This window comes from Cydia amplana, chromosome 4 (assembly GCF_948474715.1).
Source record: "Cydia amplana chromosome 4, ilCydAmpl1.1, whole genome shotgun sequence".
Taxonomy (NCBI): domain Eukaryota; kingdom Metazoa; phylum Arthropoda; class Insecta; order Lepidoptera; family Tortricidae; genus Cydia; species Cydia amplana.
This window is the reverse complement of record NC_086072.1, coordinates 12443255-12586094: the sequence shown is the minus strand read 5'-3', so window position 1 is coordinate 12586094 and position 142840 is coordinate 12443255. Positions and strand designations below refer to the sequence as shown.

The following is a 142840-nucleotide window of genomic DNA, read 5'->3' as shown; positions in this document are numbered from 1 at the left end:
CAGACCTTTTATGCCTACATGGGAATGGTACAGACGGTTCATTACTAGAAATAGCTATTAACTCGGGTAAGCGTCGGTACATTAGATTGAATAGTGTCTGAAGTTGCAGCCGTGAAACCAGGATACGGCAGAAGTTTGTAACGTGTAGTTAGCTCGGAACTGAAATAGCTAATAGATACTTATCATTTATTTTTAGAGTCGGTTACAGACGATTTTACGTACCTACTCAAAGAATAAACTGTTCACGATTAAACTGGCTTAAGTATTTATATTTAGTTAATGAATTACATTTACTACTAGCATTTATTTAGTACTAGCGACCCGCCCCGGCTTCGCACGGGTTAACAAATTATACATAAACCTTCCTCTTGAATCACTCTATATTTATTAAAAAAACCGCATCAAAATCCGTTGCGTAGTTTTAAAGATCTAAGCATACATACAGACAGACAGACAGGGAAACGACTTTGTTTTATACTATGTAGATGTAGTGATAGTGATATAACAGTTATCGCACTGTATGTCACGCAGACAAATGATTATTGGAGTGATTTAGAATGTTAGCATTTTGATCAATTCGCCTCAACAAATATTGTAATACCCTTACTACAAGTACTTGCTTAAATAAATAACATATGGGGTGTAATTTTTAACCTCTTGGAGTTCAATGTCCTAATACTAGTACAAATTTCGTCCAATGAAATTTGAAGTGAGAGTGAGAGAAGAACCCGAACCTACGGAGCCTTAAGTAGTAGTGGGTTGATAGGTAAATATTTTCTGCATAGTAACCAAAAACATATTTCTAATGCTACATTTACGTCATTGGCCTTCAATTGGTTCACTTTACTTGTTTGACACAACTGCTGCTTAATTGGTTCATTTTCTCGTATATTAGGGTCAGAAAAGTTTTTTGTATAAGTAAAGGTTATGCGACTTTCCTGGATATTATAAAATAAACATACTTGAAAGCTACTTATCGTACTTTATCTTTTAATATGCAGTACAGTAATAAATTGTTATAATTAAAATCTTAGAAAAATGTATCGAAATCGTTAACTTTTACCACCCAATCAATAGGTACCCCGTGTGTGAGTACCAATGTTGACACGTATTCACTCATATCTTCGAATACCTAGCGTATAAATATTTCGTAGCTCAAAATTATTTCGTTTTAGCTCTATGATTTTCGTAGGCACAGGCCGAGCACCAAGCTAGGTATTCACAGGTCCGGGCCGGCATACGCTTGCATCAATAGCAAATGCAATTAGTTGGAGTGCACCGTTTTTGACGTAGTACCGAGTGCCGACAGGCGTGTGGGATAGCAATCCGATATAAATAATCCACCGCACTAATCGTATACGGAACTGCGAGATCAATATTAGTGCGGGTAAGCGACGATACTAATGGTAAGTGGATGATGTAGTAAGTGCCTTTAGTAAATTACGCGTGAAATTATCATCGCAGTATATTTTTTAAACATGCACGGAAATATATAACGGCAAAATAGATTCAGTAACTTCCTACTTAGTAGGTAAGATACTAGTAGTTCTAGGAAGATTCTAACTATTCTATGTACTACATTATTTTACGAAACCTATACAGAAGTTAAATCTGGGGGCACGGTAGTGCCCCCGCCAAGACGAGCAAAGCGAAGCGCAAGGGCACTACCTACCTTTTCTCGAAGCGCTTCGTCGTTTTTTGAACCCTCATAACTTGGGTTTGGATTATACCAGATAAACAAAATTCTCGGGATATGACTCTACACCTTAGTCAAAATATGTGGCTTGGCCGTTTCGTTACTCCAAGAACTATTGTATTATAAAAAATAATGAATAGTGAATACATTTTTCACCTTACGTCCATGTGACAGTAGCGAAACGGTCAAGCCACATATTTTGACTAAGGTGTAGAGTTTGTGAAGTTAGGGCTTGTAGAGTTAGAAGCTTGGCTCTACAAGAGATCTGATAACTTTTTGTCAGTGCGAGCCTTATGGTTTCGTCTTGGCAACATTTTACATGAAAATGTTTTTGGTGGGATCGTATTTTCTAGTCGATAGACGGATCACCGGTTTGCATTATATTATGTATTTCTTACTCATATTTATTAGTTTTTACTATGAGCTGTATTATATATGTTAACACTATTAGTATATTACAGGTTTAATAAAATTATCATACATTTAGCTATACTACAGCATGCATAATTGTGATGTTCCACGGCAAAAGGTACCTTATGGCACTTGGCGCTTACGTCGCATAGCGCCGCAATAATAATAGCGCGCGGCGGCGGAGTGGCGTTAATAATAGCGTAAGCGCCAACAGCCATAAGGTACCTTTATCCGTGGGACGTCACAATTTAGTTAGGGCGCGGGTTACACGTTTAGTTTTTTTTTCATCTCCAAATACTCAAAATACTCATATTTCTGAAATATGTTATTTTGCCTAAGTGGCATTCTACTACGAAATCTGATTATTTATTTACTTTATTGCAAATAAATACTAAACAATGTACCTACCTACTAATGGCGGACTAACTGGCTAATGACAAAAAGTGTAAAAAACTTCCCGTTTTTAATTTTATTCTGCATATTTCTTTTGAGTTGAAAAATAACACACTATCAAAATAATCATGAGCAATTCAATAATAATTGGCGCAAGTCGTTAATCAATTCCACTTTTAATTCTATCAATTAAAAATTCGCTCGTTAAGCGCCGAGATGTCGAGAGAACATGTGTTGGGACGCGATGGAAACCCGTCGATATGCGCTCTACAGTTTTGATTTACGATTTCATTAGTTGCGTTGCGTACGGATCGAGACAAACAAATATAAATGGAAATCGAATAGGTGTAAGTCGATATAGCTATCTGAACGAACGCGTAGCAGTATTTACCAGATAACTGGATTGGTTTTTCTGCGCTATGTGCCAATTAAAAGGCTAGCAACGATGTGGATATGGATACCGAAACAAAACTTGCAAGTGTACAACTTTTAAAATCCAGCCCTAGTAGCACGGTCGCATTTTTATCGTTTGTCACCATGCCTGTCACGTTCTAACAAGTATGTAAGTACGAAAGTGACGGGCATAGTGATAGTCGATAAAAATGGAACCGTGCTGAGCCCGCTGGTTTGTCCACTTGCTTGGCAACAATTATTGACTCATGTTAATATTTATATACTAAGAAGTGACTATGTAAGCTGTAGACCTAAAAAAGTAAAAATAAAAGATACTCACAAATCTCACAATAGCCTTAAGCGTCATAGAGCCTGTGCGGAAAGAGAAGAGTTGTAGAATGTATTGACTCCCATACATTCCACGACTCTATACCCTAATGTCGCTTTATCTAAAAAGAAAATGCCGCAAAAAATCTATGTGGCCGTCAAACCTGCTCACAAAATTTCAGGGAAAATCGGCCGAAGAAATGCGACCAGGGAAGGGGCAAAACACTACCCTCCTTTCTTACTCGAAACGGTATAAAATATATAATGGCTGAACGCTTACATTTTAAAAGCCGTAACAAGTCGAATACAATTCAGTTTAAAAGCTTTATAATATATTAGCAATATTTAGATCGTAATTCTCATAAAAAAATTGCGGTATCCAACGTGCCCATGGCCAGCGAACTCTTACGCAAAGTCGCCCCAGTAGCTGTATAAATCAAGAGTTTAATACCATTAAGCCGCTGCGCCTACAGCACGCTTTAAAACTTTCCAGTTTTAATTCGCTCGCGTTTTAATTTAGCGAGAACAGTTCCGAACTTGCAGTCATAATGTATTCATACATTAACAAAATACTGACATTCCCGCGCTAGAGCGAGAGCAGCTTTGCACTGCAGTGACATTTTTCTTTATGAACTCCCAGAACAGTTTTTATTAATTCTTACTCCCCGCCCTAAATAAAACAAAGAAAACGTTTTCATGCCTGGAATACCTTCAAGGCGATCATAATTAGTTCGCTGTTGACGAAATCTCGCATTTCACGTTTATTGCATTAATATGGATCAGATGGTCGTTCTTGTCTACGTGACAGCGTGATAAAACGGTGTCCGTCACTTTCTTTCCCACGGTGTTAAACAGTGACAGTTATTTTATCACGTGGATAAAGATGGATAAAGCTATCCATAATAGGCTGGCTGATTGCTTACAATAGAAATATCATACTTTTATAAATAGGTAACTGAGTTTATTTTATAAATCTGTTTGAATGCTTGAGCAATGCTAAATCATAACCCGCCCCTATGATGGAATAAGCCACATTGAAGAAGCCTGCACCTTACCAAAGAAACCTCTTGATAACTATGTAGCTAATAAAGTGACGCTCGACTTTTGTGGTAGGTAACTTATTTAGTTTTAGTTTATGTTGTTCCCGCGACTTCGTGTAAAATGATGATAATGATTATAAAAACTAGCCTAATATGTCTTTCCCGGGCCTCAAACTATGCCCATACCAAATTTTATCTAAATCGATTCAGCAGTTTAAGCATGAAGAAGTAACAGACAGACAGAGTGTCTTTCACATTTATAACAAGTATGGATTACTATGAGAAATTGTATTAGTATTCGAATAACCTTAAAAAAGCTACGCGTGTCCCCCGCTTGAATGCAGCCGCCAACTGCATACAATTTACGAAGCGCTTTGTAAGCCTCATATTACTAATGGACTAATGGATCACGTCTCCCAATCCAGGTTGGTATCGGAGCGTGTCAATGGTATACGCTAGACAGTGTTGGCCGAAAGTTAATGCAAATCGAAAATGCTGGCCATTAACCATTATAAATTGAATCGTAAACTATAATCGTCCGATACGGTTTAAGGTTCAATTTATAATGGTTAATGGCCAACATTTCAATTCGCATTAACTTTCGGCCAACACTAACGCTAGATTAACACTCAAGCCAACTAGAATATGGGCTCTCCGATTACGCATAGTTGATACTTATCTCTAGGTCACAACATAGAATTTAGATAACAATAAGATACTAACGTACATAAAGTTATTACTGAGTATTACTATTACCTATTACAATGTGTAAAACCACTAGGATGCTCGATGCAGCTTTGAGCCAAGCGTAGCCGAGCTTGGTCGATCATACGACTAAAACAACCAGTCATAGTAAAGTCGATTCGCCCGAGCGTTCGTCTCACCTCACCTGCGATCTGTATGTAATGAAATCCGTCTCGAGCGAGGTGTTGCCCTTTCTAGGTTAGGTGTCTGGTTTATTCGGCTAGTTTATAAGAGTCGGGGCGAGCGTGCCCTATCTGTCATCGGGCGGGCGGCAAGGCAAACACGCCGTTACCTCGACTCATTTTATTAGGGCCCGTGCGCGCCGGCGCGCTGCGGTATGCTAATACGGAGTTTGAACAAAAATACAAACATTATAAGTTTTTATCATTAATCACTGTTACATTGAAACAAATGTACGGGACTCGTTAATACGACAATTTGTTTTTTTTTTATAAATGGTTGTAGATATTACTCTTGAAACAATATTATTAATTAATCCTAAAAATATGTTAGCTTTACCTAAGTCTACTTAATAATAAGGAATAAGCTCAGAATTTAGTACATCGCTTTCACCCAATAGCCTAGTTCATTTTAGATTCCATCAACTCTCAACTCAATAGAATAATCTCACCTTCTTAGCAGTAATTTTGAAGCCAAAATATACATGCGCAGTGGCTGACTGTATCCGAGCTTACTAGATTGCTTTCAACGGCGGCTTAGAAATGAAAACGGGTAATCTGGGACCCCGCACAGATAAAAACTTTCACATTTTTTCGACAAGTCTCGACGATTCTCGACGGCGACATTTGCCGACGACAATAACGCCGGCTGTGGTTGCCCTTATTGCGTTATTGTTTCCGTAATTGTGAGACACAAGTTTTGACATTGTTGTAGAGTTATTGGCCCGTCTAATTTGCAGTTACTCAGGTTAATGTAGGTCTTATTTAGAGGAACTTTTGGGCAACTTTTGAGAGCAAATATATCATCAGATTTGTTTTTGACCTGACATTTATTATTTATTTATTTAGAAATTTAATTCAGGCAACAAGGCCCATATTACAAATACCTTATAGACTAACATACATATGTATTTTATAAACTTAAAACTAAACACTAGTTATTTAGTCGATAAAACGGCGTGGCTCCGTTGCATCGGCTGCTCCTGTGTCGGATTCGGCAGTTTGCCCCGGAACCTCCGAAACACGACACCCTTCGGCCAGAAGTCGGCGCACTCGATGGTCCCCTGCAGCGGTCGCGGCACGCGCACCACAAAAGAGTTGAGAGTTGAGTTGAGTTGAGTTGTTCAAAAGAGTTGTTGATATGCCGACCCGGGTCCGGGAATACTAACAAATATTGTTTTAATAAATTTATTGTATTAAATCTAAATAAGGCTGTTCTCTTCATGCCTTAGGATTTACAACACGTTTCCGTCTTTACCCAGCAAAGAAACCATTCCATCTTATAAAAATCTAATCTTGATATGGCGTATCTCGTAGGTAGGCGGCCTATATGCCTAATAAGTAATAATCAACTTCTTTCCTAAGACTGTGTTGTGTACAAAGCGAGCGTCTGGCAGACATGATAGGAGAGCTTTACTTGACCCTAAGTCTTCTTAAGGTGATAATGTAGTACGGAGAATCCGCCATTTTATTTACGATGTGGGGCAATTTCTGGAGAAGGCAGAGGGTATACTAATATCGGTCGTGTGGGTGCTAGCGATAGCCGCTCGATAGAATAATATGACGGCCTCGGGTAGTGTGACCAGGGTTTAAGTGAAAAAATCTGGAAATTTTCTGATACAATACATAATTAGATCCATTAGCAAATTGTTTAGTACCTACATCGGATGACCACGTCTGCAAGCTTTAGTGTTTCGAGTATGAATTATAAAAATTATTCTATATGCTGAGATAGCCAATTAAAAAGAAGAATCAACATAGCGTTCCCCTTAGGTTCGTGATAAGGGAATAATATTCGGAATATTGAAGTGTAGAAAATTGTTACAACTTTAAAGTTTGTGAGTGAACTCGACAGACGACGCGTAATTAAATTGGTGTCTGTTAATATCACAATCATAGTTTGTAATTCGAATTAGATATTACACTTTTCTAACACTTCAAATTATTTAAATGTTGGATGAAATTATTGCTTTATTCAAAGTGAACTTTGTGTGCGGGGTTAATACTCGTACAAGCGATGAAAAACGCACGGTGCGAAAGAAGAACTTTCATAGTCCAAAGTAAGGAATTTCTTTCGCCCTGACGAAATGAACAAAATTTTAAGGTAATAGGTAAATAGCTCAGCCTTGCCGACCTCTATTCATATCATAACCACCACAGTCAAGCATTGAGCGAATAATTTGTTTCAGGTAGTTTAATGTTAATGTTAACGATAAACATCTGTATTCTTATAGCGCTTTTTGGTATACAAAAACATTTTTAGGCGAAGCTGTTACTGGCCACATCGGCTCCGGTCTTGGCAGCACGTAGGCAATAAGCCCCGGCACCAGCGAGCCGGTCAGGAAAAATAAGATTGCAGCCGGACGGCGCGTGCCTCCATATGCGTCACTACCCGCCTGCTCTAAATTTAAACCTTTAAGTTCAGTGGCTGGCTACGTATTATTATTAAGGCAGTCAACTGCATATTATTTTGTGCACCGTGCCAAAAGGGAACCCCTACCAATGAGTGTTGTCTGGCCACCCGCAATGTATTTATTCATTTTTACAAGCTTTTATTTAGCTTGCAATGTACCTATGTAAGTAAGTATGTACCTATGTAACTATTATGTTTGTACGGGTCAATCTTGCAAGTTAAAGACCCACTTCCCGACTTCCAATGACCCTGAGCATACATAATATGTATGTCGGATGACAATGCAATATTATGGTACCATCGAACTGATCTGATGATGGAGACAGGAGGTGGACTAGGAACTCTGTGACAAAACCGTTGTTTTATCACAGAGTTCCAACTTAATTGTGTTTGGGGTTTTTAGAATTGTATCGATTGGCTGTGGAAAGAAAAGTACAGTCAGCGATAAAAGCTTGTATCATAAATGAAATTTTTACCAAAAACTTATTGACATTATAAAATCGTAAAAGTTATAATCGACACAAAACTATAGTACTTTGTGCAACGGGTACATGACAGGGACTTTCAAAATTCAGTCATCAGTTACATAACGAGACGAGGGTAAATATCATCGTTACTGCCTGACTGGCTTGTAATTTATATAAATACGATGATTTTCAACTTGATAGGTATCTCTAAGTAGGTATGTACTTAAATACTCCAGTAATACCCACACTTTAAATCAAAGTTATATAGCAAAAAATCCAACTCTTACAAGTCCCACTGACCAAATAGATACTTTATAATTTATATCACCAAGCAACAATAAGTTAAGAAAATGAGCCAAGTCAAACTTCCACATTTTACATCCATACGTGGGGCAATGTGTCGGCTAACGTGTAACGTATTCAAAGGGAAACGTCCCGCCGAGGCAGTCCTTGTTTCATTTTACGATCTTATCGAAATAATCCGATCTCGCTTGTTATTTACTGCCGTCTTCCCCCGCCGACTCCTGCGACTACTACTTACGTGCAAACGGCCCACCCACCCCTTAGACGATAAGCAACCCTACTACCACCACAAACGTCGCCAAATCCCTTAACTGTAATCTATGAGTACGTCTTATATTCACAACTACGAGTGGAAACCGCAAGCAAGCAATAAGTAAACTACTCGTCGAACTTGACGCTGTTGAAATATAATTCAGAATGCGAAAACGTATAACGGCAGTTGAGACGTTTCGCTTATTGAGTCTCACAGATATACCTCTAGAGACTGCAGAGGAAAAATCTAGGTGTTTTATTTCGCATGAGACTGCGGTTGAGATGTGAGGCGAGGCGAACTATCACAATAAACACTTGGCGGTCGCGTATATTATTCAAAAGCCAAAGGTTTGATGCACTGCACTTAGTAACGTAACGTACAGTGTAGTAGATACCTACAATATACAATTGTTGTTTATATTGTGAATTCTTAATAAGAGAATAAAAACAGAATACAAAATGGAAAGTTTAGTAATTTTGTCACTGTCAAGTTAATCTTATTTTGAAACTCTAACTCCTCAATAGTATCGTTGTAATCATAAAACAAATTAAATCATTGTAAGCCATTTCTTACAACACACATAATGAACAGGATCCGCAAACTGACCTGGACTTTCAAAAATCTTAGGCAAGTAGCAACAAAAACTCTACTAAATCAAGTTTACGTATCGCTGGCTCAATCTGTCATCACATACTGTATCTCGGTATGGGGTGGTGCAACAAAGACTAAGTTTCTTGAGCTTGAGAGAGCTCAAAGAGCATTGCTAAAAGTCATGCACCAAAAGCCGTTCAGATTCCCTACAAACGAACTCTATTCACTCTGTAATCTATTATCTGTAAGAAAATTGTATATTCTAAATCTTATTCTAAAAACACACAAGCGAACCACATACAAAACAGACAATACATGCACACGTAGGAAAAAGACTAATGTAATTAAAACCCATACAGTGAAAACTGCATTTGCCAGAAGACAGCAACAGGCACAATCTTGCAAACTATATAATCAAATAAACAAATACATTGACATACATTCCTGCACCACATACGAGTGTAAGAGTAGGTTAACAAAATGGCTAAAAACTAAAAGTTACAACGACATAGAAAACTTAATCAAAATATGTAATATATAAGTATAGAGAATATTAGTATAGACTGAAACAAAACACACACACACACACACACACACACACACACACACACACACGCACACGCACACACACACACACACACACACACATACACACACCTCTTTTATATTAAGTACCCTATACCACATTAAACCACACTAAGGTCTAGTTAATACTTATATTAATATAATATAAGGTCTAGTTAATACTTATATTAATGCTAGAATTTGTAATTTTTTCATAGTTTATTATTATTATTACATATTACATATTATTTCTAAGATACTTATTGTAAACTAACCGCGTGGAAGAGCGGTGTTCTCTTAGCACAAGTGTATGCTCACTTAAAAAGAGGCACCAGTGCAGATACTGTAATTTGTTTTTTAAGCTACTGAATAAAATATTTTTCATTTTCATTTTTTCATTTTCATTTCTAAGATACCCGTAACCCATTCAGCACGACTGCCTCGTACACGCTGGCGAGTACGAATTTAATATACACACTTAAGTCATACAGTATAAGTAATAGCAGTTTGCGGATACGAGTCAAACGCGCAAATACTATGAACTAAATGGACGCGCTATTCAAAACACAACTAGCATTCCATGTGCCAGGACCTTTAAACTTCTTAGTTTATAAACTCGAAACAAGAACAAAGCATCTAGACTAGTAGAATTAACTGCGGAGGCGAGAAATTCAATATGATGGTAGTGAAACGGTCTCGAGTCTCGCGCCACTCTACGTCCGAGCACCTAATAAGCGTGGACGGGGATGAAGTAAAAATTCCCGCTATTGTCATTCCTGCGGCGTAGCACTGGTAATGAGCTAAGTTCGCCGTAACGCCTCGTAACTTACATACCAATCGGTCGACTTCCTTTCCCATCGGTAATCATGCCGTTCGGTTTGGAAAACAAAAACTTTTGATCATGTTTTTGAAGAAAGTTTGCAGTTACAGTTTTATGGGTGTTCTTTTGTTTTCATATGTATGTAGAATGATATTTTAAAGAATATATACATTTTACACTTACCTACAGGTTCATATTGATATTAACAAAAGTGACCGTGTGTGCATCCTGTCAAGAGTTAAACATGAGTCGTACCTACCAGAACTAAAAAACTTTTTTCAATGCTGGAGCTGGACATTGATCTTCTTCTACTCAGTGATCTTCGCTTCGATATGCAATAGGTATTTGAACAAGATATGCACAAATATACTGCAAATATTACTGTCCTTGTATATCATCAGTAGGTCAATAAGTTGTAGTTATAACAAATAGGTAACGTCGCTTATCTAACAATTCCGCGCAAGTCAGATATGCTTACTTGAAGAGAGACACAAATCTGCATCACAATTGGGGATCCAAATGTCATGCCCAATTTTTGACTTACCCGGTATTGTTAGCTAAGCGACGCAATGCCAAAATCCTAATTCCAAATTCAAGCTGGTTTAGCCTCCCGGGTATCGTCATCTCTTATTTCACCGGATTCTAATTCGATGGATATTATTCTGTGCATTTGTGAAACCAAGAACACATTGTAAATAGATGTTAACCGTATTATTATTCACTTTATTTATTTCTGATCTTAGGTTAGGTTATTTTATAATATGGATATAAAAATAAAATACAAAAACACTTACAAAAACAATACAAAATACATATAAACACATTATAAAAAACCTAACCTAGGGTGCCGCCAGCAGCGGGGCAAGGCCCAAGCTACCGGTGGTCAGGGCTGCAGAGACAGGAACCGGCGGACTATCCGCGCCGTGTCCAAGATCACCGCCTTCTGCATCTGGCCCTTGATCCAACCACCTAGCGAGAGTCTCTCAAGATGTTGGTCGAGACTCTTCGCTATTAGACCGTTCGCTGAAACAACTATGGGAACAATGATCGTCGAATCAACATCCCACATGGCGGTTATCTCGTGAGCCAAGTCTAGGTACTTACTGGACTTGTCCTTCTCGGCTTTCACGAGATTCTCATCATGGGGGATGGTGATGTCAACGAGCACGGCCCGGCGTTGCGCTCGATCTATTATCACAATGTCAGGCTTATTGGCTACAATAGTCCTGTCAGTGATGATAGATCGATCCCAATAGAGCGTGGCACGACCATTCTCGAGAACTGGCGCAGGTGAATACTTGTAGTACGGTACTTCGCGGTCCACAAGGCCGTATAGGAGAGCAAGCTGCTGGTGAATAATCCTGGCTACGAGATTATGTCTGTGCAAGTACTCGCCGTTAGCAAGATGAGAACAACCGGAAATGATATGCCTGAGTGACTCTCCGGGACGGCGGCATGCCCGACAAATGTCGACCGTACCGTCCTTCAGGATATATTTCCGATAGTTGTTCGTCATCATTACTTCGTCCGCAATTGCACAGGCAAAACCCTCGGTTTCTCCGAAGAGGTCCCCGAATCGTAACCAGTTCACCGACGCGAGCAGGTCCACATCGGGTCCCGTGAGGGCCTTGTAGAACCGCCCGTGTAGCACCTTACTCTCCCATGCCGCCTTGCGATCCGCAGTACTTAGTACCACAGGTTTGCGCCAGTTCTCGTTTGCCAAGGAGAGCGGCGTGAGGTTCCTGTCTACTGCCACCACATCACGATGCATCCCACACTCGTTGTTAAGGAAATAATTCCTGAGATTGTACACCTCGCGGTTGTGGAGATCCTTGGCGTTTAGGAAGCCTCGGCCTCCACATTTCCGTGGAATGTACAATCTCATAACTGACGAGCGTGGGTGTAGCATGCGATGTGCGGTGAGCAGTGATCGGACTCTCCGATCCAGGGCATCCAACTCGGTCTGAGTCCACCTTAGTATGCCAAAGGAGTATGTGAGTAGGGGCATTACCCAGGCGTTGAAGGCGCGCACTTTGTTGCCTCCTGACAAAAGACTGTTAAGGACTTTTGTGAGCCGACTGAAAAAGCGCTCCTTCACCGACCGTCTAATACCCTCGTCCTCAAAACCCAACGACTGTGACATACCAAGGTATTTATAGGTTTCTGATTCAGAGATAGATCTGAAAGACATTGTCTCAGAAGGTTGTAAATTTGTTGAATTTACAACCCTCCCCCGCTGTACATGCATAACCGCACATTTATCGACACCAAACTCCATGTTGATGGCACTACTGAAGACTTCGGTGGTTTTCAGTAGCTCCTTCAGGTCTTGGTTATTTGGTGCAAATAATTTGAGGTCATCCATGTACAGAAGGTGAGAAATGACTTCACCCTCTCTCCGAAGCCGGCAACCTAGTCCCAAATCCTTCAGCAGGGTGCTGAGGGGATTCAGAGCTAGGCAGAACCATAGGGGACTCAGACTATCACCCTGAAATATTCCTCGCTCAATCCTTATGAAATCCTGCGGGCCAGGGCGGTCATCTCCGCTTCCTGGTTGACGAAGGACTGTGGTCCACTGCCTCATACACGCGCTTAGAAAGGCTCTCAAAGCTGCATCAACTTTATACAGCTCTAAGACCCTCCCCAGCCATGAATGAGGCACCGAATCATAGGCCTTCTTATAGTCAATCCAAGCGGCTGAGAGGGCCTCCTTGTTCCGCCGGATTTGTTGGCAAATGGTCATGTCTATGAGGAGGAGCTCTTTAGTACCACGGGACCCAACCCTACATCCATTTTGAGCGGGGGCCAAAATATTGTTAGCGACAATGTGCGCGTTGATTTTTGTCCTCAAAATGGATGTAAGGAGCTTATAGAGTGTAGGTAAGCACGTGATGGGTCTGTAATTCTTCGCTTCCGTGGTACTACCGGACTTATAGAGCAGGAAGGTAACACCAGTTGTTAAGGAAGGTGGGAGAGAACCAAGCTCGAGGGCTTGTTGAAATTGTGCTGCCAAGCACGAGTGCGAGCATCGGAACCATTTTAGCCAGAAGTTGTGCAATCCATCCGGCCCAGGACTTTTCCAGTTCTGGGACGTGCGGATGGCACAACTTACGTCATCGGGGGTGATAGTGACTACCCCCATAGGTTCGATGGACTCGCACTCACGCTCGACAACATTCATCCAACTCCCCTCGGTGTGTCCGACAGGCACCGACCAGATGCTACGCCAAAAGTCAGTCATGACAGTAGGATCCGGCGGCTGCATGTCGGACACACGAAGGTTGGTTTCCTCCCACCTTCGGTACACCTTCCTTTGGTCACTCTGGAAAAGACGATTCTGCTGGAATCGATCCACACGCTCTCTGTAGCGGCGAATACGGTTTGCCCATGCATAGACTTTCTGCTTTAGAAAGTCGATACGCTCCATAACGTTGGCCATGTAGTCGCGGGGCCTGATATCCGTCCCCGCGAACGCCTGGTTTACAAAGCGCATTACTCGGGGGCGATTGTTGCCCCCCCTGAAGCAGATCAGCTTTGCGATAAGAGTCCTAAAGGAGCTGATACGTCGCTCGATCCGTATTTGCCATGCGGGGGCACCTCCGGCGGTCCTAGGTGCACGTTCAGAGTCCGGAAACTTGACTCGTGCAACACGGCACGCCGCGATGGCTCCGCAATACATGATCGCGTGCGTATCATCTAAATCTTTACTAGTCCGTAGATATGGCTCTAGTAAAGCATTTAGGGCTCCCATTAGCGCTAGATTGCGTCTATTCATAGGCAAACGTGGTAATCGTGGCCTAGTGTTGGGAGTGGAGCGATACTGCGTAATCGCCTCATCCAGAGTCCTCCTCAGATGCTCATTGGCTGTACTACTCTCACTCTGCGCGATCTCCTCCTCGTCGGCGTTGAGATCCACCCGCGCTACCCCCGGCGCCCGGTCGGGTGTGGGTACCGGATTCGGCGACGTCGCGGGCGGGTCCTGCGCCGAGGTGGAGGCCGCGCAAGCAGAGAGAGCCTCCAGGCGAAGCCGATCAAGTGTCGAGTCATCCAACCGCTTTAGCCGCTGAATGACGCGCACCTGATCCGATAATCGTTGCTCCGACACGGTGATGGTTGGTTCAAGTGCCTGAAACAGTGGAAGCATTCGGACACGATAGGCGCATAAGTTGGTTCCCCCCTCTGTAGCCCCATAGTAGATATGAGCGCCGCGCCGGCGCGCCGCCGCCGCCGACAAAATTTTCGCGCCGCCGCCGCCGACGCTGCGCTATCGGCGTGGCATCGGCGTGACCTTGGTAGTTACTACTACTTTCAGAATCAGATAATATATTTTTAATAGAGTTTAGATCATTAACGGCGCCACTTCGAATAGTTTATAGGCATTCAAAAGGTATTTTAGGATATATAATTCAAAAATATCGAAGGCAAATGGTCTAGTAACCGCGCTACTAGTCTTGGGGAAACGAAATTATTTAATATCAATTTTAACATCAATATGCTTGTAATAAACATACCGATTTCCTTCCATTTTTATTGTGGAACGTTCCACATTACAATTTATAGATTGTATAAATACACTATACATGTCAATCACAATCAAAAACATTACTGTAATCAACTCTGGCTAACGTGAGACTCGAACCCACATCTTTGGATTACCGATCCAATGCATAACTAATTTTGCCAGCTAACCATCCGTCATTTACCGCGAATTTAACCATTGCAAGCATGGTTAAACCGTTTTAAAAGGTATAAAATGGGGTTAATTTTGAGATATTAAGCGTTTCCAGGTTTCCACGTCCAAACGTCCGGCCGTTGGCTTCGCACGGAAGGGCGTCGGAATCGGGTCTCAATTAAACTTGGCCACTGTTGAAATTTCAAGCTTTGCTCTCTCGCAGCTCAATCTTTGGGCTTGCATCGTTCGCATGGAATTAAGCCGCTATTTGAACCTGCAAGTTTTTGGCCCTCTTTGGAGCTCAATTTTCGGCCTGTTTTAAAACGCTTGAGCAGTGGTCCTTATCCGATCTTAGCTCCATTGCAGCTCGGCCTTTGGCGTCGCACGAATGCGCCCGCAGGAAAGCTTCAGATCTTTAACACTATGGCTTCAGTCTTTATCGGCCTGCACCCTCGCTCTTGCAGCTCGGCCTTGCACAGAAGCGCGCCGCAATCGGCGCTCCAGGCGTTCAGTCGTCAGCCAAGCTTACACTTGGCGTACGATTCTTAGCTGTATGCTTACCTGCAGCTCATCCTCTGGCCTCGCACTGGGAGGCGTCGAAATCAAGTCTTCGGTGTTACATGGAGCTCGGTGTTGGGCCTCACTTTTGACATAAATCGGTTTTATTGGGTCGATATTGGTTAATGACGGAGCTCGTTTTTTTGGACTGTCGACAAGACGTTTCCCTGATACAGTCAATCCGTAATTTTTAACTTAGCTCAAAAGATAAGGGCCTCGCTAAGATCTTCCGGCCAAAGCCTCGCCATGATCAAGACCGCCTCTGATGCCGCGCGATACCGCTTATCCACAGTTTATACGATATCAATTTTTTTCGTTCCATTATTCAATAAATTATCCTTGAACATAAAAAAATCATTTATTTCATAAGTTTCTTACAGCAAAAACATGTTTTTTCGGTAAAATTTTGGTTTGAATTCTTTTTTCATTAATCAAAGGTGTTTCAAGGCCACGCCGCCGATTCGCCGCCGCCGCCGACCAATTTTGACCGGCGCGCCGCCGCCGGCTATATGCCTATCGGCGCTCATATCTACCCCATAGTAGGCGCGCATAACGTTCTCATTTATGGTTTGAGACCATCGCATGCGACGCACTACACCACCGGTAGCGGGAGCCGTGGGCGGGGCAGGATGTCCCGCAGGCCCCAAGCGTGCCGGCAGCGGTGGCCGCCCTCGTCGCGCAGGTGGTCGTGGCGGCGGCGGCGGCGGCCCGCACTCGTCGCTCGACTCGCTGGTGTCGGGCGCGGTAGCGAATTCATCGCCCGACGACGGTTGCGAGGAGACGGACGAGGCGGGCGAGGGTGGTGGGCGTGCGTTGATTGTGATTGACGCTTGTGAACGCGCTTTACTTCGTGTTATCATTTTCCTTTGTATGTCATTCGACCATTGTTTGTCGGCTAGTTTTGTACATAGTTACATTTTTGCGGTCACGTAGCCTTTTGCGAAGTGTCGCATTTATGTGAAGGTAACTTTTCCACAAAAAAAATACAACGAAAATGTAATAAAAGCCAGTAAAAACATATTGATCATATATAAAAGGAAAATTTAGTAAAAAACGCGTCTGACGTTGACGGCGTCAAGTTTTTTTTTATTATTATTATTATTTATTTAATTAATAAAGTACAGTGATATTCTTAACTATAATCATAGCCCCGCAAAACTCAACAATGAGTTTGACTGTGGGGTCATCAGTCTCTGGTTAATATGTAACTTAATGTAACTTAAAGTAGGTAAATTAATTACTACAATGTGTCATGGTAATGTTTTTTTAACATAGATTTAAATTTGGACTTCTTGTTTTCGCGTCTTATAGCTTCAGGCAAACTATTGAGTAAGTATGGAATTCTTTTTCTAAGTGTTCTATCCCCGTAGTAGTTATTAATTCTAGGAACGGATAGTTTGCCTGTAGTCACAGCCTTTGTGATGTATGTATGATTAACTGGTGTTAAGGAATCCGCTGAGTTAGACTCTTGGTAGCTATGGTTATTGATCGCGAGTAAGTATTTATGTTTTAAACTAACTGGTAAAATATTGCAAATTTTAAATAGTAGTCTGTAGTTACCTTTACATTTGAGTTTAATTTTATGGTTGACAAGTAATTTTAAAAATCTGATCTGCATAGTCTCTAGTTTATCGATATTGGTCTTAGTTGTGAGCCCATAGCTGTCAAGAGCATAACTCAATATTGAATCTACAAGTGACATGTATAGACATCTAAGTGTGCTAATAGGAACTTTGAATTTTAAGTGATAGAACTTACCTAATAAGACTCTAAGTTTTTCATAAATAAAATTAACATGATACGACCAGGATAGGTGCTCGTCTACTTTGATTCCAAGGTAAGTAATACATTCTACTTGTTGAATAGGTTCACATTTACAGTTATAGTTGTTAAGGTGAAAGCAATGGAAAGTATGGGCATATAGTTTGGAAGGGATATTCTTAATTGGTAAGTACGGTGAATGAATTAGCAAGAACTTGGTTTTATTGGAGTTGAGAACTATTCCATTGTCGTGAGACCACTTAATGACCGAGTTAATGTCTTGCTGAACTAGACGGAAAGTGTCCTCAAGGTCAGTGCCCGCGCGCAAGGCGCATAGGTCGTCTGCGAACATGTGCGCTGAGCAATGCTGCAGCACACCGCACAAGCTGTTAACGTGCATCAAGTAGCAGACAGGACCACAGCCCGAACCTTGAGGCACCCCACACTCCACGGCGCACTCACGACTATAGGAGTTCCCGACCCTGACCTTGTAGGAGCGCGAGGCGAGATAGTCGCGGAACCATGTGTTCAGCGGCTCGCTCACTCCGCACTCGTGCATGGCCTTCAATAAGGTGTTCGATTCTAAAGTATCGAACGCCTTTTTGAAATCAAAGAATACGGCTAAAACAATTTTTTTATCATTCAGGTAGTTATTAATTTCATCTGTGAAATTTGACAATAAAGTTGAGGTACTTTTTCCTCTTTGAAAACCGTGTTGACTGGGAGTTAAAACATCATTTTTACTAAGATAGGTACTAAGCTGGTCGGTTATACATTTTTCCATAATTTTATCAATACTGGATAATATTGCAATGGGTCTATAATTAGAAAAAGATTTACGATCTCCTTTTTTGTAAATTGGACGAATTATAGCTTCTTTTAGCTTACTAGGGAATTTATGATGTTTGACAGATAAATTAATCAATCTGGCAAGAATAGGACTTATTTTGTCTGCGACGAGTTTTATGTCAGACATGCGTATCAGATCGCTGCCCGGAGATTTGTTTGCGTTCATGTTTTTGACAGCTTTTCTTACTTGGTGACTTTTCACGGGCTGCCATCTCATGCACACGTCTGACTTTTTAACATAATTATCCCTATCAATCCAGGTATCATTACACATATGTTTAATCTCTTTGATCTCGTCCGTATAAGTAGAGGCGAACTTATTACATATATATTTGTCATCTCCCATATCTTGCATGTTAGAGTGTATTATATCATCTAAATTTTTACTATTTTTTCCCAACAATATATTTATCCTTTCCCATATTTTCTTAATATTATGATTACACTCTATAATACACTTTTTATCGTAAAAATTTTTACTTTTATTTATGGCTTTAGTACATTTATTCCTATACCTAGTATAACTAAGTCGCTTTAGCATATTCTTTGGCTCATGGCACCATATGTGAAATAATCTATCCCTTTCTATTATCATATTCTTCAAATTATCGTTAATCCAGGGTTTATGATTTCTACTTGTGTTACACTTGACCGTTTTATTTACATAGCAATCGTTGTATATGTCATAAAATATTCGTGTTAATGCATTATACAATTCTACTGGGCAATTTAATGACATTAAGGCATCAAAATTAATGTCTAAAAGCATTTCTCTGACCTTGCGGTTGTCAAGGACACGTCGCGACTCAGCGCGGGCTAAATGTTTCCGTTTTGTACCACCCGTACCACCGAGGGCGCCACTGCCGCGCGACACCGGCGATGCGCCGTTGCTATGGGCGCCGGCGCGGCCGGAATCGCTCGCCGGGGCGCGGTTCCACTGCACCACAGCTGACACAAAATAATGGTCCGATATTTTATGCTCTATAACAGCTGAGCTTATTAGTGCCGTGCCAACCGAGGTTCTTATGTAAATATGGTCTAAGCAGGATTCTACAATCTTATCAATAACTATTTCCTTACGTGTTACTATATTAATACATTTATTTAAACCAAATTCTGTCATAATAGTTTCATACTCTAGAACATATTTATTCTGTTTATTTAATAAGTTAATATTTATATCACCACAAAAAATAAGATTAGCGTTAGAGGGTACAGAGTCTAAAAGTGGCCGAAGGTCTTCAAGGAATTCAATAATTTTATCTTGCTTACTTATTTTAGGTGGTCTGTAAACACATAACAAATACACCGTTTCATTATTAACATTTATGGTAATGGAAACGCACTCTGCTGATCGCAAGCTAGTGGCGGGGGTCTCGTGCGCGCTCGCCTGGATACCCTCCCGCGTGTAAACAAGAACCCCTCCCCCGCTGCGGTCAGTGCGGGTATAACTATGTAGATTGAAACCTTTTATGCTGTAAAAACTTAACAAAGAGAAATTAATATTAGGTTCAGTAATTACAAGAATATCGATGTGGTCAATGTTGTTATTTATAGTTAACAATAATTCTGCGAAGTTTTTCTTTAAAGAACGAATATTGACATGAAGTATGCATAAGCAGTTATTAAAACTATTTATAGAAGAAAACCAATAATTAAAATTATCATATTTAGCAGTATCTATTGAGTCATCACTAATTGACTCAATACTAGTGAGATCATTGAATGTTATTATTAAATTTAGCACATTACACCGCACGTAGGTAAACTCTTCACTTCACTTTGAGTAGGTCGTTGACCTCGCTCTCCGATCTCATCCAAAGGGTCTTGTCTCCTATTGTCTATATCAATTGGGCAATAACTTATAATTACAGTAAGGCATAATTTGAATTCCGAACAGCTAGCCGGTCTAGGCGTCCAAGTATCGGCAGTCAGCCAGTTTCTTCTCTAGCCTGAGTTTGTAAATGGAATTTGCAAGTAATTTCGTCGCCTTCCCAACCCCGCACTCTCTTGCTCTCTTGTCTCTGGGTGTCGCTTCCATTACAAATTGTGTTGGAATAAAAATATGGTTAGAATTACTTAGAGTGGATTAAGGCGGTTTTTGTTAATCCTGATTTAAAAGGTGCTAATGGTGCATTGGCCAGGATTTTTTTTATGGTTGGTTTATATCATCAGAGTACTAAGCTGATAATTAAATTAAAGAACATCTAACATCTGACACCGGAAGTTTTTGTAAAAAATCCTTTCTTTTTTAAACTTATTTGAAATACGGAACCCCAAAAAGAAATCAATTAACAACTCGTTCAACAAAATCATCATCATGAATACACACATTCATATATAGATTGCTAAAATCATGATTTTCTTTTGGCTTTGCCGTTGTAGAGTAAACAATATACATCCCGTATGCGGTTGCACCCCCTCTATAAGTTCCCTCCGTTCACGGGAAGAAGTGGGCGTGTAATAGGAAATGTTCCGCATATTGACTCTGGCGACGCGGCCGTTCCGTTGTGAGATCTCTAAACAATGACACACCGACGCAGTGATCGACAACGTTTTTACCCCGCTCCCGAATAACTTTAGTTTGGGAATTCGATTTGATTAAATAATGACGTGAACGGAATGGAATAGTCAGATTTTTGGGACCTACACGAGCTTATAATATTCAGACAACGTTTTAAGCGTTATTTTATATTTCAACAACCTATTGACACTGACGATGCGGACACTCAGCTGAAAGATGTACAATAAAGATGTTTTAACAATACATATATAGCCCACCAGTATACCCCACCAGTGCTATCATCGACAACGTTATAGTGCAGTGTCGTGTTAGTATTATTAGAATTATATTTTAACCAATATAAAAATTTTGACAAATTTGCCTGCGGTTAGATCAAAAGTAGGATGGTTCTAAGAACTAATGATTTGGACTTGGAACTAGTCGGATTGTTCCTGCTACAGCAGTTTCTTACACAGCTCAAATGATTGTGATAAAAAGTTATGTTATATAAAAAAAAACATAAGTTTATTCTTTAAGTCTCATCCAAAAATACACAAAATAAGCCCCGTGTTAGCGTTACCACCGAAGTGTTCAGAAAGTCAACAAACCTTGATGAGTCCGTCAAAGCAAGTTTAATTCGAAAATCGCTACCGTAACCAACCAAAGTTAAAATTGGAAAATTGTCTTGATGATCTAAGAAATACCTCGGGGCGAACTTTAACTTGGCGCGCCTTTGAAACTGAAAAGCTGATCTATGCGATAGACGTTGTTAAAACTGTTTATGTTTTTCAGTCATCGTGTTAGTGAAGGCGCAACTTACACAATAATGGAATGTGAAAAGTGGAATAGTTCAAGAACTTGGAGAAAGGAGAACAGGCTCGCTTAGATGTTCTGGATTTGGAAATTTAAGTTAAATATACAGGAACAAGATGAATATAAAAGAACTTACAGATACTCGTAGATCCGTGAAATTCAGTCTTTTTGGAATATTTTAAACCCGAGGTTCTTGTGTTCTGTTTGTTTTTATTAAGTAATGGCATTTGGAAAAGTAATGACTTCAGCCTAAATATGACGAACGTAAGCTCTTTATGATAAAGTTTGAGTTTTGGAATGTTTTGATATAAAACTGGCTACCAATAAAGCTCCCGTGAGACTCGAACACATTAAAATGTGTGTATATGAGTGACCCGTTTAAAATGATTTTAACTGGTTTACCGTAAAAGCTAGCAGGTAGATTTTATTAATTGAATTCAACCGTACATACGTAAATCTCTATATCAGGTGATTCAACCTTCTTTTTATTTAAACAGCTCACTCCAATATTATAGATACCTCGGGCCTTAATGTGTTTGTTGCATATTTCCCAACTTTGTCCCAAATTGTACACAAACCCAAAAATAGCCTAGAGTGTGCTAACTCACTGCAATTTAAATTATTTATTAATACCCCGTCCATTTATAGGCATTTATCCCGCGCGAGTCCCGACCCGCGAACTCATTCGCCGTTACCGTTTCCTATTCTCTAATACATATTCTATTCTACATTTAAACTGCTTGCGAAAAGGATTTCCTAGGGAAAAGTTTAAATAAGTTTAGGGTGGAGTTCCTAAAACCCCTTTTACGACTGCAAAGGGCAAAGGAGGCAAATGTTTATTCAAACATTCTATAGATATTGTTTAGTGAAGAAGAGTACGTAAAAGTTCATAGAGCAATTGATGTGAACGGCGGCTCGTGTTCTTTTTTATTGTTTTATATTGTTTTTTGATTTGGTGTTTTATCTCAAGAACCAGAACGTTTTCCTGTTAAAGAATTGTAACACTTTATGTAGGTAAATGGTTAATATGTACTTTTAAAGAACCCAATGAAACTGATAGTAGATATTCGATTTTTATCAAAATACTGACGAACATTATGGTATCGCTAAACATTTCGATACAAACTTATGCAACTAGAATGCACTTTCTGTTCGGCTCTTAACACAACATCTTCATGGATTTTTGTGAACTTACCTAGAAGCTATATATAGTTAATTGCGTAAATCTAGGCCATTAAATAGAAGAAAATAAAATGAAAAGCTAAATTTCAAAAGCTTTTTATTGCAGATTTAATAAGCTATTATACTACATTAGTTAGTTCTAATTGGTTTTCAATACACTATTGTTCTGAAATAATGAGTCCCGGAGTTAAGTAATATAATTCCGCTTCACAGCGAACCAACTAATACAATTCATGCATTCCAAGTTTCATGACATAAATTACGGCGGCATGTTTAATTTAATCCGGACTAAGTTCCTTGATTTAATTTTTACTTTGAATCAATTTAAAAATTCTTGTTGAAATCCGGGCAGTTATCGAAGTTGGGACGTAGAGAACTTTAGCACTAGTAATTTTCGCGAAGTAATTTCATGAAAATCTGACGTGACAGAGAATGTTAATCCGGGGCAGATCGATGACATTCTCGACTGATGGGAAAAGTATGTTGATGGAAAAGTGTATTTTATTCATGAAACAAAGAAATTGTTTTCGTCGCCAGCTGGTTTATCCCCAATCGCACAGATATAGATTCCGCTTGTTATTCAATTCGGGCCTCCAGTTCCGCCGACGTTTTACACTCGCGCTTTACGGAGCAGTAATGCGAAACAATATCGTAAACGTACTGTGTCGTTGAGAATCAAAGCTATAAACTGTAGGTCGGCAGAAAATCGGTGAGCGAGTCGCGCGCGGAGACTGTGAGAAGGTTTAGGACAAGCGACGTGCGACAAAGTTTTTATTTCCCTGGGGACACACCGATCGTAGTGCCGCTCAGGTGCTCCCCGCACCGATGGAAACCTATATTATTTGTTTGAACGAAACTTTCTGGTCTCGTGTGAGAAAAGTAAATTATGTTTGTGTCCTAAACGCCGCCTTGTATTCAATGTCCCGCGCGCCGCGATTCGACACACTAAAATGTAAATACGTCTCAGTCTGCGAGCTTTACTTGCAGGTAGTTTGTTCTGAAAAATATGATTCTACTTTTTATAACGCATGAGAAAATTTTTAGGTACATTTGCAGAAATGTACAATGTCAGATTATCATACAGTTAAAATGTAGTCTGTATAACGAAGCCACAACGCTTCACGAAGTTATGCTCGCAATAAAAATAACAAACGACCCACATACGTTACTTTTATTAAACGTTGATGAAGACGCGTTTAGCAATTTCACGTGTTTTAGAAATTCAAGAAAAAAATTGCTCGCATAAAATATGGTCCGTAAGGGAATTGTGGAATTATGCCAGCATAAAGACTGCTGAGTGTTTAATGGCCCTATCCTTCTATGGCGGATAATGGGATGAGTTAGTATAATTTTTGGGTTCACGTACGTTTATTACACTTAACGTTTCAACGGCCTTGAATTACAAAGCATGACAAAAGTTTGACATTGTTCACACACTTGTTACGAAGTCGAATCGAATTGTAGCTGGGAGAATGTTTCGCGGGAATGTGCCTGGAAGGCTGATGAATCTAATTTTTGTGTCAGGGAGCAGTGGCGCGTTACTTATGAAAATTATGCTCCATTGGAACGCTCGGGGAAGTTGAGAAGTTGAAATAAACTGTCGCGGCGTGACTCGCACACCGATCGACGCGCGCTGGCTCTTTAAAATACTTACCGATGGAAAGGTCGTCTTATTTAATAGATATCAGCGTATATGAAAATATATTAGGTGCAAACAATACATTCTTGTTTACATTATGACTAACGAGAATAAAAATACAGTTACATCTAGCTAGTGAACCATAAAAATTATGCTTTTGAGTAAGTTAGCAAATAATGTTTAAAAAAATTAAGCAATTATATGATTTGCCGATATTAAAAATAGTTAGAAACGATGTTTCCTAGCCGTAATATTCGTACTTAGGGTTAATTGTATTGTATTGTATTGTGTGGGTTGTAGGGGTGTTGTATATACATTGCGATTTCATAATAATTTTCTTTAAAATGCCTTGTGCCGAGTTACTTTGCAAATATGTATATAGTTTTATCAGATTTCGTAACGGCGTAGCGGAGATTAGAAAATAAACATAACGGAACATATTTCTACATTTTCCTGCATTAACTTATTTACTTACATTCATCGCGAGTCTAGAATTTGAAAGAAAACCATATCTCATTTAATCTCTTTTCTCAAGAAAATGTAAAGGTGCTATTGCGATCTTTCTTACGAATCTAGGTTTCGTTGCCCGCTCAGTAAAGCTCTACATCTCATTTATTTATAAGAAAGGCTATGGACCCTTCATCCGTCCTTTTCAGGAAAGGATATTTGAGAAAAGTCCATCGGAGAGTAGTTCGACGTTAAAATTACTTAGCAGGGAGCTGTATTATTACCGAAGTACTTATATACTATGTAATCCAGTTAAAGTAACTAACTTATCTAATTTACTTCTATCTGCCTGAGGAAGCCTGCGTTACGGATATCTTACATATATGAATTGGATTATTTATAAGGTTTTTTGGTCATTCAATAAATATCTATAACATATTCAATATGTATGTATTAATATTAATGCCTTGCATCAAGTGGTTTTAAACCGTACCTAACTCGCATAACTTATACAAGCAATATTTGCTGTAAGTATAAGCAATTAATTATAAATATGCATAACGATTTGGGTATATTTTTTGCCTTAACATTAAAAATAAAATCCAGGACCTGAGATACTAAGCGTCAGTTTTTTAGGAAAGGAATCTTCCAGGGGTCCCAAAGGGTTGAATCCGTACATTGTAACTATCGCAATAGCCGCGAAGAGCTTTGCGATTGCAAGCGCCTATACTACCTATGTATCGACCCCGCTAACGTGGGAAGAATACATTTATTATGTCGAGTCACGGTGCTCATTTGGGTATTAGAGATAAAATTAAAATTTACGCTTTGCCCAAAGCAATTTGTAACCGCCCGCTTTACTTCACGCGGAAAATAGGCTTTGGTTTATCCGAGTTTTACATTCATTTTCATAAGTGGCTTACATTCAACGAAACAGCTAAAGGATAGAATAGCCAGAGACGGCGACGTACAAAAGGATTGGCAAGACATCGTTTACTTTTCTTTTCAATGTTTTCATAATGGATCTGGCATTTGAGTGAAAAGAACATTCAAATATTTTCATTGAATATGAGAACTCTGTACGGGATAAAGGGGATAATAAAGGGATCCCTTTGCTTCCCATAAAGTTTTAAGTCATAATGTATTGTTTGTCATATTATCATTACTCATAAAACTGAAACCGTTAAATTTTCAGGATTTTGGTCAGGTTATCCTATAGATGGGTTAGGTTAGGTTAGGTTTGTTTTATGGCAATCCTGAAAAGTGACGTGTTTCTGAACCAAATAAATTATGACTAACAAAAATGCGGGGAAACAATACACTATGACTTAAAAATATTTGGGAAACAATAGAGACCCGATAATAAAAGCTACGGAAATATCGAAATAGACAAGAATATTAACAAACAGAGGAATTATCAAATTAATGTAGCATCATTAAACTTAATCCGATTTTCATCGTTTGGAAACCAGAGAGAATAATTATATTAATAAGGTCGCCGCCTGCCGCATACATTTTCCGGTGCCCGTCCCAAATGGTAAAAATCACGTGACGGGCCCGAAACGCATTTATTTGTTAATGTAGCTCTTAACAAGGTAACAAGGCTCGTAGGTAACAAGGAAGAAACTATCTCAACAGACCAGTAATAAAACAAAGTAGGTACAATAATTAACCTGATTAATTAAAATACAAACCAATTAATTTGGAGATTTAATAAGTAAAGACTCCCTACATATAAAATTTTCATTAGATATACAAAAGGTACAGTTGTTTTAGCCATGATCATACCTATATGTAGCCCAAAGCACGAACTCCCAAAGCAAGAATCAAACATACGTCTCTGTAAATCTGATTACCTACTCTGCTCTGGTCATTAGACCATAATTGAGTACAACTACCATCATAGCAATTTTTTTCCAATTACTTTGATAGATCATTTTATGATCGTGGTTAATTTTTACTTTCTGGATATACTTATCAATTTCTACCTAAAACTAATTTAAAAAAAATTACAGCAACACTACCGTTACTGCGCTGACCCTCTAAATGTTATTCCGTCGTAATAAGTGCTTTAAGCATCAATTAGTCAAAAGAGAGGACCTGGCCCGAGAAATGCCAAGACAATTTGTAAATGAGAATTCATTGTTGTTTGGTTTAGAGTAACCCTAGTGAGGCAGATAAATGTCCTTTCAGGCAGCGCCGTCAGTCAAATCGCGGTTGCCTGCCCACAAGATATATTGTGGACCCAACGGTCGTCCTAGTGGAACGGAACCCTACAATTACTTTAAAATTAACAAATTAATATAAATATGTCTGGTAACGTATACTTGAAGAATACAAAAGCTGCCTAAAAATACTATATTATGTACACGTTATTTAACTGGAAGACTCGTTGCAGGTGATCCAACTGCAGAGAAATGTAAAATTCCCTGCATTGTTAGGTACTTACCTACTTAAAGTATATTTCCTTCCTGTAGGAACAACGTCAAATATTTACAGTTATAAGGATACATTACATCTAATGAAACATTGTAGTTCCTATGTATGAATAACTAGTGGCTCTGTGAGCTGTAGACCTCGCGAGCAGAGCTTAAAACTGAATAAATGTATGGCAAAAATATTTATTAAAATATAGGTATAGTACATGTAATATAAACAAAAAAAAACACAACTATACGAAATTTAAGTATAAAAAAAATACAAAAAGTTATGTAGCAATATACAATTACTGGGGATGGAACCAGGGACCTGCCGATGCAAACAAAAAAAGGAAACGTTTGCATAATACGCCATTATAGTTCTTAAAAGCTGACGAAATTTAGCTACTCATTCTCAAGTAAAAACTAAATATCTAAATACCGCCAAAACCAGCGATACAGATTTTCTGAATTTTTGGCCATTTAATCTATAAACATATCTCAAAAAGAAAAAACTCTTATGATACCGATACGACTATTTGTTTAGGCGGGAGCTATCACAACTCCGCCATTTTGAAAATTTTCCAAAAACCGAATCGACAAATTTTTTTTATTTAGTCATAGAATTCGGTCACAAAATTTCACGAAAATCGGTTAAGAATTGTGACCTGTAGAAGAGAACATCCGGACATACAAAAGCAAAATGCACGAGTCAAAACGTAGACCTTCGCTACGCTTCGGTCAATTAAGGCAAAATAATTTCGGTAAAGTTCGGTAAATTCGCTGTGAAATTAAGGATTCAACGCAGGTGAACATCACCAACGTAGTAGATAAAATAAAACAACCCAGAATATCCAGGAAAACTGCATTTGGATACATTAATTATCTCGTTTCAAATATAAACTATTCGCTTAGTTTGACGTGGGTTACATTTAATTTGGCAGCGTTAACAGTTTTGGAAGCATTTTCAACTTAGGTCGACCGCAACAGGCATCGCATTCGAACAAACAAACAAAGTAATTAAACACATCAAACGGAGAGAAATTGAAGCCGCGAGTCAAAGCGGGCCAGTGCTGTCATTTCCATTGAGAGCTGACCGCTGGCGACCAAACGCCTCTGGCGAACTAATGAAAGTGTGATCTTCGACAGTGTAGCTTCACGGGTCTAGAGGACTCAATATATACTGTTTCGGATTAGTCGAACACTGGTAAAGCAATGGAAATACATAGCAAGTCGGTGGGTAGCTTCAGTCCGGCGTCCGTTGGTATGCCGAACCCTAATTATTACTAGAATACCGAATACCGCTCTAGTGTTTAACAATATCATATTACACATTAACACATTATGCTTGATAGCACTGATTTAAACTTTCACGATTTTTACACATTATTAAATTGTACAACGGGACTTAATCGCGTATCTAAGTTTTAAGATTTACCTCCGAAGTTTCGAGGACGGCGTTGTCCCCGTGGTCTCGGAGAAGACTCGGGACAACGCCGTCCTCGAAACGTCGGAGGTAAATCTTAAAACTTAGATACGCGTCATACACGATTAAGTCCCGTTGTACAATTTAATAATTATGCTTGATGTTGTTATTTCTAGCTAAAAATGCAGTAACGGTGACAATCGGGAATAATTCGGGATTTACACTGCATATTCGGGACGTAAACCATAAGTTCCACTGCTATTTTAAGACAACTGATCGCCTTACTACTATTAAATTTGGAACAGATTATAGATATTCGTAATGTTCATTTCTAAACATATTACCGTATAAGAACCCCAAGCAGCTGAAGATTCTTACAGGCAAAAGTACTATATGTATCTAACAAATCATTTCAACACGAGCGGAGATGTTGGCTGAAGCTAAGTAGTTCACTGAAAACACGATAATAAAAACAAATACTTGAATGCATAAATAATTCAAGTATTCATTATTTTTTTGATCTTAGGAAGGACAACAGCAGCTTAAACGCTGAATGAAATTACGGAAAAACTTGATGCCGACGTCAAAGAACAATCGTAAGCACTTGAATTTTAAACGAAACACTTCGTTCGTTAGCAAAAATTTATTAGGCATATGATTAAAACAAGAGGCCCATTTCTCTATCCTATTACAAACATCATAAGTTATTTATGATCCTGAATATACATATCTTTCTCTTTCTTTGGCATAGGTTTAAACAAGGATAAATTAACGTCCACGTGTGGTAAGACACTTGTCGAGTCGAGATCGGGGGGCTTTCGAGGGCGCGAGCGGGCTCCGTGATATGGCAAGAGTAGCCACACGGGATGGCTCGGGTCATTTATTAGGCCATTGAGGTTGCCCCGGCGACGTCTTTGGTCGGACGTTGGTATGCAGAATGGGTTCGTTCATTACGTAGGTGAGTGTTAATTGTGCGATACTGACCGGAACAATCTAATTTGTTGGGCGTTCGGTTTTGCAGTATACTTGAAGCTTGATGTAATCAGATATACTATTATAGGTACTATATACACTAGAGTGACTAAAGTAGTTAGTAGATACTATTATTAAGTGTATGTATATCTATATATACATACACTTAATTAATTAAAATGATCATTATTTATTAATTAAGTAAGTAGACCATAGGTATAGGCAGAGGTGGATCATAGGTAGGTAGGTGTACAAAAGGTCACAATGTTGTGTTGATATATAAGTCTATTCATGCTTAGGTACTAACTACTGCTTCGGAGCCAAATATCCTACCTTAAAATAAACAGTACATTTCTAAACACCTCGTATACCCAAAAAAATCCAAATATTCATGGGAGCCGGATTAATAACTCTTTCCCTAATAAAATGCAACGTACCCTAAATGACGTCATAATGCCCCCGTAAAAGCAAATGGTCATATCAAAAAAGCGAAGCGAAGCAATTACATATAACGAGCGGCGTGGACGGCAGAAAGTACCAGCAGGTTCATTCTCATCACTTAGCGGACATATGCTCAAGTATTTAAGTAAAGTGTCAATGCCAATTTAAGTTTTCACTGTAGCCCTCAAGGTGGCAGACTCTCCACCGATCACGACCCCGGGGTTTACGGGTCTTAACATTTCGCTGGTTCTACGAAGGTTATGTGCCCCGCGGCATTGAGAATACAGCCCTATATTTTACCGCATTACATACGTTATCAAGGGCCCAGCCACTCGTTGTTGTCGATGGTTAATTAACGCCCAACATGCTCTATCTTGGCCCGCTCAGACGGTGTTTAGCAGATAAATAGATGATAATGTTAAGTGGGTCGGGGATCTCGATATTATTAAGACAAAATAAAACATAGGAAATGAAAAATTACAAAATAAAAATATTATGTCACTGTAAATGTTGTATTGACTTGTGAAAGAGCCCTTGAGGCCTACATTCAGAATACATTATTGAATTTTGTTGTACCACCTTACATAAATGTCACGTATTTTTTACTTATTTTCAGCGTTTTTAGGGTTCCGTACCCAAAGGGTAAAAACGGGACCCTATTACTAAGACTCCGCTGTCCGTCCGTCCGTCCTTCCGTCCGTCCGTCCGTCCGTCCGTCCGTCCGTCCGTCCGTCCGTCCGTCCGTCCGTCCGTCCGTCCGTCCGTCCGTCCGTCCGTCCGTCCGTCCGTCCGTCCGTCTGTCACCAGGCTGTATCTCACGAACCGTGATAGCTAGACAGTTGAAATTTTCACAGATGATGTATTTCTGTTGCCGCTATAACAACAAATACTAAAAACAGAATAAAATAAAGATTTAAGTGGGGCTCCCATACAACAAACGTGATTTTTGACCGAAGTTAAGCAACGTCGGGCGGGGTCAGTACTTGGATGGGTGACCGTTTTTTTTGCTTGTTTTTTGTTAATGGTGCGGAACCCTCCGTGCGCGAGTCCGACTCGCACTTGGCTGGTTTTTTTTTATAATGTATGAAACACAACATATGACAGAGCCGATACTAAACTTTTGTTACATACGGCCTTTGGATTACAGTAACGATTTAAATGGTCTTTTTAAATGATAAGTAAAAAATTCGCGATAGACCCGTCTATAAATGTGAGTTGATAAGTAAAATAAAACTACAGGTTGTATTATTTACCGTCGCGTTCTTTCGACCTAGACAGTAAAAATTATCACTCAAAAATATGAAATATTGTATACTTGAGTATAATAAAATAATTAAAACAGTTCATACTCGTATAATGCCTTAAATGGCGACGGAATGCCTTAAATCTGAACTGAACTATCAGACTGAACATTCGGTAACTCCCTCCATACAGTATTCAATTTATAATTTACATAAAAATAGTTAATTTTGAGATTTTGTTCTAAATGAAAACTTTACAAAGTTATAAAACAGATCTCAAAAGTAAGCGACGAAATGTTATAAACAATATAAACATTCCTACGTCAGCTTGAGGATTTCAAATAGATTTTCTTTGATACTTTAGAATCTATCAATCAATTACAGAAAGTGATATCGGTTATTATATTAAGAACATAATTACGCTAATGTGCTTTACCAGTTGGTAATAGGGTCTTTTTATTGTTAAAAATTCGTAATCTCGTAATACCAAGCGGATTTTAATATTTATTCAAGTCAAAAGAATGTTTTAAGAAGAGCTTTTAACGTCAAAATAATACAATTTTCTCAGACTTCATAGCCGGCCCGTTTGTGCGAGTTCCGTTTCTCTGTATACGATCCTAGAGACAGCTGTTCAAGGCATCGACTGGTAGCGTATTTTCATCGCGCGTATTAAGTTTTTCCTAATCCGTGAAATTGGTATGAAAACGCCATGTTCTGTATAGTAACTCTGAAGCATTACAGCAGTGGGTGGGCCATAGCCTGGTCAAGCAAATCTCTCCAGTCCGATGTGTTCGTTGCTTTTCTTCTCCAACATGTCACCCCGCAGGTCCTGATATCCTGCTCGACGCCGTCTAACCATCTGAGCTTGGGCTTGCCTTTATCTCTGCAGCTCTCCGGTCGGCCTTCTAGATGTCGTATGGGTACTCTGGCCTCTTCCATTCATACTACGTGCCTTGCCCATCGCAGGTGCCCGAACTTTATGGTCTTAATTACGTTAGGCTCATTGCACATTTGGTATAGCTCGTGGTTATAACGCGTTCGCCATATCTCATCCTCCATCACAGCTCCGAAAATGCGTCTTAGTTTTTTACGCTCAAATACCAACAAGTAATTCTCGTCTTTTTTGCTCAGTATGGACCTTAGTAAGGTTTTATACAGAAGAAGTTTAAAGGATGACTCACGCTAGACCGGGCCGGGACCGAGCCGAGACGTCCGACATGTCATTTTCTATGACGGCTGATTGGTGATCACGTGGTGCTTTCCATGGAAAACTAATCGCCGGAAGCTCTGGCCCTACACCTAGCATGCGTATACAAAAATTGCAGAGGTCCCCTCACTAGGCCAGGCCTGTATTGCGGCCATTGCGGGAGACCAGTTTACCATGTTGTGCCATGAGATGTGAGTTTGGTAGGTCATCCCACGCGCTCGGATATTAACTGGCTACCATCTCCTACATTGCACCACACAACAACCTGGTAAAGCTCCCCGCGGCTACGCTTTGTGTAGTGATCCCTTGATTGGCAGAAAATTCAAAACCGGCTTTAGACAGCGATTGAGTTAACGTTAAACGTACTTTTTGCCATGATTCTTTCAATTGTATCATTATCATTTATCAACTTTTCTTCATACGGATCTTTGCAAGGGTGCTACAAAAATACGTACCTTTTTTCAACATAGGTACCTAGGTAGGTACTACCAACATTATAAATTTTGTGTACTTAGGTATGCATGTATACGATGCCCGAGTTAAAACCTGAACAAAAGACAAGACTAGATGTCGTCAAAAAACTTTAATTACCTATGCAAATTTTTTGGCACAATATGGTCTCGGCGGTTACCCGTCTCTTATTAATTAGTGTCATAATACTCATCTAGGTAACTGAGATCGAAATTTCTTACATTTCTTTCATTATTGGCAAAACGAATAATGCCAATAATGAAATAAATTTCTTTGTAAGTATATTTTTTAATTGTGAATTTTTATCGAAGTCTTTTGTCGTCTTTACCTGAATATAAAAACATTGCTTGTTGTAGTAGTATAGTTAGATATATCTTGTATAGCTGCGTATATTGCAATAACACTAATAATTTTTATACCTATATATTATTATTGTTATTGCAATATACGCAGCTATGTTATGTGCAAGGACTGCAAAGTCGAACGTCAAATGAATATTTTGCCTCGGTTGGCCTGATACTGAATAGCAAACATTTTCAATGTTCACGGCGTGCCGATCGCAACAAAAACGGTTTTCGGTCAAGTTTCAACTCTCGCTACGAGCTTGAGCTCTCGCAGAAGGAGTTTTTACCACTGCATTTTTTCGTAGCAAAGTTTTGGTTTCAAAGTATTTTAAAGGTACCTAGCTAGATGTTTCTAAATGTTCATGTTTAATTATGATTCGTACGTAACTTCTGCAATATATAAATGCGCCGTTCTATTTTATTCACTCTGACACCCTGATACAATTTCTAATGAAAATAGTATTAATCAAATAATTCAAAGAGAGGTAAATTTCCCACTGAATTTGATAGGCCCAACTTTCGTTACCCGATTTTTTTAAATTGGTTCTCGGTTAGTTTAAAATATAGCAGACACGTTAACAAGATAACGTTCCTTCCGCGGACATGCAAACAATTAATTAGAGGGTTATAAATGCGGGACATTAGTCAGGAGCGGCCGTCCGCGGTCTCGGACGGACCCGGGCAGCTGTTACACGTCCGGGGTTGTATGACGGAAATAAAGGTCAAATTTTAACCACTTTACAGGACAATAACAATGTGAGGTCACATTATTTTAGGAAGCAGCCAAAGCTTTATTTCTGAGGTTGACAGAGCTCCAGAATGTAGGTACACTATGTTGTTATCGTTAGATAATAGTAGGTACAAGTAAATTTATACAGAATGTTTTATTTTAAGTGGGACAATATGGGGAAATTTAAAAGTAGGTATTGAAAATTTTGACTAACTTCTCGTGCTCTTTTGTTTGATAATTTCAATCCTCGAATAAAAGTTAGTCAATCAGCATTGAAAAACTATCATGTTCATGACATTTCATGGGCAACTCACACTTGACCAAAGTTTTTGGCTATGCCAAAATTGTTTTACAAAAGAATAAACTAATGCTTGGAAGCAAAGTTTTTGCTCTATCTTCAATCGTTTCGGATTTCCTCATACTGTTCCACTTAAAACATCTCTCTGTGTACGTAGGTGAGGGTGGGGAGGGTCGATCCCTAGGGGACACTTGGTAAACTTCATTTTTAATCAAACCAAACGAGATACAATTTTTTGCGCTGGTAACACTCATTCATTCGTTCCTAACTTCACGTTCTGTCATGGCACTGTATCGGAAAAGTCAGTGGTTCAAAAATGGCGGACGGTGAAAGATTTTCTGCGTACTATATTCAATTTTCGGTAAGCTTTAACTGGATTTATTTTATAATATGAGATGGAAATGATGTTAGCGAGTGTGCTTATCTTATTTGTTGTTTATTGAAGTGATGATTAACTTGGATTACATTGATATACGCGAACACATGTTTCGAGTACGGCACGTTTTATAATCTTACTATGTATGGGGAGACTTTGTCTTTTTCTTCAGGGGAGATATGATTCCGGGATCATGTCACCCCCAAAGCGATCAAGTATACAGTGTAATAAATTTACTTACAAAATGATTCATAGAGCTATCATAAATATTTTCTTTTCTTTAGTAAATCATGCCGCGAAAGTACGACCAGAGAAACACTAATTTAAACTTTCAAGGTTTTTGACTCATTATTGTTTATTAAAACGGAATTTAATGGCGTATAATTCAGTTTTTAATTATACAACCGACTCCGAGAACGGAATTATCCCCGTGGCCTTTGAAAAGACTGACTAAAGTTTACATCAACATTTTACGAACTACCCGTACTTGGTCTTTTTTATCAAGTTAAACGTTTTACACACAGGGGATGTTACTCGGTTGACAAAAAACACTTATAACGATATTTGGTTTTCAACCGGCGATATTTGTTTTTATGGATGAAATGCTATTTCAATGGCTTTCCGACCTTATGTACTATAGAACCGACGGTCGATAGAAAGGATTTTAGGATTATGGAGCTCAAACACCGTCCTCGAAACGTGAGCAGTAAATTTCTAAACTTATTTATTATAGTAAACAATAACGACCAGTGATGGGTAAAAAAATTAAAATTGCTGTAGGTATCTGACGCTAAAAATACCTTCATAAGAACTTTAAAAAAATTAGCTTGTTACAAGAAATTTTATGTTAATAACTTAGATTTTTGTTTTTTTTTGGTACAAAAATTGATTCCCTATTTTATGTTGTTTTATGGATAATACGATTACATTGTTTTTTAAAAGTATAAGATTATGAATTAATATGTGGTTGATATCTTCATATATTAATTTTCTGTAGATAAAGTGAATAAATTAATGTAGATACTACCCTCGAAATATGACATTGCCCCTTAAAATCTTTTTACCAAGTGTCCCCAAATCTGGAAGACTTGATCCCTTCGGCTTAGACATCTGATTACCGGAATACAACTTCAAAGCATGGAAGATGCAATATATATATGTTTGCTGTGTATTTTACAAATTATAGATGCATTGCTAATAGCGATCCGAGTTATATAATCAATGAGATGTGTCCTAAGAACCAGGGTCACTTGATCCCCCTAGGATCAAGGCTCCCGACCAGGGGTAAACAAGTCTCCCTTACATAGGGGACACATGGCAAAAGTCAACAGTATGGGTTTTCATTAAATAATGATCTAATTTATTGCACAAATCTGTTCTAATTCAAACTATTAATGAAGAGATAAATTCTGAGTCGTATGGTCTATAAAGTTTTTCAATACTACAAATAGTTAAGAAAATGTATGCTAAAAACAAAAGGGGTGATCAACCCTCCCCAGTTTCCCCTACATATAGTAAAAACATTCTTGTACCTACATGCTGTGTCAACTTCGGTAATTAAATAGTCAACAAATCCATCTCATTCAATCGTAGGTATAACGATTCAGGATTTTTTTAAACTCCACCTATGTTACTTAATATCAGATTTTTTTTTAAATCTCTATGTAACTTAGTAATACTTACTATGTACTTAACTATGTTTAATTCTAGAGATAGTTCGAAAAGTGTATAATGTGTGTAATACAAGTGTACTAATTTTATCATACTGACTACATATCTATTAACAGTATAAGTGTCTTGGCTATAGCTGTAAACTTATACTTAGTGTTTGCCTGAATAAAGAATAAAGAATAACCTGCGTAGGTGACCGTTGTTTGTCATCTAAATCTAAATACGGCACAAAAAAATTATTGCTGTATGTGTGTGTGTATAACCAGAGGTATGAGCACCTGTGGTTCTTGTGAAAATAATATATCACACTTGTGATACAATTTAGATGTAGGTAGGTAATTTAAAAGCGCACTATGCAACGAAGCAATTTTCCGACAAGCTTCGCTAACTTATATAGTCGCCTTTAATTAATATTAAATTGATAATAACAATTTTAATGTTGTTTAAAAACCTAAAGCGTTTCACTGCTAAATGATTTAAGTTTTGCAATTTGACAATGAATTAAAAAAGCCATAAAAACAAAAAAGTTCGATTTCTAAATACGAAGGTAATTTTGGCCACTCAACGCGGATACTCGTCTATTAGGTACTCTAGAGTCCAGGAAGAGCCCTCGAGTCGGATGGATCGTAAAATATACGACACTCCAATATTATATGGGTAAGAGCAGTTTACTGCCCACTCAGAAAAAATGTTGGCTTAATTCCCCACCCGACCCTCTACACATAAATATCTGCTCCCGATTCTACCATTTGATCGAAACACTCCAACCGAAAGGATTTCCACGGATAATTAGGCCCCACCTGTTCGCTTCGACTCCATGTTTTGGCTCTCATCTTCATTCAATACCGAATCATAACGTAGTTAGCATTTGAGATGCTACGACGAAAAGTAGGTAAGTACTCGTTTTCCATTTACATTAACATTAAATTTACATTTTCTTTGATATTCTTATTAATACGAATTTGAATAATTCTTTATACTATAAATACGTAACATTATTACATACGTACTGTTACGCTCTATGTAAATTTTCTAATTTTCTAGCAATTTGATTATTCCTATGTATCGAGAAAAGTACTTAGAGGGGCCATCATCAGCACCTTGGGAACTAAATTGAAAATACTAACTGAAGTGCGACAAAGCGAATTAGACGGGGTCCCGTTGTTTCCCATAAAGTTTTAAGTCATAATGTATTGTTTGTCATATCATCATTAGTTATAAAACTGAAACCGTTAACATTTCAGGATTTTCGTTAGGTTATCCTATAAATAGGTTAGGTTAGGTTTGTTTTATGGCAATCCTGAAAAGTGACGCGTTTCTGAACCAAATCAATTATGACTAACGAAAATGGGGGCAAACAATACATTATGGCTTAAAACTATTTGGGAAACAATAGAGACCCGAATTAGACACATCCTAGCTATGCGAGTAGCCAAAAAAATAATTCAATTAGGGACATAAGCGTACTTGTCTGACAAAGGGTAAGTGCTGAGCAACTAAATAAGAACGACTCGCTAAATACCTGCGCAATATTGTAGCTACATATTTCCTACTTTTTATAACTTATCACGGTATATTCGGCACACGTCATCCATTTCCTATCCAGCCAGCAATCTGGACAATGAAAGAAAAAGAGCGTGTCCCACATCGAGGGCCACGCACAAAGGGCGCCATACCTGCCGGTCCGGTCACGAATAGTGGTGTGAATCCCGCTACAACCCCATCGCGCTTCTACTCTGTAGCGCTTGCAAAAACAAACACAAAATATTATGATTTTTTCTAGTAGATCAACTTTATTCAAAAAAAAATTCACTGCAAATAGTCAATTTTATATATCTAAATTTTAGTATTTTTGAAAACTAGTCAAAAGTTGTGAAAGTAAGTTAGATTTGCTGACGCTACGTGAAACCAAACACCGATATTTTATTTTTTCCAGACGGTTCTAGAGATCGGTGGCGAGACTTAAAAGCCCCTGTACAAAGGGAAACACATATCCGGTCCCGGGCCTATTGTTGTGGCGACGTAGGCCTACGCAGAGTGGCAGTCGTGGCCTCTGCTACTCACACCTCCGCTGTACGAAAACATTAGGACGATGACTTGTAACAGCATACCTGAGCAATAGGTACTAAGAAACCACATTCACTTTTTTTTAATTATTGAAAACTTTTAAATAAGTACCTATATATTTTTGTCGGCTATTATACGTACCACCCTCGCCACCACTCAATTCTCAATTTGCATCCTACGATATAAATTCCCCTACGTGGTTTAATATTTTTTACAATACCTAAGGCTTGTACCGGGTAAAACTGTAGATTTCAGAAGAGTTTTTGACGCTTACTGGTCCACAATATTAAATGGCAAATAAATAAAAATCTTCTAGACTCCGAAACACCTATTCACGTTGAAAAATTTGGTAAGTATACAATTCTCGTGGCTCGTAGGCAGCTACAACAGATCAACTTTCGTTACAAAAAGTAGTCAAATCAAAGTAACAGTAAAATAAATTTGAATAATTTTACAGTTTAGACTCACTTGTTTTAAGTCACTCGCGCGACATGTTTCGGAGAGCTCCTTTCTCAAGCACTAACAGTGCGAGCAGCGTAACATTATTCAATGTTAGTATGTCTCACACCAGTTTAAATTCGAGTAAAATGAATGCTTACATTATAAAAGCCACTGCTGCCAGCTATTAGGAAGCACATGGTCCCTATGTTGGTGTGTGTACCTACTGTTCATTACGCAGATGACACTCAAGAAACTGAACCGCCCAAACGTCCTGCAATGCCGTTATATCGACCATTATTAAGCTCAAAATAAGAGTGTTTTAAAAAGGAAGCATAAAATAGCCAAATAACATTAACAACTCCACACCTGCTGGAGTTGTTAATGTTTTATGTTGTTAGTTGTATGGGCTGATGCTGGCAAAAACACGTCCGTAAAAAGCTGCCACTGAATGTGCTAGAAAGAAGATGCATATCACTTCAACAGAAAAATATTTTAAATAACTGATAATTTATCTAAATTAAAAGTGTATTATCAATTGCATCACTTTTTTTATTTAGGTAGGTACATTTTTTTCGGTATTTAAAAAGCGCTACGCGAGAAGAAAATCTCACTTCCTGGCCAAGGCAAGACGTAAAACTTTAGACAAACCACGGGCGGTAATTCGTAAAGCCCCAGATCGCGTATTTAGAGCATTATCGAATCAGCGATCTGGAGCATTTACGAATTAGGTATGTAATGTATTAGATTGCTAACCCTTTACGTATACAAACGAGCGTCTACGAAGCAAAATGACGAAACAAGCGCCGCCCGGACAAACGGTCTCATTATTCCAACAAAATATGGACAACCCAGAAACAAAGAACTCAATTAAACAAACATTACCTTGCCAATTGAACGAGTCCACAACATGTGCAAAACTCCGGCTCATTTACGAATCTAGTTCAAAGGAATTTCTAAACAACGGGTAGCGGGGTTCCCAATGGTATTTCAACAAAGCCTGGAAGTTGTAGAGGTATTCGAAATTGTTTACAAAATTCAATCCTAAAGATTCGAGCCAGATTAAATCTAATTTCAACTTGAAGGTAAGTCTGAAATAAGTCTTCATAAAACCGGAACGGCCTGATGAATCTGTCTATTTGATTTAACCCTTCTCGAAGTTGTGCCCTGCTGATTGCCCGAAAGTTGGTCCCTACTTGTGTTTCGCCGTTTTTTCGTCGTAAAAAAACAAATCGGAAACAAGGTAGTAAGTAATGGCTTAAAAGTGAGTTCTGGGGGCCTCAAATAGGTACGCGAGTACGACGCAGCGCAGCCTGCTCGCTCCCGCCCCAGCCTTATCCCAACTTTGACATTTAGCAAGTTTCGTCTACCTTGTTTTAAATAAACTTCTCTAATACTGCACATACTCTTACGGTAAAACTGTCTAAGCTCAGACGATTTCGTTTCAATTCAAATGTAATTTATGCATTTGTAACTTTTTCAACATATGCATTTGTAACTTTTTCCAGTTTTCTTATACCTACATATTCAGGTAGGACTGGTCTGTAGGCGTATTTTAACTTACAAATTAACGTTGATTTCATCGGATTTCGCCCTTGTAGATCGATTACATTGATGCGAGTGCGTTAAGGTCCGAGAGAGAAAACAAATTAATAACAGATTTTCTATTCCAAAAGCCTCTCTGGACCATCTTGAATAGAATAGGTAGAATTTAAGTTTCCTCAGCTATTTTACATAAAATTGTAACAATGTGAGTAACAAGTTGAAACTTCATTTATTTGAATTTCGTGACGGCATCTAGTAAAGGATAGAAAATTTTATTTATCAAATAATTATGCTACAAATAAAAGTAATTAATTACAACTAACAAAAATAAAATAAACTAATAACTAAACATATACTAAATTAAAACTACCTAAAAAGTAAAAACCTACAAATAAAAAACATTACAAGCTGCACTTTATTTCTCGCACTCTCATCTCATAATGTTGATATTAATGCTTGTAGCAAAATTGAGTAGCAAATTGAATTGAAAATGTTAATGTTGAAAAGTAAATCATTTAAATCCAAAGCTTAACTTTTTACTAATTCAGGGAAAGGCAACTTCAATCGTGCTCTAATCTACGTTTAAATTCAGAGTAACAATAAAAATGTCCGGTGGCTCATAATTCCCAAGAGCTTAACCGAAATTTATTGCACAACCATAAATATTTGCTGTGAACGATCTTATTTTCAGTTCAACGCCGACAAGGTTCTAAGCAGTAGAGTTATTATAAGTTCCGCCGCACACGCTATGGAAATAGGAAATCTTGGCTTCACAACGCAACTTTACCGACTTTCGAAGTACATAGTGGGTTTCATGTGGCATGTAGTTGGAAAAACATATTCTAAGCCTAATAACATCAAGGATGAGATAAATAGTAGAAGTTAAAAATTGTCTTTTGACTTTAATGTAATAGAGTTAGCAGACCCAGCGGTGATGTGATTCCTTAAGTGGTACCTATTCTTATCTAAACTTATTCTTTGATTATTTACCTATTTATTTTATCTTTATTTCACAATATTTAGTTATTTGTTTAACAAGGGGGTAAAAATTGTTGTTTAATGTGATGAAAAACATAAAGCAGACTTAATATTATAGAGCATTCTCTAACGGGCAACCTTCGTGCAAAGTAGAGAAACTGTGGGCGGATTAACAACAACTATCGTTACGAAAAACTTAAAAAATACTTTATATGTATTATTTAAATAGAATTTAAAAACAGCATAGGTACTTAATCTAACTCTACCGTATTGGATGATACCGTATTTTTAAATCATTTTATTTGACTATAGTATTTTTTACAGGATTAGATAGAGAATCCGTTCAGTTATTTGTTAATTTCCTGGTCATCATTGCTACTTTGCACATCTTTTTATTGTTCATGTTCGCGTCGTATTGGATTCTTATTCATAATTGACATTTCTGCCAAGTTGCAGCAGTTCTAAACCGGTAGTGACCGCCTGAAGCGAGCCGGAAGAGGAAAGGATTCAGCAATTGACGCCGGCATCCCGCAGAGCTCAGCCGTTATTAAACAACAGCCCTAAACCAATGCTCAAGTCAAACCAGTATAAAAGTGATGTGTCATTTTGCCAGGTTATTACAAATCTTCAGGTCAACTTATTTTAGGCACGAGTGAACACTTGACATATATTGTTTGTGAATAAGCTGCTGCAACGCCCTACATCCGATGATATTTTTACAGCAGCTAGGGTACGTTTGCACTCTTTACGTGTTCTGCGTGATACGGAAAAACAAAGCTTCGCTGTTACGTGTGAAATGGACGGTAAGCTTCTGTGGCTCTAAAAGCTTGCAACTATAGCAACTATCGACTCAGCAAATAAGGCTTTAAACTTCACTTCATTAGCAAAAACTACTGTGAACTAGTATTTTAAACATCGTTATAAAAAGAAGGACTCATAGTGCAACACCAACAGACATGCTCGTAGATATCAATATCGCGCATACCAAAATTCGCAATTTGCCGAAAACTTCAACCTGTACCATTGTACATTTATGCTCTCTATAAAAGCATACAAAATGATTTTCATTCGTCAAAATCAATTGATATTCACTAGGCACTGTCTGCGACTTCATTTTAGGTATACCCAAACATTTTACTTCTTAAAAGTTATATGATAATAAAATGTACCCCAAGTCGTTGACTTTTTCTGGGACTTTCTTGACTCTAGTGGTAGTGGTAGGGGGTTCTACTAATCTCTACTATGATGTCCGTTTGTCTATATCTGTCTGTTGCATAATTTAGCATAAAGATACTTGTTTTGAGTGCCGTGGAACATAATAGAATAGATTTTATGACGAAAATTATATTTTTTTGTGGTTGCGGGCCACAGCTTGTTAGTTAATAATTTGAAGCATTTAAAGTATATTTATTTAGTCTTATCCATAATTGCATAGTTTATAAGAAATAGTTTAACAATTGTTCTAACTCCGGGAAGCTCGCAAAGGGTTAGCACGCTTGTCGAACACGCATTAAGTAAACAAGTCGAACAGATTTACAGCATGTAATCAATAAATACCCAGGCAGGGTAGGACCTTGCTCTAAAATGCGTCAGCAGCGCGCCAGGGTCGGACTGATTGCTTCATCTATCTACAAGGGGCAGGGTCCGACGCATATAAAATAAATGCCGAACCTGTGATGCAAATATCATGTTATACAAAGGCGTGAAAGGAATTGTGATCATTTGATGCTCATTAAGAGTACATTGGTATTAGGTAAAGTAGCTAATAATTTCTATTTTTGTCACAATTCGCTTCTTTAGGTACTTGACTGTTTCTATCTGAACTTTTTGAACGTACGAGTAAATTACGAGTAAGGTAAACGTACTCTAGTGCTCGACATGCTAATGCCCAATAAATAACACCCTGCTGTCACCTCTATTGACAATGACTTAAGTTTCAAGATGACATCCTGGTACCGCGTCGAGCACCAGTACGTTTACCTACCTTATCTTTTGCATAAATATTAAAAAGAAACTTAAAAACCCTTACAAATTAAACGGAGAGAAAATTTATTTTATGTTAGGTATATTACAACTGAGTTAGACTGGAGAGTGGAGAGATTAGTCGTTATTTTTTTGCAAATATTTTTTTTATATTTATGTTTTTATGCCATTTACTCAGTATTCTAGTAACTCGTGCATAATATTTTCTCAGAATGCCGTTCGTAATTAACTAAGTAAATGCTCTTATAATACAGAGCCTCGATATTGCTTAGCAAAGCGCTATTACATTTCCCTTGCCAATATAACGAACCTTTTTATGCCTTTTTTATGCATATGAAAGCGAGCAGTACGAGTATTAAATCGCCTGTTGTAGATGCACGTTAAGCCAACGGTGAACCGTGAACGGCTCCAATACTCGTACCGACTATTTAAAGTATCGCTAAACGAAGGCTTATGATGGAACCGTAACTTTTTTTACGGTTCCGTACCCAAAGGGTAAAACTAAAAACGGGATCCTGTTACTAAGACTCCTCTATCCGTCTGTCGGGCACCAGGCTAGGTACAACTCATGAACCGTGATAGCTAGGCAGTTGAAATTTCACAGATGTACTTATTTCTATTGCCGCTATAACAACAAATATTAAAAACAGAATATAATAAATATTCAAGTGGGGCTCTTATACAACATCCGTGATTATTTGCCATTTTTTGCGTAAACCCTTCGTGCGCGTGTCCGACTCGCACTTGGCCGGTTTTTTTAATGTATTCGATTCGGCCCTTGAGTAGTTGTATCGAATACAGTACGAAGATCCACCAATTATACGCAATGTGTACTTACATCCTCCAGAAATAGTGAGCCCATTATGAGCGAGCTCCCCGCCTTACTGTGACAGGAGCTGCTGCTGGGTGGAGTGATGTGGCCATGTGTCCAGATAAAATAGTCGAGTTCAGCGACAACGATAGGTATATGTACAGAAAATTACTCGTAGAACGTAGGTGCTATAAGTACTAACTAGTCTTGGGGTTGTCCTAGTAAAAGAGCCCTGAGGACCTCATATATACTTACGGCTAGAGGTAGGTACACTGTTAAGGAGTTTGTTCCACGGGACTTCTAATAATAACGCTGTTTACTGCTCGTGAGTGTTGCTGCGATTCAGTAAATATCCATATTTACTCCTTTTTACACGTCTAAAATATAGTTTTACTATTTAAGAGCCTTTATGTAGAAATATACCTACGCATCTCTAGGTTATGTTTGCACGTTAGTTACATGCGAAAGTTTTTTAAGTTTTATGGAAGCGCACTAAAATCCTAAAAGTATCGTCGCAGCTTGCCGCAACTATCCTACGACACATTTATTTATGCTACGTAAGTACCTATACTTCCTAAATTCATAAAACCTATAATAGTATTTTATGCAACCGTTGTTTAAGAGAGGTCAAAAAATACGAGTGGCGTGAGTAACAATTTGAGGCGAAGCCGAAAATTGTTAATAAAGACGCCATGAGTATTTTTTGACTCAGTTAAACAACGTTGCATAAGTACAATACTTTTTCTACGACCAAGCACTTACTTTGAAATAAAATTGTTAATTTAACAAATATTTTTAATTCAAGAAGTAGCAATAATGGAGGGTACGGGCGGGAAAAGAATGAATGAATGAATGAAATAAAAAAAACATGTCTATGGTTCACTTATTTGTCAGAGATGACATTAAAAATAAGGTTGGCAACACTGTATTTCATTCAATATTTTTTAAGTGGTCATTACACGAAGTATCGTAAAATCGCCAAAAAGATACTTCGTGTAAGCACAAATCCTTTTTTGGGGAATAGACTAAAGACTTGTCTTGACAACTATAATGTAGGGTTTTAAAGGTGTGTGCACGACCCTTTAAATGACAAATAAAAGTACGGGAGTAGAATAAATAATTAAATTTTCAACGATTAAACCGTACCTACACACTTGTAAAAATAAGGACATAGCGATTCCGGAAATGGTTATCATAAAGAATATCCGGCATCGATGCCACTCTGCGAGGCATCAGTAAATCTCCGATGAGCATCGGGATCAGCGGCGTCGACAGTTTTCAGCCCATTTGGAGCGCCCCTCTATTAACTCTCGCAAACTCCCATCTTATTCAAAATATTATACAAAAATCATACTTATTCTGAGGTCCATAAAGTCAATATTACAAACACTGGGAAACCGAGACATGAGGCTTAGACAATGTACGTCGAGTTTTTATGGCGTCCTCGACATTCGACCCCTCGTGACAACAAACATGAGCCCGGTGAACACGCCTGCATATGCCCCCAAATGATTTTCGTACGTGACTTTATAGATGATATTTCTTATTGTTTATTGTGGATTGAAAGGGTTGTGCAAATAGATTTAGCGTTCCAGAAATAAGAGTCGATAAGTTTAGGCTAGTCGAAATATATGAGAGATTAGCACTTTACCTACACACACACACTACCTACCTACACTACACGAGTTGCACGACCGTTAATTCTTAGACTTAGCAACAATTGTCGTTTACTAGCTTAGATATACAATACAGAGAAAACGAGTTAAATCTATTGACAGTTTCAATTCGAATCACGATTATACACTAACAATAGGTAATATAAAATTAGTTTCAACATTTAGAAGTAAATTAAATACTGTGTCGACGTTTTAATTTTCACTAGGTACATAGCTACGTGTACTCATTTCGCTGAGTTGTTGTGTTAGAAGGAAGATGTCATAATAACGTGTGTACTCCTGGTTTAAGTACACATGAGGTTCGTTTTAAGGCTTTCCGGCACTACTGGCTAAAGAATAGTGAATTTTACGCTCAGCTCTTAAATAGGTAGTAAACATTTACCCTACTAGCACAAACAACTAACGTTCAAAAGTAGACGACGTCTTAACTTAAAGGTTTCTAATTGCCGCCACATTCCAAAACCATTGAAATTTGTCGAAGGTAAAAGTGGAATATTTACAAGTTAATAGGCATCTAAGTGCACCTTTTAATGGTACTTTCTAAAGCATTTTGCTCTTAACTCTCGTTTTACTTAGCAAATGGCAATGAAAGAAAAAAATCGATGGAAATATCGTCGCCGTAAATGCTGACTGCGTTATTTATTCGCAGCTTTTGAATCGGTTCCTTCTAACGGTAGTTTTAAGTGCCATAGAGTCCGGTGGGGATCGTTGAATAGTGTATCTAGTTATTTTATGCAGTATACGGTTATGTTTGAATAGGTACCTTCATTTCAAAGAAAGTTGGTAAATAAAAAATCATGAGGTGAAGGGTTATTGCGAACTTTTTATCTATTTTTTGTACCAATTTTTTTTGGTATTCTACCTATATTAAGTATGTATAAATAAAATAAATTTAATTTGGTACTTATGCCTACTAACATTTAGTCAATTTGGACCACCTTTCCTGAAGACCGCAGCTAATCGTGGTCCGTAAGAAAAGCGAATTTGTAGAGGCCTCCGAGTTAGCGTTTTCATAAAATTCCGAGCAGATTGTTTAAGAGTGTGGGTAACATATGTGCCAGCAGTCCCATCGGTCGCCGACGCTAGGGACGTAGTTCCACTAGTGTCCGACAAACTCGTTAAAAGTTGGTGAAACAACGGAAGAGCTGTTACTCCGAGACACTTGCCGCTACGACGTTAAGCACAAAAGTACTACACGGCAATAATATGAAGCATTTTGTTTCGAGACAAAATAAGTTTCTGTTTAAGCTGATACATCGCTGGCTCAAAGAGAAAGTTCCGATTTTTCACATGCCGTCAAAACTTGCAAGTGTGCAACGCGTTGCAGAAGTATATTCCGTTATTATAAAAGTTGGTATAATTTTAACAAAACTTTACGGCGATCTTCTTTCGTAAGTTAAATTGATATTCGTCATTTAATTAGAAAAAAATATTAGGAAGAGTAGAAAACTAATCAGTCTAAATGTATCTTATGTATCTGATAAATTGATAATTATTATAATGTAAATATAACCTTCTCACGACCATAATATAATTTCGTATAGAATACCATAGGGTAATTTAATTATTGTATGCACTAACTACGTATTATTTTTTCAACAACTTACCTATACCAAACTAATTAGCATGTCCAGTACGGATATGATGGTCGTTCTTGTCTACGTGACAGCGTGATAAAACGGTGTCCGTCACTTTCTTTCCCACGGTGTTAAACAGTGACAGTTATTTTATCACGTGGATAAAGATGGATAAAGCTATCCATAATAGGCTGGCTGTTGGTTTTAGAATCGAACATAAATGCATAGGTACCTACTTAGTTACTTTTACTTATGCAAAATTCCAGAAATTGGTCATTTATCCTCCCGTTTTTCTAGTCTTAGTCTGTGATATTTTCTTGATAGCCCATAGGGGCTAATCAGGTAAACCGATCTGAATATTATCAGAACTTACCCGCCTTGATTAAACAGTGCCTACAAGTATCGCTCTTTCTTAGCTTCATATTAAAAACTTATTTGTATCTGAATTACTGCTCCATGCTTAAATCCTGTAGGCACCCAACCCAAACATGTTATTCAATACGTTACTGTTATCCGCTACATTATAATGAATTTAAATAGCTTTATAATGGACCGTGAAGACACAATAAACATTTAGATTGAGAACAGATTACGACAACAATTCACGAGTAATCTAAAGAACAATAGCGGTTTAGTGGGGGTCGTTAAAATTATAAATATCCGGGGGGCCACTAACTGCCCCAGTATTCCGTTAAGAGGATTCCCAAAGCTGTAAATTGCGTACGCGAAATATTTACGAGACAGGCTTTCGCAGCATTACAACGACCATGTGGAGAGCACACATTTGCGCATTGCATGGCACGCTGCAAAAATGCAACATGCAGCTATTTCTAGCATGCTAAGGCGAAAGAGCCTATAACTGTCTGTATCTCGTACGGACGCACGCCTATTTGGCTCCGTGTTATAGCATTAACACACTGCCAAGTATATGACTGCGCTTGAACTAACAGTATTATGGGAGATGAAACTATCCTGGAAAATGTTCTTATAATAGCTTCTACTCCAAGTTCATATCCAATTTAATGCCTATGAAAGTTTCAAGCTGGTTATTGTATTATTTTCACCGATAAATTTTCATAATGCGGAGTTAGTAAGACAATAGATACGCAATATAGGTAATAGGTATGTATATTTTTACGCGAGGGGTTTTACTTGGGTTATTCATTCATAATTTATATCATTCGACTGAATAGGAAACCTTACGTCAAGAATTCGAATAGAGGTAATAAAATTAGTAGTTTTTGCTACGGCAATTTACTTCGCAACACAACTTAGACCTAGGTATTGAATTCAGAAATTGATATCGTACGAAGATATCGAAAATATATGTGGATAATTTAGATGCTGTGTTTCTTACTTAATCACGCAAAAAGGCTTAAAAATTGCATACTGATAGCTTAGTAGAGTCCAGTTTAAACTAACATAAGGCCTAAGGGGAGAGTCATCGCGAATATAATAGACAGGCACTATGGAAGTAATACCTAACGGAGGAGGGAGAGGGTCACTTTGCCGAGATCGCGGGCGAGGGCAAGTTATTAATACTGTACAATGTCTAAAACAACTAAACTGTTACTGAAAACAATCAGTTAGTGTAATGATACACCATCGCCCATTAATTACAAAAAACATCAGCAACTTCTAAGAAATTCTTAATTTTCACCTTGTTAAAGCCAGTGGTAGTCTGTTTATTTATATAAATTTAAACCTAAGCCAGTTCCCGTTATTCAGCGGAAAACTTAGCAAAATCTGCAAAAAGAAACGGCTTTTAAATAAAACAAAAACCTGCAATTTCTTTGTTTTTACATTGTCCGCGCTGCAGGGAGCCGGGCCGTAAAAAGGGGGGAACAAAAACCGTTCGGCTAACCGCCAAGCGTTAATAAATTCTTGGAATTTGCCGACTAAAGCCCACGTCACACATAACGCATGACAGGGTCCATTTATGCACGCATGATTTGACATTTCAATAATAATTACATCAAAGTTTAGCAAGCAATCTGTATATTTGACAGGGGGAGAAGAAAAACTCAAAACTAGTATTCCGGATAATATGAATACCAATCTTATCTAATACCTTTTAACGAGCAATTCTTGTATATTTATATATATATTTCGGGGATCTCGGAAACGGCTCTAACGATTTCGATGAAATTTGCTACATGGGGGTTTTCGGGGGCGAAAAATCGATATATCTATGGGAAAACGCGCATTTTTGAGATTTATATGTTTTCCGAGCAAAACTCGGTCTCCCAGATATTTTGTCTAATAGCTGCCACAGTCATGCACAATTTGCACATAGCATAGCTAATACAGGTACTTGTTCAGCTCCACCATGGGACGCCATGTTATTAAATCTTATATTGCCAAAAACGGCTTAAAACATGCAAAAGCGAAATTATATTTGTTTTGTAAGTACAATAAAGTGTTTTACTACTACTACTATTATAATTATTTACCACAAACAAAAAGCAACCCAGCCATGGCATCCTGTATAACTCAGTCTTTAATAAAAACATGGTGGAATGGAAGCAATGGTACCGTACCGACCCACTGTGGAGTGACACTCGTGAGTCTCGTGACCACTGCACCAGTTTTCGCGCTGATAAATGCGTTCCAGCTATGCCTCACCTCGGTACAGTCACGTCTGAAAATATCGATACGAACAAAGTGCCAAAACATGTATACACGTCCTTATTGCCCATATATTAAGGTAGTGTATAGGACATATTTTTCGCACATCGTCCGTATCGATATTTTCAGACGTGGCCGTAGGTAAGTATAACTACTGGATAAGGACCATCGTGCACGCAAAAGTCTGCATTAGCCCCTTAAATATAAGGAATTCAATTGACAAACCTTAACGCAACTTTTCCTATGAATTTGTAGGTAAGTTTATTTACAGTATACATATGGTCCTACTTTCCCGAACTAGTGCGGGAAATAGCACTTTCTGTGCATATGTCGAAAGTTTAAAGTGCCATATGCACTGTAAAACGTTGTACGATACACGTGCGAATAGGTAATTCGCAACTCTGTGTCGATTTAAAATACTCCCTTCGGTCGTGTTTTAATTTACCGCCACCTGTTTCGAATTTCCCTTTTTCCGCACTTGTATCGTAAATAGGTAACTATTAATATCTGGGAGACCGAGCTTTGCTCGGAAAACATAATTATAAAAACTCAAAAACCAGCGTTTTCCCAGGGGCGAAAAATCGAGGTATAAGACCTAGCTAGATCGATTTTTCGCCCCCGAAAACCCCCATATATACCAAATTTCATCGAAATCGTTAGAGCCGTTTCCGAGTTCCCCGAAATATATATGTATATCAGGGATGTTGCGAATATCCGCATCCGCATCCGCAACCGCGGAACTTCCGCATTATTTTCAACATCCGCATTCGCATCCGCATAAAATCGATGCGGATTTAATGCGGATGCGGATGTGGAACAGGTCGGTACAGGAACGTCTTAGCATCGGCGTAAGTGCTAGACTGCTAGGTATTTAGTCATTAACCAAAAAAACCTATTAGAAATGAGCAGTCAAGCGTGAGTGGGACTTAATGTACGGAACCCTTGGAACGCGAGTCCAACTCGCACTTGGCCGGTTTTTTGAAATAAAAATTACTAAAATGTAATATTTGCCGTTTTTTATGGTACTATCTTGACATCCGCATCCGCATCCGCGGATGTGAGCCTTTAAAAATCCGCATCCGCGGATGTCAAAAAATCGGCATCCGCAACATCCCTGATGTATATATATAAATATTATTAAATTGTACAACGGGACTTAATCGCGTATGTGTTTTAAGATTTACCTCCGACATTTCGAGGACGGCGTTGTCCCCGTGGTCTCGGAGGTACCTAAATCTTAAAACTTACATACGCGATTAAGTCCCGTTGTACAATTTAATAATGTGTAAAAATCGTGAAAGTTTAAATCAGTGTTATATATAAATATACATATAAATAAATAAATAAACAAGAATTGCTAGTTTAATGGTATTAGATAGATAGATAGATAGATAGATATAAATAAATAAATAAATAAACAAGAATTGCTCGTTTAAAGGTATTAGATAACTATTATTTGTGTAGGACGTAAAGTCTAGCTTGACCTCGTTTACTAGACCGTAGACGGCAGGGTAGTGAGCACGACATTGAGCAGGGACTCTAAAATGTCATCATACTCTTATTGCTGCTCATGCTCCTGCAGTTGGACGGCAGACAAAGGACGGGAAGCGTCAGGAGCAAGTAGCAAGACCAGTGAGTTTTTACACTTTGCCCTTAGGCTTAGGAGCATGTCGGATGGGTTAGCTTTTACTTAAGAGAGGGGAGCAATAGGGACCTAAATGCTTGTTTCTGGAGCAGATTTAATTGCTTAGACCCCGAGACAAAATTTAAAAAAATACACATACCTAAGTAAAAACTCTTGCAGTTGCTGAATACGACTCCTCAACTTCATGTCACAACCTGAAATTCCAATTTTAATATATTTAATTAAATCAATTAATTTTCAAAATAGGTATAGATAATCCAATCAAGACCACTTCACATTAATTCTCCTATACAGCTTCTAGGATCTCAATTGATGCTCAGCATGTCCGTAGGTACTACTTAAATACCTATGCCTATGAACATAATTAAATTTAAAAAAATCGCTGCACAGAACCCTAGGTAGGTATACTTTCTAAATTCTCGCTATCAAGGTGAAATGGATATTTATCATACTAAATACTTCAATAGATACTTAGAGATAACAGCGTCAAAACGATCATAACTTGCGATTACTTTACCATTAAAGGCTGTCTGAAGTCTGAACTTTAATGAAACTGTCATGCCGCAAGTTTTCTCTGCGTCGAAAGATCGGATTTTATGCAGAAACCTCTGACATCGCTTTTAAAAAGATCAATGCTGGTGAGTGGTGTTCAAAGTTCTACAGTATTGTAGCATCGACAACGACATCAGTCACGATATATTTTTTATACTAGTTACCAGAGAGATCAATATTCCATGACAATAAACTAGGTTGAGCTATCTTGGGATAGGTGAAGGATTGCAAACATTGTCAAACTCCGGTTATATAGGCGATCGAAAGAAACTTAAATATCTTTAAAAAAAGGGAACCGCCTTCAAAAAACCAACTCACTGAAAAGCACAAAATAATTTTATATGGCACCGGCACCCCTATACGTGTCCAGTCCCTGTTCCGTCGTAAAGCAAATTTCTGCCAAAAAGTAATTAACCTGTCGAATCCCACGATATGACGTCACCGTAAGCGTTCTGGCTCATATATGAGCCGTGGGAGCTGACAAATTTACCTAATAATAAGAAAATTAATAATCATCCGAGTAATTACTTAGTTTTTGAAGTCGGTGCCAAACCAAAATTTTTGAGAACCGATATTTTAGACAATGAAGAACTGCACTTACTTGCATTATAAAGACATACTTAGTTTACTCATTAAGTTAGTTCTTGTAGATACTACGTACTCGTATTTTTTTGCTGATTGGTAGTAAATAATGTTTTTGTTGGTTTGGCACCGCCTTCAAAAACTAAGTAATTACTCGGATGATTATTAATTTTCTTATTATTAGGTATTAATTACTTTTTGGCAGAAATTTGCTTTACGACGGAACAGGGACTGGACACGTATAGGGGTGCCGGTGCCATATAAAATTATTTTGTGCTTTTCAGTGACTTGGTTTTTTGAAGGCGGTTCCCTTTTTTTTTAAAGATATTATATTAAGTTATTTTATTTTGGTTTTAATTTTTTGTTTATTTTTAATTTTTTTATTCTTTTTTTTTATTTTATTTTATTTTATACTTTTTAGTGATAGGTAGGTACTTCATTTATTTTAGGTTTTGGGCTAAAATACTAGTTTGTTAGGCTCTCCATTTAGTTTTAGTGTAATTTAGTATTAAGTTAATTTGGTTTGGTTTTCTAGATGTGACGGATGACCTAATTAGCGTGGGCCTATGTTGCACCAACCCTGAGTTCCATTAGGTACAGCAGGGTTCAGCATCAGCTCTATCTTGGGTACTGCTCTCCCAAGTGCTCATCAATATGTGACGGATGATCAAAATAGCGTGGGCCTATGTTGCACCAACCCTGAGTTCTATTAGGTACAGCAGGGTTCAGCATCAGCTCTATCATGGGTACTGCTCTCCCAAGTGCTCATCAAGATGTGACGGATGATCAAAATAGCGTGGGCCTATGTTGCACCAAACCTGAGTCCCACTAGGTACATCCAGGGTTCAGCATCAGCTCTATCTTGGGTACTGCTCTCCCAAGTGCTCATCAAGATGTGACGGATGACCAAAATAGCGTGGGCCTATGTTGCACCAAACCTGAGTTCCACTAGGTACAGCCAGGGTTCAGCATCAGCTCTATCTTGGGTACTGCTCTCTCAAGTGCTCATCAAGACGCGTCGGATGACCAAAACAGCGTGTGCGTGTGTTGCACCAAACCTGAGTTCCACTAGGTACAGCCAGGGTTCAGCATTAGCTCTATCTTGGGTACTGCTCTCCCAAGTGCTCATCAAGATGTGACGGATGACCAAAATAGCGTGGGCCTATGTTGCACCAAACCTGAGTTCCACTAGGTACAGCCAGGGTTCAGCATCAGCTCTAACTTGGGTACTGCTCTCTCAAGTGCTCATCAAGACGCGTCGGATGACCAAAACAGCGTGTGCGTGTGTTGCACCAAACCTGAGTTCCACTAGGTACAGCCAGGGTTCAGCATCAGCTCTATCTTGGGTACTGCTCTCCCAAGTGCTCATCAAGACGCGTCGGATGACCAAAACAGCGTGTGCGTATGTTGCACCAAACCTGAGTTCCACTAGGTACAGCCAGGGTTCAGCATCAGCTCAGATCTGTGTAAACTAAAACCTTCTCCAGAATATAACAAACACTTTTCTGAAAACCGCTTTTCTGGGCCTATGATAGATAGATAGATAGATAGATGATTTATCAAGACGCGTCGGATGACCAAAACAGCGTGTGCGTGTGTTGCACCAAACCTGAGTCCCACTAGGTACATCCAGGGTTCAGCATCAGCTCTATCTTGGGTACTGCTCTCCCAAGTGCTCATCAAGATGTGACGGATGACCAAAATAGCGTGGGCCTATGTTGCACCAAACCTGAGTTCCACTAGGTACAGCCAGGGTTCAGCATCAGCTCTAACTTGGGTACTGCTCTCTCAAGTGCTCATCAAGACGCGTCGGATGACCAAAACAGCGTGTGCGTGTGTTGCACCAAACCTGAGTTCCACTAGGTACAGCCAGGGTTCAGCATCAGCTCTATCTTGGGTACTGCTCTCCCAAGTGCTCATCAAGATGTGACGGATGACCAAAATAGCGTGGGCCTATGTTGCACCAAACTTGAGTTCCACTAGGTACAGCCATGGTTCAGCATCAGCTATATCTTGGGTACTGCTCTCCCAAGTGCTCATCAAGACGTGTCGGATGACCAAAACAGCGTGTTCGTGTGTTGCACCAAACCAGAGTTCCACTAGGTACAGCCAGGGTTCAGCATCAGCTCTATCTTGGGTACTGCTCTCCCAAGTGCTCATCAAGACGCGTCGGATGACCAAAACAGCGTGTGCGTATGTTGCACCAAACCTGAGTTCCACTAGGTACAGCCAGGGTTCAGCATCAGCTCAGATCTGTGTAAACTAAAACCTTCTCCAGAATATAACAAACACTTTTCTGAAAACCGCATCAAAATCGGTTCTGCCAAACGCGAGATAATCGCGAACAAATATACATACATACATACATACGGGTCAAACTGAGAACCTCCTTTTTTTTTTTTTTGAAGGCGGTTAAAAATTACTTGATCGAAGCCAGTTACGTACGAGTAAAAGGTGCTTAACCGAAGCACCCAAGCCAGTTACGGGGAAGTAAAAAAAGCTTCGATTTAAACCAGGTTACGAAGCCCCGGTTACGTAGGCGGCCGAAGACTGTGTTACAAGGGAGCAAAATTACATGTATATTTATAAACGAAGCGAACGATTCTAAAGTAGAATCCTGAGCGTAGTGAGGTATTCAAGTGCGTTACGCCCAAGACGGAAATAATTTTGCTACCACGTGACACTATACAGCTTTTCACATCACCTATGGTAATTATGTTTATAAATCTTATTAAAGCTAAAAAAGTTATGTGCAAAAAAAATGTGTCCTAGAATAGACGTAAGTGCCACTTTGATCCCTCCTAGCAGGGAAGAAAAAGCGCTTTTTGGAATTGGTGATGTGAAAAACAAATTTTGTTCCTCGAGTATCAAGCACTCATTTTCGCCTGCAGTTCTAGGACCTAGGTCAAGAATTTTACTCCCAAGAAATAATAAAATAAAAATACTTGTAAAACATATTTTATTTATTTTTAACAAATTACACCATAATATAATCTAATCACAGGTCTATCAAAATTACATTTCCACTTTTAAAACACACTTACCAGGTTAAAATGTTACATTTTGGTCCATAGTTTTTAAATCCTACATTTATAATATCAATACATCTAAATACAAATAATTATATAATATATTTCTAATTTAGAATATCACGGAGGTATTCTAAGTAAGTTAACAAGAAAGTATGTGAATTTCGGGTGAGATTACATGAAACCTCGGAAACAAGTTGAAGAAAAAACTATCAATCATCAATACAAGTATATTACAAAAGATAAATTATTCCAAAATAATCACATACCTAAAAGCGTTTTATAGAAATCGAATATCTAACACCAGATCAAGCATGTCAGTGTTTTATTTCCATGTCAAAGAAAGTCTAAAAATAAAATTCCTAAACAAACGGGCAGGTACATAATCAAACATTAACATATGTCAGTCCATTCATGATTGTTTCTCACACAATTACAACTAAGTCACATAGTTTTAATACAGATACCTAAAATATTCCTAATACTTAATACAGCTCTATAGGTAGGTTGTCGAAGGTATCTTTGCTAGTTCTTGGATGGCCTCTTCCTTCAGTTCTGGGAGCGCCGATACCTTAGCTAGTTTAGGGTCCAAGTATCTGTTGTATACAGACTTGTATTTGGAGTTCTTCACATTGACGACGATTCTCGCTATTTTCCGAATAATAGGATTGAGGTGTTCCAGAGAGTACTCTGAGTAGTAGGTCATTGTGGGAGTCCAGACTTCTTCAAGGGTCTTTCTAGACAGCAAGTAGAGGGAAAGGCACAGAGCGGCGGCGGCCAGCTCTGAAGGGCGGTAGTGTGCCATGCTGTATTCTATCAGGCTGAGGTCTACAAAATACTTCGCCAAATGATGGTTCTTTGATGTCCCGTGAGCAGCTTTAACAAACCTGAAAATTAAAACAAATTCGTATGAAAAGCATGTCTCTGCCTTTGTAAATAATAGTGTATATTGTGAACAAGCTTTTAGATTTTCAACTTTGATGAAGCTGTAACAATATTCGCGGTCTCTTGAAGTTTGCAGCACAAACGATGCACGTCAGACAGATGAAACATAAGATGAGGCGCTGCAGACGCTGCGCTTCTTCATTTAACTTTCAAGCTTTCATACAAAATGTAACCTATATAGATATACTGAGGCCTAGTGTTTTGATATAAAACTGTAACAGTAGTATATTTTCCGAACCCTACTAGAAAGTATGAACCCTGATATATGAACATGCCAGATATAGAATACAGTAAATACTAACGTCTATGGTCTTCAGTGAGGCAGAAATAAAATTTGCTAGAGTCACCAATGTGCTCAAAAATATCTGAACATGCATTTTCAAGTCCAGGTACTTATAAAAAGGCTTTGTGACCTTGACCGCTCCGATATAACGTACCGACCGAGGTGCGGTCATCATATATGAGGGCGACAGGTACAAGCAACGTTCTTACCACTTAAAGCCATCTCGATCTCATCTCGAGGGAACGGAACGTAGCCGCGCGTTGGCGCTGACGATTTTACATATTATCTAAGCTTTACGTGGTGGTAATTGTACCCGTTTTTAGGGTTCCGTAGCCAAATGGCAAAAAACGGAACCCTTATAGATTCGTCATGTCTGTCTGTCCGTCTGTCTGTCCGTCCGTATGTCACAGCCACTTTTCTCCGAAACTATAAGAACTATACTGTTGAAACTTGGTAAGTAGATGTATTCTGTGAACCGCATTAAGATTTTCACACAAAAATAGAAAAAAAAAAACAATAAATTTTTGGGGTTCCCCATACTTCGAACTGAAACTCAAAATTTTTTTTTTCATCAAACCCATACGTGTGGGGTATCTATGGATAGGTCTTCAAAAATGATATTGAGGTTTCTAATATCATTTTTTTCTAAACTGAATAGTTTGCGCGAGAGACACTTCCAAAGTGGTAAATGTGTGTCCCCCCTAACTTCTAAAATAAGAGAATGATAAAACTAAAAAAAATATATGATGTACATTACCATGTAAACTTCCACCGAAAATTGGTTTGAACGAGATCTAGTAAGTAGTTTTTTTTTAATACGTCATAAATCGCCTAAATACGGAACCCTTCATGGGCGAGTCCGACTCGCACTTGGCCGCTTTTTCAGTCTTGATTGCTTGCTACAAAATCTATGATTATGGGAATTTACCTTCTAAGGAAGCTGAGCGGTATGGGCCGAGCGAGACAGAAGCCCAGCTTGGCCATAATGTCCCTCTCGCACTGGAACACGTCGGCCTTGCTGTACGCGTTGTCCGTCACGTACACGAAGTCTCCAACCTCCGGCGCGTAGATCTCCTCGTATTTGGACGCCAGGAACATCGCTGTTACGCCGACTAGCTGCAGTTGGTTGCGTTGGACATTTGGCACCGCCTGAAATGAATTTATAAGTTGAACTTTAACTCAATAATGGCAGAATATGAATGGCCGGTGCACACTTACCTGATTTTTTTTTCCGGTACCTACATATGAAACTTTACGTTAATTTAAGCCTAATCATAATCATTTATTTCGTAAATGCACACAAAACATTACGTCAGAAACAGACGCAGCGCTGAACGCATGCGATCATAGAATGTATGAAAAATGACAATGCGCATATTATTTCTCGACCGATAGGAAAAAAATGTATAGATCAATTGTTTACTGTTAATCGATTACAGCTCACCATTCTTACCTATAGTGTGCACCATATATGACACGCACACTCTTTCATATGTACCCTATATATACTCTAGCAGCATAAGTATCATATAGTTGTCTTCATAATTCAAACATTGGCACAAAACATGCAAGTAATAAACTCAACAGACTACTATATTTTGATAAGATGTTAATAATTAAAATAAGTACTTTATACTTTCGCATAAGCATATAGCAATTAATGAAAGAAGAAACAGGAATATATATATTTTTTACCTGTAAATATCTATCAATAATTCCAACAGTTAAATGGAATGTTTCCAAAACTAGGGAGAATTGGCGCTGCACTTCCACCAGCCAGTCAATGAGTGTAGCCCTCATCTTTCCAGTGATCTCAGACTGCAAAAAAAAAAAAAAAAAATATTTTTTAAAGACAAATGATGTATACATGAATGTATCTACTTACTACCTAAGTGTAAGTGTAAGGCCTGAGTGGACGCTCGAAGCGGAGCGTTCGGCGGGGCGTGCAGCGTGGCGTCGGGCTAAGGCCGCTCCTATACGCTTGCATTTGTTTAACATGCACGCCGCACGCCCCGCCCCGCTGCACGCCCGACTCGAGCGTCCACTCAGGGAGCGTTCAAGTATTACGTAACGCAATTTTTCGACATTTTTGACCCCCCCACCCCCCCATGTAACGCGCCGTAACGTTTTTCTGTACCCCCCCCCCCCCCCTCCCCCTAGTTAAACGTTACGTAACCACCAAGTGACTATTTTTTTACCTAAAGGCCACAATTATGTGGCGTAAAGTACCGTAAAGTGGCGAAAAGTTCTGAAGGGTTATAAAACAATGTTACGTAACGCGTAGTTCAAACCCCTCCTCCCACCCCTGTAACGCATCGTAACGTTTTACAAGACCCCCCCTCCCCCCAAATTCGTTACGTAATACTTGAACGCTCCCTCAGGCCTTACACTAACACTAGCGTTTGAATACTAGCTTTAGCAAATGCAGTTTTTAATCATGAAGTAATTAGCAAATGGCTTCTCCTACTAACTAAATACAAAATAGGTAATTAACTTACTTTAAAGAAAAAAGGTAACACTAGGTGTGATCACAAATTCCTATACTGCTCTAAAAAAATACATTTTACAGTACATATGGGGCTACTTTTCCGCACTAGTGCGTAAAATAGCACTTTTCGTGCGTATGTCGAAACTTTAAAGTGCCATATGTACTGTAATACATTTTATGCAATACCCATGTTCTCTGGTTATCCAGTTCAGGAGAACAATCACCTGTAATAATATGTTACACATCAAAGGCTGCAAAAATATCTGACACAATCTTATTTGTAGAGCCATAAGAGTGTGTCAAATATTTTTACAGTCTTCGAAGAGTAACATATTATTGCAGGTGAAGTCACCCACATGGGTGGGTACAGACCCACATATTGTTTAGAACAAATATATATAATCTTTTATTTTGTGATGAAAGTCTAGCAAATACATGAAATAAATAAGGCAATCAATACCTTTATTCTAGGGTCTGGTCAAACATTTTATCACCCTTCAAGGAAAAAACTAAAAAAAGACAACTTAGCTGTAAGTCTAGTTTCTAATTCTAATCAGCACTCACCTGTTTTCTCAAATGATCAGGCTCAATAGCATACTTCAGCTCCAGCTCAGTCAAGTAATGGTAAATGTCCTTAATATAGCATGACATAAGCAAAGGACTGTTATTGTCACCGGCATCAATATCTTCTACATCCGCGGGCAACAGAGGATGCTTCTTTTCAAGTTGCGAGTCCTTATTTACAGTCTCAGCTAACTTCAGTTTGCCCAATGATTCTGTGGGCTCTTTTAATACTGGTTTAGCATCTTCTTTTACAGCTGATAATCTTGACAGCTTCTTGGAGTCCTGGGACTGTTTTCTTGGCTTCAATATGTTTTCATCGTTGGTCTTGTTTTGTCGAGTCTCCTTGAGGACCGCCTGGAGGACAAATTTTGAAAATAACTTGATATAACGCAAGATGAAAATGTTTTATGAAATGTACTGTAAGAATAATACTGAATACAATTAAAAATCAGGACTTGCAAATCTTTACATAGTATAAAACAAAGTCCCTTCCCGCTGTCTTTCTGTCCGTCCCTATGTATGCTTAGATCTTTAAAACTACGCAACGGATTTTGACGCGTTTTTTAAGAATTGAGTGATTCAAGAGGTTTATGTATAATTTGTTAACCCGTGCAAAGCCGCAGGTCGCTAGTTTTTAACAAGTCTGCTGTACAGTAAAAACATAAGACTTGTATACTGTATGGAGTAGCTGAGATATTGAGATACAAGTTTGGCTACCAGTTTGTCCTAGCCTATATTAACCTTGGTTTAAATCCCAATAAAAACATCTGTGTAATAAGAACGAGCATAAACATTTGTTCCCGAACTGCTTAGTACCCACATCACAAGCCAGATTGAACTTGCAGTAGGATTTATTTGTGAAAGAATGTCCTATAGAATTTATTAGCCAGTATCTATAAATTACTATGAAATATGAGGGTAAAATTTACCTTAGTTCTGGCTATGGCTTTAGCAGCGAGCCCGGCTGTGCTTTCTTCTCGTCTCAATGGTGGCCTTGTAGAGGGCTGAATTATTGGCTTGGCGGCCGCCAAGCCTGTGTCAATCTTGGAACGCACATGGCTATAGTTGCTGCAATGCAAATAAAATGCATCAAGTGCCGTAACAAATTGAAAATAATACTAAATTTAAGTAACTAACATAGCTTCAAAAGAACATGTATTGTATTAATAAGACATGGAAGTACATGGAAGTAAAAACAAAATATTTAAGGCACACAATAGGAATAAAAACTTAAATGCTCAAAAGATTCGAGTTATTGATGTTTATAACAAATAGAAGTATCATTTAAAACTACAGGTGAGATGAGACACTACATGACCAAGAATCCAAAACTGCAAATCATTACCGCGATTACAAACTTGAGGGTAGATCTGCTTTCTTACCTTTTGATTGTGGCCCGATTTAAAGTAGCCTTCTTCTCATATTCTGCGGTGGCTACTGCCACTTTCCCGATTGCAATGTCCCGCTGAGCCTGTGCGTTGGTGTTCAGATCACCCAAGGCTCCGCGAGCAGTCAACCCCTGTCTTTTGATAGGGAGAATTGCATTGCTTTTTCCTTTAATGACATTCGCGTTTTCTTGATCATGAAGATTGACCTGTTGCAAGAAATAAGATTAAATTGTTTGAAAATAATATAAATAACACCATTTAATTAACACGTCGTCAACCATGGCTTACCAATCGTTGTTGCCTCCTCACTTGGATCTCCATTTCTTTCTACAATTTTACCGAAGTAACTTTATATTTTCTTAAAATGATTGAGAACGTTGCAGTTCAAGTAAATAATGTTGAAAAGCTACAGTTGCAAGCCTCAATCAGTTGCGAGACATCATTGCAACACAAAATTTCTAACGCACTTGGTAATGTAGCTTCTCTTGCTTGACGGCCGACTTAAAATTAACGGAAAAGATTTGATTTCGACAACCCAGCTGTGATGCAACTCGCTGATTGGTCATTGCGAGTTGGGTTAAAACATTACAAAAGCTCTTTTATTACAATATTAAGTTTATTGTAAAAAAAGTATTACACTTATAAAATCAAAATAAGTGGTATTTATTATCAGCAATTATGTATTAATATATACATATTTTGTAATAATAAAATTTAACTTCTCTCAGTTGACTACATAGCCAGAGACAGCTGTTTTTAGATGGTCTATGACTACAATGCTTTTTTCGATCTTCTTAAAAGTTTTGTCATAAATACTCAAAATAAATTAAATCTAATATTTCCGAAAAGTTCTAGTTGTAAACAACGTTTTCTGCATTAATAATATCGAAAGAATGTTCAATTTAACTATGATTGTCTATGGAAATTAGTGTTGCTATAGTTTTTAATTAATCTGCAATTATAATATTTTTAAGTAAACATTTTATTACATGTTATAATAATTAAACTAAAACGTAAGCGTTGAACAAAATGAAAGCATCATTTATAGTTGTATTTATTGAGTGATCTTATACTTTGACATAGTCATGCATGGCAATGACACGATTTATCGTTACAATAAATCAGAAGACCTAAAGATCGTATACAGTCGCTTTTATATCTTGGATGATTTCGTCCACCGTTACCGTTTACAATAATATTATACAGTCAGCAATGTAATTCAGCATCTCCCCATACAAATAGTATGCATATGTACCTATGCAGGTATGCTAAGCTTCGGATTTTTCACTATACGTATGACTGACTGAATTACTACTACTATACAACAAACTTGTTCAAGTTTTCTTGAGTTTTGACATAAGAATTTTCATTCCACGCAAATCACATGACGCACTAGACGACTAATTTCGTGCAACACATTGTATGGAACGAACAAATGTCGTTATTTATCTAAAATATTGCAAGTTTTTGCATAATTATAGCACTCCTTAAATAGTCCTTAAACAGAGAAATAAACTCAACTTTAAGTAAAATATCAGGAATACTATGGCAACTCCAATCGACGACAGACGTCATTTAAATGTCAGTTGGCTCGGCTCAAGAGCGAAAACTTGTATCCATTATCGATAATATCCGCAATAGTATCTAATTTTATTCAATTACTCTCTCAGTCTCTCACTAAGCAAAAAAGAAATTACAGAAGGCAGAAGTCTTACCCGATATCACTACGAATTTTATCAAATGTAATAATCATTCATTCAGTGTAAACGTGTAATTATTAACCTAGGTTATGCACGGCGTCATTGTAATAATCTAATTTGATTTGCATTCAGTTTTCGCAACAATGGTGCAGAAAGGGCCTCGACCTTTGGTGTTGTGCGGTCCATCGGGATCTGGAAAGAGTACTCTGCTGAAGCGCCTTCTTAAAGAGTTTCCCGATAAGTTTGGGTTCAGCGTTTCTCACACGACGAGGGGCCCCCGGCCGGGTGAGAAGAATGGAGTCCATTACCATTTCACTACAAAAGATGACATGCTCGCTGCCATTGAAAAAGGTGAATTTCTAGAAACCGCTACATTCAGTGGGAACATCTATGGGACAAGGTAAGTTTGAGTTTGTCTGGGTACAGGCTGACCATGTGCTTTTTCACAATGTTGTGATGTGAGCCTTGGCAATGTGCCAAAAGTTCATTGTGCCTATTTTGAAACCAGTGTTTACTCTGCGGAATAAGCCAGAATCAGCACACTCGCATGTAAATAGATTGAATATGTATTATTACATATAGTAGTTGTATTTCGGTATGTTGACACGCTATATTGTGGTTTCCTGTTATAGACATTTCATAAAGGCTGTTGTGTGTCCATACTTACCTGTAAATTCTTGAGGGCTAATTTTACTTAACTAGGACTCATACTTGATTTTGCATATTTACATTATTCTATTGATCATTTAATATGTGGCCAGAATATTTGAAATAAATAACACAATCCAAATACCTACATGTACACATTACATAGGTATGCATCTACTTTGGTTTTATGACACAGTATGTGTAAGTAATCACATATTTATTATGAAAAGTCCATATCAGTTCACTTGAAAGTCCTGTTATAATTGATATTTTAAAATTAAACTTATTGTCGCTTGTAAATTTGTTCTTTTGTACGCTAAATAGCATTTATCTGAATACATTGTCCTGCTAATGTACTAAAGATGATAATAATTTGCCTTTTTATTGAATTCATTATTTTAATCTGCCTGTCATGCTTGTGTTATTGTATTTATCAACAATGATAACATTGTGTTTATGTTAACTAAGGTTTTGTTTACTAATAATAAAACTACTACTAATAGAACTACTGTGCTAGGCAGTTATAATTTGTGACGTCCCACGGATAAAGGTACCTTATGGCCGTTGGCGCTTACGCTATTATTAACGCCGCTCCGCCGCCGCGCGCTATTATTATTGCGGCGCTATGCGACGTAAGCGCCAAGTGCCATAAGGTACCTTTTGCCGTGGAACGTCACATTTAATAGCTTTTATATGTAAACATTATGATAATAATTATGAACAAGGAGATATTTAGTACTCATTAAAATCTTATGAGTATGACTAACTGCATAGTTGAAATTAGGGAAAGGCCCTGGTTATGAAATTGTATGGAAATCTGGCATTTCCAGGACTGATTTTGTATAAAAAACAAGTTTGGAGCACACCCTAGAAACCATTATCTACTGTTTATGAAATGCTTAGTTTCAATATTTTTAGCAACTACATATATACTCCTATACTAACAAACCAGTTGTTATACTAATACTTTAAATGTGAAAGTTTCAGTTTAACAATTTAAAAGAAAACAATATTTTAATCTATTGCCTTATCATTCCAGTAAGAGAGCCGTAGAAGATGTTCGCCGCACCGGAAAGATCTGTGTACTGGACATTGAGATTGAAGGGGTGAAACAAGTGAAGCGCTCAGACTTCGACCCTCTGCTGGTGTTTGTGATGCCACCTTCAATCGGAGAGCTGGAGAGACGCCTGCGTGGACGCAACACAGAGTCTGATGAGGCACTGAAGCTGAGACTTGAGACAGCTAGGAAGGAAATAGAATTTGGTAAATACTTATTCATTGTTTTATTTTTGCTTTGGAACTCACATAATAATAATAAGCGTTTAGCCAATAAGCCTGACATCGTTCTGATGGATCGATCGCAGCGCCGGGCAGTGCTCGTCGACGTGCTTAGCTCACGAGATAACCCCCATGTGGGATGGTGACTTGACGATCATTGTTCCTATAGTCGTGTCAGCGAACGGTCTCATAGCGAAGAGTCTCGATCAACATCTAAAGAGACTCTCGCTGGGTGGTTGGATCAAGGGTCAGATGCAGAAGGCGGTAATTTTGGACACTGCGCGTATAGTACGTCGGTTCCTCACTCTGCGGCCCTGACCACCGGCAGCTTGAGCCCTGCCCCGCTGCCGGCGGCATTCTAGGTTAGGTTTTTTATAATGTGTCAAAGATATGTTTACATTTTTCGCCTTATTACAAAGGAGTAAGGTGCAAAAGTGTAAACATAACTTTGACGTCGACTGGACAAAGCAATGTCAATGACATGGCTATTTTCAGTTGCAGTACTAATGTCAACTGCTGCAGCGTCAATCCCTATTATCCTAAAGGCCTTGATCTCCGATTGACGCCTTGCGCTGCGTACAATGTTAGTTTGTATGGTAACACAATAACATTTTTATAGAACTTGACACTACGCAGCGTCCAGCTTGAGCTGCGTGAGGTCAAGGCTCCAGTACAGATGATAAAAAATACCAAAAAACGATCTGAGTGGAACGGAGTGGAAAATATAGTACAGACCGCGGAATTTTGCTGGGTTCAAAACAAAAGACAATTGGAACCAGTTAAATAAAATCAGTGGAATTTTAACCCCAATTAGTAACTGCTAATATATGTGATATGTATACCATAACGCCGTAATTTCACGCAATTTATCTCCCAAACGTAGTTTTACTTTACTCTTTCGATAATTTTCTACTTCTGAATACGGGTACCTAGGAATTGAAAATCCCTATTTTTAAACCCCCGACGCTAAAAGACGGTATGTTTGGTGTCTGTCTGTGGCTTTGTAGCTCTCCAACGGATGGGCGGTTTTAATCAACGTGAAAGCACGTTTCTTTGCGACCGTGTTTGATAGAAATCGATTCAGCAGTTTAAGAGTATCAGCTCTTTTCCAAAATGATGTAAGGCATTTTTGGCATAAAATTGATTTTATTGGCATATAGCATAGGGGGTTTTAATGTTTTTGAATTTAATTGATGTTATTAAACTAGGTAACAATGACTGACAGTAGTATTTGTGCACATTACAGGACAGGAAGCCGGCAACTTCCACATCATTATTATGAACGATAACTTGAACAAGGCATATTCTGAACTGCGCGAGTTTATTGCGCAAAATATCAAGGATAACGACCAAGGTAGGTACAATGTTCGCATGATTTTTATTGTGAGTGTTGAAACTCGAAAGTGTGTCCATATCTGGCGAACGCGACACCATTGCACGGCATGCGCACGCGCGTTATCCAAATATGCACGCGAGCCATTATCGAGCAGGCACATTCGTGCCGTGTTCGCCAGATCTGGACGCACTTTTTCGTAAAACAGTCGATACGAATCCAATAGGTATTCGATAACAATCGTCTGGTCTCACCCATAAAAACGTGATGTTCTCCAGTTCTATAAGTAAAAACATTTTAACATCATCGGATTTTCTCGTACAGAAACTCCAGTTTTTTTATTAAAGTCTTTTATTGATCGATTCATCAAGTTAGCCTCTGTAGCTTCGACATTTCGCTGGAACTCCCAAAACAGACGTAGGTATCCAATTATCCACATACAGTAACCCCTTATAACCCTTACCGTGTTACAACAGTTGACACCAGTAAATACACCGCATCGCTGCTTATAAGTTAACCAATAACTATTATTAATAACTTATTAACCATTCATTGTATTATTTATGTGTGTTCGTTTGACTAACAAAGGGTTAAGTGTGTCTAATTGTTTTTTTCAGCGTGCGACGGTCCTACGGCCACCGAGTGAACATTTCATCGCATGGAGTGGTTTTAACATTTGTTGGGTTGTTTCACTTTGTGAATCCTATCTACGTAACTCACAGGTCTTAAAATCATTCGGGATTTACAATTAAAAAAGAAGAAATATTATATGATAGGTATTTCATAAAGTGAAACTGATTTCTTATTTTTACAGTCTCCTTAATATTCACGAAATTAATAGTTCTTAAGCCGCGTTTTCACTTAAGTGTTCTGAACAGTTCTGCGCGAGAAATCGTTCGTTCGTTCGGTTAATTTCATTTCATTTTTGCTTAGAATCAGAACACTAAGTGAAAACGCGGCTTTACAGAGAGTACTTAGGCAATGTTGCGTCTAGCACCGCTGTAAAGAAAACTGAAAATTAACTGAATAACTGAGAAGAAGTCGATGTAATAGCCTGACTACTTGTGTACGGTGTACTTTACTGGCGTTTTTCTTCAACGATTATTCGCCCAGATATTCCATATTATACAAAATGAGTATTAGAAGGCGCACGGTTGATTTTCTTGGTAATATCATTTATTCGTTTTATTACTATATATTTCGTGAATATTAACGGTTGCTTTAAAGAAACATGGAGGTTGAAAGGCCGGATGAGTCTAAATTTAGTATACCGTTTGTTTAGTTAATTTTTAACACTGTTTTGTTTTTATTTATGTGCATTAGTGCAAGTTACAAAATATCTTAAGATTTAGTTGAATATCAATGCTGATTTTTCTTTAGTTTTACTAACGTTTGATATTAATAATATTTATTGATTTGCCTTTAAGTTATGTCTTAATTTTATTGATTCACTAAATGGTTCTCCTTTAATTACACTCTTGACAATGTATTAATTTATGAAAGTATGTTAAATCAGCATTGACCCTCTATTAATTGTAAGTTGAATGGGATTGGCCGGTCGAAGTATTTTACAGATGGCGCCAGTATAGCTTGCCATGTCAATTCCTAGAACTGTGTCAAATTCTTGTTTTTTTAGGAATATTATGGCCTGGATGCCAGCCCTTTAAGCCAAGTCTCATAGAACACAACTAGAGATAGGGGCAAGCTATGATGGCGCCATCTATGCAAACCTTTGCCAGTTGCCAATCCCATTCGCCATTGTGTTCAATTACTTAGCGTGAATGAAATACACTTCCTTCTAAATAATAATATCTATACACGGTGTTACGTACATTACGGACGGATCAAACGAAGACCTTAATAGCTACCTATTTGACCGTCATGTATGTCTATCGAAGATAAAATTAATGGTTTGGTTGTCATTTTGATGAGTGATTGCGTACATTCACAGTCACACTCTTCAAACGACATACCGACCTACAATTGCGAGAGAAATACTTCGTAATCTAGGCATGCTATGTAACTGAAATGCGTATTTATTAAGGAACTCATTAAAATGTCGAAACTGATAAGTCTGGGCACGATTCGGATTTTGAAATAGATATCTAAAAGATATCTTTTAGACATCATCAAGATACGATAACGATATTTTTAGGATCTAACCTGTCAAATTTGACATTTCCGCGATTCTGGAGATACTCTTGAACGATTTCAACAAGATATGACTTAGAGATCCAATTCACATCTAATAGATATCTAACTCTATCTAAAGTAAAAGTGACACTGGTTGCCCGAATTGAGCTGCAAAAGAGAACTAGTTGAAATCTAAACTATAACGTACGAGTATCTAGAATGGATCTAGTACGTGTCGTTTCTTGTGAATATCTTGAAGTTCGAATATGGCAGTCTGTCACTGCGGACTTATCGTATTCTTTCGACAATTTTGTTACATTTAGAATTAATGTTTCCCAAACGTTTGCCCCAAAATGTCCCGATATTTGTACAAATATAGCTAAAGATAACTTTACTGTGGGAGCTCTTGAAATATAAATATCGATTTCGATCACTTAACTCGGCTCTCTAGAGCAGATATTGTTAATAGGAAGTCTAAAATTGTGTCGAAGTCTAGTCAAAGGTCCCACTTTTTCGCTTACCTTAAGGACGAGATTTGCTTGTATCTTGGGACTTTTTGCTTGGAAACGACACAAATATTCGTTTCATAGTCATGTTTGAGTAAAGCATTCTTTTGCTCTTACTGGCCCGTGTATGAGGGTTGGCAATAAATGCAACCATCAATACCATCATATTCTGAATAATATTCGTGTTTAGATTATTTTACACATATTGATTGTAATTTATTACTATTACCGAAACCATAGACAAAACTATATTAAGAATGCATATAGTGAAAAATATTGTCGGTGTGTTTTTGACACTTGACCATGTGACAGCACTGCATAACGTTATACGTTTTTAGGTAACTATTAGATTGTCAAAAATCCGTCTATAATATATTCCCCTTCGGCCGTGTACGTAACCGACCTTTCGTAACTGGTAACGAAGGAAGAAAAAATGATCTTTGTACGATACTGGTTTCGAATAAAGATCATTTTTTTCTCGTACGTAATCAGTCACCATCTTTCGAAGGTGGTTCGTAACCAGTTACATAGTAAGAATTAATTTTCTTCATACGATCCTTCGCCTAGACTAAGTAAGGACTAGATTACATAACGAAACTGACTGACTGACTGACATATGAACGCACAGCCCAAACTGCTAGTTCTAGAGATTCCAAATTTGGCACGTAGGTTCCTTATAAGGTCTAGGGGTGCACTAAGAAAGGATGTTTCAAAATTCACCCCTTAAGGGGGTGAAATGGGGGTTCAAAGTTTGTTTGGGGAAAACCTCATTTTTTAGTAGTCTTAGTACGCCGGCGAAGCCGCGGGAAAAAACTAGTTAATTACAAAGAAAGGCTTAATAGATCTATATTATCATTTAATTATAATTTGGTGCACCTAGTACTGCAACTGTATAATGAATTAAAATAATTGCTTGGCGCATAATGTAATGATCCGTTTAAGGGCATAATTTAGTATCGTATTCCCGATTTAGGATCAACTCGTCACACCAAAATTTTGTTCTAACCGGTCATACTGCAGAAAGCAATAATATTTGTTTCAACCCGTCACAAGTAAATTTAGTTCTATTAAGTCACATAGGAATTTTGTAGCTATTGATGATTAAAACATTTTGACTCAGTTACGTATGAGGAATAGATAGTCTTTTTTCGTAATTTCAAATAGAAAATTTCTTCTCTCGTAACTATGGTTACGTACGAAGAAAAAATAATCTTTATTCGAAACCAGTATCGTACAAAGATCATTTTTTCTTCCTTCGTTACCAGTTACGAAAGGTCGGTTACGTACACGGCCGAAGGGATATATTCCATGATTTTGTTCATCTATAATTCCTAGTCTGCATACATTTAAGGCCTTCTTACACATTGTTTAGTTGTTAGTATTAGTTAATACATTTGCTACTTGCGTGTAGTGGTAAATGTTTGAACACTAATCAAAGTGTACAGGCCTTTAGCAACTTAATGATTAGTTATTTGTAAGGAAAGTTTGACATACAAATTTGCCAACTACCTCTATGAAAACATGAGCTAATGAAGATTTTAAATATTTGTACCAATATTTGCATTACAGAAAATCCTGTAATAACGATAACGCGGTCGTAAGCTGCCACGGTATTTCAAAATATGTAGTAGATAAAGTAGACGTAGCTAAAAGCTAATAGTTAGTGGGTCAGACTCACGAGTAAATGTATGTATGTATGTAGGTAATGAATTAGATTAACCACATTGATTGTCCCGGTCATTAAAATTAAGAATAATTAAATGTGCATTCCTTCTACAATCATAATATGAACATGAATAGGGTTCAAAACAAAACGGTTGCTCACTATACTTCGTTTTTTTTTATCATTAGAAAAAAGGTAAACAATCTTGATGTGTCTTTTAATTGAAAAACATGTTTTAAAAATAAGTCACGGCAAATATGTAACAATTATGAATCTAATACGATCATTTATATTCTTCTGCTTTCATAAGTATAAGTTACAGATTTTTAAAAAGCGTTTTTCAATTAAAAGACACATCAAGATTGTTTACCTTTTTTCTAGTGCTAAAAAAAACGAACTATAAAAGGGCACTTATAACTTGGTACAGAGGTAGTACATAATTATTTTCCATCCCATTTTCACGGAAACGTACGAACGTGTCGTGCTTTTTCAGTCAGTCTCGGTACAAAAGTACTGAGGTTGACTGAAGTAGCATGATAAATACAAAAGTTTCCGAGAAAATACGTTGGAAACAATTATGCACTACATCTGTAACTAATAATCTTTCATGTAAACATAATCAGGATCTGAGTAATTTATTTTAATATTAAGCATTGTTCAATAATAGGTACATTCTTCTTTTTCTGTTAACCTTTTAACCGCCAGCGATTTTTGATCGAGCGTGTTCGTGTCGTCACCGACAGTAATTGTACCACGCAGAGTAAGGTTGGCATAGTTACGGGAGTTATAAATGTGCTGTAAAAACCAAATCAGATTTTTGTCTTATCAGACTGTGGCGAAATGAGCTGGATATGTAATGTCATACTTATATCAGGCTCTGGCGGTTAAAGGGTTAAATTGGGAATTGGCTAAAAAAGTCAAATTAGTGCTTATTTATTTCTTTTTGAGCATAGTAAAATGACCGAGTTTGATTATGGTGCCAAATATAAAAGAAAATCGGCCCTAGTTTATTTATAGTTTTGTTCATCGTGTAGCGTATTTATGTTTTTAATTCTTAAAAATGTTAAAAAACATGGTATAATAATATACTCCGCCTGGTACTCTATTCCGACTTGACCTTGACCACACAAGCCTACGTCATCATGCGACAGCCCTATATGATAATATGCGATAGCGCTATATAAAGTGGCAATGTTATTGTGACGTAGGCTTGTGTCACTCTGGGAAGAGAAGACCATGTTTTATTAGACTATGGTTAAAAAATTAAATTAAATGTAAAACATTCCATTTTATATGAAATATGCATAATAGAAGTGCAATAAACTTAACCTTTTCGACGCCGTGTCAAACACAAAAGCTGTCTCTCAGACGCCACGTCACCGAAGTGTCAAAACTGAAATTGAACTTTATGCATATGCACCTAGGTCTATGTTGCTCTGTGGTCTATGACCGATTAATACGTCTTTGGCGTTGGACCTGCGGTGCGTATATATCGGTCATTGGCGTCCAAAAGGTTAACGCGCAGAGTTCGTCATCCCCGCATTCGCCGCCATAATAATTATGTACCTAAATAATGTATTATTTTTCTTCATAGACCTCCGTGGGCTGTAAGAAGTAAACTACAAGGAATAAAATTAGTCGCCGCTTCATTATTTGAGGAAAATATATGTTAAGTATATATTATTGTAATAAGTTAATACTTTTATTCATATTTGGGCATTGAATTTAAAAACCATTCCATGAAAGAAATACTATGCCGTATCTATGTGATCATAATAGTGTTACCAAACAAACGTATCTATTCTGCGTCGACCGAAGATGATCGATCGAACATCGGTTGAACGACATTATAAGAACGATCGTCACTTGATTGGTGTAGATAACTTAGGTTTGGTAACACTCTTGTATAGGCATTAGGCATGTTTTTTGCTTAGTTTTCTTTATTTATTATGTGTTGTGATGAACATTTATTTGTATTATATTGTGATGTACCTTTTAAGTTGATGCAAAATCATCTTTAACATGCAATATTTCGTTATTAATTTATTATTTAGACCAGTATTTTCAAGGTGTGTCGCGACCCCCATTAAAATATTAATTATTATACTAGTTGCTTGCAATAGCAGAAGCTTGGGACTCTTGGGAGTCGTTATTTTTTTTACTAAAGGGGGTCGCGTCATGAAAAAGGTTGAAAGCCAGTGACATACATATTTAATAAGTTTATCGAACCATATCATTTCGGAAATTTGAGTTGTATCAAATGATATCTCAGTCCTATCAAGGTATAATGTTGCTAACATTGTAGGCATTTGTCGTTGTGTCGTGAATGTTGTTACTTAAATACAGGATAAAAATATCTTTGTTGTTTTATTTTGATTTAGGTATATGTTGCTAGAGTCTGTGCGGAAAGAGAAGAGTTGTGGAATGTAAGGGAGCCCATACATTCCACGACTGATTGATTTAATTTCCAGGCTTTACCCAAAAGGCTTGGGTAATACTAGGTATAGCCATTAGCCAGGACACTTAAGTTTGAAATGTACCTACCTACCTAGATTCCCAACACCGGGAGGGTAATGTCATAAGTGATGATGCAACACCTAACATTACCCAGCCAGGTGTTGGGTAGACCTAGATGTGTACGGGTAAACGCCGAATACAGATTAATGTTAAAATTTTCGGACTTCACCCAAAAGGCTCGGGTTATACTAGTTACACCAGGGTAAACTTGTAATTAACCTGCTACGACTGTCGCGTATGTGGCAACTACTTCATTTTATCTACAGTCCTCGTCAAAGGTGTAAACTTTTACACCTTATTATATTTGTGTTATGTATGGCGAAAAAAGTAAACATAATATATCTTTGACATCGACTGTACCTGAAGACCTCTTAGCAACAAGCAGTGAACTATTTCCAACGCAGTTGGGAGTGAATAACTAATACAACAAACCTACAACACCAAAGCCTAGCCTAGGACAAATTATAACAAGGTAAGTATTATAAGATTTTTAAGTGTCATTAGCAGGTATCCAACAGGTTATATCAAAACTCAGTTGTAGCAAGGGTCTTTTATTAAAGAAAATTGGCATTAACATACATTTATCAATTAATATTTAATCTATAAAATGACAATATTATCCGTAGTCAATAAACCAAAGTCAAGAAGGTGAAACCAAGTATTTGTGCCCCATAATTGCAAAATATTTGATTAATAAAAGCTTCAGAAATCATACATATCTTTAAATTATTATATGTGAATGAATTCAACATTAAATTTAAAGTACAATACTAGTATCTTTATCCCATTTATCGCGATGGGAGTGTGGAGGAGTGTTTTCGCAGTCTCCCATAACTCCTACAGCTTTCGAAATGCTTCTCAAAGAAGTGCTGCTAGCTGCTGGTATGAATTTAGATTTTGATAACGATTTCAGTCTTGGGATATGTGATATTTTTTTGCCTGTAATGAATTTATCGTCATACAATGTGTTGACAGATTTAGAGCGGCCATGAGCATTGTCCCCCTTGTTTTTCATGCAAGACAAAGGAGTTCTTGATCCACCTGAGCCTGCTGATCGAGATTTCTTAGGGGTTTCACGGCTCTCCTCTTCATCTTCATAGATGAGAATTCCGTCAGAATCCTTACCAGTTTCTTTTGTAATACCATGAATTAGCTCTGCATTGGTATTCTGGAGAACTTTAATTAGTGTATCATCAGACATATCTTCGACATTGTCATCAGTCTTATCTTCAACTTTAGAAATCACAATAGGTGTTCTTTCTATTCCATTAGTAGGGGATCTTGGGTCTTGAGGTAAAATCTTAAATTTGGCAAAATTAAGTATTTTCTGTTTATCTTCACTATTATTTTTGTTGCTCTTTGATTCTTTACTGTCTTCCTCATATTCTTCAATACTTTCTTCAATTTTTTCATCAAAGTCAAAGTTTGTTTCTAATAATTTTTTTGGTTTGTCAATGGAGTCCTTCGTAGCATTTTCAATACTGTCACTTGAAGCTGTGGATGAGCCTAATGGTTCTTCTACGTCCTTAATAGTGTCATTAAAAGTCAGATTTAGGAACCCATCACACAGGTTTTTAGGGACAATGTCAGGAATAGATTTTGGGACAAAACTATCATCAGAAGTGCTATTATTGTGCAAACTAGGACTGCCACAATCATCTATAGCTTTAACCCTTAGCATATTTTTGTCTTTCAATTCTTCGGTGTTCAGTCCTAAAACTATAGGTGTTCTCTCAAAGTCCTGAGTAGGTGAGCGAGGATCATAAGACTGTAGGTGATTTTTTATAACAGCAGATAGAATGGGATTGTTGTGAATAAGCTTGTCTTCGCCCTGGCCGTTTTCAAAGGTCTTCCGCAAGTCAACATTTTTAGTTATATTGTGCTTTGATCCACCTTTACCCTGTAACAAATGTGTATAATATAATGTATGTTGAATTTCGTAAAACATGATGCTAAGATACAATTTCACTATGAAGACATACATTTCTGATAAATAATTATCCATACAAAATGTCTATGAACTTCCAAAACAAGACCATATTCAGATAAAAAAAAATTAAGGGCGGGAAAGCATTACTGCTCGGCTGTGTAAAGCATAAAAGTGTTCCACTATACTAGAAACTAATAAACATGAATTACCTGTAAAGGTGTCCGCGAAATCTCGGGCGTAGGAGACCTTGGATCAGAATTGATTTCAGTGTCGTTTTTTTGGACCTGAACAGCTGCTTCATTTGTTACTTTGCTGGTGTTGCTTCCCATTGTCTTAGTGCATCTAATAGATGAAATTTCTTAAACGAATTGCACTAGACCACATTAAACATATCGCACATATAACTTTCTTTAGCTACTTACTACTACAACAACTTTAACAACTTCCAGTGCAGAGACAAAAAAATTAAAATAGTAACGGTTGAATGTGTCAATTTTGTTTCCTAATTTAAACGCTGATTGACAGTGACTGAACTCGCAATGCTACCACCCGCCACCCGCAGAAAAATAAAGACTACTACACACGAGGGGATATAATTGATCACGTTGTTAAGGGCACCTCAGACCTTGCAACAATCAAATCAACATCATGAATCTAGTATAACTGGATTGGGCATGAGTGGTGGGGATAACTGACAGAACGGGATAGTCTTATGTATCTTTCAGTAGGAATAGCAGCGAAAGCGCTATTATTATTTGTCCTTGTCATAGTCTCACCACCACCGTGATTGGTCGAATTCATTTGTTGCCCACCATAACAAACAAACATGAACGCTGATAAATACGACCAATCATAGCGGTTTTTAGTGAGCGTTCAGACAGAACAATCTAATTGCCCGAAATTAAATTGGCCTTATAACTGTTGATTCAGCGAGCTTATGGCCGCTTTTTTACTTTATCCTGTAGCCCCCTCCACACGGTGCTCGTTGAGAGCGAGAAACCGATATTTTGTTTTGATAGCACCAAGGTCCGTTGCGGCCGCCTGTAGCGGCTTTAAATGTTTTTTGACAATTGCGCTTTCAGCTTTAGGCGGGGGAAGAAAAAATTTTGCTTGCATTAATTCGTACAGTCTCGAAAGCTTTTTCTAATGTAGTCAGAGTAGTATAATGGACATGAATCTAGTATAACTGGATCAGGCATGAGGGGTGGAGTGAAATGACCGAACGGGATAGTCTTATGTGTCTTTCAGTAGGAGTAGTAGAGAAAGCGCTATTATTGTGTGTCCTTGTCACAGTCTCACATTTTTTTAATTCGCTACCGTTTATTTGTATAGATTATGGTGGGTAACAAATAAATTCGATCAATCATAGTGTCACATTGCGTATGTTTTGCCCTCACGGAGGCACGTGTATAGGACATCTATAGGATCCTGTACCATATGTGATCTATGGCTATGGAGGGTAGTAGACGTAGACCTCTACCTTCCATTCCCTTGGCGGTATTGATGGGTAAGTATTGGACTCATTGATCTAGAATTGTGAAGTTGTGAATAACACTGTAAAGTGGTGAACCACACGACAGATCAATTATCTGATTACCTATTAGCAATATTGAGTCAACGATATCATAGCAACGTTATTCTGTTAATTTAATTTTAACTTTTCGTAAGGTAAAGAATGCAGAAAATGTAGGTATCTAAAGGATATTTTTCAAGTTTTTTTTTATTAATAAATGAACAATCACAAGCAATTCATACTTTATTTATCGTAGGTATGGCGGTTACACACTGGTTAAAAAAGATTAGGGGAAGTCCGGGCATAGTGAACACCTTTACCTTTGACTTGACATAACAGAAAAATTTAATGAAGATTATTAAATAAAGACTTATTATGAATACTTAACGAGGAAGAAATGAAAAAAAGTATCAATAACAAGTCTTTATTTAATAATCTTTTAATTTAAAACAACACTAGCCTCCAATGTTTAATAGTTGCTGCAATTTTGAACAAAACGTAATCAAAGATATTTTATTCGCTTTGCCCAGGGTGCCGGGCAAAGTGAAACAGGCCCCCAGGCAAAGCAAATATTACTCATAAAATCATTTCAATAATATTAATTAAAAAAAGCTGTCACAAGTAACTTTTGATATATTTCCACTGATTTCATAAGCATAAGTCTTCACGGCATTTCTGAAGACATTTTAACACAGCGAATCCACGATCTGATAGCCATTTACATAACGTCTGTTAGCCAGGAGCCATCTATGTTTTAAGGGAGTTCCCTCTGCCAACAAACTGTCCTGCAGTTTGGCAGAAGAAAAAAATATGTATGTTAGGGTTTATTTCATCTGAATAAACGATTATTTATTTATTTATTTTTATTTTTATTTATCGATCTTTTTTTAATATTTATATACCATCTGTAACAAAATATTATCATAAAAAAAATTACCTAATATGTATTAGATGTTGTGGATAGTCAGTCAGTAAGAACCAGGAAAACTATACTCATCCTTTTCTTTTAGGTGCTAGTACTAGTGTAAGACAAAGATAGTATGATTATCTCTGTCTATGTTTGAAATGAGACAGTCCTTTGACAAACTATATCTTTCAGTTTTGTTTTTAAATGTGTGACAGCTGACAGATAGGTTTGCCGCGGTTTTGAACAATAATGACATTGACAGGAGATCACGATTTAGAGGAAAAAACTCAAGCGATGGAATAAGAGATTTGTATTGTTATTAATTATATAAAGTTCAAAAATAAACAATTGTAAACTAATTCGGAGTTTTAGTGAAGTGATATTTTACTAATAAATTCAAAGTGAACACGCTATCCGCTTTGCCCGATCCACTTTGCCCATTCAGTCAGTTAAAGAAATTAAGAATTAAAAAAAAAAACCGTTGGATTGTTTTAAAAGAAATGCGTTGTAAAAGGATACTTTAATAAGCAATAGAAACATCTTGAATTAAAATTCGAGATAATTACTGTGACAAAATAACATACCCTACTTACCATTCAAAATCGAATATTTTGCACTAAAAACACATTTTGACTCGTCACCGACGACGCTCACAGCGACCGCTCCCAGTGAGGCTTGCCGCTCATAGAGCGAAGGATCCTGAACATCATATAGGCGCGTGTTACGACAAAGTCGAATAGTTTAGGATTGGGAGCCCGAATTCGCTTTGCCTGGGGTGTTCGCTTTACCCGGACTTCCCCTACTGGAATTCAACATTCCTCGTTAAAGTTACATGCAAGGAATATTTTATTTTTAATTCAATTACCTACAAAATAAATATGAGTTTAACACGACTGTGTAAGTACACACTACTAAGTAGTAATAATCTGATTAAATATATAGAGTTGGTTGGTTAAGTAAGACATTATTGATGATCACATAGACTTGCAAAACCGCTTAAAGTACCTAAACAATGCAGTTGGTGACACTTTGGAGTCGAATTCCAAAACCAGCGGAATCTGCTGAACTACTGCTTTGTGGCTTTAGTTCGTTCAGTTCATTCGTCGAGGGTGTTTGAGCAAGGAAGCTGAAAAAAGTAGACGTCGTGCTCGTGCGTTGTCACGCTGCTCCGGCACATCGCTATGTAATTATGGCTTGGTGTTCCTTTTGCGAATTGGCTGACAGACGAGAGCGTGCGTCCAAGCACCTCGGCGGCAAACTGGCGTCACGCGAGAGCTTCTAAAGCCACGCATACACTTGACACGGCATCGCGAGCCTTCGGCAAGTCCGTTGCCGTTGCCGACGGTAGCGCCTTGGCAGCTGACGCGTCCTCGCTCGGGCGGCGGGGGCAGCTCGCACCATGTTCTGGCTGTGGAATTCGAAAAGTAAGTGAAAAGAAAAGTAGTGACGTTGGTACAGTCATTCACGGAACAATGAAAGTCCGGACATTTGGGATGCATACGTGGAACCGTAGCTAACACGTGAAGGCCCTATTGACACTATAATTTTAATGAAATTGAAGGGGTACACCGAGAGGATGCAGAACTTGCCTGTGTCACGGGACACGCAGAGGCAGCTGCCAGGATGTTGAGACTTAATGAAATCTAAAACATAATGGACTACGCTATTGCGTGACGTATCAAAGACTGAAATAAATAGTTTCATCCCGCCCGTCCATCGATAGGTTTTTTTAAATTACAAATGGGCTTACTCATGGTCACAAATTAGCCAAGGCGAAGACGTATGGCCTACGATGGAACGAGCTCGCCCAGAAGGTGCCTGTTCACCCTTGCTTGATTTGAAGGTTGCCGGGTTATATGAGGTCGGAAATATAGACGCCGGCAAGGAATTCCGTTATAGGTACTCTACCTTTGCAAACCGGAAGATCTCCTTTCCACTTCATATCGTCGCCGCATACTTGCGTCATCAGTCCACTTAGCTCGAGGTGTTTGTTGTAACAAGTGAAGTTGCATTGCTTGTTCTGGTCCCAGCAATGGGCTACCAAGTGCTTCGGTGTCGCACAACCCTGAGCGACAACGTGCACTTGCATTTTACATAACTGGAGATTCTGAAAGATAAAGATACCTAACTGTTATTACACTGTGTAACGAACAACTTAGGTCTGAATACTTACTTGTTGCAAATAACTACCTACGCGAGTTAAGTAGAGAATTTTTATTGTTATCTATAGTTATGTTTCTTTCATGATGATTTAAATATTGCATAGTCATCCGACTTATAAGTAGTTACCTACATGTATATGTACATGCATGTTTTGACGACTGGTCTGGCCTAGTGGGTAGTGACCCTGCCTGTGAAGCCGCGGTCCTGGGTTCGAATCCTAGTAAGGGCATTTATTTGTGTGATGAGCACAGATATTTGTTCCTGAGTCTTGGGTGTTTTCTATGTATTTATGTATGTGTATATTATCTGTGTATTTGTCTGAGTACCCACAACACAAGCTTTCTTGAGCTTACAGTGGGGCTTAGTCAATTTGTGTAAAAATGTCCTATAATATTTATTTATTTATTATTTATATGTAGGTACCTAGGCGAAGTAGCTATTAAAAACGTCAGGCCGCGTAGCCAACATGCCAATCGCTTACGCTCCGTAGCGATCGAAACGCAACTGTCACTGTCGCACTAATACGGAAGAGTGATAGAGACACACAACACACAAGGCGTGTCGTTGTCGAAGCGATATAGCGTTTGTCACTTCGGCCTCCGGTAGGCTTGGTCACGTTTTAGTCAAGTTATCTTATTTTGCTGCTACATTTCGACACTTACCTTGTTTTTGAACATTATTCGCCCAATGATCATGTGAGACCCTTGCTCCAATAAAGAGCCTATCCTCGGTCCGTACATGTGCACAAATCTTGCATTTCTGGGCGCTTTTCGTCCCGAGCACGCGCGAAGTGTTGGGCTCTGCAGCACGACTCGTCCAGATGATGCTTTTGCTACCAACGTTACGTCATGTGGGCATTTCACACATATGTTGTCTGTAAAAATATTAGAATTAGCGAGAAGTTCAAGTGTAATGAGATATTTAAAGCTTAGATATATGTGTTTATGTGGATGCATCATCTTCTGATAGTCCTCACTCACCAAGTTGGTGCAAATATGCCTCAAGCCTAAGTGTCTACTCGTAAATCTAGGAATAAGGTACCGAAAAGATGAGAACTCTACCTTCCCCCTGTATTTAATCAATGATCAATTAAGAAAAGTGTAGGCACCTACAGTAAAAAGAGACTAGCTGTATTTTCAACCATTATTACCGCTTACTTGCTTATTCTGACAATATCGAATCAAAGCGAATCGTACCGACATTTACGAGTATCATACCTCTACCATGAGCAGCAAAGGTGTCCACGTCCTTAGATTGTATTCGAGAAAGCTCTGCGCGCTCACCAGCTCGCACAACTTGTCTGCCAGGATACACGAAAGTAACTTCTTCATTCACTTTTTCCCTAACATGCTCGTTAAGATACGCGTCAGATTGATAGTACAAACGCGGGTCTTCGCGTGGCTGGTGGACTTTAACCGGGGTCTTGGAGGTTTCTGCGGTACGAGGAGGGGGTAGCGCCGGCGCGTGCTGGTACCAGCTGCTATGATCGTCATAATCATTGCTTCTTAAAATTAGCCTATCGTTTTCTTGTATATGTTCGGGATTCAGCGGTACTTGATTTGATATTTGTTTAATTCTGAAACAAACGCAAGCGATATTTTAGTCTGGCTGTTACGCTATCCATCGACGCCACTTCGGTAATCGTGTAAACATTTAGGCAATAATAGGTAAGTTTACCTATTTGCAATCTTGGAATGTTCCGCTCTCAGTCTAGTTCCTTGTGGAATTCCTATTGCGCATTGACGCAGGTACTATTTCGGTCCAATCGAAATCTATTATTGGTAAAATATTTCCCTGATTCATCTCTCCACTTATTATACAGTTTATTTATACGATCTACATTTCACAGGCGTGGATATACATAGACCGGTACATATTGCGCTAAAATGTTTAAGTAAACAAACATGTTAAGTGTAATCAAAACACAACATTGAGTATTTCGTACGATCTGTTAATTTGTGCTGTATTGTGGATTCAAACAAAATAATATTTCATAAATATCGTTCATTTGAATTTGTCTTGTCATGTTTTACAGTTAGTAATTTATTAGCATCTGTGGTTCCAAAAGTGTTGTGTTTTACTTAGGTAGCAAAGTTTTTTTATCCCTCTCTCGCAAAGCTCAAGATTTTACTTTTTGAACCGCTGGCTACGCTCAACGTGCAATTTTGGAATATTTCGTTTGCTCGGGTCCCAATTATCACGAGGAGTTGAATCTTAAATATAACAACTGTGCACTGTGTCCTTAGTAAAACATGTTTTGTAAATCGATTTTCACCCAATTTTAATGGTCAAATATTGTCTTCGTATACGTAGCCAATTCAGCCCACCGTTAGCAACTGAAAGCATCTTCAAAGCTAACTGTTTTTGTGAATAAAACATGCACGCAGAGTTGTAAAGTGCATATTATCCACTTTATGAATGAATTCCATTATGTAAGTGGTTCCATTCATAAAGTGGGTATGCACTTTTGCAGCTCGCTGTACCAATAGTATTTCTTATCAACCATTGTTTAGTTATCTTATCTCTAACTACCTACATACCTAATAGGTACCTACCAACTCTAAAAGCATAACATGCCGTAAAAAACCGCAAGACGTATGTATTGTGATTTGTAATAATATTTGAATGTTATTTGGAGTGATGATGGAAGCGGCGGCGACGCAATTATTGTAGCAGATGTAAAATGTGAGCAAATGCGAGTGTCGCGAGCCGTGCCAAGCGGAGTGCGTCACTGCACTAACCTGTTGATGTCTATGTCCGAGCGGCGCCCTAGGGCTCCTGAAAGTTTTACACAAAGTTAGGACTCAATAGAAACTTTTAGGTAGCACTGTGCTAAGAACGTAAAGTGCTGGCTTTCATTTAGAGTGAATACTTTTTTTATTACGGAGTATGTAGGGTAGAGATAGAACCCACCACAAGTGCAAGTCCAAAAATGACCGAAACATTAAGTATGTGCGTAAAAAAGTGGTCAAAAGTCCTGAAATCTATTTATTTATTTGACTTGTGGGATCACTTTGATCTTGAAAATCAGTTAAATGTGTTTTTTTTCTACACTTACTTACATCTAGCAGTCACATTTGTTCTTTTTCATCTGCTCGTTTCATAAAATATATATGGCAAATAGAAACACATACACATATAGCCATTTTAATCTTATAGTTCTAACACCCCTCTTTTTTTTTTGTGTCGGGGGTTAAAACATAATGATAAACATTTCACCAAATTCAGGAATTGTCTTATTAAAATATATAATCAAAACAAATCAACTTACCAAATACACCAACAATCAACAATGCAACGAAAATCTTCATTATGATTTGGTTACGTACATTTGCGTTTTTAGCATTAATTTTTTAACAAGTGTCATACAATTATAATAAAATTATACAATATAACGATAATGTATCAAATAGAAAAAAAAAAACAAAATCTAGAAAAATAGCAGTGCGCAAGCTCGTAACCGGCCAATGTTTGCAAAAAGCGCGCGGGAACTACTTTCACAACTAGCCTAGTCTGAAGATTGGTTCAGGAAATCAACCTTGAAACTTGAATCTCTAAAGATTCGTGCCATCTCACTTGCGCTTCAGTTGGTAAAGCATCGAGCAAAAGAGACCATACGATATTGTCTTATTATTTCATACTTTGGTTTACACTAGATATTTCATACTTTATGTGGGCGGCTACAGTCGCTTGCCAGGTTTTTTTTCAATTGGTAATAAATACTGTAATAATATTATGTATGAAATGTGTTGTGGCGTTTGTATTTTGTAAAATGTCGTGTATATTATATTAGTTTACTCATACAATTGTCTACAGTATACTCGCGCAGCAAATTCCAAATAAAAACTGGGTTTTCAATGGCTGTTACAGTTATTATGCGTGGAGGGGTAGAGCTGTTGTGATGGATTGATGATCCTACTGACTTGCGTACCTGTCATCCTCATCTTAAACAAAAAGCATTTTCACTTCGGCAGCTCAAATAAGAGTATATAAGTAGTACATTGCTGTGGGAAAACTTTTTTACAGTACATATGGGGCTACTTTTCCGCACTAGTGCGTAAAATAGCAGTTTTCGTGCGTATGTCGAAACTTTAAAGTGCTATAATATGTACTGTAACTCCCTTCGGTCGTGTTTTAATTTATCGCCACTCGTTTCGAATTTCCTCTTTTTCGCACTTGTAGGTATCGAAAATAACTATTTTAACATGGTGTAATTTATAAATGTAACCGTGCGGTACATATTTGTGTGCTTGATTTGCAGAGGTAAAAAGTAGTACCTATGTACAATACGATACGAAAGTTATTTGCACCTTATGCCTTTGAGTTCTTTGCTATGCTTATGACTCCAAATAAATGTAGAGTTATCTGCTTGCTTCGTATTTAACTCAACACTCCATAAAATACGTAACTCATCACTACATTAAACGAGATAAAATACAGTAAATGTTAATCAGGCATTTAATTACCCAAAAACAAAATACACTTATTTCATAGGTATATAAGGACAATAAGTTGCAAAACTCCATGGTCACACGAAACTGGAAGGTCATATTTCTACAAACATTGTCCAGGGAAACCGTTAAAAACGAACAGACGCACATCACCTGAATGCCAAGCCTTTATATAAGATACCCCTCAGAATTTGTTGCAGGTCTGGTAGCAGCACGGATGGAAGGGCGGGCTAGGGCACGTGAAGGTCTGGCAGGGCGGGCAGGCGGGGCAGCACTCGCCGGGGTACCACACGGTGCGCGCGTAGCGCCCGCTGGGCCGAGTGCACGCACCGTGGTTGAAGCAGTGCGCCTTGCACGGCATATCGTAGCGGCATGGCCTGGATGAAGCAAAGTTGTTAATATTTTGAACGCTATTACCGTAACCGTATGGTTTAATATATTGGAATTTCTGTATAATTTGGCATACTTATAAAAGACCTGAGATGACGTTGACCATTAAGCTGATCTGACTATGGAGAGCGGAGATCGTCATTAAAACAAGGCACTATTATTTATTCTGTGAACAAGGCAACCTCATTGACTTTCAATTTGTAAGAATCGTAATAAGTGGTAGATGATTGTTGAAAGAAAAGCACCTACAGTATGCAAAAAAAAATGTTTTGATAAAAATCTTATTCATGTAATGTGTTCAAGGTTTCAAGACAGGTATCTAGTTATTTTTAGTTACTTAGTGCACCTGTTTGACCTATTACAAATGACTGAAATGACATACATCTCCATTGGAGCGTTAGTGGGTTCACTGCAATAGCAGGCGCACTCCCTTTGAAACGGCTGGGGCCGGGGCTGCCCGCAGCGTGGCCGCTTGTGGTAGATGCTGTACTCACCGCGTACACAGCCGTACCTATACAACACATATGGTAGGTATATACATGTTTCTTCAGTAAAACTGAAGACGCTCTGACATGCTCTAGCATGCAAGTAAGAATAGTACAGGGTACAGGTGCTCCAAATTGTAAACACTAGTCCGTGTACCGGTCGACGCAAGTTACAAAAATAAACTACATATTTGGAGAATCTTGTGAACGAAGTATTTCGTCACATTTGAGTTTCAGGTAGGCTAAGAATAAAATAAAAAAAGAAACAAATACCTAGGACACGGCCGGCAGCATTCGTAACCACGAGGTAGTACAGACATCAGGCAGAATCGCAGACGAATTCAGCAAATATTTGCAAAACTACAAAAGAAAAATAATGAAATATTTTCTAATCAATTTAATAAATATTATGTACCTAACTACTTACCTTTATTAACAAGAAGGTACTAACCGTGGCGCTTTTTAATGTTTCTCAATAGTATTTTCCAATTTTTATGATAATTTGAAAATTTTATTGAATTTTTTGTATTTTTGTCTGGTTTACATATAAAAATTATAAAAAAACTGACAGTTTATTTATTTTATTACTATGATTACTGGAGGAGAGGAGTTGACTATTGTTTTGTGCCAGTTGCATAATTTGCACATCGTCAAGGAGGTACGTAAGCGGAGTAATATAGGCCATAGAGAAGGCCTACATTAGGCCGGATACACACTTGAGTAAAATTAATATAATAGTCTTCGACGTAGGTATGTTTAGATGTTTAGAGGTTTAGATGCATTGTATTTGTAAATGGGCTAAAGTTGCGTCACTAAAGTTATTGGGTTAGGTTAGGTTAGTGATTTAGCGGTTAAAATTAGAGAAAGTGTAACGTCAAACAAAATCAAGTTTACTTCTATTTAGATATGTATTTTATTTTTCTAATTAAATTAAAAGCTGAAAAATATTTAAAGGTGTTTCAGCTTTCAATCATGGGGCTTAAATGCTGAGTGTCTAAATTCTGCAACGTTCGTTATCTTGAGGAATTCAGTTACATATCTAATAAAACGAATTTCAGGTAGGTTACCTTGCCCCACATGTAGATAAAATGCATCTTTCTCATCACTTATTGAACAATCAAGAGGGCCCTTCGTTGTAAACACAGTTGTTTTAAAACAAATAACCTGCATGCAAAATACATGAACGCTAGTTTCAATATGCTATGCTGAATGCTGAAGTTAAGAAAAACATGTTTTTATTAATCTGTTGTTGTTGCCGTCCCGGTGCAAACTATATACTTAGGTATATACAGTGTGTGGCCTACAACACGGGCGAATAATTAAAACGTAGATTCTACTTCTCAAACTAGACAATGTTTGTTCAGCGACTTTTAAAAATAACTTGTGGTTTGTATTTTAAAACACTTTAAAATTTATTCAAACACGCAATGTATTACGAAAATGATTATGCCTGTACGATGACAAGACTGACGGGCAATGTCAATTAGACGGAATTTAAAGTACATTGAAAATATTATTTAGTTTGTTTGAAAAAGGGACAATTTTAAGACTACATAATTTCAAAAAGTTGTTGAACAAAAGTTTTATTGTTTGAGGAGTAGAATCTACGTTTTAATTATTCGCCCGTGTTGTAGGCCACACACTATATACGTATGGATTTTTACATGGATGTAAGCATTCATAAGTACCTATATATTTATTTGAATGCAGTAACACCTGCCTAACTACAGCGTTGTAAATACTATTGCAACCCGAAAAGGTCTAGGTACTAGGTACCAACTACACGTAGATGTATAATTTCCGGGTCCATTTACTTATGTAAGTAGTAATATTCCATGTACATATACCATTAAGGGCCACCCCACATTTGGCGTCTTTCGGGCGTCGGCGTCTGGTCAGCGCTATGGCCGCTGCTCGACGCAACTGCGCAGCGACGTCATTTTCCATAGCGCTGACCAGAGGCCGAGGCCCGAAAGACGCCAAATGTGGGGTGGCCCTTATTCGTAGCTTCTGGCGTCGAGACATGGTCGACAGTGTCGAGACACTCAGGCCGTGGGGCAAAGGTGCGCGTGGGTTCCATCCACAAGGAGCTCGGGAAGCGATTGAGGGTGAAGGCAACAGGCAACCCTCGCGCCGGCAACTTTCGCGCGCGATACAGCGCGGGATGCTGACTGCGTGACGGGTAACTGTCGAGGCCAAGGTTTAGAAGGTACATAAGTACATACTTAGTATAATTATAATATGATTCATAAATAAACTACTACTTAGTAGTCCGCCTGAACTGAGAACTATCTTAGCCAAAAACTATATAGATTAGACTCATAGAACTATATTACAGGGGCGTTCATTAGGAAGAAGGTAAGCGATCATGTCGTGTATTTTTTTTGAAGAGCACTTTTAAAAAATAAGTCACTGCAAATATGTAACAATTATAAATCAATCATTTATTTTCTTATGCTTTCATAAAATGTAGTAAAAACATGTCAAGATTGTTTACCTTCTTTGTTATGCAAAAATAAACAAGTAGGTTTAATAGAAATAATTTATTATTTGTTTAATATTCATATTCATATTTTATTTATAAAGCTAATTAATTACACGTCAGGAGTACATAAAATAAAATATATAATTACGCTAAATGTAAAGATAAGTAATCGTTTCGATATAAGCATACCTAAAGTCTATTTTTTTATTCGGTAGACTGAAATGACAGCTAATTGTATGAACATGAAATGTCATTTCATACTATTAACTGTCATTTCAGTCTACCGAATAAAAAAATAGACTTTAAAGCAAAACGGAAATACATATGTCATGTCAATCATAAATATCATAATTATTAATTAAAAGTTTACAATTCAAATAATTCCAGGCTTAGTTAAATTATTTTAAATAGAGTTAGATTAAGGTTATATTAAGGTAGTATACGTATAATAGGCATTAATAGGGATTAAAAAAACAACACACATCAAAACATACTAATTTATGTTTATAACTAGCGACCCGCCCCGGCTTCGCACGGATTAACAAATTATACATAAACCTTCCTCTTGAATCACTCTATCTATTAAAAAAAAACCGCATCAAAATCCGTTGCGTAGTTTTAAAGATCTAAGCATACAGACAGCTTCAAAGTCGCGTCCCTGTCTGTCTGTACAGACACACAGGGAAGCGACTTTGTTTTATACTATGTAGTGATGAATGATAGTGATATAAATACATTTACATGATAACGTGTGGACACTATAGGTACTTGGAAGATATTTACAATACTAAAAATCTTTCTTATGATTCTGATCATCACATTACATATAAGATATATAATTATAATTATTTATAGTTTAGGAAAACAATTAGCATTTAGGATAATCGTCTTCTCGGATACTCGTCGTTCTTCGGCGTCTTTTTATGGGGCTGAAACAAATTATTGACTATTTTAGAGTTATAATACAGCAAATCTTAAAATCTAACGAAACGGAGTTGAATTATCTCATAACTATTTGTCATATCAATCAATGTGATAATGTATTATGATCTTATCGCAGGGTATTTTTGTCCTTAAATAAAACTTTTGGTTATTTATTGGCTTCATTTCGTAAGTTCCTATTTTATTTCAAATGGCGTGTGACCATCTACTTACGGCATTCTTTTTCTGTAACACACGTATTTGTCTGAGGGTTTCTCCAATACCCTTTTTCGCAAGCACACTTCGGTTCGCAGTCATCAGGGTCGCCTTCCCAAAACGGAGGAGAGTTGTATCTCTCATCGCAATTTTCCCAGTCACCGATATGTTTGCACTTCCACACCTCGTTTGGCCTGGTGCATTCTACTGAAGCTGTATTAACAAAATAAGTATAAGTACTTACACATAAATTAATCGTGAACAACAGTATGTTGCTGATACTTTACCATATAGGTGAGGCAGCGATCTTTCAGTTTGATATACGGTAACTCGAGTTAAATTTACAATAATCTACAATAATCTATGTACCTATTTGCAATTTTGGCAGAAAAAATCAGAGCCATGTAAGTAATCATTTTATTACTATGTAGGTACCTACTTAATTTTATTTGACTACATTGATGTAATATTTTTAAAAAAATTTAAAAAGATATTTATGGCTAATTTAAGCTATAGGTTCAGCCATGATTTGTTTTAACATAAAAATGTCAACACCTTTGATTTATATGGGCTTTTTCTAAAATAAATATCGAAACCCCGATTCTTTCAAATCTGGACGTTCTTGGGCTCATTCTACTCAGAATCGACAGCACTCTCCATCCTACCATTAAAAAAAGATGTCCCAAAATTTTGTATGAAAATTGTACATTCCACTACGTCACGTTACATACAAGTGAAAAATTTTCTCATACTAAAAACGTGACGTAATGTAATGGACATTTTGGGACATCTTTTTTTAATGGTAGGATGGAGAGTGCTGTCGATTCTGAGTACAATGAGCCCAAGAATGTCCAGATTTGAAAGAATCGGGTTTTCGATATTTATTTTAGAAAAAGCCCTTATCATAAAAATCAATTGAAAACAATGATTGCATAATTATATTGAGAATGCCTAATAGTTTTCATTTAAATCTGCACAGTAAGTTTTTAAGTAATAAATGTAATAATAAAATGATTTGATATTGACAAATTATGAGTAGGTAACTTACGACAATCAGCCGACTTGATGCAGTTATCATTGAAGTCATATCTATAGTAGGGCTTGCAACCACACCCCCCAGGGCAGTCTCGTGGTGGCTTGCACAAAAGCGTTTGGTCTGACCTTGGACACATTACTTGGGGGCATTTAAATGTGCATGGTACAAAGGTCTGATTGGGGGGACAGTGGATATAATCTAAAATGGATTGAAAAATCATGAGAAAAATAGTACATTGTGCAACACGGGGCGTAAGTTAAATATTGCAAACGAGAGTAAGTTAAATCGCGACGGCTTGCCGTACCGATTTATCGACTCGAGTTTGCAATATTATTACGCCCCGAGTTACACACAATGTTTTTCATCACACTTGCGATACAAAAATGAAGTATAAAGACAAATAACTGTTAATTATGGTAGGTACTAGAAACTTCATTACTCCCTAGGGAAAACGCTTTTTCTATTACTCCCGTTAAGCCTGCGTGCAATTCCACATTTATTGAGAGAGTGTGATGAAAAATGTATTTGTTTTTGCTGATCAGAATTAAGGGTTAAGCGTTAACGTTAATACATTTCAGTTCATTATAATATTTATAATAGTGGTACCTATTTAATATTTCGATTTAGAGACGATTCAAATAGCAAAAAACATTATGGACATAAGAAATTTTCAAAAATATGCAAACATCATAAACATTAATGACAATATATCATTCAATTACGTTTCCTTACCTGCGCATGTTTCAATTTTAACGCATATTCCCCCTTTCCCCTGTTTAGATAAAACGTAGCCTTCATTGCACTGACATCCGGGGCTACAAACTTTGCTCAAACATAGAGGTTTAGTGTTTTTGCAAGTGCCTGGGCAGGGGTCACGGCAATCTTTCCAGGAGGCGTTGGGATCTTTACACACGCCCGCTGCAAAACACATTTTGATGTCAATAAAGTGTACTTATACATACCTATTTATCTTCAATCAATAATTTTAGATTTGACACAAAAGGCTACTGCAAATATAAAAAAATATGCAGTAGCAAAAATAAAAATGACTGATTATAAGAAAAATCCGGATATTTGGTAAACAAATAAATTCTATGGATTGTTATGATCTGAAATAAATGATTATTTAATTTTAATTTTTGAAGTCGACTTTTTTTGATATTTGGTCCCGTCAGCCAGGCGACAATATACCTAGTAGCATAGTTTGTTAGAACTGTTAGAGGAAATGTTAAACTACGTTTTACTAATATGCTAAGTAGATAATAAGTTTTTTATAACTGCCATAAAAATGTTTGCTTGGTTATTTTAAATACCATAGGTAGGTATATAGTAGGGTTTGCACGACGGATCCGAAATGTATGGGAAGATCCGCGGATCCGGATCCAGATCCGGATAATTTCATACATTCCGGATCCGGGTTGCAAACCCTAGTATATAGGTAGGTAGGAAACCACGATTTTAAGAGTGACCCAAGCGACCTAGCTGACGTAAATGGCGCTAACGTTATAAATAGGCATCGGAGTTTTTGTCGCATGGTAAGACTAATAGCAAGCTATGGAGTCGACATTTGCCATAAATGTAAACTCTTATTCATACTCATACTCATGATTAATTTTATTTTCACCTCAGCAGCTCGAACAAGGGTACTTTGCTACTTAAAAACAGTGAGCAAAATCGCATTTTGCTCACTGAAAGGACAAAATGAGCAAAATGCGATTTTGCTCACTCAGTGAGCAAAATGCGATTTTGCTCACTGTTTTTAAGTAGCAAAGTACCCTTGTTCGAGCTGCTGAGGTGAAAATTTAATTGTTGGTATATCTTAAGAAAACATGAGTGAATAGAGGTAAGTGATGAAGAAGGAATAAATTTTTCGGGTTTTCTAATATGTTCTCACTGCTGAGGTGAAAAATGTTGTGTACTACACGAGATCAAAGTTATTTACATCTCGTGCGCTTTTGAGTCCCTTACTACGCTCAAGATTCTAAATTAGATTCACTCGCTACGCTCGTGAATCTATTATAGAATCTTTCGCTTGCACGGGACTCAAAATAAGCACTCGAAGAAATATCAAACTTTGATCTCTTGTTGTACAAATAACTATTAATATGAGAACAGATTACTAAATAGTTACTACGTATATGAGTTTAATTTATTAAACCTCATTTGTTGCAATAGAGCCGAAAGTGAATGGAACTGAGAAAATAAGAAAATAACCTTCCACAATTAAAAAAGTTATGAATTAATTCTATCACTACTGTCATTGATTAGTTGTTTACTTGAAATATATTTTACGTTTCAACATGTGTCCGTGTATACTTTCATACTTATTTAAATGAGAAATTGGAAAGATTAATCAGATGTGCGATTTGGTCGAATCAATTTTATCAGCGGTCAGCTACACAACATTAGGTCTTTCGCAGCGATGTAGTTTGTATAGTTGTATGTTAAAATAGTTGAAATTATGAATTCATAATCTAATAGTAAAATATTTTTTTATATAATTTGACTAAGATAATATACACGACTGACCGCTCTAAAGGCATTTTAAGATAAATTAAATAAATGAGTATGAGTATGAATAAGAGTTTACATTTATGGCAAATGTCGACTCCATAGCTTGCTATTAGTCTTACCATGCGACAAAAACTCCGATGCCTAGTTATAAACTATGCCTATGATCACAAAACACAGCGCAGCCCAGCGCCATTTATTTCAGCTATCAAACGAAGGGGCACGATAATAGGTTGATTTACTGTAAGCAATGAATATTGTATGTTACTTACGACATTCTTTAGCTGGCACGCATAATCCGGTTTTCGGGTGTTTAAAATACCCTGGTTTACAAACACATCGAGGGTTGCAATTGAGAAGTAATGTGTTGCACGTTACGGGCGGAGAGTCAGCTGCGTCGCATTGCTCATTCAAGCAGGCTGAGGGGCATGGATCCCACATAGCGTTGGGATCCTTACATTTTAATGGTGCTGTTAAAAAAAGGAAATATAATTGTTATACAACGGTCACTCTAAATAGCCTGTGGGGCCCGTTTCTCAAAAGCTTGTAACTTGTAATACAAGCGGATGTCACTTTTTGACAGCTCTTGTTAGAAAGGGACATTCCACAAACGTCCATCCTGTGTACTACCTAATTATTTATCGATATATTCTATTAAATGCGATTTGTTATTCCTGTTATTTTCGCATTATTCATTGGTAAAAATAAGCTAAGCAACAACATTTCATACAGGTGGCAATGCTGTAAAGGTCGATAATGAAAAACAAAAAAATGTTCTTACGGCATTCAGAAGCAAGTATGCATTTTCCAGATTGGTCATATCTATAATTGATCTTGCATATGCACCCTGGAGGGCAGGGTCTAGGCGGGTCGCATACAGGCTGGGGTCCATCGATTTTCGGGCAGCGCTTGTCGAAACACTTGACAGCACAGGATACGTAGGTTTCATTAGCTTTGCAATGAGGTTTGGCTGTAATATTAATATGATCATCATAATTATTGTGTTCTTGTGCTGGACTAACTGGAAAAGTATTCTCTCGTAGAAAAGAGGGAACCAGTTTATAGCAAATATCAAATACAAAAATATCATTAATAAAAGTTCTGTTTTATTTTTTATTTTATTTAGTCGTCTTTTTTTATAATGGACACTTTCGGAAAATACTGATTACGTAGGTACCTACTACAATATGCAGGTAAAAGTTAGTATTATTATTATTGGGGTGGTATCGGGCCTTTGAGTGTCACGTCGACCAAGTATTGATCTATTGTGACGGCCCTTTAAAGTTCATTACTAATGCCCGTTGCATCCAGAAAATTACAGATGCTTTGGGCCGTAACGTTCTGTACCTCATAGGGTTGCAATACATGCCGCCCTAAGTAAAGTGTCATTCAATAGAACTTGCGAACTATGTAAACAAAAGTTACTAGTAATTTGACATTCAGTGTCAATTTTAGTATGGCGGTTTGTTTACATAGTTAGCAAGTTCTATTGAATGACACTTTAGGTACTTCTTTTTGACATTAGTGGTCCACAGGAACAGAGAATGTGCATTGCAGTCTCCTCTGACTCCTGGCAGAACCTGCATGTCGCATCTTGTTTCTTGCCAATTTGAAACATGTGCTTGTTCAACTTACAGTGTCCAGTCAGTATTCTAGTCACCGCGCAAGTTTTGTGCCTTTTGAGCCCCAGAAGCTCCTTAGCGATTTTGCTGTTGAACCCTTTGATTAGAGCTTTCGAGTGTACTTGTCCTTTAGCGAACTTCCACCAATCGATTGCTCTCTTTTTTTCTAAGTCGCTGAGCAAGATAAAAGTTAGTAAGCATAAGACGAAACTTACGACATAGTGACTTCTCAATACATTTCCCATTTGCATCTCGTAGATATCCTTCTTCGCAAATACAGCCATCTCGGCAAGGAGGTATTACTCTCGGGCAACCAGGCGGAATTATTAGGTCCTTACATGTTTTTGGGATACATTGACCGGGTGGACAACTTATGAGTATCTCATGGGGTCCTTTACATTTGGCTGAGAAAGAAACATATACGTACATTTTTACAACTGATCCACCCGAGACAATTTAAGTAGTCTTACACACAACCAGCACACATTTCTGCATCCCTATAATATTATAAATAACTCTGTCTGTCTGTTAAGTAAGTACTTACCTACCTCTTCACGCGTAAACCGCCCAACCGATTTAGATACAGTTTGAGGCCCGGGGAAGAACATTGGAGTATTTTTATCAATTATCAGCCCACGCAGAAGAAGTCGCGGGCAAACTAGTATAGTTTTGTATAAAGTTTTATAAGTTACATTAGGACTATTGTGCTTAAGGTCCATGTAGCCAGATTTATTACCTACGTCTTTGTTATAAGATTTTTACGAAATTTTAAACAGCATGTTCTCTTCCTTTAACTAGTTAAAGTGAACATAAAAAAACCTACTGCATTTGTTGACCGGTATACATGTGTTGTTGAAGTCTCTGACGAATCCTTTCTGGGATCCCTTTGTTTCCCACATATTTATTGCTTCGAATTTCGATACTCAGAAATTGATCACCATATGATTTATGGATATAATCATCAATAGTCATAATTTTTGTTAAGTACAACGTTTCATAGTTCGAATATTAATGATCTATAATATTAAACACTATAATCACAAAAGTTATAAAACTGATGAGTATAACATTCAAAGATATATCAATAATTATTCAGAAATATTTTAAGGCATATATTTCATCGTACTAATGGTCGTTAATCATATCTTTTTAATGTCATCCCTTTGTTTCCCATAAACTTACTGTTTCGAATTTCGATTGTCAGAAAATGATATCCTTATGATTTATGGACATAAACATCAATATTCATAATCACAAAGATTATAAAATTGATGAGTATAACATTCAAAGGTGTATCAATAATTATTCAGAAATGCTTTCAGGCATATATTTTAACGGACTAATTGGTCGTTAACCATTATTGTTTTAATGACTAAAGTGAATTACGTCTAAGAAACCAAATCAATAACATCCTTCATATTAAATATGTCATTATTACTCTACTCTCTCTACTATTAGATATTTGAAAGTTCATTTCATTATGATTTTCGATAATATGTCTTATTTTTAGTTATGATGAAAAACGTTATGAAATGATAAAAGACTCCCGATTTTACCTAATGTAAATTACGTCTTAAGCGATCAGTATAGAAACGAATTAGAACAAAAGCAACTTATTTCCCCAGGTAGGTTCGTTAGTTACCTTGTGTCCCTCAGAGCGGAAATAGGAACCCCGCATAGCGGGGCTCCGTCGACTCGTTGGCGGGACGAAATGGCTTAATAAGCTACATGAAAAATAAGAATTGGCGGGGAAATCGGTAATCCAAACAAAAAAAAAACCTATCTCCTCAGGTAGGTTCGTTAGTTGCCTTGTGTCCCTCAGAGCGGAAATAGGAGCCCCGCGCAGCGGGGCTCCGTCGACTCGTTGGCGGGACGAAATGGCTTAATAAGCTACATGAAAAATAAAAATTGGCGGGAAAATCAGTAAGCCAAACAAAAAAAACCTGTTTCCTCAGGTAGGTTCGTTAGTTACCTTGTGTCCCTCAGAGCGGAAATAGGAGCCCCGCATAGCGGGGCTCCGTCGACTCGTTGGCGGGACGGAATGCCTTAATAAGCTACATGAAAAATAAGAATTGGCGGGGAAATCAGTAGGCCAAACAAACGCGTGTATGTAAACAAGTAGGCATAATAATGTTATAGCTAACTAATCACGTGACTACCTATGATTATAACCTGCGAAAAAAGTCCTTATAACAATTATTATAAAGCAAGTTTATTTGCCTTCAACATTATGTAATGGTATGGTAACATCTAGACTTTGAATATAATGAGTAACAAATTTTATGGCTAACAATAAAGGTGACCTACAAAAATCGGAAATGCAATTTGTAATGTTTAATTCTATAACTAATGATAATATGACTAATAATAATTATGATGGAAAACGTTATGGACTAAAAAAAATCGGAACATAATATTTATGAAAAGCAACAGAGACCTCCTACTTATCATTATAACCTGCGGTAAAAGACCTTACAACAATTATTATAATTAAGTTTATTGCCTTCAACCTTCAACATTATGTAATGGTATACCATCTGGACTTTGAATATTATGAGTAACAAATTTTATGACTAACAATAATGATGACCTGCAAAAATCGGAACTCCAATTTTTATTGTTAAATTTTATGACTATTGACAATATGACTAATAAAAATTATGATGGAAAACGTTATGGACTGATAAAATCGGAACAAAAAATTTATGTGACCCAATAGAGACCCATCCTTTCTTGCAGAAGCAACCTAATTTGCATTTCTTGTTGACGCATGTCGGAGGCTTGGGGTTGACACAGGTGGCTTCGGGGCATGAAGTACCGCAGTAGTACTGTTCGTTTGCTCCACATGTAGCTATTATAAATGGTCAAATCGATTAAACTGAAGGCTTGCCAAAATCAGTAAGGTTTTACAATTATGTAGGTGCTAAAAGGATGGAGTTTCTATGCAACTGAGTTTTAAATGTAGTGCATAATTATTTTCCTTCGTATTTTTGCGAAAACATACGAACGTGTCTTGCTATTTCAGTTAGTCTCGGTACAAAAAGTACTTTGATTGAAGTACAATGACAAATACGTACGTTTCCGAGAAAATACGAAGGAATATAATTATGCACATCGGTCACATCTGCCGCAATCAGTCGGACAGAGGGACGAGCATAGTCACCAAGAGAATGGCACATACGGGTGACGTAGGCGAGGCACACTTAGCCCGAGATGGTATTACGATGAAAGTAATTGGTGGAAATTTGATGTTTATGACAGCAGTAGGCTTAAATGTGGGCGATGGTCGGCATATGATTTGATTCATCCAAAGCTCAAAGTAACTTACGCTTAGGACATTCACTCTCCGGAACACATTTTTTAGACTCCGTGCTATCTGTTAGAAAACGGTATCCGGGTTTGCAGTCGCAGCCATTGTACTCGCAATATTTGGGGCAGATCAAGTCGGAATTGTTCGCATAGAGGCTTGCGCAGGTCTGACCACATGGGTTACCGCAACCGCTTACTGCGTTAGGACTTCCTCCACAACATGCTATAAGGCAAACGGTTTAAAATATATTTCAAGTCTTTACAGAGTACGTAAGTAGAAGAGGTGCATATGATTCACGTTTTACTATTTCCGAAAATTAGTTTCTTACCTACAAAACAAAGCATGATTGCTAAAATATAGATCTATCTCCTTAATGATCACCCTACATACATATTACATAAATTACATAATATGTTCTACTTTAAGTGCCATAATTTTAAGTGCACAAAACTGTTATTTTTTTACATATGTTAAAAAAAAATCAACTTCGAAGCACCAAACTTTAACACCTTATTTAATTTTCCTGCCTATAGTTCGTTTTTTTAGCATTAGAAAAAAGGTAAACAATCTTGATGTGTCTTTTTATAGAAAAAGATGTTTTAAAAATAAGTCACGGCAAATACGTAACAATTATGAATCTAATACGATCATTTATATTCTTCTGCTTTCATAAGTATAAGTTTCTGATTTTTAAAAAGCGTTTTTCAATTAAAAAACATGTCAAGTTATCTTCTTTCTAATGCTAAAAAAAACGAACTATAGGTGCTATCAATATGCCTCAACCTGCAGAATATACACTATGTACGATAAGAGCGTGACCGGTAAAACTTGTATTGCGATATTTTAAACCATTTTCATTCAAACGCCTTCTGATTGTATCTAGAGATATCTTCAAACCTTTTTTCTTTAGTTTTCTTGCTCAGAAGGCCCAGAACGCAATGATAGAAGTGAATTTTTTGAAAACATCTGCAAGACCCGTTTTAAATCCTATGTGGAGGTGGTCTTTTTTATTTTTTCCCGTTTTCTGGTAAATCGTAAACATTTTTATACTCCATATAGCTTCACCCACTTAATTACAAACGCCTTCGATTTATTTATATGCAATCAGCTTGGTTTCGTAACATTTTGGGCCCTTTCGGGTACGTACAGAAGAACATTGCCTCATAATAACGTGAATCGTAAGCGACATTCTTTTTTTTATTGAAGTTTAGGTGGGAAACTGTCAAAAGATTTTTATTATTTTTTACGAAGCATTGTAGGCAAAAGAACATTCTATTCAGCTAGTACTTTTTTTTCTGTGCCACATCCTTAAAATATACATGAACCCTGGTCACGCTCTTGTCAAACACACTGTATTAAATACTCACGACAATCCTTCATGTCAATACACTCTCCTTCACAGTTTCTTACGAAGCCTTCAATGCAAACACAGCCACCAGCGCAGGGGCCAATAATGTCTGGGCAGGGTACCGGATACCCAACGTCTTCGCAATGCCTTGGAGAGCAGTCTCCAATCACGCAGTTGGACCAGCGTTCGTTTTTCTTTTTACATTGCAGAGAAGCTAAAATAATAGTACATTATGATACAAGTGAAAAAATAGGAAATTCGCAACGAGTGGCGAAAAGGCTCCATTCGGTCGTATTTTAATTTATCGCCACTCGTTCGCACATGTATCATACAAGGTTTTATAGTACATATGGGCCTTTAAACTTTCGACATAATGTGTTCATAATCGCACTAGTGCGGTAAAGTAATACAATATATTATGTACTGTAAATAAAGTTATAATTGTTTACATATCAATGGCCATGTGTGTGCTCACTACGTCTTAGGTTTCATCATTCTCACTATTAAACAGGAATGGTTGCGGTAAAAAATAAACAAATGATGTTATTAATACCAAAGTATATAATTGAATACTAATTTATTAAAACGCGTTTTTCTGCTACTTAATTGAAATAAAGATACAGAAATGTCTAAAGACTATCGGCGCGATTCGGAAAATGAATAAGAGATTCACTAGATATGAAATAGTAAAGATATGTGACGTTCCACGGCAAAAGGTGCCATTGCCCTGGCTGAATATTGGAGCGATAGCGTAAGCCCCAGTCGCCATAAGGTACCTTTTGCCGTGGAACGTCACATATCTTTACTATTTCATATCTAGTGAATCAGTAATTCATTTCCCGAATCCGAAGCGCCGTCTGAGACGCTTTTGGTTAGGGGTATTTCCCCTATTCAATATTGTTAGTAAAAATTACCACATTATATCATTATTTTTTTAATGAGACTTGAATTGTGGATTGTTTATAAATTGGTTTTACGTATGTAAGGGAAGTTTAACTTACGACACTGTTCCTTCCGTATGCATTTTCCATTTTTGTCCCTCAAATATCCATTTTCGCAAACACAGCCCCCTGGGCACGGAGGTTTTATTCTTGGACAACCAGGTGGATTCACAAGGTCATCACAAGTTTTGGCGATACATTGGCCAGCTGGACAGTCCATGTATATTTCATGCGGTCCGTTGCATTGCTTGGCTGTAAAGAAAGAAGAAATTTATATTTGTAACGACTTGTAATAAGCCGACAGCGATACGAAATTCAGAATCTTTTCCTAATAGAGTTTTACAAGATATACGTGTATAATGCTAATAATAGGTATCTATGGTTTCAACTTAGAAATATAATATATGATTTCTCTTACTGCAGAGTTTGGGTTTAACACATCTCTTTGTATTTTGATCGTAAACCAATCCATCTTTACAGTTACATCCGTTAATATGGCATACATTGTTTTTGCACACTTTGGTCGTATTGTAATCTGCGCATGTTTTTCTGCATCTATTGCCACATCCTCTTGTAGCGTTAGGGTCATCGGCGCATTCGGCTGTCAACAAAACAAAACAAAGCTTAAACGAAAGTTAAGCTTAGTCCTGCGTCGTGCCTGTTTTTTTTAGGTTGTAAAAGGTTTTAATAATCGAGCACTTGTTTTTAGTTTCGCTATGTCCGTCCGTCTGTCCACTTAGTTTAGTGCTAGAAAGCTGTAATTTGGCATGGATATAGGTACATAAATCAGGCATGGCGACAGAACGGTAAAGTAAAACCTATACATATTTGCACCTTTTAATTCGCAAAAGTTAAATATTTTTATCCAATATTTATAACTTTTTATGGTTCCGTAGTGAACAAGATTCTTTGCAAATTATGCATATCATAATTGAATATTTGAAAGAGAAATTTTTGACTCACGTGGAAGACACCTGTCTACAGGTACACAGGTAGTGTTTCTCCGCAGATAGCCTGATTTGCAGGTGCACAAAAGTTCTTTAGTTTGATTTGCGATGCACAGAACGGACAGATACAGCATGTCGCAAGAATCCGGGGGGCAGGGTTCTCTTAACTTGAGCTCCTCATTTGGCGGGCATCTTCGAGGTACGCTCGTCGCAGGGACAGGAACTACACTGTCATCGGTTCCTGGTACAAGATATTTATAACTAATTTGTACTTTGTGCCTTAGTTACCATTAGTTTGGGGTAATCCGACGAGTATGACAGCTACCGTAACAACTGCTACAATCTATTCATCAATTCTATTTCTATTGTTGTGCGGTATATATACCGTTGAATTTAAAGCTGAGTTAGCATGCTAAAGGTTAGGATAGTTTTATCAGATCAGAGGTAATACAAAAAATAGAGACATTCTTTTCTTACATAGTCCCGCGGCCATTTTAATAAATTCCATGGTATAATAATATACTCCGCCTGGTACTCTCTTCCGAGATTCGCGAATGACCTAACTGTCACTTGCCTACGTCATCATGCTGTTTACAGGTTCTCAAACTTTAATATGTGGGAGAATTTTAACCAACGGTGAAAATTCTTTTAACGGCATTAATTTTAAGTTATTCATGTAGAAACATAGTAAATAAAACAAATCTATACTGCACTTTTCACTCCTACGGGCTCAGCACGGTTCCATTTTTATCTACTATCACTAAGCCCGTCACTTTCGCACTTACATACTTGTTAGAACGTGACAGGCATGGTGATAAATGATAAAAATGCGACCGTGCTACTAGGGCTACTCTTACAGTTCCGAATAGAGCAGCCAACCATTTTCGTAACAAAACATTAATTACCAAGCTTACGACGTGAAAAGTTTGGAAAACACTGCGTCTGCTGACACTGAGCGAGAAGGAAATAACAATTAACACGCGTTCGACAAGGACGGTCGGTCAGGGACAAAATGGCGGATTGTCAAATGTGACAGCGCTATCCTGTGGTGCCAATAGTGTAAACAGAATTACCCGTACGTCTGAAATTTCTTTGTGAATCGGAAGATATTGCTAACGAATAATTAAAAATGACGTGTTATTGTAAAATTTAAGATAAAATACATATAAATGAAAATTATTAAATTATAAAGAAATAAATTAACTTATTAACCATAGATATAATGTACCATTTGTAACATGTTATGTTGAAATAAAGTGGCAATGTTATTGTGACGTAGGCAAGTGACACTCTGGGAAGAGAAGACCATGTTTTATTAGACCATGATAAATTCCAAGAACTTAATAGGCAGAAAATTCTGTAAAATTATCAAACCAGCTCACAAAATTTCACGAGAAACGGTTGAAGAATGAGACGGGTAGAAGAAAACAGTCAAACAAACAATGGCATTTTGGCCCAAACTGAAACGGAGATCTCCACTTGGCTCGATGAAATAAAATATAGTCACCCTCCAACACCTAGATTCTCAATTTCTCACGTAGGTACCAACCAAGTCATTAAAAAAATTCGCTGATGTTATTTAACTGCAATAAGTCATCGGCCTGATTCGAACTTTAATTTAATACACGTCAAAAATTTGCTTTAGACTATAGATGTATTATTTTTAAAGATGAAGCCTAAGCCATCTGTCACCGTAGCCTCACACACACAGACACATTTTATGTACGACTTATAATGAGGAACCAGATGCATGTGGCCACGTCGACAAAGTCATATCGATAAACTATGGGCCTTTTTACAATTTAAATTTTACTTGAAAGGATTGAAACTACCTTAAATGAACAGATAACCATTATAACATAACTCTATATACAGTGTATATAAATCCAATACGGGCAATAAATTAAACCAGATCTATAAGATAATTTATCTGTGTAATCATTAATTTAGAAGTTCTTTATAAGTTTCTCTTAATTATGACCCCGTTATAATTTTTTAAAAATTATATTATAAAGTATTCATTATCCATTAGCATTTCTAGGGTGTTTATTTTTAGTGAAGATATCGAAGTTTCAATTAATCGCCAATCCGTTCCGCTGAGTAGATATTATCGATATAAAACATGATTAAAATCGACAAGTCCACATCCCTAAAAACGTGCAATAAACCAACACATACTCTTTTTTACGCACACATAGTTTGCCCACCACCAAAATGGCTACGGCTTGAGTGATAAATTCTGTACTGAGAACCGACAACGTTGCAAGAGCAAAGGCTCTAGACACGATATAAATCGGAACAAAAACGTCACTTTTGACACTGACATAATTATCCGACCCATATCATATCTATCTAGAGCAAAAAGTTCGAATCAGGCCGTGAGTGCCGTGAGTCAAATATGTCCAACGACTCTTCAGAATCGCTAAATCAAGCTAAAGCGTGTAAAATGTAAAACATGCCAAGCATTTATGCTTAAAGTGAAGACAAATTTCACAAAATAGTAGCTTATTCCTACCTATTCTTTAGCATATATCAATATACTCTATGAGAAGATGCTCGTTAATAATTTAATATTATTATGTACGTATATAATGTAAAACGATGTTTTTAATATAATATGCAATTAATTTATATAAGTAAAATAACAAGGCAATGAAATAAATCACTTACCATTAATAACAGGTGTCGTGGCTGTCACCGTGGAAATTACGAAACAAAAAAGAAAAACAAAATGCGCCATATTGTTGACACGACCTGTGTGATCAACAGGTCGGCGAGAATTAACTCAAAAGCTTTTTTTATTCTTGAACATTTAGAATATCGTGACTTATTTGTTTTATGAGTTGGCAAACTGTACAAATATTTTTCGTAGCCGAGGTTTAAAGAAAAACATTGCTTTTTACTTACACTAACTTTTGTTTTTCAACTGTACAACAATATTCAGCCTGCATTCAGCATTGTATTTAATTAGTTATCGGCTTTTGACGTAACTAAGGTTGATTTGGTAGTCACCTTTTCCGGTACCACTTGTTAGAGGCGGATAGGTATGTCTTGCTGACTGGTAGTAATTAACTTTAATTATTACCCGATAATTAAAGTAAAATAAATGGATTCACCCGAGTTTGAAGTTAAGAGCGTAAGACGCGTTGAATAAGTAGCTTGTCAATCAATAGATGATGGTCACGGTCGCGGAACACGGAGCAAAGCCGTGGACGGACTGACAGACGGACATGGCGAAGCTATAAGGGTTCCTAGTTGACTACGGAACCCTAAAAAAGTCCACTTGAAAAAATGAAATGTTGTCATTTGAAGATTATGATAGGAACCGGTTTATCTTTGGAGCTAGACTAGCATATGTTATGGTATAAATTATGAAAATAACAAATTATAAAAAAATATATACACAAAGATAACATTAACGTTAAGCAGGATGGATTTTCGTCACAGGGTGGGCTGTCTTCCCCAAAACTGTTTAATTTGTATATCAACCAACTCATCGAGGAGCTAAGCAGTACCTATGCCGGATGTCACATTGACGGAGTCGCCGCCAACAATTATAGTTACGCTGATGACATGGTGCTGCTCGGCCCTTCAATCGACTCGATGAGAAGGTTGATAAAAATATGCGAATCCTATGCTGTGGCCCAGGGACTCAGGTATAATGTCAAAAAGAGCGAAGTGATGATTTTTAAAGCTGGTAGTTTTTAGTTTTAGTTAGTCTATTTTTATGTCATACTAACACTAGTAATAAGATTTTAATTTTAACGTTCACTAACCATGTATGGACCTTTAGTCTGAAATAAATGATTTTTATTTTATTTTTATTTTTATTTATTTTTATAGTCTTCTATGACCCAGAAAGAAAAGGCTAAGCTAGTGTTGAATATTTATTGTACGAGGAATATGATAAATTGAGTTACCTAAAATACCTACATACATTCCGGACAGAATATACATAAAGGAGTCATATCATATGCAAATGTGTTTTTTTTTCTGAACTCGACCATGTTTAATCAGTTGATGAGTTAAGAGCTGAAACAAACAAAAAAACACTATGCAAGTTGAGGCAACCAACATTCAGCGATAATTACGTAATAGTATTTATCCTCTGGGCCCATTTCTCGAAACATATTAGGCTAATATTATTAGTGTGTTGTCATGGGAACCCTTATTATTCGTAATAATATTTTAGTCTAACACTGTTCGAGAAATGGGCCCCTGACCTCTACATTCTCAGGGCCGGATCTAGGGTAGAGCGAGTGGAGCGGCCGCTCTAGGCGCCGGATGGCAAGGGGGGCGCCAAAATGGCAAATGAGAAAAAAAAAGTTTTAAAAGACGCGAGTGTGGCGAGGGGGGGGGGGGGTTGTGGAAAATACGCCAAAACCCGATTTCGCTCTACCCCCCTGATCAAAGGCTCGGGCCGGCACTGTAACATTCTACATACACGGTTAAACGAATCTGGGTGAGGCGATAATGCACTTTGCGCGCTACACATCCCATTCTAGGGTGTTATAGTTTTTCTTGCCCATGAAGTATGAAGATCTAGCGATAATGGGAACATATAATATGGCATAAAATAAGATTTCATTATAAAAACACTATTACGAAAACAAGTTGCTGCTGTGATAAGTAGCGCAGCCCATTGACATTGTGGGCTCACTAGTCACTACTCGTACGAGTAGAAGAGAACTATCCTGTTGATGATGTTCTAGTGTTCTTTTAACTTCTTTAAAATTGAAACCGAAATAATTATTCGCTTACTTTATTTTTTACAATCCTTAGGGAGAACGCATCTCGGTGGGTTAACATCTGTGTTCAGAATGTAGCCCTCCTTGCAGTCACAGCCATTAAATTGACAAAATGTGGTACACTCCGTTGCAGGTGTCCCAGCTGGATTTGCACAAGTTGGTCTACAATTGGCATTGCCACAGCCACTTTGTGCATTACGATCTCCGCCACAGTTTGCTGTAATATACAATACAATACAATTTTTTTTTATAAAACTTATATAAAAGGTATAACAAAACAACCCCTAACCATTTATGGCTAAATCAACATGGCACAATCGTTTTTTAGTAACCAGTTGTCCTTGTAAATTATACACTTCGTTCAATAATTTTCCAGGTGGTTGTTTGTAAAGTCGGAGGTTTCATATACGGTCTGGTCCTTTCTATCGTGGTATACCATTCAACCGACATATTTGTTAATACATTATATTTATATGCTACATATTGCGCTTGTCTGTTAGAGTCATCAAACTAGATCTAGGTATTCCCAAAACTTAGCCATCTTCTACTATAACTAGAATACCTCCACTCAACGAATACTTTACCAACCAATGTGCAGATACTTACGGCATGTCTTGGCATCTATACAATCTTCATTCTCGTTCCTCACAAACCCTTGTTCGCAAATACAGCCACCCGCGCAAGGCGGTGCTATAAAGGGACATGCCAGTGGTTTGCCCAGGTCGCCACATGTGATAGGCGCACATTCACCGATGTAGCAGTCCGTCCATCTTTCGTGGGGCTTAGTGCATTCCTTGTCTGAATGAAAAGACATTTTTTTACGGTTTTTCCATGTCCTTGTTTGTCTATCCTTTTATTCGCGGCTTAGGGACTTAAATTACTGCTACAAAGTTTTTTTTATTACACACTTTTATTTAACTTCACTGCGTATATGTATTTATTTGTAACATGTTTGCTTCAAATCTTGTAACTTAATTAACTTAATTATGAACCACTTCCTGTTATCTGATTTAGTAAAAAAATTGGAATATTTCCTTAATTCCGATGACAATGCAATAACATGGAGCTGGAGCTAATCTATTTCTGACCCGGAGCCGAAATCTAGACACGCGGCAGCGTGTCAAGCCAAGTTCAAGCAAAGGAACTGGCTAGCCAGCGCCGAGTGTAATATTACACGAACCACTTGGTGCCACTTTTGACCCTTTAAATGTATTTACTTATTTCGTTAACTATCGCTAGGTACTAATGCAATCATTTGCAAATTAGTCAGTAAGGAATCACATTGAATCACTTACCATTGCTATCAGGTGTTCTTGTGGCTGTCCCCATAGACCCCATTGAAATAATAAAACATAACAGAAATACAAAACGAGCCATGACGTCGGATGCGACTTGCATGGTCAACTGGTCAGCAAGAATGATCTTACCTACTTATAAGACTGTTCATTATAATATACTTCAACATCGTGACTTTGGTATAGAAAAAACTCCTGCATTTACATTTAATCTTTAAAAATATTCCTCGTATTCAAGGTCGCAGGAAGCTAATTATAACTGTTGCTACTGCGCTAGTAAGGTTCAGTCAAAGTCACGAATAAAATGTCATAAAAATAAAAATACACGATCTTATTGCCCATTAATTTATTAAGGTAGTGTGTATACACTGTACCTATTGTGGGCCCGATACGATAACGATATTTTTAGGATCTAACCTGTCAAATTTGACATTTCCGCGATTCTGGAGATACTCTTGAACGATTTCCACAAGATATCACTTAGAGATCCAATTCACATCTAATAGATATCTAACTCTATCTAACGTAAGTGACATTGGTTGCCCGAATTGAGCTGCTAAAGAGAACTAGTTAAAATCTAAATTATAACGTATCTAGAATGGATCTAGTACGTGTCGTCTCTTGTGAATATCTTGAAGTTCGAATACGGCAGTACGTGTGTGGCACTTTAACCTTGTCGATATTGAACACTGTACCTACAGCCGGTATACATTTTTAACTTAGGTAGGTACTACAATACTTTATTAAATTGTACTCGTACGATATATTTTATTATAATAATATCTAAGTAGGTATAACTTTTCAACCTAAGACAACATACACCTACTCATCATGCATAGGTATACAATATACATTTGTAAGAAAGATCCTTACAAGTAAAATACATATACTCAGACATTTGTTTTACACACAATAGAAAATTCAAACATTGTTTAAAACCAAATTTAAAATAATTGGCCAAGAGCATGTCGGGCCATGCTCAGTGTAGGGTTCCGTAGTTACCATTCTGTCAGAATAGGCTAAACGGGGGCTATTAGTAAGTATCATGTACATTACAAGCAAAAGGGAGTACTTTCGCAGCGCTTTATACGAATTTTTACTAAGAAGAGAAGACTTTTTGTAATAAACGGCTAAACTGATCATGTTCGCTGTAAACGATTTCTAATTTCTAAATAGGATCCAATAAGATCTCTCTAAACCTAAATAAAACCTATAGGTACTACACGGTCGGCAACGGATGTGTAGGTAGTTGGTAGTAGTGTAGAGTCGGACCATGCTAACTCTGCATGCTATTTACAATGGCCAAGTGTGGCAATGTCAATAACCTTTTTGACGCCGTGTCAAACACAAAAGCAGTCTCTCAGACGCCATGTCACCGAAGTGTCAAAACTGAAATTGAACTTTATGCATATGCACCTAGGTCTATGTTGCTCTGTGGTATATGACCGATTAATAACGTCTTTCGGGTTGGACCTGCGGTGCGTATATATATATATATCGGTCATTGGCGTCCAAAAGGTTAATGTATAACGAAAATATCCCTCCCTGAAACTCCCTCACTTTGTTCTATTCTAGTCGGTGCACACTTAGCTTAGACGGACTCTAGTCTAGTTTAGATCTTCACTACATAGTATAAAACAAAGTCGCTTTCCGCTGTCTGTCTGTCCCTAATGTCCCTATGTATGCTTAGATCTTTAAAACTACGTAACGGATTTTGATGCGGTTTTTTTTAAATAGATAGAATGATTCAAGCGGAAGGTTTATGTATAATTTGTTAACCCGTGCGAAGCCGGGGCGGGTTGTATTGTATGAAATAATGAAATCGCAGTTGAATTTCAATAACAAAACCCAAATGTGTATAAAATATTTATTGAATGATAATAATTATGTCGGCAACACAGTTACGTGTAACGTGGGGGCTTCTGACAGTTCTGAGTTTATAAACTTTAAAGAAAGTTATGAAGAATCATCATCATCATCAGAATAGGAAGAAACAAATAAAACAATTTAATTATACAACAAAAGAAAGAAATTGACGCTGCTTAATCAGATGAGGAGTTTGGAGCTGAAACAAAGGAAAACATTATATCAGTTTTGTTTTAGTTATTTAGCGCTAGAGATGATTTAGGCTTTAAGAAATAATTTGTTTCATGCAGACTACGGAGCTGTTGCTAATGCAATAAGCAAACTACGAGTAAAAAAATCTGGACATTCTTGGATAAAATCGCTTTATTTTCACATAGAAATAGAAGATAACAATACTTACGGCATTCGCATCTTGTAACACACGTGCCGTTGTCGTTCTTGTAGAAGTCTTTTTTGCAGACACACCCCGGTTTACAGATCGTTGGCCCAGTACTCTCAACAGGCGTTGTACCAAGCTGGGAACATGAGGTTATACCATTTCTGGGGCAAGAATTGTACTCCTCGTTAGTTCTGGTGCACTTCACTGGAGCTGTTTACAAGAATGCACAAATTAAAATGGCCGTTCAGTCCATACCTCTAGATATAAAATAAAAGTGGTTCACTGACTTCACTCTTTTCAATTGTTACCTTGCAAGGAAAATGCTAGCCAGGCCATAAATTTTGCATGACAATAATAAAATTATGTTATTCTTAAATAGCGTTAGCTGGTCTGAGGTAAGTCAGGTGCCGTTCATTAAGTACCTAATAAAAATTTGCAAAAAATAAATTTGGGATAAACTTATTTCACAATTAAGTTGGTAATAGGGCGTTTTTATTAAAGTTATCCCTACACTTTTTTTTCAAATTTGGGATTTTTTTATGTTATTTCTACTCAGAATCACGAGCTCTTTCTATCCTAATAGGAGAAAAAAAGTGTCATAAGGTTTTTATTTCCATTCCGTCACCATTTTTCATAGACTTTGTATGGCGGTCGCGGAATGGAAAGACCGAAAAATTTATGGAAATTTTGGGACACTTTTTTTCTCCTATTAACATAGAAAGAGCTCGTGATTCTGAGTAGAAATGACATAAAAATCCCAAATTTGAAAAAAAAGTGTAGGGGACTACTTAAAAAAAAAACGCCCAATAAATAATACGAGTAAGAACAAATATAACTTAATTTAGTGTAGTGGCCAGCTGGCCACCCCCCCATTTAGGGGTTGAATTTTTCTAGCCTAAAATAGGGCCAGGGATTTTTTTGACAGATTAGTAAAGTTTGCATCAAAATCCGTTCAGCCGTTTTCACGTGATGCGCGGTCAAATAAACAGATAAACAGACAAACAGATAAACATTCTAAAAAGTGTTGGAACGTGTTCTGTTATCGATTCTAAGTATCCCCAACTAACTTTTTTTCGAATATCTTCCATGTACAGACTTTCGACCCTCTTCAGCTTTATTATATGTATAGATGTATAGATAGATGAATGATTTATAACAAAATTTACTTAGATTTAATAATGTTTAAAAATTTGAGGTGTAAAATGTATATTTTATGAATAAAACATTGAATTGAATTGTTGCGACCTAAAATAAAAAATTTATATCGATTTATTTAGACCACTACCGATTCATAACGGTGGTGTCCGGCCAACCCTAAATTAAAAAAAAAGACGTAGAACGTAAACGTTCGCAGTGCAATTTGTCTTCCTTTGTAATTTCGATGTGCAAAATATTTTACGTTCTATTGCTGTTGTCAGTGTCACGTGTCAAATAATGCAAATACGAATAATCCCACTATAGTGATGATGGCGTATGAGTGACATTTATAAATATGACATATGATAATGATGGAGGTATAAAAAAATAATCTTGCAAAAATAGACCTTGCCCCGACTAGACGAGCCTTTCACTGGGGGGTAATACGACGACATACTTAAATATAATATATACATATGTTAAACAGTATAGAGATAGGAATCAACCAAGAATTAGGAATAATTATAAATTATTGGGATCTTAACGCCAGCTATGCCAGCTACGATTTTAAAAGCCTGATCTTATAACTAAGTACTAGATGAAGGTACCTGGACATTTTCCAATCTTGACACATTTTCCACCAACGCCAGGCTTATCTAAGACGTAGCCTTTATTACACTGACACCCAGGTCTACACGCCACTTTACTCATACATATCGGTTTAGGGTTTTGACAAGTGCCTGGGCAAATATCACGGCAATCTCTCCACGAGGCGTTGGGATCTTTACAATAAGATGCTGTAAAACAATGGGGATTATTTCGATTTGTACAATATGACACCAATTTGATCTTATTTTAATATCAGTGCTACACTTGCGGAAGTATATACACATACGATTAGCGCGACGACGACAGTGACGACACATTGACATTAATCATGAAAAAAAAAATAGAAGGCAGATTTGAACTAAAATCTATAGTAAAATGAAACTAAATCTATTTTTCCTTCGTCCTAACTACACATGTATATGTATGTATCGTCCTAGGTGGATATAGGATGTTAATTTTGGCATCCCATGGATAATGCGCAAACTAATTTAAGATTACGTACGGCATTGTGAAGCAGGAATGCATATGCCATCCTTGTTCCTAAAGTGTCCCTTCTTACAAACACATCTAGGCGAGCAGAGCCAAATGAGAGTATTACAGGTCGTAGGCTGATTGTAGATGCTATCACAGCCTTCAGCCAGGTACGCTGTTATCGATTCTAAGTATCCCCAACCAACTTTTTTTCGAATATCTTCCATGTACAGACTTTCGACCCTCTTCAGCTTTATTATATGTATAGATGAATGATTTATAACAAAATTTACCTAGATTTAATAATGTTTAAAAATTTGATGTGTAAAATGTATATTTTATGAATAAAACATTGAATTGAATTGTTGCGACCTAAAATGAAACATTTATATCGATTTATTTAGACCACTACCGATTCATAACGGTGGTGTCCGGCCAACCCTAAATAATAAAAAAAAAGACGTAGAACGTAAACGTTCGCAGTACAATTTGTGTTCCTTTGTAATTTCATTGTGCATATTTTACGTTCTATTGCTGTTGTCAGTGTCATGTGTCAAATAATGCAAATACGAATAATCCCACTATAGTGATGATGGCGTATGAGTGACATTTATAAATATGACAAATGATAATGATGGAGGTTTAAAAAAATAATCTTGCAAAAATCAACCTTGCCCCGACTAGACGAGTCTTTCACTTGGGGGTAATACGACGACATACTTAAATATAATATATACATATGTTAAACAGTATAGAGATAGGAATCAACCAAGAATTAGGAATAATTATAAATTATTGGGATCTTAACGCCAGCTATGCCAGCTACGCCTTTAAAAGCCACCGCTAGTAATAAATACCTACTTGCATACTTACCTGATCTTATAACTAAAGTACTAGATGAAGGTACCTGGACATTTTCCAATCTTGACACATTTTCCACCGACGCCAGGCTTATCTAAGACGTAGCCTTTTTTACACTGACACCCAGGTCTACATGCCACTTTACTCATACATATCGGTTTAGGGTTTTGACAAGTGCCTGGGCAAATATCACGGCAATCTCTCCACGAGGCGTTGGGATCTTTACAATAAGATGCTGTAAAACAATGGGGATTATTTCGATTTGTACAATATGACACCAATTTGATCTTATTTTAATATCAGTGCTACACTTTCGGAAGTATATACACATTAGATTAGCGCGACGACGACAGTGACGACACATTGACATTAATCATGAAAAAAAATAGAAGGCAGTTATGAACGAAAATCTATATTAAAACTAACTAAATCTATGTTTCCCTCGTCCTAACTACATATGAATAGGTATGTATCGTCCTTGGTGGATATAGGATGTTAATTTTAATGGCAAACTAATTTTAGATTAAGTACGTACGGCATTGTGAAGCAGGAATGCATATGCCATCCTTGTTCCTAAAGTGTCCCTTCTTACAAACACATCTAGGCGAGCAGAGCCAAATGAGAGTATTACAGGTCGTAGGCTGATTGTAGATGCTATCACAGCCTTCAGCCAGGCACGCTGAGGGACACCCATCCCAACCTTCGTTTGGCCGAGTACATTTTACCGGTGCTAAAAAAAAACTGAATGAAATATAATGGATATTGAGAAATGTTATAAATTTTTGGTTATTAATATATTTGTAGTAGTAGAACTTTAATTAAATTGATTTCATTAGTAATATGTTGGAAATAAGTATCTGTAGCATAGAAAATCCATACAAAATCAATTTTAAAGTTCGTTAACTAATAACATGACTCTTGTATCCTTAAATTTTTACTTCGCTGGCTTTTCTTCAACTCTTAAAATCAGATCGAAAGTTTCCGGTGACAGGACATGTAATTAAATAACCTATACACTAACTACTAGCTGCTTCATCTACTTACGACATTCCGGGGCCAAGATACACTCTCCACTTGAATTTCTTAAATAATTCAATTTGCACTGACATCCTGGGTAGCATGGTTCTATCTTGACGCACGGCGGTGGCGGCTTGTCGTCTCTTGGGCAACGTGGATAGGGACAAGGTGCGTTGCAAGGCGTCCAAGTCTGATTCCCTCCACAAGGTTTCGGAGCTGGAACATGTACATTTGTAAGACTTAAAATAATATAAGGCGCCAAACTCTTTGATATCAGCGTGCGTAGTCAACATGCCAATCATACTATAAGAAACAAATTAAATTATTTTTTTGAATTATTTCATATACTTAGGTACTTAGAAAATTCGACTCATGCCGCCGTGAGCGTGACCCGGGTGGCCGAGGGGCTTAGGCATCTGCCGCGATAGCAGAGGGACGCTGGTTCAACTACAGCCCTGGACACTGGAGGCCTTGGACGTTGGCTAGGCACCCATTGGGCCTAGCCCCTATACGACAACCGTACATCGACAAACTTAAATCAATAATAGGCTACATGAGTAATTTTCTTTTATGGTATCAATCGATCGGGTTTGTTTTTAGGATCAAATGTCTATATGGGACCCATTGCATTAAAGTAACACAAAAGTCAGAAATTGTAGTCAAAGGCCGACAGTCGCACTTCACTCGCGAAACGCCCTAAACAAAACAATAAGGGAACGTGACGTCAAGGTCTCTGGGAGCCCATCTTGTAGTATGGACAAAACAAGAAAATTGCGTTTTTTCGGTGAAATATTGCGTTTATGTCTTGGAGGATACAACTAAACGGAGTAGCCATTAACAGGCTTTCCTCTCTGTCGAAAATATGCGGACAACGGTCATACACAATGTATGGACTGACGTTTATCTGACATGGTTATTTTTACGTTACGCATACATTTGACGTTCCCCTCCCCTGTAAAAATCGGCAGACTGTTTTGTACAGAAAATTACAGACAAGGCCCGTTTGATTATATCCTCTAAGGTTTATGTATATAGTTGCTCTACAATATTTTTTTGGATGAAATGTAAGGAATCGAATGGTACCCTTACTTTTATCGTTTTTGGAAGTTAAAAAAAACTTAAATTTTGAAACTTTCAGGTCCTGTATTTTTGTAATTTTTCAATATTTTATTTTAATATCCACATTATTATGATAAATTGCTCGTTTGCTATCTATACTTGGTCAACCAGATCTTGACAGTAGAAAAAGGCGGCAAATTTGAAAAATGTAGGCGCGACGGGATATCGTCCCATAGAAAATTTGAATTTCGCGCCTTTTTTTACTGACAAGATTTGGTTGACCAACTATATTTTACCAGATTTTGTTATAAAATTCAATGTGTCATCATCCCTATTACAAATGTTTCGGAATGACAGATGCTATGAAAAGTCACGTGACTATTTCCATACATATTTATCGTTTCGGTTGGCGTTTTCTACCAACTGTTGTCATCTTAGCTAGGTCCCCAGGCATACTCACGGCAGTTCTCCATCTTGATACAATTTCCATTAACGTCTCTTAAATAGCCTTGTTCGCATAGGCAACCACCGGGACAGGGACCTCGGCCGAGGCCAGGACATGAAAGTGACCTCTCCAAGTCACCGCATTTTTTGGGACCGCATTGGCCAGCTAAACAATTGAAGTATACTTCGTGTTTCTTGGTGCAATTTATAGCTGTAATTAATTGCACAACATTAATTTGATAACAACAAATTAGGGAATACCATACATAATAAAACTAGTTAAATTTTGTTTAAATAGGAAAATTTTATATTTAGTAAAGTAAACAAATCATTGCAGGCTCATTATACTTAGCTTGAAAAAATCGTACGTGACAATCCCATGGTCCACGGGCGACGGGGGATGGCCGACTCCTGACTGAGGGCCCCGCCGCCCGCCACTTCATACCGCCCGCCCCCGTGGTCCGTTGGAGTGTCATGTACGAGTTTGTCAAGCTATAACACATGTCGTACGGTTTTGCAACTTAAAATTCAAATAAGTCACTTACGTTTGTCACAATCTTCAGGGAGCACGCATCTCGGGGGATTGACGTCTGTGTTTAAAATGTATCCCTTCTTGCAGTCACAGCCATTAACTTTACAGAATGTGGCACATGCCGTTGCAGAGGCGCTGGCAGTGTCTCGTTTATTTCTTGTGTTAGCTCTAAGGCTTGCGCATGTTTGTCCACAAGGATTGCCACAGCCAGATTGCGCATTTGGATCGTCACCACAGCTTCCTGAAATATATAATTTAATAAATATCTATATTAGAATGTATAGTCTGTTTATGACTCCGACCTTATAACATGACAAAAGTCAGTTGGACTTTATCTCTTTCAGATTCTGACAACTTTTAGCAAACTTTCATAATTTGTAGGTACGTCTATCAGTCGGTTGGGCTGTTTAATGAATAGGCTACATGACTAATTTTTTTTTATGGTATCAATCGATCGGGATTGTTTTTAGGATCAAATGTCTATATGGGACCCATTGCAATAAAGTAACACAAAAGTCAGAAATTGTAGTCAAAGGCCGACAGTCGCACTTCACTCGCGAAACGCCCTATACAAAACGGCCAGAGGCCGTGACGTCATCGCCCATCTTGTAGTATGGACAAAATAAGAAAATTGCGTTTTTGTCGGTGAAATATTGCGTTTATGTATATAGTTGCTATACAATATTGTTTTGGATGAAATGTAAGGAATCGAATGGTACCCTTACTTTTATCGTTTTTGGAAGTTAAAAAAAACTTAAATTTTGAAAATTCAGGTCCTGTATTTTTGTAATTTTTTAATATTTTATTTTAATATCCACATTATTGTGATAAATTGCTCGTTTGTTATCTATTTTACTAGATTTTGTTATAAAATTCAACATGTGTCATCATCCCTATTGTATGCAACGAGTTACAAAGTCCTTTCGGAGTCTTGGATGATGTCTATGTATATATAATATGGAAATTGCAGTCATTGCCATAATAAATTAATAACATTCATCAGATACTATGGCTAATTGAATACTAACAAAAGAGTAACAGAGTAGATTCAGGATGAACCAAAAATTTTTGGAAATAGAAGCTATTGACTAAGCTAATAAGTACTTAATAATAATACTTACGGCATTTCTTCGCATCTATACATTTTCTGTTCTCATCCCTTACAAAGCCTGTTTCGCAAATACATCCGCCTGCGCAAGGTGGTAGTATTCCTGGGCATGGCAGCGGTTTACCCAGATCAGCGCATGTTTTAGCTACGCATTCTCCTAGGTAACAGTCCGTCCACCTTTCGTGGAGTTTAGGACATTTCTTAGCTGAAATAAATATAATTGAGATTTTTTTTGACTGGCGCCTGAAGAAAAATAGTTAGTGTTGGCAACGCTCTTCACATTTTTGGTTTAACTTTGGTTTAACAAGCCAAAACCTGCCACAACTCGGAGAAAATAATCTAAATGGCTAGAGGATTACATTTCCTGTAACAGAAACAAGAGGAATATGTCGTTAAACTTACGGCATTTATCGACGGGAATGCAAACGTTGCCGTTCTTATCATCCCTCACGTAGCCTTTCTTGCAAAAGCATTTGAATTCACATCTCTTGTTGATGCAAGTGGGCGGGTTGGGTTTGGAACAACTAGCTTCATTGTCCGGACAAGACGGTCCGCAATAGTATTCTTCATTTTTTCCGCATTTGTTAGGCGCTAACACAGAAACAAAAAAAAACATGAAGTGTACTCCGTTTGGAGTTATGAGCCAAGGGCAAAGCAAAATACCTATTCTAACTGAAATCAAGCACTTACGTTTAGGGCAATCTTTAATAAGAACACATCTTGGTGGTTTAGCATCATCATCCAAAAGATATCCCTCTTTGCAGTCGCAGCCATTGACTTCACAGTATTGCGGACACATTATGTCAGACTTGTTGACATTAAGGCTCGCACAGGTCTTTCCACAAGGGTTTCCACAGCCAGTTTGTGCATTAGGATCACAACCGCAGCTGGCTAAACGATGAATCAATGAGTTTGATTACATGTATTAGATGTAACATTATGTAGGTATGTAAAGTCGGCAATGCAATGGAATTATAAAGACTTTAACCTTTTCGCCTCCATTGACTTGATATAAGAATAAGAATAAGAAATGTTTATTAGCACAAATAATAATTAATAACACAAGATAAAATAACACAAAACTAAGATTCAATTACATAAATATTTGTGCCAAAGGGTCCCCACTCAGCTTTTTGTCACGTTGTGTATCCTAGGACACACAACGTGACGCTGATTTTCAGTGAGGCCTGGTAAAATACTAAAGCTAAAACTAAAACTAGGTATATGATGGTGGCAGGACCAAAACATAAAAAATTCAACAATGAATAAATAATAATTATAAGGCTATTGATTTTATACATATCTATGTATCTTCTTTTGTCGGGCGCGTATGTGTATGTATGTGTGTGTGTGTGTGTGTGTGTGTATGAGTATGTGTGATGTTTATTTGTTGGCACGGTTGCCTAAGTGCTACAATTTTTGTTTATCTAACAGAAAGTTCCGGAGTTTTACTTTAAAAGAGGCGACTGATAAACAATTTCGTACTGGTGGTGGCAAGTCGTTCCAGCACTTTGTGGCAGCAAAACGGAAGCTGCCACGGAAGGCAGCCGTGCAGTGTGTTGTGCGGTGTGTAAGTCGTGTTGCATGTCTCATAGCACGTTGAGAAAAGTTTATTTTGTCATAAAGGTATGATGGTTCTCTATTTTTTATAATTCCAAAAAGTAAGGTCGCAAAAGTAAAGTAACTAGTAAGTACATACATTGCGTGCTTTTCACGCCACGACTTGATAGGTTGTGTACGTGTAATTTTTGACATGGCGTTGATGACACTTTATTATTACGTGTCTCATCTCATTATTTCAGTCAGTCTCGGTACAAAAAGATTTAATTTAATCTATTAGATATTTTATGCTAAGCAGGTAGTTATTCTAAGTCCTGGAGTAATAAATAGAACAAGTAATAGGCCCTATTATTAAATTGTACAACAGGACTTAATCGCGTATCTAAGTTTTAAGAGTTACCTCCGACGTTTCGAGGACGGCGTTGTCCCCGTGGTCTCGGAGAAGACTGGCTTAATAATGCTATTTAATAATGTGTAAAAATCGTGAAAGTTTAAATCAGTGTTAAGTAACAGGCCCATTTCCCTGACTCGAAATATTAAAAACTCGTACTTACGGCAACTCTTGGCATCTACGCAGGTACCATTTTTAGCTCTCACATAGCCATAGTCGCAAATACAGCCACCCGGGCAAGGATCCACTGCATTGGCTGGACACGCCAGTGGTTTGCCCAGATCCTCGCACGTTTTGGCCACGCATTCACTCATCAGGCAAGGCGACCATCTTTCGTGAGGTTTGCACGGTTTTGCTGGAAGATGCCGAGGTACATTAAAAGCTAAAGTTATGACAAACTCGATTTATGTCACGAAAACACCCGAAACGTGTCTGCTTCATTCATCGCAAACTCATGCTCTGTTACGCTACATGGGCCTTCGAGCTATCGAATACTGAACATACACAAAATGCGGGCCATATACCTCGTGTCGTGATATTGTATTTATAAAGGACCAAGGATCTACTTACTGCAGTCCTTAGGAAGAACACACTTGTCCTGATTCGTATCATGCACGTATCCCTCTTTGCAGTCACATCCGTCATTTTTGCAAGGTCGTTTCGGGCAAATAGGATTACTGTTGTAGTCTGCACATGTCTTGCCACATTTGTCTCCACAACCTCGCCGAGCGTTGGAATCGCTGACACAATTAACTAATAAATTAATAAAAAACGCCATTATAAAACTGGATTTTCCTGTATGTTAAGTGGAGTTGAACGTTAACGAAGTTTGTAAATGATTCCATAAAAAGATGAGGAATATAATTATTTGCTGGCAGAGAATAAAATCGAGTAAAATAAGTAATAAAGTAACCTAGTCATTCAAGTAATCATCCTTAGCATACGCTGATCGGTGATTTATATTTGTTTCAATAAAGGTGTGGTGAAAATACAATTTCCTTAGTTTTTGAAAATATATTAAGTATACTAACCTAATGTCTCCAACGATCTCCTCTGAACCAGTCACGCGCGCGCGTGTATGTTTTTTTAAATACATTCAAAATATTATTTCATCTTTAGAAGCCTTCCTTTGTGTCCAATTGTTCTTGTAAGCACTTACATAAGAAGAGGCAAATAGTTACGACGAAAATAAGAGACTATAATAAATAAATAAAATAAAAATAAAAATAATTTTATTTCGGACATAAATCCATATTTGTTAGTTACATTAAAATTAACTTATAAAATAATGTAGGTACCTATATTTTTTCGAAATATTTAAAGAAAGTCTCCCAAAACCACAACATTATATAAGAAGATAATGAAAACTTACTCGGGGGACACTGGTCCCTGGGAACGCACGGGCCATTTCGACCGATCCTCAGGTAATCGTTTTTGCAGTAACAGCCGTTAACACAAGTTTGGTTGGCGATGCAATCGAAAGCCGCATATAAGGTGATGCAGCCGTCTGGCGGGCAGGTGTTCTGACAGCGACGTACCTCATTTTTGGGACATGGAGGAGGCACTGGTTTGCCATAATCTGAATAATTTGAAGTTTGAATATGTGCATTAGCAAAAAAAAATTGTGTAGCTTTAATAAGTATAATACTTTTCGTAATTAGCCTGGATGAGCAGGACTGCAGTCACTACAGTGCAAACTTAAGCCGAAGTGTGTTTAAATTTATGATTCATCTACTGTACTAGGTACAAGGTACTTGCAAAAGACTAGTAATCTAAAGTATTTTTTCTACTCCAGCACTTAAATGTGTCAATTAAATGACTGACAGTGATATCTAAAGCAATGTCATTTGAATGATTTGTCTATAGGCTCATAAGATGACTGCTAGCAGTCATCTTATGAGTATAATACAACTGCTTTATTTTTTTTAAAGATACAAGTTCCGATCATCTTGATTGAAAGAGGTATGTTTTCATTTACAATAATAACTCTTTTTTTTTTTAAATAATAACTCAATTCTTTTTAAATAATAACTCTTTTTTTTTAATAATAACTCTTTTTTTTTGCTGCAGCTGTCATAGAAAAAGTAATGTATGCAACAGCTCATAATTGGTTCTTAAAATTCTCGGGTCTTTTTTTACAAAACTCGACTACGTCTCGTTTTGTAACTTCGACCCTTGAATTTTAAGAACCCTTATTATATCACTGTTGCATAAACTACTATTTTGTAAGTTATGTCAGTTAGTTATGTCGTTATAATCCAATAAATGCAATAATACTCGATGCACTCACCAACAGTCGGGGGTGATTCAGCTACAACCACTGAAACCAGCAATATAACCAAACCGAAACCGACCATAGCGCCCTTTGTACCCATCCTCAGTCATTCGTTGCACAGTGCGTAATATTAAATACTTGCTCGACACCATTATTTATGCGCGTATGATAAAGTCGTGATAATGTTTTTTATTTTTTTATATTATTTGAACGAAGGCAAACTGTGCAAATGTTTGTTATAAAATGAAGCAATTAGGTATATATATTTTTCATAGCAGCTGGCGTTTATATATGACGTACATATATGGTGCATTGGAAGTAAACTACCTCTTTAACATTTATTTATGCATTTATGGATAAAGTGAATGAATGTGGATATCAGGGCGCGTAGCCAACGTGCCAATAGCGCGTAGCCAATGTGAAAGTAGTCATCCCTCTCTATCACTCTTCCATACTAGTGAGACAGTGCCACTTCTCTCCATACAAACGTAGTCCCCATTTTCTCTCTGGATATAGACATTATGCAAAACATTATTTTTTATACAATTTGATGCCCAGAGCCATAGCCATACCATAGCTATGCCCCTACGTTTTACCTTTTTTCGATTTTTTGATTATTGTATAAAACTGGTGCGAGAAACAGATTTCATGCAAATTTATAAATGCTCCTAACTTTTATAATACTTAAAAATTCAAAAAAAATCTAATTTAGGGGCATATATATAGAACAAATTGTGTCAAAATATTTTCAGTAATATTTATTATCCAGAGAGGACAATGAGGACTACGTTTGTATGAAAAGGCGATTTGCGCGGGTCCTCCACTTTCGTCTTAACGATTGCGCGTTGGCTACGCACCCAGTAAAGGCATTGGGAGTCCATTTTTCGAACATTTGCACTATCTAATTATGTATAACACAAACTATTTCCGAATGGAGCACTCCATCGCCCAACAGGCATTATGAAGTTTTTTAGTAGGAACGAATGAGTGTTAATTAATAAGCTCTCGCCCTACTCAACTTATATAATCATTACCTAATTCTATCCTAGTGTTTATTACTTACATACCTACTGATTAGAAGAAGATAAAAAGTGTCTTTCTAGATAAACAATAAAAAATTAGACTAGGTAAACATTTTACTCTTATTAAAATTACGTCACAGTTTTTTTACAACACTTTTTATCAAAAATATTGAACTATATAAAAATACTTTAAATTATGACTCCCACATTATCTGAGACGGCCATCGCTACCGCAGATTTTTCTCCAAAAACTTCACAACAGGATTTTGCCTCCTACCAGATTGGCATGCATGGTCCTTTGCAGCCACAGCAGACGGGCATACCAGGGTAGCTGCAGCGTTTCGGTATGCAGCAGCCGGGCCCCTGGCAGCAGTAGCAGGGGCAAGGCTTGCAGCGGTTGGGCCGGCAGCAGGGGATGGCGAGGGATGGGCATATGTTAGGCGGCACAGGAACAGGCGGGTACACCTGCACGCACATGATGGTTTTTACAAGGTTATACCTATGTATGTAGTTTGTACGGATCAAATCTTTCAAGTTAAATTTGACCCACTTCCCGACTTCCAATGAAACTGAAAATTTAGAAACATATGTAACTGGTGACAATGCAATATTATGGTACCACCGAGCTGATCTGATGATGGAGACAGGAGGTGGTCATAGGAACTCTGTGATAAAACAAGGCAACCTAATTGTGTTTGGGGTTTTTAGAATTGTCTCGATGAGTATTAGTTGTTTGTCGAAAGAAAAGTATAGTCAGCGATAAAAGCTTGTACCAAAAATGAAATTTTGCCAAAAACTTATTATCACTTGTACTGTAGCGGAAGTAGTAAGTAATTCTAAACAGAACATTTGAATAAACGAGTTGCTTGCAAATATGTATTATCAGGATATGTACACATAATTAATTAAATTAAGTGGTTTCCTATCAATGGTTTGGTATCTACCTGTTTTAATAATAATTTTAATATATTTAATATGCAAGCGGTTTGTCAATTTTTTTACTATCCTAGCTGTTTTAGTCAAAATATTGCAATTGAGATGTCATGTCAGAGTATTAAAAAAATCAGACGGAAACAGTTGCTAGGGTCAAGTGCTGTACCTACTATTATACTTACTTTACTCTTTGGCTGTACCTGTGGACATTTCTCAGAGATCTCTCAGATGATCTTATTTTGTTAATGAATCATAAAATATTAATGTCCTAAATCATAAAACTCTTAAGTAATTTATTTAAAATATCACTTAATCTATGTTTTGTATCTATATGTATACGTATGAACTGTATGATATTGGCAGGGTTTGTACCTAAGGACAATGTTCTAGGTACAACTTTTCAGCAGTTACTTTGTACTTGGTAGTGTCCCCAGGATCTACAAAGCCAACGGAATCATCGTTTAGCACGCAACACTTTAGACGAATAAAACTACATTTTTCGTTAGTCAGGGTGTCCACAGGTACATTATTATATTCTACCTCCTTTTGTTAAACCATAGGTACTAGTCATCATTTAAACATCTGGCGAAATGCGAAAACTGGAGAAAACATGTTTATTGTGTTATTATACACATACTTGTATCATTTACCGAATACACGAGAAAACCCCTTCGGCCGTGTACGTAACCGACCTTTCGTAACTGGTAACGAAGGAAGAAAAAATGATCTTTGTACGATACTGGTTTCGAATAAAGATCATTTTTTTCTCGTACGTAATCAGTCACCATCTTTCGAAGGTGGTTCGTAACCAGTTACATAGTAAGAATTAATTTTCTTAATACGATCCTTCGCCTAGACTAAGTAAGGACTAGATTACATAACGACTATGTGAGCAAAACCAACTTAATTTCATCAGGTCTTGGTTGTAAAATGTCTAATTTTGTAAACCGTCTTAATCGATATATTCCTGAGTTGAAGATTAGACTTAACTAGCTCTTTTGTATGTATAACACCATTTAATATGTCTGTGGGGCATTGCTTAGAAATTTTACGTTTTAATTAGGTACATATTATAACACATGTAATTTTTTTCATTTCCTTACCTTTAGTTTAAAGTTATACTTGTAGACTACTATTTTGATGCTGATTGTACCATTAATTATTCTATCGCCGATTTTCAATATAAATATATACCTAAAAGAAGAAACTGACTGACTGACTGACATATGAACGCACAGCCCAAACCGCTAGTTCTAGAGATTCCAAATTTGGCACGTAGGTTCCTTATAAGGTCTAGGGGTGCACTAAGAAAGGATGTTTCAAAATTCACCCCATAAGGGGGTAAAATGGAGGTTCAAAGTTTGTTTGGGGAAAACCTCATTTTTTAGTAGTCTTAGTACGCCGGCGAAGCCGCGGGAAAAAGCTAGTTAATTACAAAGAAAGGCTTAATAGATCTATATTATCATTTAATTATAATTTGGTGCACCTAGTACACTAGCAACTGTATAATGAATTAAAATAATTGCTTGGCGCATAATGTAATGATCCGTTTAAGGGCATAATTTAGTATCGTATTCCCGATTTAGGATCAACTCGTCACACCAAAATTTTGTTCTAACCGGTCATACTGCAGAAAACAATAATATTTGTTTCAACCCGTCACAAGTAAATTTAGTTCTATTAAGTCACATACTAATTTTGTAGCTATTGGTCACACTGAAAATCTGTTCCTATTCGTCATCCCGTCAATAAGTTCTAACTGGTCACAAGGAGGATACAGAATATAGAGTCTTCTTTTGAAACTCATTCATGGATATAACAGTTAGTCTAGTCTATAACAGTAAGGAGTTTGAAGAGGTTTCATATCAGTATGTTACCTACGCTCAATGATGATCAAAACATTTTGACTCAGTTACGTATGAGGAATAGATAGTCTTTTTTCGTAATTTCAAATAGAAAATTTCTTCTCTCGTAACTATGGTTACGTACGAAGAAAAAATAATCTTTATTCGAAACCAGTATCGTACAAAGATAATTTTTTCTTCCTTCGTTACCAGTTACGAAAGGTCGGTTACGTACACGGCCGAAGGGGAGAAAACATTGATATTATGAGGATAAACGTTTTCGCTTTTTTTAAAGCACACGATGGGTTTATAAATACCGGCTAATACTATAGTATTCGTTCTTCTACTACGTATATATAAATATTATATTCAGACTATATAAAGTTTCTAATGTGTAGATTATAGTGCAAGTAGCGCACTCGCACCCAGTCACGGTCCAATCAGTTTCGACTTCATAGGATACCTTATCACATGGTGGGCACTCTGGCAAACATGGTAGCACAGGACATGGCGGGCACGGCTCCGGACACGGTCGCACGGGCGCCGGGCACGGCGAGCACCCGCCACCCGGGCACACGGAGCACGGCCGGAGATCGTTCCGTGAATGCACGCACGGCTTTGTCGTGTACGGGTAGCACGCGCCGCACGGCGCGCCTGAGCATACGCACGGATCGAAACTATAGAAAGGAGCACTCATTTTGCAATTTTTAGTTTTTTTTTGTTACAAAGGTTATATCAAAAGCGACAGTTTTGTGACGTTTGAAAATTTTGTTTTAAGAGTTTTTTTTTGTATTCTTTTAAAACTTGAGGTGTCATAAAGAAGGTTCATGACATGTTCAGAACCATATTTAAGTTGAATGGTATTTTTATGTGCAAATAAAACTGCTCATATTAAAAATTATTAAAGTAAATTAATTAGTTTTTGAATTACAATATTTACAATAGGAAATAATTTAATGTTCAAATGTATTTATAGTGTGTCACAGGACTGTTCCATTTCAAACATAGACAGAGAGATTCATACTATCTTTGTCTTACACTAGTACTAGCACCCAAAAGAAAAGGATGAGTATAGTTTTTTTGGTTCCTATTTACTGACAAGATTTGGTTGACCAGCTATATCTTCATATTCATTGTAATTGGCCTATGATAACTAATCATCTGTCAAACTTTTTTGTTATTCCTGACAGAACATTTTACAAAAATGAAATAAACAATCATCATCAACAAAAAATTCTTGTAAAAATTTGATTAAAACCAGAAAATTTTATATAATTATATAAAAATAACAAAAACAGGAAAAATTATAAATTACTAGATCATAATTATTAACTTAACCCAATACTGAACTAACAAAAATGTGTGCGTGTACATTTTGCCCGACATGCCCGCCGATCCTGCCGTGCGGCACCGGACCGTGCCGTTACTACTGCTGTCCCCCACCGCAGTGCTGCCAGCCGTGCGTCCCGCCCCCCGTGCCTTGCACCCCGTGTCCCCCTTGCAATTGCTGCGCCAGGTTCCGCCCGTGCCCGGCACCGGTCATCCCGGACATAGTTCCCCCTATTGTGCCGATACTGCCGCCCTGTAAGCCTCGTCGGTGCCCGCCGCCGGAACCGCCGCCGTATTGCCCGCCGAGACCAGTGTGCTGTCCTCCAGTGTTACCTTGCTGTCCACCTCCCGAGCCATGTGATCCTCCACCGGTACGTCTCACATAAACCAATATGTCCTAATCCCAAATTCATTAATTGTAATAAAAATATTAATCTAACTATATTTACCTACTGTTTTCAGTGCCGCCCTTGCCCGGAGCCCATACCATGTTACCAGCCAGTGCTACCTTGCTGCAATCCACAATGCCCTCCTCCAATCCTACCTAAACAACGACCGATTTGCCCGAGAGCCCCACCGTGTCCTTACCCTTGCCTACCCCTCGGTCGCAGTTGCTGCCCAGAGATCTGCGGATTAGACCCCGTAACGCGACGACGCCCGACAATAGTCCACAACAGTGTATTGACGAGGAATGTTGATAATAGGAGACAGGTTTGTATTTGATAATGTTAATACTATTGGCTCTGGGAGCTGTAGATCTCGCGAACCCATGGCTCCACCATTTTGAAAAAACTCCAAAAACTGAATCGACAAATAAAACTACTCTAACCTGGCCGCGCAGCCAAAGTGCCAATCGCTTACGCTCCCTAGCGATCGAAACGCAGCGCGCAGTTCTGTCACTGTCGCACTTATATGGAAGAATGATAGAGAGACACAAAGCGATTCGATGGCGAAGCGCAAGCGATCGTCACCTTGGCTAAGCCACCTGCTTACAAAATTTCACGAGAATCGATTGAGGATTGCGGAACATCTGGACATAGTTACGAAAGCATTTTTGCCCAAGCGCCAAGCTGAAACGGAGATTTTCGCTATCGCTCGGTCAATTACTTACGGCCAGCTTTTGGCAAGCTAATGCCATCCACTAGGTATAGTGCTTTACTTTAACAATGTGAGGAAATATAATAAATAGTTATTTGTTTTACAAGAGGGCAAAGTTGTTGTTTAACCGCTCATGCTAATATTGATACCCGAGCAAGCGAAAGATTCCAAAATTGAACCACGAGCACCCAAAAAAGGGATAAAATAGTTTTTTTTTCTTATTTACTGACAAATTTGGTTTACCAACATTGTTTAAAAAAAAATTGGGCACTTCCTATATTGTAATCGAAATTGAGCATGTTTAAGAAAAATACATATTAGTTAAATATAATTATCTTGTCCGCAGCCGGTTCCCTGGTGTGTCAACCACGTGAACGTGCCCCTGATCTAGTGAAATTGGCTGTCCTTGTTTTGGTAACGTTTTAGTAATGTTTGATGCAAGTACCTATTGTGTTTGAGGAAATATATTGTGATTCGATAAAAATATTTGATTCTAAATGTTCTGTTTTTCGTCCATTTAGGATAATTTTTATACCAGGGGCCCGTTTCTCAAAAGCTTGTAACTTGTAATAGTTGTAATACAAGTGGAAGTCCCTTTCTAACAAAGCTGTCAAAAAGTGACATCCGCTCAGTATTGCAAGTTACAAGCTTTTTAAGAAACGGACCCCATCAGAAGTAGGTGATTTCTTAAGGGGATGTAAATGAGGGTAGAAATCACTTTGGAAGTGTTTATGGATATATTTTATGTCTACGCAGATGAAGTCGCCGGTAGACTATTATATATGTGGTTTTCCATCAGAGAAGGCCCTTTATGCTTTATCTGCAATAACGAAGTTTCTATCAGAATTTCTGTTGAAATTTGAGACGGAAACGTCCTTATTGCACTTGAAGCATAAGGGACCTTCTGTTTTTCATATGAAAAGCCACATATTATAAGTTTTGATGAACACAAATAATTTTTTTAACATTATATTAGGTAATAGGGATAGAAGCGCTAGAAGGACACGGCCTAAAAATCAGTCGGAAGAAGACCGAACACATGTCCTGTCTGTTCGACAAAACGGCTAATAACCCAGAAAATGTCAAATTCTATATAGGAAACGATCGCCTGCCAACTGTTACAAAGTTCAAGTATCTTGGCTCCGTACTCAGCAACGACGGAAAGATTGACAGCGATGTAGTCCATAGAACTCAGACAGGCTGGATGAAATGGCGAGAACTCACAGGCGTCCTATGCGATAGAAAAATACCTCTGAAGGTGAAGGGTCATGTATACAAGACAGCAGTAAGACCAGCGATGTTATACGGATCAGAGTGCTGGGCTACAAATAAACCCCACCTGAACAAGCTCCACACCACAGAGATGCGCATGTTACGCTGGTCAGCGGGTGTCACCATGATGGACAAGATTAAAAACATGTATATCCGGGGTTGTTTCAAAGTAGCGCCAATATTGGAAAAGCTAACGGAAAAACGTCTGAGGTGGTACGGTCATGTACAGAGGCGTCCAGTAGACTACATGGTTAAGGTAGCGCTCGATATTCCAACGACGAAGCGAGGACGTGGAAAACCTCCTGCCACCTGGCTGACGACGGTTCAGCGAGACCTGAAAGACCTCAATATAGACGCCGACCTTGCACTCAATCGTGCAGAATGGAGAAAAAGAACAGGGAAGGCCGACCCCAAGTAAATGGGAACAAGGCCTAGCAGGATGATGATTAGGTAATAGGAATATTTTATGAGTGTGAGAGCAATACCTATATGTATACCTAGGAGTGTAGCAGATAACTTTGCTGGATCAATCATACATACGCGAATTATGCGATATACTATGTTGGACCGCCAATTATACAAATAACAAATTAACGCGAATAATAAGAAAATAAGTGCGGCAATTAAAGTTTCGATAAAAAAACTACTGGAAATATTTGCTTGTGATATAATGATCAACTGTTAAAATATACGAGCATAAAAATAGCTTCATTAAAAAAGACGAATAATGAAATTTGCGATAGTGATAAAATGCGATGTGAAAATTCGCTACTATGAAAATATGCTTTTGTGAAAATTGTCTAACAAATCATATATATACAGTGTGGAAAGATAAGTCGGGCCCTGGAGGGAAACTACCTTAAATCCTTAAGCTAGCTCATTTTACTTAAAGGAGACATTCCTTTATTTTTAAAAAGAAACAAAACTGCATTCAAAGATTTTCTAAATTTCGCTTGCCTCGCCCGGGACTCGAACCGACTAAAAATTGCAAAAAATAAAAACTCGCAATTTTATTCTACTAGTCGATACAGTTAATGTTAATGATAACATTTCTCCAAGAAACATTAGGTCTTAAACTCGTCTGTCGTACAAAATATCCATAAAATGTAATACTTAGTACTCAAGATTTTTTTAGACAAGCCAAATTGAAGAAAAAGCGGCCAAGTGCGAGTCGGACTCGCCCATGAAGGGTTCCGTATTTAGGCGATTTAAGACGTATAAAAAAAAACTACTTACTAGATCTCGTTCAAACCAATTTTCGGTGGAAGTTTACATGGTAATGTACATCATATATTTTTTTAGTTTTATCATTCTCTTATTTTAGAAGTTACAGGGGGGGGGGGGGACAAACATTTTACCACTTTGGAAGTGTCTCTCGCGCAAACTATTCAGTTTAGAAAAAAATTATATTAGAAACCTAAATATCATTTTTGAAGACCTATCCATAGATACCCCACACGTATGGGTTTGATGAAAAAAAAAAATTTTCGAGTTTCAGTTCGAAGTATGGGGAACCCCAAAAATTTATTGTTTTTTTTCTATTTTTGTGTGAAAATCTTAATGCGGTTCACAGAATACATCTACTTACCAAGTTTCAACAGTATAGTTCTTATAGTTTCGGATAAAAGTGGCTGTGACATACGGACGGACAGACAGACGGACAGACGGACAGACGGATAGACGGACAGACGGACAGACGGACAGACGGACAGACGGACAGACGGACAGACGGACAGACGGACAGACAGACAGACAGACAGACATGACGAATCTATAAGGGTTCCGTTTTTTGCCATTTGGCTACGGAACCCTAAAAAAGAAAAATACTTTAGTAAAATGAGCCAGCTTAAGGATTTAAGGTAGTTTCCCTCCAGGGCCCGACTTATCTTTCCACACTGTATACAGTGACTATATACAGTGACTGTATACTGTATACACTGTATACAGTGTGGAAAGATAAGTCGGGCCCTGGAGGGAAACTACCTTAAATCCTTAAGCTGGCTCATTTTACTTAATGGAGACATTCCTTTATTTTTAAAAAGAAACAAAACTGCATTCAACGATTTTCTAAAACTCGCTTGCCTCGCCCAGGACTCGAATCAACTAAAATTAAAAAAAATCCTATTTTATTATACTAATCGATAGTATTATTATTCAGGATAAAATTTCTCTAACAAACATTTGGTCTTAAAAATAAAAATGATCGTTAAATCTAACATTTTACATTTTACTATCAATTTGTTACACTTAAATTATTTAACTGATAAATTGTTCGAAATGAGCCCCCTCGTTCCGACTACACAAAATTAGTCACCGCGTTGAAATTCATTTCTTGTAGCCTCCAGCAAAGTGTTGTGGTGTATGCCCCTTAAATAACATTTTCTACCGCAACCTTTAGCTCTTAACTCTTGAACGGTTTCATAGCAAGTTTCATAAATAACATTTTTTACATGACCCCATAAAAAGAAGTCCATGGGCGTCAGGTCTGGACTTCTTGCAGGCCAAAATAAAGTTAATGTTAGATTTAACAATCATTTTTATTTTTAAGACAAAATGTTTGTTAGAGAAATCTCTTTGGGTTAAATAACAAAATTTCGACTCTCGTTTGCGGTAGACCCTCAGATAACTAGGATTGTGATAGATTGTGGTAGTAGCGCCCCCTACGCCCCTACGCAGAGTTTCGCGTAATATTGCGACAAAATAAGGTTTATGATTATATGGTCTATTAAACGTGTTACTATTACACTGTTAACACAGCAAAAAAATAAAACTGCACTGATTGGTTATTGATTCACTATTATTTGGACAAACACTAAATTACAGGCATTTATTACAGAAAGATTTTTTTACACTGATTTTATAGATTTGCACATATTCACTAATTCTTAACACATCACACTATATGCGTATGACAGCTGTAGATGTTGACGCAGCGATTCTCGAACCTGGTGCACTGGGGGAGCCTGGGTGGGGGGTGGCAGGAAAGGGAGATATTTCCGGGCCCGCATTGCATTGGTCCGACCGACTGGATACAAGACTCTGGCGGACAAGGCACTGGACAGGCCACTGGTTGATAACAGGTCACAGGAGGTGGACAGCAGGCAACAGGAGCTGGGCAGCACTTCATCTTGACTGGTATTCCGGATAATTTTATGTTAAGACAGGAGCCTGGATTGGTTGTTGAGGAAATGAAGAATGTCATGCGTACGCTTGCTCTTTATATAAGTTTTCGTGGCACACGGCACACTTGATTAATTTTCCTAATCGAGTGTTTCTATCGAGTTGGTTTTATCAATAACAATCTATGGGGTATGTTTTGTCAAAAATTGTCATAAATACAGTTGAGTGAATTTATTTGGGTAGGTAAGTACCCAGTTTTCAAAACATTTTTCGATAAGTATGTAAAATAAATAAAATTAAAAAAACGGTGAAAAGTTTGCTAAATTTAATAAAATAATTTATGGTAGGTACCTACGTGAGCGTCAGGATGACAGGACCATGATGGCTATTTATAACGAGTGTTACTCCAAGATTTAGTACCTATTTAGTACTATTTGGTACCTGACATCAAATATTTAGTACCTCAATAGAAATCGAGAAATATTGAAAATAAAGTGGCCAGCCATTCTGACGTCAGGTTGACAGGACCAAGTTCAGTTCCCCTATTTGTAGACGTTATATCGAATCCATCTTTTGACAAAGATTTAGTACCTATTTAGTACCTCTCATAATTATTCTTCTTATTTAATTTCGACTTAACGTAAAAAAGTTACAGCTAGAATAAACTTCGTATGTGCACAGTGGTGCAGCCAGTCAATGTGAACCGGGCCTAAAAGTTTGTTCAAAAGTTAATATTTTTGACTACAACATTTACTTTACGTTGTTTGGCCAATCCAAAATGAACCACAAGCGTAGTGAGTGGTTTGAAAGTGGAATCTTGAGCATTGCGAGGATTTCAAGGCATGAGGTTTAAACAATGTTTCTACCGAGTGACACACTACATTTTTGACCACACCAACTTGAGAGAAATACTCACTTAAAATTGAAAATCATCACTTAAAGTCAATTTGTAACGTTCCACGGGAAAAGGTACCTTATGAGGGTTTCTAGTTTCGGAGATATTAAATGTTTTGTAAAAAGTTGAAGTAATGCTATTTTTTTATTCATTTAATTTCGTAGATTAGGTTATTTGAAATATGAATATAAAAGTAAAATATCAAAACACTTACAAAACAATAAAAAATACATATAAACACAATATAAAAAAACCTAACCTAGGGTGCCGCCGGCAGCGGGGCAAGGCCCAAGCTACCGGTGGTCAGGGCCGCAGAGAGAGGAACCGGCGGACTATCCGCGCCGTGTCCAAGATCACCGCCTTCTGCATCTGGCCCTTGATCCAACCACCTAGCGAGAGTCCCTCAAGATGTTGGTCGAGACTAATCGCTATTAGACCGTTCGCTGAAACAACTATCGAATCAACATCCCACATTGTTTTATTATTATGTGATCTGAAACCTTAATGCTTAACGTTTGTTTACATATTTTTATTTTTGTTATAAGTAAATTATAAGCCTAGTAATGTCTTCTCAAAGTTTAGTAGAAAAGGTAGCGTATGGAGGAGTGACTGAAAATTCCAAAAATACCTAGGCAATACGGGAAAAGAAGTTTGGTAAAGAACTGTATTAGCATTCTGAAAAACTAATTTGATAATTTCAGTTCTGGTCGGGGGGCCTAGCCAATACCTATTAGGTATAACCGTACATCGGACCTACATTACAAATCCATGTAGCCTGCTATTATATCAAAGTTACTCTCGTCAAGTCCTTCTTGACTAGAATAATCTTCATTTGGTGCAACAAATCTGCCATTGCTTTGCTGAAAAATGCCAACATCCGACGCATTGCTATAGGTCATCATCCAACCTCAAAGCTGCTTGTCTTCAATGGCAACCAAAATATATTATTGATAAGAAATAGACGATATATACTATCTTAACCCCAAAATAAGATTAGTATATCTTAACTGTTCCATCATCATCAATCATCATGCCTCATCATGTAACTTAACCACAAGGTACCTTTTCATTACATACAAATTATTGATATTTTTTAAGATTATTATGACGAGGAACTAATTAAATTTGAAGCAGTTTAATGTAAATTAATATTTTCAATTCATAAAAAATAAACTTCAATGTAATTGATGTTTTGTAGTGATGTATTATTACATTTATTTTCATAAGGTAGGTACCTTTTCTTAAATGTATATAAGACAATACTCAGGAATTGTTAGGAATCCACCAAAAATAAACGTATTGTGTTGCTCTGAAAACAAAGATTTTATTTAACCAAACGTTTACATTTTGAAACTAAACTTATTTAGCCTTAAACACACTAAAAACATACCTGAAAACAAAGAAACGACATTTAAAGTCTATTAATTGGCATGTCGATTCCCACTTTGCACTTCAAACTATTTAATTTGTTGTATTTCACTCTCCGGTTTTATAACCTCACGATAGTACATTCGCCATCTTTCTCAAAACAAATACTGTTTTACCGATAGTGCAGCGATGCCGATGGCAGCGCCATCTGTCGGTCTTGTTAAGTAAACTTCTACTTTACCGACAGAGTCGATTGTAGACCATTCAAAGAAATCTTATTTCTTTATATCTCCCCTCCACGGAAAGAAAATTTTTTTAACTAGAAAATTTTCAAGCATGCTACAATGATTACTTTGATCTTCTCATTTATACAGATGCTGGAATGAGCTTCGAGATATGAAAAAGATTTGACTCTAATTTTTTGTGGCCTGTATCAATTCTATATATAGAATTTGAAATTTTTTCTTTAATTTCAAAAGGTCCAATCTTTAATTCATCTAGTTTTTTTCTGTTTAACTTGTGTCCGTTTTCTACATATACCATATCACCTGTATTGAACTTATGACATGTTCTATTCTTGTCGTATATTATTTTATTATAGTTATGAGATTTAATAGAATTTTCGAATGCAAGTTTTTTGTTTTTAATCCAGTCATCTACTGCTTTATCTAATTTTAACTCGTTTGGCAGCAATGAATCATCCGAGCCATCCAGAAGGTATCTTGGTGTGAAACCAGTGACTGTGTGTTCAGTACTGTTATATTGGTTCACACAGTCGTGAGCGATTGTTGTCCAAGCAATCTTATTCCCTTTTTCGTTCATTTTACATCTTATTTTGTTTACGAGAGTTTGATTAAGTCTTTCATTCAAACCGTTAGAGAATGGTGCATTTACTGCTGTGAAAATCAGCTGTATTGATTTTGCATTTAAGAAATCTTTAAATTCCTTGGAGTTTATGCCTGGATATTGGTCGGACAGGATCATGTCAATTTCATAATCTTTTATTACATTATTTATTAATTTTATGAAGTCCTTAGCACTCTGCGTCTTCGAGGTCACTATATATGCATATCGCGTAAAATGATCTACTAAAAGATGAAGGTATCTTTTTGTCGAGCGTGATCCACCAAATCCGCCAATTGTATCTATAGAAACGATTTCGAAGGGCTTAGTAGCAGGACCTAAATGCGACATTAAACCATATTTAACTTGTCTTCTCGTTTTATTCTTTATACACACCTCACATGTTTTACATGTATTAGTGATATTTCTTGTCATATTTTTTGCCGTATATTGTTTTCCAACTTTCATCTGCAACTGTTTTACACCTATGTGACACATATTTTCATGTACTTTTTTTATTAGTCTTATGCTGAATTCCTCTGACAATACTATTTTTTCTCTTTTCTTTATTTTCTTGTAATATACATTGTGTCTATGTATTAAATTGTTTTTATAGTTTTGAATATCCTTATTTTTTTCTTGGTCTGCGAGTACTTCCTGTAAATTTATTAAATTTACTATTTTTAATTGTTCTTCTAAATCTTCATTGGCTTCTAATACTGGATTCCTGCTTAAGCAGTCTGCCTCTAAATTATCTTTACCTGGTGCGTATTTTACTGTAAAATTGTATTGTGATAAATAATAGGTTAATTCTCCCAGGTCTTCATCAGGTCTAGATTTGATATTTAAATTTTCCAATGGCTTGTGGTCAGAGTATACTATGAATGTCTTGTCTATTAGCCAGTATTGCCAATATTTTATGGCTTCTTTAATCGCCAAGCATTCTAAATATATAGCTTTTTTTCTTTTTTGAACTTCATTTAGTTTTTTTGAAAAGTACGCTACTGGCTTTTCTTCTCCGTTTGGCTGTGTCTGTTTCATAACTGCCCCAATTCCCTCTAATGACGCATCAGTGTATATTTTAATTGGTAAATCTTTATCAAAAATTTCCAGGATCGGTTGCGAACACATTAATTTCTTTACTTCTTCAAATGAATTTTGACATTCCGCTGACCAAACAAACTTCTGATTTTTCCTGAGTAGCTTATGCAGTGGTTCCAAAATATTGGAGCTGTTCGGTATGTATTCTCGATAAAAATTAATTTTTCCTAAAAACTGTCTGATGTTTTTTTGATTTTGCGGTGTTGGGAATTCTCTTATTGAAATTAAATTATCTGCCACTGGTCGCACTGTGTTATTCTGTATTACATGGCCAAGGTATTTTACTGAACTTGAAGCAAATGTACACTTAGTGAACTTTAGTCGGAAACCTTCTTTTCTTATTGCCTCTAATAACTGCGTCAAATGATTAATATGTTCAGTATAAGAATTTGAAAAGACTAAGATATCATCTATATAATTAACGGTAAATTCTGTTAATCCATGTTTTCTTAGTATGTTACTTAATATTCTTTGAAATATAGCCGACGAGGTCTTTAATCCATACGGTAAGCAGGTCCACTGATAATGGCCTTCTTGTGTGACAAAACCAGTTTTCTTTCTATCTTCAATCCGTAGCGGGATGGACCAGAATGCCGAGTTAATATCCAGTGTTGAGAAAAATTTGCAGTTTCTTGTCTTTATTACTAAGTCCTCAATTAACGGAAATGGCTGAGCTTGCGGAACAACTATTTTATTTAAATCTCTGAAGTCAATGCATAGTCTGGATCTTCTGTTGTCTTCTTTTTTAAAAACTAGGGTCACTGGTGCAGCAAACGGACTGTATGATTCCTCTATAAGATTCTTCTGAAGTAATTTTCCAATTTGTTCTTCAATTTCTTTCTTATCTTGTATAGAACATTTGTAAGGGCGTTTACTACAATATGTATCCACTAGCAAGTCTATTCGGGCTTCATAGTCTCTCACTGTTCCGATATCATATTTATCCTTCGCAAAGCTTGATTTATATTTTTCGATAAGTTTATTTATTTCACATTTTTGCTTTTCATTTAAATGACTCATATCTGTGTTAAACTCTTCTTTCATGTGTTCATTATAATTCACAGAGATTAAATCTATTTTGTCACTGAGAACTGCGGAAGCAATTTTTTTATGTTTTTCTTTTTCTATTGACAGCCTTTCTGGTTTTTGACTGATTTCCAGGTTTTCATCTTGAGCTAACTTAAACTCTTTTATTATGTCTAGTCCTATGAGGAAGTCGTACTTAAATTCTTTTCCATCCACTATGTACACATCCATATGTTTTTCTATTTCCATAATTTTTATTTTCAAATTTGTCAAACCTTTTGCCCTTCTTACACCATTAATTGTTACTAATTTTGCATTTTTATCATATTTTTTTCTTGCTGATTTCTTCAGTTTCAATAATTTTGAATTAACTAGAGACACGTTAGAGCCTGGGTCATATATACCCAATACTTCTAATTTATCGTTTAATATAAGTTTGACTTTAATCAATGGTGTAATTACGCGTTTTTTTGATCATCATCAGTCAATTCAACATCCAGCACGACATTGTTTACATTTATTTTATTTTTTTTGTACTCATCCCCTGTTTGCTTAAACCAGCATTTTTCTTCGGGATGGAAACGGGCACCTTTGTTTAATTTTTCACATATTTTGCAGGGTTTGATCTTATCAGCTCCTACTTTTGTGTCGAAGGTGTTTCTTTTCGTTTTATAGTAAGTCTTTTTATTTATTGTATGCTCATATTTTCCAAGTTCATTGTAAAGACTTGTGGTGGAAGATATTTTTCCCTTATCAATCTTGTCCATTATGAAATCTGGTAAGCCCATTACGATGAGATGAATCATGGTCTGCGAGTCAGTCTGTTTGTTTACCTCTAGGAGTAGTCTTTCCTTCTTAGTGGCATATTCTATTAGTGAACCCGCTTGGTATTTAAATGTGAATGCGTATTTTATCTGGGACCAGCCTTTATTTCCATATGACTCACACAGATTATTTTTCCAAATTGTCCAGTCTGAATCTATGGTAAATTTTATCACCATGCTGTTGTACCAATCTAGGCACTGTTTATCCATTAGATGTTTTAACATTTCAATTTTTTTTGTATCCTGCACCATTTCAAACCTTTTACATTCATTCTCAAATTCCTTAATCCACTGTTCAACATTTGTTGTTTTTCCAGAAAATTTCTCCAGTAAAAACCGTTCAGCTATTTTCCCTAAGTTTTTACTTACATGTTCTGTATTATTAGTATTAGTATTATTACTTGAGTGTTTCGTTTCACTTATAATTTCGTCCAAATATTGATCCCCAAACTGTACATTTTCACCTATGTCCAAGTAGATTTTTCTCAATTCTTCAGTTAGTGGGATCCATAATTTCCGTGTTTGATGTCTTTTTTTCAATGAGTTTTTTACTTTAGTGAATACATCCGTAGTCGTAATACCAGTGTGTTTACTAGCAGGTTTCAGATCGTCAGGAACTTCAAACACACGACCGTCAGGTACCTCGATTGAGGTTATACATATTGTATTTGTTTTTCCTTCCGAGCCCGTCGCTAGTACCTCGAACGTAAATCTTAACTTTTCCATGTTTTTGTTTTTACTAGAAATGTCGTTTTATAAGACAATACTCAGGAATTGTTAGGAATCCACCAAAAATAAACGTATTGTGTTGCTCTGAAAACAAAGATTTTATTTAACCAAACGTTTACATTTTGAAACTAAACTTATTTAGCCTTAAACACACTAAAAACATACCTGAAAACAAAGAAACGACATTTAAAGTCTATTAATTGGCATGTCGATTCCCACTTTGCACTTCAAACTATTTAATTTGTTGTATTTCACTCTCCGGTTTTATAACCTCACGATAGTACATTCGCCATCTTTCTCAAAACAAATACTGTTTTACCGATAGTGCAGCGATGCCGATGGCAGCGCCATCTGTCGGTCTTGTTAAGTAAACTTCTACTTTACCGACAGAGTCGATTGTAGACCATTCAAAGAAATCTTATTTCTTTATATGTATATGTTTGTTTTCGCAAATAACGTTATTGTTATGTAAGTTTAAAGTGCCATAAGAGGTTAAATATAGTATTTAATTGCGGTTTTAGGATTTATTTCATTTGTATGATATAATTTCTTTAATATGTGCTCAGAAAAATTGATTGTGGGTAAAATTTTAGTAAAAAATATTCAGTTTTGTGATTTTTCATGAAAGTGAGCGAGAGTGCACCGCACCGCAACCGTTTAATGGAAATCCGTGGTCTCTGCCTACCCCTCCGGGAAATAGGCGTGATTATATGTATGTATGTAATAAATTCGAGTTATTTACTCATGTTGGCTGGTAAAATTGACTTCTAGTGATGATTTACAATTTTAAGTGAGTATTTCCCTCAAGTTGGTGTGGTCAAAAATGTAGTGTGTCACTCGGTAGAAACATTGTTTAAAGGTGACAGTCCATTTCCAACCGCAGCTGCACTACTGTTCATTTTACTATGGAAATTGACAGTAACAGCGGCGCGTTCAGTACCAGTAGTGCAGCTGCGGTCAGAAATAGAATGTTACCCTAAACCTCATGCCTTGAAATCCTCGCAATGCTCAAGATTCCACTTTCAAACCACTCACTACGCTCGTGGTTCATTTTGGATTGGCCAAACAACGTAAAGTAAATGTTGTAGTCAAAAATATTAACTTTTGAACAAACTTTTAGGCCCGGTTCACATTGACTGGCTGCACCACTGTGCACATACGAAGTTTATTCTAGCTGTAACTTTTTTACCTTAAGTCGAAATTAAATAAGAAGAATAATTATGAGAGGTACTAAATAGGTACTAAATCTTTGTCAAAAGATAGATTCGATATAACGTCTACAAATAGGGGAACTGGACTTGGTCCTGTCAACCTGACGTCAGAATGGCTGGCCACTTTATTTTCAATATTTCTCGATTTCTATTGAGGTACTAAATATTTGATGTCAGGTACCAAATAGTACTAAATAGGTACTAAATCTTGGAGTAACACTCGTTATAAATAGCCATCATGGTCCTGTCATCCTGACGCTCACGGTACCTACCTACAATGATTCCGGGACTGGGCAGTCCAGGGATCGGAACCGGTTTCTTGCTAAAACATAGAAATAACCATATTTTTCGAATTATTTTATACTCGAAATGTAGGACTCAGTTGTGTTTTTAGGTTACGACTTCGTATTATTAGATTGCCCAATTAGAAATGAAGTAATTAGCAAAGAACGAAAAAATACCGTTTCCGTTCCCATACAAAAAATACCGGTATCCGATCCCTGGGGCAGTCAACATGAAAAAATGTTCAATGGCTGGAAAGTGCAGGGGTCAAATTAGTTTGTTAGTCAAATACATACATGTTAAATTCAACTGATGTTCTCCAAGCACAAAATGCAACAGGCAGATTCTACCCTTTTTCAGGCCGCACCAATAGTTCGGAGGGCGCCGTGGTGGAATGTTCTCGCCCTCACAAACGGCAAAGAGGGTGAAACGAGGTGAAGTGGAGCCGGAGTGGGTTTAGTGGGTAGGGCCAAGTTTTCCCCCCTCGCCAGGATTTCCATTCCGTCAAAATTTTATAGCAGACCAGTGAAAGCATATAACTGGAAACCGCCTTTGGGAACATTACCGTTCAAATTCTCGGGCCAAATTAGCACACATACACAATTACGCCTACATTTAAATAAGACGATACGTTTACAGAGCCTGTCTCTATTACACTAACGTACACAGCTAAGTGTAGATGAAATGCATATAATGTCAATAACTACCAATCAGCGACATTAATCCGCTAATAACCTTCTTACTGTACGTACTGGCCGCTGAGAGTTCGCGGTTCATATTTGATTAGAATATGACTTGGACAGGGATAGGTTTATGCCATACATTGAAGAACCAGTCAAATAATTCACGTATAATAATTTAATGCAGATTAAAATATAACTAGTTAAAATGTTGTTATGAAATTAAATGACAGACTAACTCAACATAATTAAATATTCATTGTTGTAGGTATAAATGTATTCCGCTATAATAAGTATGTTGTATATTTTATTATCAATCTGTATGGCAGTGCGAAGTCACGTTCAGAGCCCGTACCATGAGTCACTGACAGTGTCAAAACTGACATTTACGCTATCGAGAACGTAATTTACTTTCTATACATTTCGTTTGCACTAATATGCGAGTACGAGCGAGATGTATAGAAAGTAAATTACGTTCTCGACGGCGTTTGTCAGTGCCAAACTGATGGTAGCCGTACTGGTATAGTCTGTCCGTTTTTCTAAGATCAAGTACGCCATAGTAAATGTATGGCGAACTTGATCTTAGAAATCGGACAGGCTATACAGCCTGCAAAATTTACATGCGTACACGAATCGGGTCAAAAACATTTGAACAGGCGGAGTCACAATAAATCCCCACTTTCAGTTCCAATGGAAATATTTTATATGTATATAGCCGGTCAAGCAAGTTTGTCAGTAGAAAAAGGAGCATAATTACAATTTTGTATGGGACCATAACCGTTCGCGCGCTTACTTTATTTTATTTATTTATTTTATTTTATTAGAAGACCAACAGCTTTAACAAACTATATAGACTTATAACTAGGATACAATCATGAAGCCAATAACAGGACTCCCTAACAGATACAATTGAAAATATTACGGATTTGCTTAGGTACTAGGTTATAGTAGGTATTACACAATTGTATTACATTTTCTAAATTCGCCGCTCTTTTCTACTGACGGAAATGGCTTGAGAGAGAACCTACATATATGTGACAGTAGAGGGTGGATTAAAATGATCAACATTTTGAGATAATGTGTGTATTTGTTAAATTAATTCAGTGAAAGCGTGATAGAAAAAAATGTATCTACATATACGAGTATCTCACGGGTTATCTCATGAATAGAACATTAGATATCTTGCCAGGTATCCACTCAATTTCATGTCTCTCTAATTGGACAAATTTTTTCCATAGTTCTCTGCGAATAGCATCTTGTGGGAATCTGAATGGAAAGTAATGTAAAATGACAATACCAAATTTGATTATTAATTTGAAATAACTAGGTAGTTTTTTTATAGCTCCATCTCATGAAATAAAAAAGGAAAATACAAATCTGTAAGAAGGAATTTATTACTACATTTATAATTACAGTGGAATCCGTTTATTATTCGTTTATCCGTTTTTTTTTATTTATTTATTTATTATGACTTCGCTTATACTGACCAACCGCTTACTATGACGCAATTACTGTGCGAAGTTTGGTTTTCATATGAAATTCTTTGTGACAAAGTCGGATAAGATGACTTCGACCTATAAATACAATTTTTATAGAATTATGTTCGGTTATACTGACAAATCCCTCCAGTACCATCGGTCCACTTTCCCAATCTGTCTACTTTACCAAAGGGTCCATTTTCGCGATCTGTGTACTTTACCGAACGGTCCACTTTCGCGATGTGTCCACTTTACCATCGGTCCACTTTCCCGGTCTGTCTACTTTGCCAAACGGTCCACTTTCCCGATTTGTCTACTTGAGCACGTTGTCTACTTTCGCCATTGGTTCACTCGTTTCGTAGCATAGTACCAACTTCGCGAACTTTCATTTGGCGATTCGCGAAATGTATTTTTTATACACGCAAACCACCAGTTTCTCTGAATACTAAAAACGCTTAGTGCCAGCATAATGCCAAGTCAATATGTGTCAACCTCAGAGGACCGACATATCAGTATTGTAACAGGTGCGAGTCTATCCGGTGGCGAATGCACTAGTCCCAAAACGCACTATTAGTCAATACACTCTAATTTCGAAAGCCCCTCTTCTCATAAGAAACTAGGCCCAAAATACCATATTTCCAAAAAGGCTCATTCTCGATTTACACGAGAACCATTGAGAACTAGTCCCAAAATACACCTTTCCCAAAATACCCCAAATTGTGTTCACCTGTGCGTGGCGTAATACTTTATTCTCATAATGCGTAGGTCTCAAAACACTCTAGTTCCAAAATACCCTATTTTTTTGGAATGTCTCTTTGTGACTGCTTTCAGCCGTAATCATTACCCGTTTGATGCCTAAAATATTTTTTTCAAAAATAGGATTTACGTATTTAATTATTATTTTGAGCTATACAGGGTGTAATCGTTAAGTGTTGCTCGGCGATAGTTCCGTAAATATAGCAGATATCAGAAAATTTCAAATTGATATCGAAAGTGCATATAGTGAAAGTGAAGGGCAATATACACACGAGTGTTTTAATGCCTGTGTTGATAAAGCAGTGTATGGAACTATCATAATTAGGTGGGCGAGAAACTACCCTCATTTATGGCATTATTGGCAATAATGCCTAAATAAATCCTATTTTTGAAAAAAATATTTTAGGCATCAACGGGTAATGATTACGGCTGAAAGCAGTCACAAAGAGACATTCCAAAAAAATAGGGTATTTTGGAACTAGAGTGTTTTGAGACCTACGCATTATGAGAATAAAGTATTACGCCACGCACA

At 37.4% G+C, this 142840-nt stretch overlaps 9 protein-coding genes across 10 annotated transcripts; 2 read left to right on the top strand and 7 right to left on the bottom strand.

The window, feature by feature from the left end:
- Window positions 1–56039: 56039 nt before the first annotated feature.
- LOC134663286 (G2/mitotic-specific cyclin-B2) lies at window positions 56040–62317 on the bottom strand. The gene is made up of 7 exons (XM_063519700.1): window positions 62080–62317; window positions 61786–61997; window positions 61333–61471; window positions 60404–60757; window positions 59047–59169; window positions 58280–58500; window positions 56040–57010 (listed from the first exon to the last, which is right to left on the bottom strand). Exons 1-7 carry the CDS (start codon window positions 62110–62112, stop codon window positions 56620–56622), a joined length of 1473 nt encoding a protein of 490 aa, XP_063375770.1. The 5' UTR covers window positions 62113–62317; the 3' UTR covers window positions 56040–56619.
- Window positions 62318–63388: 1071 nt separating this feature from the next.
- On the top strand, window positions 63389–72880 carry LOC134647246 (guanylate kinase). Of its 2 annotated transcripts, none has more exons than XM_063501518.1 (5): window positions 63389–63533; window positions 63624–63891; window positions 65179–65402; window positions 66664–66771; window positions 72647–72880. In XM_063501518.1, exons 2-5 carry the CDS (start codon window positions 63635–63637, stop codon window positions 72661–72663), a joined length of 606 nt encoding a protein of 201 aa, XP_063357588.1. In that variant the 5' UTR covers window positions 63389–63533; window positions 63624–63634; the 3' UTR covers window positions 72664–72880. The 2 variants fall into 2 exon arrangements, with proteins under 2 accessions (XP_063357588.1, XP_063357587.1); XM_063501517.1 differs by lacking the exon at window positions 72647–72880 and adding an exon at window positions 67368–67471.
- Window positions 72881–74106: 1226 nt separating this feature from the next.
- On the bottom strand, window positions 74107–76026 carry LOC134663285 (uncharacterized). Its single transcript, XM_063519699.1, has 2 exons — window positions 75709–76026; window positions 74107–75469 (listed from the first exon to the last, which is right to left on the bottom strand). The coding sequence occupies exons 1-2, from the start codon at window positions 75826–75828 to the stop codon at window positions 74327–74329; spliced, it is 1263 nt and encodes a 420-aa protein (XP_063375769.1). The 5' UTR covers window positions 75829–76026; the 3' UTR covers window positions 74107–74326.
- Window positions 76027–79048: 3022 nt separating this feature from the next.
- On the bottom strand, window positions 79049–83470 carry LOC134663284 (uncharacterized). The gene is made up of 6 exons (XM_063519698.1): window positions 83354–83470; window positions 82824–82860; window positions 81306–81658; window positions 80745–80956; window positions 79828–80026; window positions 79049–79327 (listed from the first exon to the last, which is right to left on the bottom strand). Exons 1-6 carry the CDS (start codon window positions 83391–83393, stop codon window positions 79107–79109), a joined length of 1062 nt encoding a protein of 353 aa, XP_063375768.1. The 5' UTR covers window positions 83394–83470; the 3' UTR covers window positions 79049–79106.
- Window positions 83471–84677: 1207 nt separating this feature from the next.
- LOC134663283 (uncharacterized) lies at window positions 84678–85972 on the bottom strand. Its single transcript, XM_063519697.1, has 4 exons — window positions 85860–85972; window positions 85682–85768; window positions 85306–85434; window positions 84678–84910 (listed from the first exon to the last, which is right to left on the bottom strand). Exons 2-4 carry the CDS (start codon window positions 85726–85728, stop codon window positions 84718–84720), a joined length of 369 nt encoding a protein of 122 aa, XP_063375767.1. The 5' UTR covers window positions 85729–85768; window positions 85860–85972; the 3' UTR covers window positions 84678–84717.
- Window positions 85973–89037: 3065 nt separating this feature from the next.
- LOC134647524 (zonadhesin-like) lies at window positions 89038–120612 on the bottom strand. The gene is made up of 21 exons (XM_063501875.1): window positions 120513–120612; window positions 119595–119801; window positions 118793–118975; window positions 116674–116862; window positions 114648–114842; window positions 113219–113344; window positions 109055–109243; window positions 106789–106812; window positions 106100–106291; window positions 105510–105710; window positions 99859–100050; window positions 98877–99071; window positions 97528–97731; window positions 96934–97050; window positions 95023–95076; window positions 94415–94603; window positions 93359–93547; window positions 92850–93047; window positions 90799–90984; window positions 90079–90264; window positions 89038–89243 (listed from the first exon to the last, which is right to left on the bottom strand). Exons 1-21 carry the CDS (start codon window positions 120595–120597, stop codon window positions 89041–89043), a joined length of 3504 nt encoding a protein of 1167 aa, XP_063357945.1. The 5' UTR covers window positions 120598–120612; the 3' UTR covers window positions 89038–89040.
- A 1179-nt stretch (window positions 120613–121791) lies between these two features.
- Window positions 121792–125031, bottom strand: LOC134647247 (sperm mitochondrial-associated cysteine-rich protein-like). Its single transcript, XM_063501519.1, has 2 exons — window positions 124760–125031; window positions 121792–121984 (listed from the first exon to the last, which is right to left on the bottom strand). The coding sequence occupies exons 1-2, from the start codon at window positions 124991–124993 to the stop codon at window positions 121793–121795; spliced, it is 426 nt and encodes a 141-aa protein (XP_063357589.1). The 5' UTR covers window positions 124994–125031; the 3' UTR covers window position 121792.
- Window positions 125032–125650: 619 nt separating this feature from the next.
- On the top strand, window positions 125651–127156 carry LOC134647634 (DBF4-type zinc finger-containing protein 2 homolog). Its single transcript, XM_063501991.1, has 3 exons — window positions 125651–125996; window positions 126088–126336; window positions 127070–127156. Exons 1-3 carry the CDS (start codon window positions 125655–125657, stop codon window positions 127112–127114), a joined length of 636 nt encoding a protein of 211 aa, XP_063358061.1. The 5' UTR covers window positions 125651–125654; the 3' UTR covers window positions 127115–127156.
- Window positions 127157–136806: 9650 nt separating this feature from the next.
- On the bottom strand, window positions 136807–138177 carry LOC134663282 (uncharacterized). Its single transcript, XM_063519696.1, has 2 exons — window positions 138067–138177; window positions 136807–137985 (listed from the first exon to the last, which is right to left on the bottom strand). The coding sequence occupies exon 2, from the start codon at window positions 137896–137898 to the stop codon at window positions 136807–136809; it is 1092 nt and encodes a 363-aa protein (XP_063375766.1). The 5' UTR covers window positions 137899–137985; window positions 138067–138177.
- Window positions 138178–142840: the final 4663 nt, after the last annotated feature.

Bases quoted from the DNA above. Each gene is read 5' to 3' on its own strand.
- LOC134647246 (XM_063501517.1), top strand. From the start codon at position 63,635: ATGGTGCAGAAAGGGCCTCGACCTTTGGTGTTGTGCGGTCCATCGGGA. The intron at 65,403-66,663 runs GTAAATACTTAT...TGCACATTACAG, and splicing joins TAGGAAGGAAATAGAATTTG to GACAGGAAGCCGGCAACTTC. The intron at 66,772-67,367 runs GTAGGTACAATG...TGTTTTTTTCAG, and splicing joins TATCAAGGATAACGACCAAG to CGTGCGACGGTCCTACGGCC.
- LOC134663284 (XM_063519698.1), bottom strand. From the start codon at position 83,393: ATGAAGATTTTCGTTGCATTGTTGATTGTTGGTGTATTTG. The intron at 82,861-83,353 runs GTAAGTTGATTT...TAAAACTTTCAG, and splicing joins GTTGATTGTTGGTGTATTTG to GAGCCCTAGGGCGCCGCTCG. The intron at 81,659-82,823 runs GTTAGTGCAGTG...CGTTTGTTTCAG, and splicing joins TCGGACATAGACATCAACAG to AATTAAACAAATATCAAATC.
- LOC134647247 (XM_063501519.1), bottom strand. From the start codon at position 124,993: ATGAGTGCTCCTTTCTATAGTTTCGATCCGTGCGTATGCTCAGGCGCG. The intron at 121,985-124,759 runs GTATCCTATGAA...ATGTGCGTGCAG, and splicing joins AGTGCCCACCATGTGATAAG to GTGTACCCGCCTGTTCCTGT.
- LOC134663282 (XM_063519696.1), bottom strand. From the start codon at position 137,898: ATGGAAAAGTTAAGATTTACGTTCGAGGTACTAGCGACGGGCTCGGAA.
- LOC134663283 (XM_063519697.1), bottom strand. From the start codon at position 85,728: ATGTCTGTACTACCTCGTGGTTACGAATGCTGCCGGCCGTGTCCTAG. The intron at 85,435-85,681 runs GTATTTGTTTCT...TGTGTTGTATAG, and splicing joins TGCTGCCGGCCGTGTCCTAG to GTACGGCTGTGTACGCGGTG. The intron at 84,911-85,305 runs GTATGTCATTTC...TGCTTCATCCAG, and splicing joins ACTAACGCTCCAATGGAGAT to GCCATGCCGCTACGATATGC.
- LOC134663285 (XM_063519699.1), bottom strand. From the start codon at position 75,828: ATGGGAAGCAACACCAGCAAAGTAACAAATGAAGCAGCTGTTCAGGTC. The intron at 75,470-75,708 runs GTAATTCATGTT...CATTTGTTACAG, and splicing joins TTTCGCGGACACCTTTACAG to GGTAAAGGTGGATCAAAGCA.
- LOC134647524 (XM_063501875.1), bottom strand. From the start codon at position 120,597: ATGGGTACAAAGGGCGCTATGGTCGGTTTCGGTTTGGTTATATTGCTG. The intron at 97,051-97,527 runs GTAAGTTACTTT...CATTTATAATAG, and splicing joins GGAGAGTGAATGTCCTAAGC to CTACATGTGGAGCAAACGAA. The intron at 89,244-90,078 runs GTAAGTTACCTA...TTGTTAATACAG, and splicing joins CATCAAGTCGGCTGATTGTC to CTTCAGTAGAATGCACCAGG.
- LOC134647634 (XM_063501991.1), top strand. From the start codon at position 125,655: ATGTGTGCGTGTACATTTTGCCCGACATGCCCGCCGATCCTGCCGTGC. The intron at 125,997-126,087 runs GTACGTCTCACA...TACTGTTTTCAG, and splicing joins AGCCATGTGATCCTCCACCG to TGCCGCCCTTGCCCGGAGCC. The intron at 126,337-127,069 runs GTTTGTATTTGA...TCTTGTCCGCAG, and splicing joins ATGTTGATAATAGGAGACAG to CCGGTTCCCTGGTGTGTCAA.
- LOC134663286 (XM_063519700.1), bottom strand. From the start codon at position 62,112: ATGGAGATCCAAGTGAGGAGGCAACAACGATTG. The intron at 61,998-62,079 runs GTAAGCCATGGT...TTCTTGCAACAG, and splicing joins TGAGGAGGCAACAACGATTG to GTCAATCTTCATGATCAAGA. The intron at 59,170-60,403 runs GTGAGTGCTGAT...TTTTTTTTGCAG, and splicing joins CTGATCATTTGAGAAAACAG to TCTGAGATCACTGGAAAGAT.